General features: G+C 36.6%; 1 protein-coding gene across 1 annotated transcript; it reads right to left on the bottom strand.

Moving 5' to 3' along the window:
- Nucleotides 1–28,983: 28,983 nt before the first annotated feature.
- Nucleotides 28,984–140,567, bottom strand: LOC131054677 (dolichyl-diphosphooligosaccharide--protein glycosyltransferase subunit STT3A). Its single transcript, XM_057989237.2, has 23 exons — nt 140,173–140,567; nt 139,831–139,893; nt 113,852–113,907; nt 113,648–113,719; nt 113,246–113,351; nt 113,096–113,146; nt 105,051–105,146; nt 104,673–104,732; nt 104,468–104,581; nt 88,648–88,734; nt 83,605–83,708; nt 75,480–75,575; nt 61,986–62,106; nt 48,670–48,750; nt 48,421–48,519; nt 47,922–48,170; nt 47,479–47,622; nt 46,740–46,926; nt 46,475–46,572; nt 46,221–46,300; nt 29,847–29,934; nt 29,650–29,742; nt 28,984–29,550 (listed from the first exon to the last, which is right to left on the bottom strand). The coding sequence occupies exons 1-23, from the start codon at nt 140,302–140,304 to the stop codon at nt 29,488–29,490; spliced, it is 2,340 nt and encodes a 779-aa protein (XP_057845220.2). The 5' UTR covers nt 140,305–140,567; the 3' UTR covers nt 28,984–29,487.
- Between the last annotated feature and the right edge of the window lie 3,612 nt (nt 140,568–144,179).

Below are 144,179 nucleotides of genomic sequence, written 5' to 3'. Positions count from 1 at the left end.
CATCTTGCCTCATTGACATGATAAAAGTCTTTTAATCTTGTTTCCTTGTACTTTACCAGCAATATTGGCATACACTTATACTCCCGCTAAAGTGGGGGCTAAATGTAGTCTCATAAAATTGCAACCCTGGCAATTTTTGACTGTATTAGGGTCCTCATGCATGTGAGATCGAATCCTCTAGCCTAATTGGAGATCGGAAATTTCTCAGCCCTCAGAAATAGTTTCTTCATTGGCCTCTGCATCACCTCGTCTACACTCTGCCCTGGAGAAAGGGGTAGGACAAGGGCATGGCGCCATTTTCCCCCCATGGATAGGAGTGTGGTGCCCTTTTCCTCCTAGGACAGGGGTGTGGCGCCCCTGTCCCTGCCCTATTTTGGGGCAAGACCCTTCCTAGCGTTGCATTGTTGGTTGTGCATCGGGCGAAAAACTCCCCTGATGTCGGCCTGTGACGAAAATCAAATCCACTAACTGTAATACCCTAAAAATAGTCATCTAAACCATGGGCCCCTAATCTTGACAATATCACCAAGGTCCTAACCAAAGGCAATTAAATCAATCTTGAGCACACAATTAATTCTTTAATCATCAATGTCACATGGCAAATTAATCAACCAATATTAATTAAATATTTATATTTAATTAATTAAATCATTCCAAGTAAATCATTTTAAACAATTATATTATTTATTTTATTAAATATCCTAGCATATTTAATTAACTAAATCAATTTGCCATCAAATCAAGAAAAAGGAATTAATTTAAATTAAATAAATCAATTGAGCACAAATCTTCAAAAATGGAACAAAAAAGGAATTAATTGACCAAGAAAGAATTAAAAATTTGAGAAAAGAAATCAATTGGAAATAATCTTGAAAAACAAATTAAAAATTGATGGATAGTCTCAAAGAAAGCAATTAAAACAATTAAATCTCAAAATTGAATGAAAAAGAGAATAAATCAGTTTTTCCTGAATTAATCTTATTTTTAGTTCAATTTCCTTTAAAACTGATAAAAGCATCCAATCACATCAATTCACTTGGATTGTGCTTCCTCTTGGAAAATCTTGACCGCTCATCATCATTTGATCTTAGCCGTCGGTATCTTTCTGAATTTTCTATAAATTCGGGCTCATCTCTCATTCAAAAAAGGGCTGGAGAATACATCGTTATTATACTGTTTTTGCTCTAGGTTTATTGAATATTGCATATTAATTATTTCATATTTATTAAGTCATTTAGCTTAATATTCTTAAATCTTGTTAGATCAATATTGCATCCATCTAGCATTCATCATGCTCATATAGATTAAATCCTTCGTCTTGATGTTGTCTAGTCACTAGTATTGCTAAATAATCTGAGGGCAATCTTATACTCACATATTTTAAAAGGCAATGGGTCGATTTGTTATGGTTTTCATATTCATATTTATATCTGTCTAACCATGCATGTAATGACTTGATTAAAGTGTTGTGCTTACAGATACAGGGCCACTTTTCACACACAAACTAACATGTATTTAAGGGGCATTATTCCTCACATTTACATAAGCTGGATAGGTGGAAGTTGGATAAATTCAAGCGATCAAGCATTCAAGAGAATTTAAGCATTCTTCTCCAGCATTGAGCATTCTCAAGTCTCCCTTCAAGGCTAGTTGTTGCACTCAAGTCAATAATTCAACCATTGAGGAGGAGATTGATTCCAACATTCAATTCCACACAAGCATTTCTATAAACATTGCTACTACAACCTCCCTTGAGGTGTTTTACAATTTATTCTTTCATTTACATCTACTTGCAAGTACTTTCTTTCATTACATGGTCAATTCCAAAACTGGGGTTTGACCTAAAGGCAAACCCCCAATCCAAACCCATTTTCATCTCTTTTTTGTGTGTAGGTTGTAGGTGCGCAGCTGTACTTTTGGATTCGGACTCCATTTGCAGAGGCAGAAAACCCATTTTCATTTCATGGATTTTTCGGAGGACCGTGTACATTCCCGCCACGGTCTAGGCAACTTTTCCTCAAATCCGCAAGGCGACTTCATCTCGAAATATTATTGCCAGATACAGGTGCACAACTTCATCCCATATTTCGATCTCGATTTATAATCAGTTCTTTGTCACTTTTGCACTACATAATTCAATCAATTCCTTTCCATTTCAAACAAGGAAGAGGGGATCAACTTATCATTCCCATTTCATTCAGAATTCAATCTACCATCTTCGTGTGGAGAGATTGAATCTAGTGATTCTCCTCTCCTCTTCCAAATGTAACATGCTAAAAAGTGTTTGAAGGGTAATCAATATTGAGACTCACATCTCTCTTTGAGGGAAAGGGTAGTTTTCCTCTTGATCTATCATTAACCATTTTTCCATTATTACAATTATGAGTTTATTTTGAGTCGAATTTGAAGAAAGAGCATGCATAAAAGGAGGTGGAACTGTTGGAAACTAATTGTTAAACTGAGTTACAGATTCTTCACTAAAACCCTTGGATCCTGATTCTGATTCTGCATGGGTCCTGGTCCGAGCCTGATTCCCCTTGGATTCCTCCAAGGTCCTTCTTAGGTTGTTGGGTCCTCAGTGATTATTCATCATCCGGTGTGCCTAATTTTGGGGAAAATTAATAAAGTAGTGTTGGCTGCAAAGTGTACGATTTAAATTGCTATCCCATATACGCTGCAACCTTTTGTAAGGGGTGTGATCTGACTCAAACTACTATTCAAATTGCAATTTTCATAAATACACACCATGTCATCATTGGTGCAATCTGATCTTTATTTCTATTTTTGTTGATTTCTTCATACTGTCATAAGGATGTGAAACTGCTATTAGTGATTTCTTATTGGTCAACTGGTTATCATATTGATTAGTAATCAGCTCTAAGGTCTTCCAATAGTTACAGTGGCATTATGTATCACTAGATTTTGTCGTCCTAATATCTTGATGACTATATTTGGTATTGTCGATATTTTTCTGAGGGTTTCAAAACCTAATTGAGCATCATTAATCAAATTAGTTTCTGCATCTATGAAATTCATTATATGAGTGTTTACTTTGATTTCATTTCAGTCTGTCATAAACTAGATTAATTCAAGATTACATTTACTCTCGGTTTCTTTTATATCATTGGAGTACTTTATGTCATGTGTGTGTGTACAGACATACCCATACCCAAGGATTTTTTTTGTCGATTTCGTGAATACGTACCCGATTATGTATCTGTATGCGTACCTGAATCAGTAACTTAGTTGTTAAATTATGTAAAATCCATCTTGTCTTATGTATGACCTATGAGGGGCTTCTAACTGATGAAATTATCCTCAAAACTCCACCTTTTCATACCTCAAATTGATGATGAACTTAGAAATCCACATTTTCTCTAAAAACTAATGCCTGAACTGATGAATGATACTAAGAACTTGCATTCTAACTTGAAGTTCACTTAACTGAAACTCCCACCCTTTAGTCATTTCTATGTGCATGTTTATGGTAGTCCAATCTACTAAAAATTACTATCATGATTGCACTTTCATTGCAAATAGAAGGTGATCATATCTCCATGTTGCATTGTCTAATCTCAAACTTACTGTCATGTGCATTTGTATTTAGAACCTGATTTCTATCACAATCCTTATTTTTCACTCCTCATTACTGGTCTGCAACATTGTATCACCATTGTAATGGGCCTCTGTGCATGCCTTATAACTATTACATCTTTGAATGCCTTTGAGTTTATTTTTTTCTTTGATAGACTTGATCTTCTTATCTCACTATGACTATACTTTGTCTTTGATTTTCTTTGCGACAAGGATTTTATGGACTACAATTGGCATTGATGGAATCTCTTCGTATTGCCCTTAAGTTTGGAGCGTTGAAATGGAGTGTACACCTTATGATGACACTGTCTACTTTGTGTTCTACAATATTCTCATGTCTCCAACTCAGATGATTATCTTTTACAACTAGATATATCTTTGTAAGTGCTTTATTTGTTAATCATTATCTCCTTGAGCTGTGTATGTCTAACACTGAAATATTGTTCTTGATAGTCTTGATGCTCACTATTTTGTAGAGTTTTCCTTAGGCACGTGCACTATCACGTGTTTCCCTTTAAACAAGGTCTAGGGCTATACCTAACCCTACATTGCTATCCATGACCGCATACCGAGTTCTAGGTCTCTATCTTTATAATATCTTCCTTTGATAGTATTTTTAAACAACAATATGACTATCTGTATGACTATTTATGAATGTTTTATGTACTGGCTGCAAGACATTTTTGAAATTTACTATTAGGATTCCTTATGATAAGTCTTCTCATGCATTCTTGTAGCTATTTCATCTTTATCTTCTTGATAATGAAGTACCTACTACGCTTAATCCTTTGTAAGCTCACTGATATTAATGTTGCTGATATTAATCCTTTGTAATCGGTAAAAGTCAACCTGATGCTAACACCGACAAGTAGAAGAATGTGATCAGGATTGCATACACCATTTAAGTCCATCAGAAGAACACACACTAGCGGCAATGGAGAAATCTTGTCTTGCCGATAACCGATGAGGCTATCGGTAAGACTTATCCCGATGAACACTGGCAAAAAGTAAAATGTATTAGTAAAGGTTACGATGATAAAGGGTCATCACTGTAGACAAAATCAATCAGGAATTTTTTTTTATTAAATGTTGGGGAAGGTCGGGATTCCGACGAACACCACAAGACAGCTGACGATGTTTCCATACCTATGACAACAAAAATGTCCCAGGATGCATCCTCGTCCGTCATCATAATCATCAAAATTTTGACATCTCCTTGAAGATGGTATATCGATAGAACACACACTAGCAGCAATGGACAAATCATGTATTGTCGATAGTCGATGAGGCTATCAGTAATACTTATCCCGATAGACACTGGCAAAACTAAAATGCATCAACAAAGGTTACGGCGTTAAAGGGTCATCGACAAAGGTTACGATGATAAAGGATGCAACGAGGTCGGAATTTTGACATCTCCTTGTCAAACAAACATGTCGCCTAGCGGCTATGGAGAAATCTTGTCTTGTCGATAGTCGATGAGGCTATCAGTAAAACTTATCCCGATGGACACTAGCAAAAGTAAAATGCATCGGCAAAGGTTATGACGATAAATAAAGGGTCATCAGCAAAGGTTACGGTAGTAAAGGATGCAACGAAGTCAGAATTTTGATGTCTCCTCGTCAAACAAACATGTCGTGGGTGCATAGAAATTTCCGACTTGGTGTCGTCAGAATTTCGACGTGAATCCCGTCGTTGGAATGACCTACCAAAAAATAGCGACGAGGATATTCTCCCCAAATACGCCTAAATTTCGACGTTTAGTTGTCTGAGTTCCGATGAATGGTCGTCGGAAAACCGCTCCAAATCTACTAGTTGTACTAACATATATACATCAAAAAAACTAAAAATCTATAATATAGAGAACAAAAGTGTACCGGAGCCTAAGATGCATCTCCAATAGACTGAGGAGAGTTGGCCATTGATGGAGCACTTGTCACTATTACCTGTACGAAAAATGATCAAAGATTAAATAAAATTAATATAATGATAAGCATTGTAGGTTAAAAATAATTAATGAAATATATCAAACAAAAGCGTATTGGAGCCTAAAATGCTTCTCCAGTACACAAAGGAGGGCTTGCCATTGATGAAGCAGCTATGGATATTTCCTGTATGAAAAAATTATAAGTTTATAATTTATCACAAGTTCACAAGTACACATGCATATAATCATCAAATCAAGAAAATAAAGTACATATACATACCTTTGCCCTCTCTCAATCCTCAGGCATATCAAGTACATTCAACATATCTACATAGCTCAATGGCCATTGTACATATAAAACAGACAAAAAAAACTAATCAATCTACAAATCCCAACTAAGACAATTTCAACCTTTTCAAACAATTGTACAACTAAAAATGTGTTCAATTACCTTCTTCCCACGTTTTGGCATCCTCCGGGATTTCTTTTGCTGAGGACGAGGCCTAGACACGGAGGGGGTACCCTAAAAAAACAAAATTAACAGGAGATATTAATACAGATAATATTAAATACAATTTACCAAATTTAAAATGAAATGACTTGCATATTCCATCAAAAGAATACATAAAATAAGGTGTACAAAATATCATACCATATAGCCTTGTGTTGGCAATATTGCATTATAACAGACAATGAAAGATTGTTGGCATTTCTTAAGGATATTGAGAAGGTTGTTGATGATTATGGATATAACTGATTAAAGATGTTTTACTATCTTGATATTATTATTTTGTCATTGATTTCAAGAAATTGATTTTCTAATTCAGTATGATGTTGCCATATCTTGAGAAGTATGATATGAAGATTATAAAGATGTCGGTAAAAGACACAGGAAAGAATATGATGAATAAGGGGATGAATAAGGTATTCAATGGGTAACTACTACCGAGTCAGACAATGATGAGATCATGATGTTTTAGATTGTTTTAACATCATACATATGTTGTAAATTGTAAAGGTTAATACTATACTATGTTATCAAGCAAAGAACCTAGTCGGTAAACCCTAACGTTATCGCTATCGGTTAATGAAGATGAAATGTCTACAGAGTGAAGTTTAGTATTCACCAAGTTGTTACCGAGTTGTAACCGAGCTATAACAGAATGCATTAAATGTTTTCATGCGGTATTTAATGAAGGAAGTTGATGAGCTGGAGCGGATTAAATGATTGGTGAGTCGAGGAAGAAGTTTGTTAACGAATCTAAGGCAATGAAAAGTTGGCATGAAGATCTGCAGCTCAGATTGAACCGCAATACCCTGGCACAAGTTCCAAGACAATTATGCAAGTACCAAGGTGGGGTAAAATATTTTCAGATCGAAAGATGCATTGAACCTAGACATGATTGAAGATTTGATGGCTATGATTGATCATGGGAAATGTGATCAAGGAGATTAAGCAGTTACCTAATTGTTTATAAATAGGAAACTGTTGATAAACAATGTATGCGGGCAAGTGTATGCATAGGGATGCTACATAGTGATTACCGAGCATAGAAGCTTGAAGACCTGTTAGAATAACAGAGTATAGAAGCCCAGCAGATAGACAAGATTAGTTCTATGTCTAGATTGTATTGAACAAATAGGAATCTGCTTTAGCATTTTAGATGTGAAGTTGCAGATAGATTTTTATTACTGTTATTTTGTGAAAGTGACAGAAAATCTGTTAACCGAGTGGACTTAACAGTCTTATATGTAAATCCTCTAGCAAGGTGACATTCTGATTGAGTGTTTGAAATCCATTGACAAGGTCACTTCTAACAAAGTGAAGATCCTAACAGATCTGAGGGAAATCACTTAACTGGGTCACATCTAGCAATGTGTTTGTAATCTTTAACAAGATTTGCTTTTAACCGAGCATAGTCTAGAAGAGTATATTTCTTAGTGGGTCCGAAATCCCACGGTGGTTTTTCCCTATTTGGGTTTCCACGTTAAATCTGGTGTTATGAGGTTTATATTGTTCATATGCTTTTGAGTTTGCATGTTTAACAGTTTTGGTTATATGACTGATATATATGTTACCGAGGTTGAATCTGATGTTATTATGGATGATTAAGTTTGTATGATTCACCCCCCCCCCTCTCATCTTGTTGGCTATTGGATCTGTACTTATATTTAGTATCAGAACTATCAATTGGTATTAGAGCTTTGCACTCCGAAAGGAAAGTTTAAAGGCACTTGAGTTAAAGATCCAAAGATGTATAAGAGGGATGCACCAAAGCTGAACAAGTCAAGTTTCTCTACATGGCAGAAAAGGATGAAGCTACATCTATCAGGAGTTGGAGAATACGTTGTATACTATCTGGAGAATGATTTTGTCACACCAAGCACCTATCCATTGACCATGGAAGAGATAAAGGCAAAGCAAGAACATATTCAAACAATGATTGAAATAACATCTGCATTGACCGATTCAGAGTTTAATGATCTAGAAGGCTGCAATGATGCAAAGGCAATGTGGGATAAGCTCATATCAGTATATGGAGGAGATGAACATGTTCAAAGAGCAAAAGTAGACAGTCTGAGAGGACAACTTGAATCTATGAGGATGAATGAAGGTGAGAACATAACTCAGTACAGTACAAGACTAAAGGAGATTGTCAATCAAATCAAAGGAGCAGGTGGAACTATTGAAGAAAAGGATATAACAAGTAAGTTGTTAAGAACCCTTCTACCAGCTTATGCAATCCGAGTCTCAGCAATCAATGAATTGAGGTCTGTACCTAATATGCCAGTTTCCTTGGATGCTACTATTGGTAAGCTACATGCATTTGAGTTAAGTAATTTTGATAACAGTGGATCTTCGGTAAACAAAGTTGAATCTGCATTTAGTTCTTTTCATCTTGATGAATCTAATGACTACAATGAAAGAAAGTATAAGTACTCTGAAGGAGATCACAATGAAGCAAGTGAAAGATTTCGGAAGAACATGGAAGAAGTACACAAACTGTATGAAGAAATCAGAAAGCAAGAAGAGTTTGAAGCACTCTTAGCCAAAAGGTTACCGAGAGGCAAAGGTAAGTATAAAGGAAAACTAGCTTTGAAATGTTTCAATTGTGATAAGATAGGACATATGGCTTCTAACTGTCCTGACAAAGATTTTACAGAAAAGAGAGATTACCGAGATGATAGATAGAAAGATAACCATTACAGTGGACACCAAGACTTCAGAAGAAGAGATAGAAAGACATGCTTAATAACTGATGAGGAATCTAACGATGATAAATAAGATGAGACTGATACAGAGGAAGTAGTTTATGTGGCTATCAAGGATGGATCAGATGAAGAAAGGTATGAAGAAAAAGCCCTGATATCTCAGATAAACACTAATGATTCTTGGATTATAAATAGTGGATACTCACATCATATGATGGGAGATAAACAGAAGTTTGTTATGTTAGAAGATTATGATGGAGGCTATGTTAGATTTGGCAATGATGCACCATGTCCGATAAGAGGTAAAGGATCTATAACACTTCTTGATAATGCAAGATGCAATGATGTTTATTGGGTTGAAGGTTTGAAATACAATTTGTTGAGTGTAACACAACTAAACAACACAGGTTACCGAATAGAATTTCAGAAAGGAATTGTCAAAGTTCATGACAAGAATAGAAAGTTAGCTGCTACTGGGACACAAACAAAAGGTAATACATTTCACCTTGACTCAACTCGGAATAAGTGTTTGCATGCAAAAATTGATGATACCTGGCTATCGCATAAGAGGTTTTGTCATGTAAATTTTGATAATCTGATCAAAATAAGTAAGAAGCACAGAGTAAGAGGTCTACCGAGTCTTGAAAAACCTGAGAATACTATGTGGCGAGGATGCCAGATGGGTAAGATGACAAGGTCAAGCTTTACAAGTAAGTCTTACACTTCTAAGGGAATTTTAGATCTAGTGCACACTGATCTTTGTGGTCCTATGAAAGTTCAAAGTTATTATGGTGATAAGTATTTCATATTATTTGTGGATGACTATTCAAGGATGATGTCAGTAATATTTTTAAAGGAAAAATCAGAAGCTTTTCAAATGTTTAAATGGTACAATGCAAGAGTTGAAAATGAAACAGGAAGACAACTGAAATGTCTAAGATCAAATAGAGGATGAGAGTTCACATCTGATGAGTTCAACTTATTCTGCAATGATCATGGTATTAAAAGACAAGTCTCTGCACCGAGAACTCCACAGTAGAATGTAATAGCTGAAAGAAGAAACAGATCTATTGTGGATTGTGCTAGAACACTGATGATTGAGAAGAAGGTGCCACAAACATTTTGGAGAGAAGCAATAAGCACAGCTGTTTACACATTGACCCGAGTTCAATTGAAGAAAGGTACTTTGAAGACACCATATGAGATCTGGTATGATAAGAAACCTAATGTTAGTTATTTTAAAATCTTTGGAAGTAGATGCTATGTTCATAAAGATGATAGAAATGGCAAGTTTGATCAAAAAAGTGAAGAAGGAACGTTTCTAGGTTATTCTTCCAGAAGCAAAGCATTTAAATGTCTGATCAAATCATCTAACAAAATAGTAGAAAGTGCAAATGTGAAAATTGATGAATTTGCAGAAAGAAATAATGAAGGAAATTCCAAAAAACCAGAAGACTATGATGAATTTGTCTATGTTCAACCAAGAGGTCCTATCGAGAAAACTGTTGAAGAAAATGAAGAGAATATCCAGTTACCGAGTGATGAAGAAGATCATACAAAGCCTATCGAGCCTATATTAGCCAAGTATGTCAGAAGACATCATGCACCAAGTCAGATTATAGGAGATAAGGATGATCCAGTGATGACAAGGAACAAACTGAGACAGAACACATGTTTGATATCTGAGTTTGAACCGAGAATAGTAAAAGAGGCATTTAACAGCAAAGATTGGGTAAATGCTATGACAAAAGAGATTGATCAAATCAAGAAGAATGACACATGGACACTAATCCCAAGACCGAAGGACAAAAATGTAATCGGTACAAAGTGGATTTTCATAAACAAGCTAAATGAAAAAGGTGAAGTCATTCGAAACAAAGCAAGACTAGTTTGCAAAGGTTATGCACAAGAAGAAGGAATTGATTATGATGAAACTTTTGCACGTGTTGCTAGACTTGAAGGAGTAAGAAGATTGTTGGCCTATGCTACTTTCAAGAACTTCAAGGTATATAAAATGGATGTCAAATCTGCATTTCTGAATGGAATATTAGAAGAAGAAGTTTTCATTGAACAACCTGAAGGATTTGTTGAAGACAATAATAAAGATCAGGTATGTAAGCTGAACAAAGCTTTATATGGTTTGAAACAAGCACCAAGAGCATCGTATGAAAGATTGCACTCTTATTTGATTAAGATTGGTTTTATAAGGACAAGTGAGAACAGCAACATGTACATGAAGAAAGATGAAAATGGAATACTGATCTCAACCATATTTGTTGATGATATTATATTTTGTGGAAATGACTCTTTATGCAAGAACTTTGGAAATGAAATGAGCAAAGAATTTGAGATGTCATTAATCGGTGTTTATAGGTTTACAGATACTACAAATGAAAAATGAGATTTTCATTACTCAATCCAAGTACATAAAGGAAATCTTGAAGAAATTTGGAATGGATGATTCAAAACTAGTAAGTACTCCTATGACTACCAACTGTAAATTATCTAAGAATGATGAATCTGCATCTGTTGATGAGACACTCTACCGATCCATGATTGGAAAAATACAATATGTTGCTCACAGCAGACCAGACATAGCACATGCAGTAGGTATAGTTGCAAGATTCTCTGCAGATCCTAAGGAAACACACATGACAGCAATCAAAAGAATTTTTAGATACTTGAAAGGCACAGAGGATTATGGCTTAGTATATCAGAAAGGAAATGATTTTGATTTAAAAGTTTATACTGATGCTGATTGGGCAGGCAACATTGATGACAGAAAAAGCACAAGTGGAGGAGCTTTCTTTTTAGGAGAAAGACTAGTGAGTTGGCTTAGCAAGAAACAAGGATGTGTTTCACAGTCAACAGCAGAAGTTGAATACGTTGTTGCAGCATTGAATTGTACCAACATTGCATGGATCAAACAACTGTTGGAATGTATAAATGAGAAAGTTACCGAGCTAGTAACTATATTCTGTGACAATACTAGTGCCATTAATATTTCAAAGAATCTTGTTATGCACTCTAAGACAAAGCACATATCTATCAAATATCATTATCTTAGGGAAGAAGCTCAAGAGAAGAAAGTGGTGTTGGAATATGTTAGCACAAAGGAGAAAATAGCAGATATCTTCACCAAGCCACTACCAAAGGACACTTTTGAATATCTCAGAAGCAAGTTAAGGGTCCTACCCCTATCTTCTACTCACTGACCAAGTTCGGTGAAAGCATCAGTCCGATGACTCTAATGAATATCTTTTGGGAGTTGATGCTGAGTTATACACTTTAGGATATTGAGAAGGTTGTTGACGATTATGGATATAACTGATTAAAGATGTTTTACTATCTTGATATTATTATTTTGTCATTGATGTCAAGAAATTGATTTTCTAATTCAGTATGATGTTGCCATATCTTGAGAAGTATGATATGAAGATTATAAAGATGTCAGTAAAAGACACAGGAAAGAATATGATGAATAAGGTATTCAATGGGCAACTACTACCGAGTCAGACAATGATGAGATCATGATGTTTTAGATTGTTTTAACATCATACATATGTTGTAAATTGTAAAGGTTAATACTATACTATGTTATCAAGCAAAGAACCTAGTCGGTAAACCCTAAGGTTATCGCTATCGGTTAATGAAGATGGAATGTCTACTGAGTGAAGTTTAGTATTCACCGAGTTGTTACCGAGTTGTAACCAAGCTATAACAGAATGCATTAAATGTTTTCATGCGGTATTTAATGAAGGAAGCTGATGAGCTGGAGCAGATTAAATGATCGGTGAGTCGTGGAAGAAGTTTGTTAACGAATCTAAGGCAATGAAAAGTTGACATGAAGATCTACAGCTCAGATTGAACCGCAATACCCTGGCACAAGTTCCAAGACTATTATGCAAGTACCAAGGCGGGGTAAAACATTTTCAGATCGAAAGATGCATTGAACCTGGACAAGATTGAAGATCTGATGGCTATGATTGATCATGGGAAATGTGATCAAGGAGATTAAGTGGTTACCTAATTGTTTATAAATAGGAAACTGTTGATAAACAATGTATGCGGGCAAGTGTATGCACAGGGATGCTACATAGTGATTACCGAGCACAGAAGCTTGAAGACCTGTTAGAATAACAGAGTATAGAAGCCCAGCAGATAGACAAGATTAGTTCTATGTCTAGATTGTATTGAACAAATAGGAATCTGCTTTAGCATTTTAGATGTGAAGTTGCAGATAGATTTTTATTACTGTTATTTTGTGAAAGTGACAAAAATCTTTTAACCGAGTGGACTTAACAGTCTTATATGTAAATCCTCTAGCAAGGTGAAATTCTGATTGAGTGTTTGAAATCCTTTGACAAGGTCACTTCTAACAAAGTGAAGATCCTAATAGATCTGAAGGAAATCCCTTAACCGGGTCACATCTAGCAATGTGTTTGTAATCTTTAACAGGATTTGCTTTTAACCGAGCATACTCTAGAAGAGTATATTTCTTAGTGGGTCCGAAATCCCACAGTGGTTTTTCCCTATTTGGGTTTCCACGTTAAATTTGGTGTTATGAGGTTTATACTGTTCATATGCTTTTGAGTTTGCATGTTTAACAGTTTTGGTTATATGACTGATATATATGTTACCGAGGTTGAATCTGATGTTTTTATGGATGATTAAGTTTGTATGATTCACCCCCCCCCCCTCTCATCTTGTTGGCTATTGGATCTGTACTTATATTTAGTATCAGAACTATCACCTTGTAGGCCAAAATCGATCACTAAGAGCGTAACATCATCAATCTGGGGCATTTGGTCCCCTGACAACGCCTACAAACAAAAAATTGTGAAGCGTTAAAGAGAGTTATTATATCTTTTAATTTTTTTATTTCAAAGTGTACTATTCTATTTTAACATGTTACAAAATTTACACCTCAGGCGTCGAAGTTGTCGTTGCAGTAACTGCAGGTGGAATATCAGATACTGTTGCTGCATCCTGAAATGCATTATTTGTATCAATTTAAATTGATCTATAAATGAAAAATTATTTACAATTACAAATTTTAAGTGACTGATAAATAAAATGATATGAATTCAAATCAAGACACTTGTGTCTGCGGGTGATTGCCAAACAACATGTCCATCAACTCATCCATCAGTGCCACATCCTCAGTCGTGCAAGTCTGACATCTAGTCCTGCAAATCGTACACAAATGGGATGTGGATCCATCTGCAGTGGCCTCGTCATCCATCCCTGTGCATATCACTGAGCAAGTAGCACACACATGCTGAAAGGGCTCACTAGCGCCACCTGCAACAACTAATGGCTCATCATCTGGTATAAGAAGGTGTGCTAACTGTGTCCCATGCTGGATGATCACATCAGTCAATTTTGTGGCCACCTGAAGAGTTTGTAGGTCCATCGACTCTTTCAGGTCTACTGGGACAGTCAAATGCACCTTGGGTTTGGGTGCTAGGGGTGATGACTCTCCTGGGCTACTCGCCTACGGGCTCCAGTTCTATCTTGGGTAGAGCCGCCACCTCTACCATGGAACTCTCTCATGTCAAAATAATTAGGCAGCTCATTGAGGACAAACTCACAATATAGTTTCCTAAAAAATACAATGACACCTCAAAATTATTACAAGGTGGTTCATCAAAGACCATCCACCACCTCTGCCAAAAAAGATTCTTCATCTGCACATTGGTACACCAATGTATGGGAAACCTCTTTGCATTAAGATGTAACGACTCCCCAGTTCTAGGATTAAAAAAAGGGCACATATTTGTTGTTTACTAATGTTTTTTGTTTTTCACTCCCTCATATGATAACCCACTAGCATAATATTGACAACACCTATCCGTATAGTTTCCCCATTTTGTAATTTGAGTGGAAACTGTAGTGGCACCACTAGCTAATGTTTCTAGGCCAGTGGCGAGGGATTTATGATGCTCAATCTCAGATGTTTTCAATGTATTAATAGTCTATTTATTTTAGTTTTGTTTTGCCCTAACTGATTAAGCAATTGCTCTTGTGTATCAGGTGTATAGTCAAAAGGAGAAGTTGGAGGTGTATTATGTGAGTTTTGTTTGGGATTTTGAGGAGGTGCATCTTGTTGTTGTTGTAGATTTTCAAAATCTAGTTTGTGTAGCAAAAAATAAAAAAACCTAATCAAAAAATGAATTTAAATTCAAAACGTAAAAAAATTGAACAAATGCGAAAGAAAAAGAAAAATCAGGCAAAACCAATCTTGATCCATGGCGTTTGGGTGAGATAAGAGGGAGCCCGTGCACGGTTTAGTGAAAAAAAAAAACCCCAAATTCTCAACTCACAGCCGTGTGAAAAATAAGACATAGTTGGCCAAAAAAATTATTATTGACAGGTATCGCGCACGCGATGCTTTAGGACTTAAAGTCGCGTAGGGGGTTCTAAGTCCTAAAGAATTACGTAAGCAGTCATTTTTCTAAAGGAACCACGTACGCGCTTTTGTCCCTTTAGGCTCGAGGACAACAAACCTTAGTGCGTACGGGGTGATTTGAATTTTAAGTAGCTCGAACACGGTGCCTATTTTTTCAAGTTTTTTTTAGGTGTGTCCACTTTTCTGCACACCATCTTTGTGCACTTATCCATATGACATCCTTATAAAGAAATATAACTCTAAAGATAGAAACCCTAAATGGTGAAGTCTACAAGAAAGACTGAGAGATTAAAACACAATGCATGAATAAGTCATGTATGCACAAATAGCATAATAGACTAATTAATGCATGAAACTCTAGAAAATCTAAATATAGTTTGTTTTTCTTAGTTTGCGTTATGCATAGAGATAAATATTAATTAATTAATTAACTAACTAATAAATTATTTAGTGAATTAAAGCAATTAAGTGAATAATTAATATATAAATTATTTATTGTGACACACCCCTGAATGCACAACTAGGGAGAGGCAAAAAAAATGTAGGAAAAAAGCATGCAAAGATGAATGCAAGATGGATCTCAGCATAAAGCCTAATGAGGTACCCATGAACAAACATGGAAGTTTCTCAGAAATAGAGCAAAGGAGAAAACCCTAAATGGGAACAAAACTCCTCTCCAAAAGACAAACAAAAGACAAGCATGAAGAAATATTGAAGCATGAAGAAGCTACAAACATTGTGGTAGAATGACTGCTATGATACTGAAAAAATAACCTCCAGAAATAGGAATGCAAGAGTGTTGATATGATAAGTGTTTCATCTCGCCGAAATGTATGGTTAAATGGTTGTGATGCATCTCCTAGTACATAGGAACAAGTACTAAATACATAGTTAACTCCAACGTGAAACCAAGGAAGCATTAGGACCAACAGTAGAACCCCCCCCCCCCCCCCCATAATGCTGACAAGGGAGAGGCATGATAGGTACACTGAATCTGAATGCTATTCTCCATGATGCTTAAAAAAAATAGAGATCTAAGACAAGAAAGATGGAGCTCGGATCACAGAAGGGCAGAATAGGACCAGAAAAAATACTATTGACTTTGAAAGGAAGAGGCAATGGGCTGGTAATCTATCTACAAAAATAGACCTAAGATTTGGATATAGCTCTGAGTCATCTTTCTATCGATATCTCGTTTGTGAAAAACAAAGTCCAGATGCACAAGATATGCCCCCGAGAGTGCAAAGAACAACTTTTGACTTCAACTAACAAAAAAGCTAGCAAAATGAATTAAAAAAAAACCCTTCCATATCTGGATCGGGCTCGGAAAGAGCTTTCCAATGATATATGGTTTACACGATTTCGACTCTGTATGCTCAAGTTGTAAGCAAAATACCAACCCCCTCTTTTTGGGCGCAAAAAGGGTCCAAAGGGGCCATGCAAGCCATCCGTACCACTAACATTAGCACTAATGCAAGGTACTTTTGTTGTAGAAGGTTTGACATTTTTTTTCCTTTTTGTAACATGCATGCACCCACTTGATTTTTTATTTTATTTTTTAAATTAAAAAACCCAGCAATCAATTTTATTATTTAAGGAAAATATTTATGACGCAAGTGCAGGTATGGCCGTACGGACATTCATGTCTTGAAAAGCGTGTCAATTAAAAAAATTGCCCTCGATGCTCCTGTCACCAAAAATAGGCAAATTATATATCAAAATTCACGGAATCAACCTTCTAAATCCAACCGTGAGGTCTTTTGGGGCCCAAAATGCTCTAAATTTTCAAGTACTCTCTGGAACAGAGAAAACCTTCGAACTTTGAACCCTTACAAAATGGACTCTGTATATCAGATTTCAGTGAAACAAAAGGCGATCCTGACTTTCTCGAGCCTTGTGGAACTAATTGTGAAATCCAAATTAACCCAAGATGAACAATTTGTTGTGCATGAAAATAATCTCCAAAAAAAGCGAACATGAATCTTCAGATCTGGAGCTTTGATAGCATGTTAGAATTCGTGAAATGTGAAACTCACAAGGCCAGTTGTCTTTTGCAAGAATGTTTGTCACACAATAAGATAAAAATTGAAAAACAAAGAGAATTGAAGACAATTAACAATAATTGAATGTATTGCTTTGAAATTGCTCGAGTTACAGTGAAGGATATGACATCCTTATAAAGAAATCTAACTCTAAAGATAGAAACTCTAAATGGTGGAGTCTACAAGAAAGACTGAGAGATTGAAACACAATACATGAATAAGTCATGTATGCACAAATATCATAATAGACTAATTAATGCATGAAACTCTTGAAAATCTAAATATAGTTTGTTTTTCTTAGTTTGCATTATGCGTGGAGATAAATATTAATTAATTATTCAAAATTAATTAATTAACTAACTAATAAATTATTTAGTAAAATAATGCAATTAAGTGAATAATTAATATATAAATTATTTATTCCAACACCAGTTGTTAGGGTTTTGGCAGATCTGGAGCAAATAGAAATTAACAATTATATATGCAAATTTGAATACACAAAGATGAAGAATAAAACACAACACAAATAACATAGAGATTTAACATGGTTCACCCAAGATGGGCTACATCCACAAAACATAGTCATCTAATCATTTCTTATTATCCAATAATACAATACAATATCATTACAATGCATTTTCACATTGCAGACGTTTATACCATGACCTTTTTAAGGCAACCTTCAAAGTCGACCTTTTTAGGGTTTTTCAATGTTGGTTTTTTCCAAAGTCGGTGAGGTTACATTACAAGTGTACAATACTTGCATGATCAGTCGCCTCATACCAACACCCAAAAACGTCATTTGCTGGTTATATGAGTTGTAGGTCTCAGATTCCTAAGGTTAGATAGTCTCCCAAGTGCTAGGGGTGTCAAACTTGGAAGAATACCAAAAGGATAAGAGGGGTTTCTTAATGGTGTTGTAATGGTGGGGAAAAAATTAGGGTTTCGCTAATTAAGATAATAAAACCACTAATCTTACCTATGGGACCATTACAGTGAAAGAGGGGTGAATCTAATAAATCTAGCGACAATCCAAATAGGAAAATGACTGAAATTCTGATTAGATTCACTGGTTCTGTTTACCACCCTCTTTTAGTTCAAATTTGGATGTGAATTGTGGAATTAGGGCAAGACAAAGGATAATTGAAGAGGAATAGTAGAAAAATATTGATACGTGTATCCAACAGAGCTACAAATAGGGATCTGGGCAAAATAAGAGAATTAGAACATGTTTTTAATTAGAAAGTAGAGTTGACTAGGGCGTCGACCCTTTAATTTAGTCAAAGACTATCCACATCCCAAAAACATAGACCCGGTTAGGCAGGCAAACAAAAAGGCATGCAAAAGTACAAACAAAACTAGCCCGAATCAAGGAGGAGTAGAAACATCCACACCTTCATTGTGGAGGGTTTGGGGAAGGGGGGAAGACCTCCCCTTCCGCATGCGAAGAATGTCCATACAATTTTTTCCTCGGGATCAACAAGGGGGGAATCATTCAGAGGGGGGTCCCTCTGAAGAGGACCTATAAGATCAATGTCAGGCTGCACGAGAACCGAAGAAGAATGAATAGGGGCCTCCCCAAGTGCAAGACAAGTAGCTTCCAAAGGTTGTGGAGAAGTTGTAGCAAGTTGCCAAGGGGCCACAGAACAAGGCTGCATGGTCTTAGTGTCTGAAGGAATGTCAGAACGGACAGTAGGTTACTCTTCACCCAATCCATTTGGAAGCTCCTCTGAAGCATAAACAATTAAATGATCAAATGTAGCATCCTTCCACCAGGTTGCAATCCTCTTACGATGTGAAGTAGAGCAGTCTGAAGCCAAATGTCCTCTAGAGAAGCACTTCCAGCAACGGAAGGGGAGATGCTCAAAGTCTAACAGTTGCGTCTAGGGCCTATCGCCAACCATGAGCACCACATCTTCAGGGAGAGGAGAAGCAATATCATGTCGACCAAAATGCGGGCGAAGGTGGAGTAGCCCATAGAAGAAGTGTCATTGCCCACCATTAGGAAGCGACCTATGGAGTTGCCAATGGCCTCATAGCAGGATTGTTCCCAAAAGTGCAGGGGAAGGTTCGGGAGATCGATCCACATAGGACGCACGTTAACTTGTTCAATGAGAGGGTTGAAGGCAATGGTACAGGGTTTGACGGAGAGAGGGTGGGCGCCCCAAGCCCACAACTTTCCTAGAATCAAATCTCGATCACTTGAAGAAGTAAAGGAGGCAATAAAAAAGCCTTTAGCACATAGGAATAGCTCAATACTGTACGAAACCAATGGTTTCCATGAGTCACTTACCCAGTGATGTAGGTCCAAAAGGGAGAGCCAGAGCCCAAAGAATCTGCACACCAGGGCACAACATTGATAGAACCCTATGTTGTCCACAACATCCTTCCCACAAACAACCATAGGGGATGAATTGGCACAAGGGAGAGGACAAACACCCTTGGAGGAAGCCAGAGATTTCGCCACACGAGCAAAGATGAACTTACCAACGGGTGGGTGCATGGTTGGGGCAACGTTCGAAGTATCCTTCCTAGAGAAATTTGTTGTACCACGCAACAAAGTGAAACCCATGGGAGGATGGTGTTAAGCGAGAGTTATGGCCGCAATAAGGGAGGAAGCAAACTCACTAGCCAGGAGAGCAAAGTCCACTGCAGCCACAACGGTCGAGGGAGCCAAAGCAGGGTCCAATAGGTCAGGAGCCGAAGCACCCAAGCGAGCAGAGATGGGAGGAGGCAAGCTAGATGAAGATGGAGAATTCAAACCAGAGGGAGCGAGAGAGCCGTTACGCATCATTGTTATTTATGATAATCATAACATGTTCTTGAAAGTTTGAGCTAATTTTTCGGGACTGGGTAACAAACATTCCCCTGGTCCTTCGATTTTCTCCATCAAAATCTAAACCTATTCGTCATCGTCAACTCTGTCAAAATCTTTTAGTACAATTCTTGAGTCAATTCCCTACACACAAAAAGAGAGAAGAAAAGGTTGTGGATAAGGATTTTCCTTGGGTCAAACATCAATTTAAGAATTAACCTTGAATTGAATAATGTAAATACCAAAGTAAATGCTAGGAGATATACCTTAAATCTACAATGCTTGATAGAAAAATTAATGATGCAATGCTCTTTAGATATGATCACAAATCTTGGATGTAATGCCATGACAAATACATGGGCATGAAAGACCTAATCAAACAAGCATGCTTGCATGAAGATTGATGTAACTTTGCTCCATAATGCTTAAAGGATAAAATGTTGTCTTGAATGCCTGAAAATGCTTGATGATAAATGTTTGGCGGATGCATTAATACTATAGATAGGTAGTGGATGTCAAAATGAATTGATAAGATGTCTTTATATAGGGTTCCTAGGTAAATTACCAATTAGGCTGACCTCCAACGATCAACCATGAGGACCGAAATCCATTGGGGAGGGAGAGAGCCCATCCAAATTCAAATTGAGTCCTTCTTAAGGGGGACTAGGGCGATGGGGAGTGCCCTGGTCCAAGACCAAGGCATCCCACGCCCTGGTCCTCCAAAAATAGTACCAGCAACTCAGAAACAAGGGGAAGTGAACTCTAGGATGGGGCCCACTCAGCGGTGTCAATAGGGGACATCAAGGTTGGAGTGAAGAGGACAAAAATGGACCTAGGGGGAACAAAGATAGGACACGCTAAAGTAGAAGCAAAAACATGAGGTGTGAATTATACCAGTTACAATTTATGATGCTAAATTTATCCCTCACTTTAACAGAAGTATGAACCTATGCAAATACTCGCGATAAAGTAAAAAGATGAGGAAAAAAGAGAGGAGCAACTAGGAGTGAGATCATAAGGAGGGTAGTCCAAGGGCTATGTGTATTACTAATTATTGATTCTAATCATGAATTTTATAATTTGGTGTCACTTTACATGCATTTGGATGTGTAATAATCATACAAAGCCAGGTGAGAAATGGTATTATGATTGTCACATCTCATCTTTTTGGCAAGAATAAAATTAATGATTTTTTATTTTTTTTTATATTAATTAGTTATCCTCGATTTATTTAAAATGATAAAATATGTTAGCAATAATGTTCTATCTAAAATGCAAATGAAAAGATGATCAATTGTGGTTTTCCTACCATGTAAATATTTCAATTATGATTTTGAGAACAAATTTATTGACATGTGAATGAGTGTGATTGAGTGCAGGTTGAGTCGAACACAAGAATATGGTTGAGGAGAGGAGTTTGGTCATTTGGTGAAGGATGGACATGATAGATACCTATTCCACACACCACGTAGTTTCATGTAGTAATTTCATTTGAATGATATAATTGATGTTTCCTGAATGATTGATGATGCTTAAATATAATCGTTACAATATTACTTCAGTTAATATGAAAATGAAAATAAATTTGTGTACCTAATTTATAATCATGTATTTACACTACTATACCTTTGTTTTGATGTTAGGAACATATCGACTTTCATTGGATATGAAAATTGTTATCTTGATTACATTGATATGTTCATGTTCCATATATACTCATGCTTGAAACAATGATACATGATATCAAATAATAATATTCCTTTTATAATAAACCTAAAATGTATATATAAATGACTACATCATTATACACACATGTATTCAAAATCAAATATTTTAGCTTCTCTTTAAGAACACAAATAAAGTGCTATCAAACCAAGAATTATAAGTCTTTATGTGGGGCAAAACCTCGGGCCATCATGGCATGTTTTAACTAATTTTTGTTGCAACCATTATAATGTTTTTTATTGCAAAGCATCGTTGACTAGGGTGTCGACCCTTTAACATAATCAAAGACTATCAACATCCCAAAAACACAGACCCAGTTAGGTAGGCAAACAAGGGAGCCTGCAAAACTACAAACAAAACTGGTTTGAATCAAGGAGTAGAAACACCCACACCTTGATTGGGGAGGGTTTGGGGAAGGGGGGAGGACCACCCTTCTGCCTGCGACGAACAACTGTCCATCCAATGTTGTCCTCGAGATCAACAAGGGGGGAATCATTTAGAGGGGGGTCCCTATGAAAAGGACCAGTAAGATCAACACCAAGCAGCACGGGAGCCATGGAAGAATGAACAAGGGCCTCCCCAGGTGCAACACAAGTAGCTTCCAGAGGTTGCAGAGAAGTAGCAAGTTGTCAAGGGGCCACAGAATAAGGTTGTGTGGTCTCAATGTCTGAAGCAGCGCCAGAAGGGACAATGACTCTTCACCCAATCTGCCTGGAAGCTCCTCCAAAGCATTAATAGTTAAATGATCAAGTGTAGCATCCTTCCACCAGGTGGCAATCCCCTTGCGCCGTGAAGTAGAGCAGTATGAAGCCAAATGTCCTGTAGAGAAGCACTTCTGGTAATGGAAGAGGAGACCCTCAAAGTCTAGTGGTTGTGTATAGGGCCTATCGCCAACCATGAGCACCACATCTGTAGGAGAGGAGAAGCAATATCATTGTCGACCAAAATATGGGCGAAGGTGGAGTGGCCCATTGAGGAAGTGTCATTGTCCACCATCAAGAAGCGACCTATGGAATTGCCAATGGCCTCATAGAAGTATTGTTCCCAAAAGTGTAGCGGAAGGTTCGGGAGACAGAGCCACACAGGACGCACGTTAACTAGTTCAGTGAGAGGGTTGAAGGCAGTGGTCTAGGGTTCGACTGAGACAGGGTGGGCGCCCCAAGCCCACAACTTTTCTAGAATCAAATATCCATCAGCCAAAGAAGTAAAGGAGGCAATGAAAAATTCTTTAGCACACGAGAATAGCTTAAGGTCGTAAGCAACCAAGGGTTTCCATGAGTCACTTACTCAACAATGTAGGTCAAGAAGGGAGGGCCAAAGCTCAGAGAATCTGCACACCAGGGCACAACGTTGATAGAACCCTATGTTGTCCACAACATCCTGCCCACACACAACCATAGGGGATGACTTGGCACAAGGGAGACAACGAACGCCCTTGGAAGAAGCCCCAAATCTCGCCACACGAGCAAAGTTGCGCTTACCAACAGGGGGGCACATGGTTGGGGCAACATGCGAAGTATCTTTACCAGAGGAAGTCGTTGCACCACGAGCCAGAGCGGAACCCATGGGAGGACGGTGTTGAGCGAGAGTTACGGCCGCAGTAGGGGAGGAAGCGAACTTACTAGCCAAGAAAGAAGAGTCGATCGCTGCCACAACGAACGAGGGAGCCAAAGCAGGGTCTAGTAGGTCGGGAGCCGAAGCACCAAAGCGAGTAGAGACGAGAGGAGGCAAGCTAGATGAAGAGGGAGAATTCAAACTAGAGGGAGCGGGAAGGCCATTGTGCAACAATGTTTCTCAAGTGTTATAATGTTAACACTACCTTTTGTAACCAATATTACAAGCAATAAAGCAATAAGCCTGAGCTATTGCCTATTATTTGCCAAAACTCTATCAATGAAATGGTAGATATTAATGCCTTGCAAAAGACAACCCACTTTCACTATAAAAGTTAACTCGTACATATTACTATCTCCACTTTGCCATGTGCATACCTTTTTTGGCATCGAGCATTTAAAAACATACATTGCATATTATTATTGCCATTGTAGCATGTTTAGTAAAGGAAATTTATTCATTTTAAAACAACAATAGAGTTAAAAACATATTTGAACAAAGCATTATTCTTCTGAGACAAATTATTTACCAGAAATTTGTGAGCTTATCACGACTTGAAAAGCAAATTTGGTTTTAAAAAGGTGAGTCAATAGACATAGGGCAATAAAGTACTATCAACACAAAGATAAGGAGTCTTGTAGTTGGGCACAAAAAAGAACAAATCTAGTATATAGGCTTTGGTTGGAGAAGCTCAACTTTTTGATCGATCTTCTCACAGCTTCTACCACAAATTGTCCTATTAATCCAAGTAGGGTTTGTTAGAGTATTCGGGTCTTTACTTAATTAATTAAACAATATTTGTTTAATTAATTAAGTTCTCTTTATCTCTTTTACACTTAAGCCAACTTTAGGTGCATAATAATTAATTCTTTTATTAATTATTATGTGCAAGCCTACGTTTTCCTTTTTAGGGTTTCTTGACCTATTAGAGGTTATCTCTTTTCTTTCTATTATAAGATTAAGGAATTATCACATTACACATTTTGTGAATACTAAGCTCTCATCTTTTTTAGCATATTTTTTATATATTGGTTTTTTTGTTATTTGCTTCCTTGCTTCTCCTTGTAACAGGTTATTCAGCTTGCAGAGATAATTTGGGCTCTTGTGGTGTTGTATTTCTCAACTCTCACATGGTATCAAAGCTTCAAATTTGCAGCTATATGTTCTTGTTTTGAGAAGTTTTGCATTGGAAACGGATCTGGGGTTTCAGGAAGTTTTTTTATGCACCTAAGAATAGGCCTTTCTTTTAGCACTTTGGACCTAAATGTACCTCACCATTGTGCTCAGAAGGCCCAAAAACCCTTATGGTCATATAAAACTTGACCTTTTTTTGGCTCTTGAGCCTCTGGAAGTTTTTTTTCTCCAATACCATGTCCTACTGCTCTAGCACGCAGTTCGAAAAAAAATTCAAAAATAAATGTCTTTTTACAACATGCAAGCCGAATGATTTTTTATCTAAATAAGCAAAAGTGTTTTTTTTTTTTTTAAAAGTCAAAAAGATCATTTGGGCTCCTGTGGTGTTGTATTCTCAACTCTCACAGGGTTTATTCATCTGTTTTACAATTTGAAATATTTATGTATGCTTCTTTGAAATTTGATTTATATTTAAATAATTTGAATGTTGTCTCTATCTGCAATTCCATTGATAGGAACAATCCTTATGCTAAACTATATTGATTTATATATATAAATGCTCCATTATTTATGTATAGATATTTGCATATGCTTTTTAATATTTAGCTATTGAAACAAACTAAGAGATTAGAAGGTATATGAGTCAATATCTAGAAAGATTACTTTACTATATAGGTAGAAAATTTGTAACAAAATCCTTGTTCATTATAGAAAACTTAAACAAATGGAATAGATAGATCAAACAAATAAATTCATCTTCTTTGTCAATTGAAAATTATACTTATTTATTGGTTAGTCTCAATTGAAATTATATTTTCAACTTATATGTAACCTAAAAGGGATAACAAACAATTATTACAGTTATACACAAATGGAAAACCAAAAAAAGAAAACATATTAGACAACTTCATTTTGTATAACTTGAACCACAACTAAATCTGATTTGTTTTGTGAATGTTATCATTATTGAAATTGTTGGAGCAATGCTCCAAAGCCAAGATCATGATTGCAACAACTTCTATAGAAAAGGAAATAAATATTTCACTAGGAAATGAACTGATATATTGTTGAAATGATTTTAAAATGTACAATAACTTGCTTATATAGACGAGATGATGAGATAGTTACAACTACCCTTGATACAAAATAAAATGCATGAAACAAACTATTAGATAAATTAGTGATGACTCATATTCTAGAATGACACTTACGATAACTAACATGAACAATATTAAATTAAAGTTCCATGTGACAACTAAATTATCCTAAGTAAACTTAATGTGTGTAAATAGGTGCTAACTAAGGACTAACTAAGATATTTCCTTATTCACACAGACACCCCCGCTTAAGTGCAACTTGAGAAGATTATTATGCAAGATGGGTCTCGACAATTAGGCCATGTTAATGTACCCATGTACAATGTAAATGCAATGAAATGAAAAACAATCTCTCAACGATGGAGAAAAGAAAAAAAAAAAAAAAAAACACATGGAAGAAAACTTCTCTCAGAGAAAGAAAAAAAATGTATGGATAAAGGACTCAATCACCCCCTAAGGACTACATACATCATGTATAAACAATCAAATATCCATCCATAGGAAGGAAAGATGGAGACAATATATCCCACCATAATGAACAACATCTTGCATAAATGGTGAGTGCTTGAAGGCAAAACATAGTCCAATGCCTACAAACAACATTTCTCCCCTTAGTAAGAAGATAAACCAAGTACAAATGCAAGAATGCTTCCCATTGTGGAGAGGAATTAAAAAGTGGAATCTAAATGTAAGATGATGAATCTAAAACCACATGTCGCCAAATCTTTGGATGATAAAAATGCCACGAACCAATCAAGTACTTAATCACAATCAAAAGGTGACAAACAAGGAAGTAATGGAGAGATCTTAAACAAACTCCATAGACAAAGATAAAGTCACAACATTGGTGCCACAACTATCATCAAATAGCAGAGATAAACTTTAAAATGTATCTCCCAATTTAAAATGTGAGACTCCACAAACGATAAACCAATGTTTGCCAAATAGGAATCCAAATCAAGAAGACAAATAGATACCTCTTGAGATGACTCACTAAAATCACCAGCAAAAGATACTGGAGATGTATGAGCTGCAAATGGAAAGGCCCTGATACCATATTGGAGCAATGCTCCCAAGCCAAAAAAAAACGATATTGTTCAAATTGTAAATTTGATGAAGTGTTAAATGAGTAATTAATTTAATTTCCGACATATTAAGGTTAGGGAACCATACAATGATAGACTTCAAATTTATGCAATAAAACAAGCAAACTAAAGGGTCTTATATGACTACTAGTACATTCACATTAAATTTCCATAAAGAAAAGAGAATTGAGTAACAAAAAGGCATAAATGCTTCTTGAAATTTACATCTTAATTGCAAAAATTAACTATATACTTGTGTATGTCAATGTTTTTTCTAATGTAAGTATTTACTAATAACTAAAGAGTAAAGTCTCAAGATATTTCATATTTGTTACAATAGCACAGAAAACCGATGTATATATGTATACATGTGTGTGTGTGTGTGTGTGTGTCCTTCAACTATCCCCAATACAATCAAACGTCCCTTGAGGAAAAGCAATTTTTTATAATGTTTTGAAAAGGAATCGTTAAAATAGTAAAAAAATGTTTGTTAAATATATCAAGACAACATTAACATTATAGCAACAGTATATGCATACAAAGTTGAAACCTTAAAATCTTCCAAAGGAAGAATATATCACAATAATGCCCATTATGGTTGTTGTGTTTACCGTCTCTGTGCATTTTGAGGCAACTACTTTTGCTGCGAGGACTTTGGGCTTGCCCTCAACGGCTCCTCCCCTGGCGCCTACCTCTCCATCATTTGTCATCGTTATGCATTCTAATGCAACCACTTTCGCTGCCCCTGGCCTTAATTCGAATGGGGTTTCAAGGATTTTGGACCTGCCCTCAATGGTTCCTCCCATGCCCTTACACCTCCACCCTCTCCTCATGTTGTGGGTGGGTCGGTTGTTGTTGTGGATGGTGATCTGACTAGGGCTTCTACTAGTGTTGGGGTCCTCACTCTTAGACCTTTTTCTATTGTTGGCAGGCGAAAATCTACTCATGTGGCCAAATCTGCTGCTGCTCGTCCTCCAAAAAGGAAATCTCGTCTTCTTCCTTGTTCCAAGACTTCCCCTGTGGTGGTTTGTGGCCAAAATGTGGTAGAAAATATTAGTTTCTACCAACATTGTGGGTTGGTGTGCAGATTTGTTGGGTTTTGGCCTTCTACCCTGATATCCATCGTTGGGGGAGTGATTCTTAGAAACCTTTGGTTGTTGGTAGCGTTGAGATTTACCCTTGTGCTAAAAGTTCTTTCATTGCTTCCTTTGCTTCTTCTGATGATCATGACTTGGTGATGGGCAAGTTGTGGGCTTAGGGAGTTAACTCTCTCTCGGTCAAGCCCTAGACAACTTCCTTCAACACTCTTAGCAAACCACTCAATGTGTGTTTGATTTGGGTTTGCCTTCCCAACCTTCCCCTTCATTTCTAGGAGCATTCTTCTTATGAGGCCATTGGTAACGACATTGGTCATTTCTCGAAGGTCTATGATTCCACATCCTCCATGGGTCATTCTACCTTTGCTCGCATTTTAATAGACATTGACATCTCTATGCCTCTCCCTAGGGATGTGGTTCCCATGGTTGGGAATAGGCCATGGCCTCAATCATTCGATTATGAGGGCCTCTCCTTTCATTGTAAGAGATGTTTCTCAATGGGTCACTTAGCTTCGAATTGTTCTCTCACGCCATAAAGGTGTTGCTACTTGGTGGAAAGATGCTACTATTGATCATTTGGTTGTCCTGACTTTTGATTCTAATGACTCTAATGTCTCCTCACATATTAACACGTAGCTTCGAAATTTTCTCTCTCATGCCATAAAGGTGTTGCTACAAGGTGGAAAGATGCTACTACTAATTATTTGACTATCGTGGCTTTTGATTCTAATGTCTCATCACATATAGATGGTGACTCCTCCTAGAATGAGCTTGTGCCTCTTATTGCCAATGTGGCCTCTGTTGGCCCCCTAGTTGCTACTAGCATGGCCTCCTTTGGCCTTGAAGCTTCTTCTCCTATTGCTCTTGTTCCGCAGCTACGATCCGCTCTCGGTGAGTCCACTCCAAATGTTGTCCCACAACAGAAGTTTGCTCCAATTGTAGATAGAAACGTTGAGGAGATCGCACCAATTGATCCTCCTTATGATGTTCCTAATAACAGTATTGCCTAGACTATTGTTTGTCATAGGTAGAAAGGGATATAATAGCTCGAAGTTTTCCATTACAAAAGTTATTAAACATTAAAGAAAGACGAAAATAGCATTAATTTTAGCATCAAATGTGTTCCTCCACAATAATATTCACAGCTAAACAAACCTACAGATTTTAGAGCATACATCGTCTATTACAACATAAATTAAATTATGATAACGAATCCAACAGTTGCCAGTGAAGTAACTAGATAGAGAATCTTCTGTATTGAATTAGTACACTACAGTCCCTGTTAAACTTTTGCACCCAAGATTTTAACATTCCTCAAATGTCAGGTCAGATTTAAATTATCTTTCTCCATGTCTTGGCAACTTATAATCAAGGATCAGACAAAATTAGAATTTATTCAACCAGAGCAACAAATTAAAAAAAAAAAGACTTATGTTACGCTTGCAATAAGAGAGCAATACGACAGCAAAATTGGCGTTGACCTCTATATAGTTTGTTGAGCTTGATATTGCAAATAATCTCAGATTCTGGCATCTCTTTTGACAATTCGGGAGTCGGTTGACACCAACAGCAGGAAAGCTAAAACCCATGTACAAGCAGCTATAGCAATTCAATAAGCAGCCACAAAATTTATAGACTCTGCTCATCTCTAAATGCATATCATCCCAACAAGCATGAAATATAAATCCAAGGCATCTTCTTGCAAAAGAAGGATAGACACTCAGATTAGTCTTCATAGCCAAGGGTTTCTTTTGCCTTGCTTCTTTAAGCTTTGTGACTTGCCCCCTTTTGAACCCTGAAGCCCAAGAAAATAGGAATATTTGTCTTGAGACCATGAGAAAATATTTTTAAGAAACATTATTCTGACAGGAACTAGAGCACACATTAAACTTACCGATTTAGTTCTTTTCTTGTTTTTCCCTCGCAGTCTATTTTTTGAATCCTTGAGTTTGTAGATGCGAACCATCCAATGGTGAGTTGTAAAAACCTGTTTCAGACTATGCTCTTAGGAAATGCAGGTAAAAAGGTTCAAAACAAGAGGAAGTTTTTCACACAAGCAATTAGATTCATACAAAAAGGATAATTCCAAACCTCTTCAAAATGGGTCAGTTTAAAGTATTTCTTCCCTATCTCGGTTCTTCTCACTCTATCAAATCCTTTACCATCTGCCTCCGTGAATCTGTACCACAAATATTACTTAGCTTAGCATTTTTTTTAATGAGTTGTATCAGAAAGTTAAAATTTCGCATCTAGCCAGATAATTTGATATTAATAATGGTGTTAAAAACTGTAAATATTATGCTTCTATTGGAACAATGTTGTCAAAGGCTAAAGATCAAGGCAAGATATTTCATGACACATGAACTTTGAAACCTTTTATATATATAGATGTATGCATACTATTGCTAACAGTGATCAAATGGCATACACCCCCAATTTATATACGAGTATTTTCCTCCTCTGATGCAAATGTTCAAATATTACAAAGCCCAAAAATAGAAACAACCAAAGACGCACAATATTTCTTAAAGATTAACGAGAAACTTATGATCCTCCTTATAAGTGGAATAATGTCACTGGAAATCACATTACCAATAAATCCCCAGAAACTTTTCCAAACTTAAGAATGTCAAATTCTAAAATGCTTGAAAATTAAAAAATTATGATTTCAAAGTATTGTAATATATGTCATTGGATACAAAGATTGATTATATTTATATTGGTAGTCATCGTCATGATATAAACGATTAAATTTTCAACCATAATCACCTGGTGATGGCAGGCAGACTAGTTAGAACTTCAATGTATCTGTATATCAAAGCCTAATTATTGTTTCTCTTCATACAATTAACTCTTTGATACTTGAAAAGAAAATTTTCTGCTAAAAGATAACTTACAAATGTTTATGCAAAAAATAGAAAACTACAAGTATAGTTTATTTCCTTACTTCCAGCAAACCTAGTCTAATTTATATGATATATCTCAGAGACCTCTGCAAGAAGTTTCCCAATTTTTGAGGGATGCCTCTAGAAGATGCAAGAGATGCAAATAAACTTCACCTCAAGTCTCCTAATGTATTTTGACATCCCCATATGGGTTTTCAAAATGGGGGCACGCTTCTCATAAAGATGATGGGTACCAAGGGTTAGGATGTGAGTCTCCAGCTAACTATGTTTTTTGATGAAAACATTTCATATAGAGGCATTTTTTCTTATTTTTGCTCATTAGAATCCTAAAAATCTCTCTGTTGGATTTCCATTAACCTAGATCGATCATTCATGGACATACTTTTTAATTTCCTTCTTAATGTAAACATGTAAGCTAAGGGTTGGACTAACAAATGACCCTACATGGACAAAATTCTCTTAGACAAAGAATTTGGCCAGCAGATTCATGGACACCATATAGGATTTTTTTCTCAATAACTCAAAACAGATACCATGGCCAAAATACAACTGTTAGAAAAAATTACGTTCCACAAATACCCCAGTAGGGAACTTTAATAATTTATGAGCTTCTTTACAAGAATTAAATTCTTCTCGACCCATGTGAACTAGAATTTAGACAATTCCCTTTGATCTTGGAAATTTCCAACAAAAAAGTGTAATGATTTCAGTCCTGGCAAGATTTGGCAATGATAGTTTCCATGTGGCAAGATCCAAATACCACGTCCTTGGGTTGCAGAGGCATGACCCTTCAGTAGATATTTTTAAATTTTTTGTTCACCTGACCTCTTTAGTAGGTAACATTTTTCAGGAATTAGGTTTTGGACTCGGTAGTTTGTGTTTAATGATGTACTAAAGCAAGATAATAAACTTCAGTTGGAATTTCTTTTGTTCAATCCAAATCAAAAAGCTTCTCAGGTGTGTATCCTTCAAATTTGGAAGGACCACTAGAGCCTCAAAGTGTCTCGGTGTGGTAGTTTTCTCTTTGATAGCCATGGAATAGTATGACAGGTAAGGGCTTGAGCGTGGGTACCTTATAAATAGTGTTGGCATTGCCTTGAATTTTCTTGACAATGCCAAAGTGTGCAAGCTTAACACATTAGTTGGTAGAGAATGCAATGATATTCATGTGATGTCCATGGATGATGCAATAAGATGTTATAGGAGGATAAAATTGAAAAAAATTACTTTCAAGTTGACAGTCTTAGGATGAATTGAGTTAGGAATCCAAAAAAATTGCAAAGGACTAGCCCACACTCTTGATAGATTCTAGAACTATGCAAGTGCTTACTCTGATGTCTCCAATATGCAAATTGATAGATAGAGGAGGGTCAATGGCTCAGTTAGAATCTCATAAAGGATCTGTGTTTGAATTGAGAATTTTAATAACAAATATTGGTTGTTGGTGTGACTGATTTCAATGGAAAGGATATACATAATTCAAAATGTTTTAAACAAAACCATGGAATGTGGGCTTTTGGAAGGGTAAAAGTGGTCCTAGAATATTCATATCCTAGGTAAGATCATGAGCTTATTGTGATGTTTGGCAAATCGGTAAGTTTGGCTATGGCATCTCATTTGTCAAAACTATGATAATTTCAAGAGAGGATAATGGCTGATCGAGTTCTAAATATACTTTTTTGCTCTTCATCAAGTGTAATCAGATTATTACCAGCATTGCAAGTGGAATCAGATTAGATTGGTCTTGAGAATTTGCATTAACAATTTTGTAAGTGGCAAAACAGCTATTGGAAGTTTGAAAGTTGGGATAGCCCACTTTGACAAAACAATCATATACATAAACAGGTGATATCAAATAAAATAAGAGCAGCATATAAATACAAATCAGAAGTGGTTAATCAACCACGTTACCACATAACCGACCAACTACCAAACTACCTGTTCGATTGTAATAACAATTATGTAATATTATAAATGGTAATGATTGCATGCCTTCCAATTTCACAAATTGTTCTTGGTTGCTTACAAAATCACAGTCAAGAAGGCTTCAACAATATTTCTAGAATGTTTTCTTAATTGTTTTGTTGTGCTTGTTATGGAGGTTGACTATTCTTCACATGGACTGAGAATGGGTTTTATGCATTCCTAAGTGTGCGCTTGTAATGTCCCCTTTTGGAACATACCTGATTTTGCCCAGAAATAACAATTCCAGCATATGCAATTCATTTACAAATAGCATTCTACAATAAAACTACATAATTGTAATGTCAACTTACAGAAAATCATAATTTAAGTATTATAAAGAATATTAATTAACATAAAAGCATTAATATCAAGAATCCACGATCGTATACCAAAAATAAAAGTATCCTAAAATCATTCATATCTATTTCATAGATTATTCCCGTAGTCAACCATATTAGGAATCTGATGGAAAAGCTTGAAAGGACACCTAGATACTGTCTTCCTCAAGCAAGCCCAAGGGCACGGAATGAGCCTCCAAGTCATTTGGCCCCTTGGCCTACAAGTATGGCAGGACCTTCAATCCATCCATCTCGGGGTGGTGTGCTTGATGAGGAAAGACCAGTACTGCAGCATCTTCCTATTTGCAAAACATTTTACATTGACTCCAAACATGGTTGTGTTGATGTGTTTTTTATGCACATGTGAACACACAATAAAATACCAAGGTATCTTATCCTCTCTTGAACAAAATTTCCTCGAATGCTGAAGATTTCACCTAAGGATCATTCGAGAAGACTCCAAGGTTCTTATATGTAGGGTCTCTACGTGTGGATAAGCAATTTGGTCTGATGTGATTATGCTGGAATCACAAGGGGACTTACATTCGAATGCCTGAGTGTTTAATATGTTGGAACTTGAATCCTATCTACTAGCTGGAAGATAAAGAAATATCAAAAGGTGCAGGGTATGGATAATCTAATCTAAGACCTAGAATGCAAGAAGATGGATGAACGACTAGGTGGAGTCCTACTGGGCTAGGTCTCACCATCAAACTGAACAATTCAACACCAGCTCAGTGCGATCTTCTAGGGTAGTTCTGAACATGTTCAAATCATTATTGTCAAACACTAATCATCATTCAAGTTAATGCATGAACAATAGACGCGTAATGACTTGAGATTAAGCTCATTCTATGCCAGTTGACCACGCAGGGCGCACTTACAATCAGCAAGAGGCTAGTGGTTTGGACTAGGCGGATTCCACACGAGTGCATTCAACAATTTTTCTACATTCAATCTAATTATCTACCATCTAAAATTGAAGATTCAACAAGAAACCATGCCTATTGCAAGAAAGAACACATTTCACCTTAACTTCAATGAAAATGGAGTTCATTTACAATTTAGGCAACAATTTCTTGCCTTCTCCTCCTAATCTACTCTAATTGCTATTCTATCTGCTGACTATTCACTATTGACTATTCTGTAACTATTATTAGCTAACTCTTAACTATTAACCTTTACAAATGAAGAGCCAGGGCTTTATATAGGGGGCTCTTTACAATTCAACGGCTCTGATTGGTTTACAATCAATGGCTAGGATTACAAGATGGAAAACCCTAATTAGGGTTTGCTATAACAAACTTCCTTAGCCAATGAGAAAATTACATTCAATGAGTGTGGACCAATAGGAAGCAGGGGTAGGTACACCAAAGTTTGTGCCATCGCTGTTGAGTTAGGTACACTAAATCTGGACATGTTGAGGTGGACCTGCCTGACTGGAGGAACGGTGACTGGAACGCCAGCTTGTCTGGTACTTGCTTGTATCTCTTGATATTTGATGAGAAGCTTATCTTTGATTAACTCTTCTGAAACTATCTGCTTCTTCACTGTACCCTTGAACTGACCTCGATTGATCTTGCTTCGTCCTTAACGCGATGAATGATGCACTCCTTGATTCTCTATGTGCTTGATGAGGCTTCCTTACTGTCAAGTTTCTCTTTCTTCGGTAGCATACCTCGCCTTGAAGTGTTGGTAAGGTCATTCTTCTCTATCATCTTGTGGTCTTTATGTGGTAGAATGGAGTCCTTGAGGATAGCTTAGAACTCCCTGAACACTTGAAATCTCCCAATGCTTTTCTCGAACACTTGAAGTCTTCCTCCATACATTTGGAGTGTCCTTGATGATGATGGGACTGGAATAGGTCGCCCTTGTCTTGGCCTGATCCTCCTCCATCTACAAAACAAACCAAAAGATGATTAAGTAAACATGATATATTTATCCCGATCATAGCATTTCTTACTTAAATCATTAATAAGAAGGCATCAAAATGGAATTTGCTTAGGATCCTCTCTAGGGACAGGCCCTATAGGAAATTTTGCTCTGGACTCTTTGGAAGGGTCAGGAGCGATTTTTGCTATTTTGCTCAATTAGACCTCATTTTCCACATTTCACAATTTTGGACTTAACCTTCAAACCTTCTCCCATCATGATCTCACAACTAGCCCTTTAAGTGATGTCAATTTCAAAGTGTTTTTTGGCAAGAATTTCGGCTATCTTAGAATTTCACTCTGGACCCTTTGGAAGGGCAAGAGCGAAATTCATGATTTGCTTGTTTTCCTTCAGTTAGCTCCATCCTTCCTACTTCGCTTTCCTTTGACTCTCACCTTTGGATCCCTCTCTCCTGAAGACAACACTTACTTGACCCCCAAGAAGGCCTGAAAGGAGAAATTCGCTCTAGACCATGGCCAAGGACAAGACCTATTTAGAATTTCGCTTTGGACCCTTTGGAAGGGTCAAGAGCAAAATTCAAGTTTTAGCTCAAAATCCTTACTTTTTGGACTCACAACCCATTCAAATACATGCCTATGGACATCTTCAAGTTCAATTCATCCTGATCAATGCTTGGCTCAACACAAAATTGAGGATTTCGCTCTGGACCCTTTGGAAGGGTCAGGAGCGAAATTCATATTCTAGGCTTGATCCTTCATTTCTTGAACTCCGATCTACATTGCCAAGCAAATATACATCACTCCACTTCCATAAACGCCATAGGAACCAAGGTTTTGACCTCATCCAAGAAGAAAATAGGTGCTTTAAAGAATTTCACTCTTGATCCTTTGGAAGGGTCAGGAACGAAATTCATATTTTGGACAAAATCTTCCATCTCCTTCACTTGATCAAACCTATCTCTCCTCACCACAATCAAGTGAATTTGCCATCCACTTAGCTCAAAACAAGGTCTTTTCAATGTCTTAGGCAAAATAGAGGGTCAAGTTGAGGATTTCACTCTGGACCCTTTGCAAGGGTTAGAAGCGTAATTCTTCCTTTGGGTTGATTTTCACCACTTTATTGCCTCAAACTACCTTTCAAAGACCAGTATGCATCAAAACCTTCCCAACTATGCCTTAGAAGTCAAAGTCTTAGTCATAACAAGGAGCAAATAGGGGTTATGGGAAATTTTGCTCTGGACCCTTTGGAAGGGTCACGAGTGAAATTTGTCTTTCAGCACATTTCACACCTCCTTTCTCCTTTCCTTGCCTTGGATATAACTTTGCAAGCCTTCTCCTATCATCACCAAGTCGACTTGCTCTCAAAGTGGCGTTTACTTTTAGTGGGGAAATAAGGTCATTCAAGAATTTCGCTCTGGACCCTTTGGAAGGGTCAAAAGCAAAATTCACATTTAGGCTCAAATCTTGACTTCATCTCCAACATTTCCTTATCCAAACAAGTACTTTGCCTTCAATAATGCCTAGGACGAGGATTGGTTCATGGTTTTGGGCAAGGTAGAATGCCTTATGGAGGAATTCGCTCTGGACCCTTTGGAAGGGTCAGGAGCGAAATTTGACATGTTAGTCTCTCCGTCGGGATTCATATATGGAATATATGAATTTAAGTTATATTCCATATATATTGTTAGGATGTTTGAGAGTGGTTTCGGAACTCCAGGAGTTATAATGCAAAATCTAGTTTTTGGAGGATTCTTCAATTTTCCAGACTTAGTCAAATTTCTGGATCAGGATGACATTCCAGACTTCTCAAGGCAAATTCGCTCTGTCCTTGATGTAAGGGATGGGACCTAGGAGGACATTATGCATTCAACCAAGGTTTGATTTAGCAACTTGAAGTGCGACCGGATAGTACACAAAAAAAACACACTAGGAATGATCTAAATAACCCCTAATCACTCAATTGACCTGACCTCTTGAGGAGATCCACCTAACTCAATCCCTTCAATGCAAAGGCTAATAGACAAGAACCTAAAAAACCAAGAAAACAAACCCTAGAAAGCAAAAAAGTAGGAGTCCCCATTTGCAATGGGGCGATGTGTGAATACATCACAACAGGTTGCTGATAGAAATTAGATAAATAATTAGTTATCCTATATTTCTCAAAAATATTTACTTCTGCTCTCAATCTATATTCTAAATTAATTTATTTATGCTGTATTTACATATTCTTTTTATAATCTGATTTATTTCAACTCTCACTTTTTTTCTATTCCTTTTAGATATCCCGATTGATGAGTGATGAGTGAGAATGTAATAAATGTTAGTTTGATATATTGGTGCATAATGATTGAATGAATGTTGATTTGATAGAGTGATGCTTGATTGCTGAATTGCTTGTTTTCTTGATCCCAAGATGAAGTGCTGATTGATGTTTGATCTTTCTGATTGATTGTTTGTTTAATTTCTCAGGGATTCATGGATGAACGAAGAATATATTTTAATGGATTCATGAGTGATGATTGAATAGTAATCCTTGAATGCTTGGAATGATTTCTCTGTTATAGTTTATTGGTGAAAGGGTCACCATCTTTCATAAGAATTAACTCACCACCCTCCATTGTTGCCTTTTGATAATAATAACTTATTTTCCAAATTGATCCCCCTTGCATGTCCTCCTCAAATGAAACCTTCTTCCCTTCATATCTTCCATTGTGAGGGAGAAGTCACAACTCTTCATCATGTCTGCCCTTTGCAAGAGTCACCACCCTTTGAAAGAGTACAATCTTGCATAATTTCTGCCCTTTGAAATAGTCACTTATTTATTTTCTACTCATTCTTTTCTATTAATCCTCCTTGATTCACATGCTCCATTCTTTCTTCCTTGACTATTGTTGGATGAATGATCCTTGGATGTCCTTCTCAAATGAAATGATCTCCCTTTTTTATATTTTAAGTTATTATTATTATTTATTATTAAATCCCATTTCAAAAAGGGGGCATTAAAGCACTGGATTGGTGAATAGCTTCAGATTTGTTTCAAGCATCTCACATTTGCTTCGTCGTGAAAGATTCTTGATATCTTTCACGTATCATAGCTTCATGATCAAAGTCTTCACTTACTACAAATGATAAGGCAAGTATACTAAAGATCTTGAGTCTTGACAATATTCATGAAAATGACTCCAGATAGCATGTTGTCAACAAAATGTAAAACAGCTATACCATTGACAAAAGAACTATTTAGGATCCAAATCTCAAGGTGTAGATAAAAGGGAAAATGTTTAATTTTTCCAACTAAGAATTGAAGAGGAAAGGCTTGCCTAGTGAAACACCATCTGAGCCTAGAGTCAAGTTGATCATCTAGAGCATCTAAGGCACCATCTTTGATAATGTGCCAATTCTTGTTCTTGATGAGCATTCTTACTACTCATGTTGCAGGGTTCTCCCCACACCCACTTAAACCCGTATGGGTTCAATCCAAAGCCCAAACGGATCAAGGTTCACCCACGATCTACCTTAGGCACCCTAGGTTCCCTACAAGGCCTTCACAAAAAGAATTACATGGAACTTGAGGTGCCCAAGGGGGGTTTTGGGTGAGCCCTAGGGGATATGTGGCCCAACCACCCAAAAATTTCAAAGAAAAACACTTTTTTGAACATTTTTAAAACCAAAAAATGCCTTAAAAACCTAATCTTATCCTAAAGTGAGAGCACATGACTTTTTTTGCTTCATTTCACAAGCACAAGTGAGTAAAACAATATTTTTGCCTTCAAGTTGCCATTTTTGTTTTTTGAAGGAGAGAAAAACATACACCTATAGAAAAGAAAGAGCTGCACGAGAAAGATTTATCTATCAAAGGTGAATGGATCTTATAATTTTTTGAAGATTTTTCAAAAAAATACCAAGTTTTTTTTTCAAAGTTTGGATCTTTTTTAAACTGTTTATACATAATATAGGGATTATAATGTCATTTTATTTTTATTTTTTAAAGTTGTAGGGTTGTAAATTTGTAGTGTTTTTCTGTTTTGCTATGTTCAAATAGAATGGTTGGTAGTTCTAGTTCAGTCAGCTCTAGTTCAGGTGCCCCCAATGCAGAGAACTTATTTAAATTTGATGTAAAGTCACCTCTTTGGCGACATAAGACCATGACTAAGCAACTTCCTAGCAGGAGTTATTGTTAGTGTTGTAGCCAAAGTGGAAATGAGTATAAGAGATCATCTAGTTGATATAAAGCTCACCTGTACACTATTTCTGATGTGAGAATAAAATTTGTACAGAGCCAAACAAAAAAGGATTGCGAAAGCAACAAAATATGGGATATATTAAAGAACAAGAGGATGCTAACATGGTAAGTAATAGATCAAAGAAAGGAGCACATCCTCTTCCCGAGAAAGAATTACAAAAACCTCCGAGTGGTGTATCACATCCTACTGGCCCACATCCTTCATGTCATTACCTCTATCTTCTTGAGAAGAGAATACCCCTTTCTTTCACTTAAGAGAGGTCCATTGGAAAAGGCCTCCAAAAATGAAGCAAGGGACAATTGGCATCACACAATTGTATTGAGACAACTTGTGAAGGTGTGATATGCATTGAGTGCTATGGTCACCAACACTCTTTGGAGAGTACGGAGACAATCAGGTACAAAGAGCCCAAAAAATCAAAGCAATGATCCTAAATGATGACTGGTGGGTTAGGAACAAAGAGCCCAAATTTGATACTAAATGATGAGTGGTGGGCTCATGTGGAATATGTTAAGTTTCATTGAGCCCAACATCAACATTATTGGTATGCTCATACAAATTGCCTATGTTTGGGTGAAATTTATGATGGTATGGACTCCATTGTTGAAAAAATAAGAACCATAATATAGAATTCAAATAGCATGAACACAAAGAAGCATTTTCAAAAGTGTGCAAAAGATCATTGTTGACCATTGAAGAAGACGACCACACCCTTAAATCTCCAAGCATTTGCTTTCTCTCTGAAATATTATAACTCAAAGATACTTTCTTTGTTGAGGCAAGTGGCACCATATACTTTCTTTCCATTTAGACAAGTATTCCCAAATGTATGTATGTACTGTTACCTTTATTTTTGGCACCCCATTTCAAACACCTTCATTTTATTTCTTTAGGTGGCTAAGTTTATGTTGAGCTCTGCAAAGTTGGTTCATAGTGTCAAAGTTGCATTAAATCCTTTAAAGTTATTTAACACTTAGTCATTTTGCTCAAAGTTGGACCTTTGACCCGGTTCTAAAACCAGAATTGAGTTCTCACAACTCGTCTTAACCTTGACAAAGCCTCGTCTTTACAATGTTATTTGCGAGTCTAAAAGGTTTAAGTCTCAGTTGTCAATATTTAAAGTCAGTTTTGAAACCATCGTCGTGTCCTGACAGTGTTCTCACAGCCCGTCTTAGACCCAACGAAGTCTTTGTACTCCCAACCATCAAAAGATTTTGAAGAGTCATTTGATCCTTTAAGTGCAGGTCTTAGGAAAAGTTTTTATAACCTCTTTGGGAGCCATTGAGGTTTCCACAACTCAGTGACTTTCCAAAAAAGTTCTTTTCAAAGGCAAAAGTTTCAAAAAGACAAGTTTTTCTTCAAAAGCCAGCACAATCACATGGTTTTGAAACCAATGTCGAGAGTCCACAAGGTTTTCACAAACTTGTTGGGCTTCAACACAAAACCTATAACTCCAAGAGCTCTCAACAAAGAAGTAATTAAAAAGAAAGAAACAAAAAGTTCTCAAACTCGGAAGTTTTAAGAGCGGTGACTACTCCATCGGACGCCAACAAGGTTTCCACAACCTTGTTGGTGGCTGATACATACAGCAACAAGTTCAAACAGATGGAGCTAACGTGGGCCCACAACAGCACCTACCTCAGCCTTAGTCACCTTTCATCATTTTAAAGTTTTAATACTTTTATAAAAGTTTCAAATGCATTAAAATGTATTTTTAATATTTCTTTAAAAGAATCAGTTTCAAAGACTATTGGGCAGTGACATTTTGATATATTATTAATATGTAATCAAAGTACTATTTAAGGGTCCGAAATTTTGATCCCTGTTGTATTTTAGTGCAAGAGTGAGACACAATCAGAAAAGGATAAATAAAATTTTGCTCATTCCTTAAGAAACCTTCTTGTATGTGTGCATTTAGAATTGAATGTTTGCTTTAATATTTATTTTAAGTCTATGTGCTTGAATGGATATATGAATATTGTCATTTCTTCGTGAATGTAATATTTACTTAAGTGGCATTCATCTACTTCTGGAGTTCGGCAAAATTTGAAAAATCTAAAAGGTACTTTGTTTATCCTTAGTATTTGAATCTTTGTATTGGATGTTGGTGGCGTATATTTTCAAAAGCCTTGCAACCTATGCATTAAAAGTTGACATTTATTAAAATTATTCTATTTGTTTTAATTTCATTGATCGCATTTGTAACATGGCTATGTGCAAATGTTAGTCTGTCTTTCCTACTTTCTAGTTAAAAGTATATTCCCCATTTCTAAATTCTTAAAATCAAAAAAAAAAATTATCATGCGTGGATGTTGTACCATAAACAAAATTCAGAGGTAAGTTATTTAATAGCTTACCCAACTGTTTGTTAAATTTTTTGTCTTCAAATTTGGGTGAAATAGAGTCCAAACAATAAACTAAATCTATTAACCAACATGTACGTACGTGCATATGTATGTATGTTGATGTGTTTTTTATGACACTTCAAACACAAAATAAAATACTAAGTATTGTATCCTCTGTGAACAAGGAAACCTTGAAAGCTAAGCTTCATGATCAAAAAAGGCAACCCCAAGGTTTACAATGCAAACAATCGACTTTATATTGTGGATAGAGTCAGTGAATTGATGTGATTTTGTTCATTACACAAAGGGACTTACATTTAGCTGGAACGTGGAAACTAACTGACTTGGAAAATAAAAAAACAAAAGGATGAAAGGTTAAGGAAATCTAATTTAAAACTGAGGACAATGATGATAATGGATGATGCTTTGATAGATGTATTCCATAATCAAGCCTTGCTTCGCCATGAGGAAACAACTACACTTTGGTTGGGCGCTAATACAAGGTGATGATAGACAATCTAGGGTGCAAATTTGGGATGGTGAAGGACTACTTGCAAGGCGGTTTTCCATGGTGAGGAAGAACTAAAGGCTAAGGCACAGATTCATGTAATAAAAGGACTAATGAAGGGCGTCCTTGAGTTGATTTTAGGGACTTAATGAAAGCACTATTTCATGATGTGCAAGAACTAGATGAAGGGTGCTTTTCCTAGGTGATCAAGGACTAGGGACCTAAGGGCTAGCATCAGCGCATTTCCCAATTAGACAAGGACTAACATAAGCAAATATGAAAGTTACTCAAGGACTAGCACAGGCAGCATTGAAGAGTCCCCAAGGACAAATCCAAATCGAAATTAACTAAGGACAAAGTGGCGCACTCTAGTGTTGGACAAGGACTAAAAGTGCGAGTAAAGGCTAATGAGGGACAAAATGTACTCCACACTTCAACCTTGCATTTGAATTCCAGCTTTGAAATTCCACACTTAGACAAGGACTTACGAAAAATTCTCCTTATTTCCAATCCTATCAAGGTCGGACAAGGAATTTCCCTTGTCTAGGCATCACATCTTTGAATATTTCATCACTCATCAACACTTAGGAGTTTCAAAACTCCTAACGACCTCCTTGACAACTTTTGCAACATTTCTTGCACTTTTGACAACTATGACAACATTTTGCAACATTGAAAATTTTTCGACAACTTGTAGCAATTTGCACAAGATTTGACATTTCTCACAATTCTGCCATCAATCCTCAATCTTGACACCTATTCATCAGTTTTGGACTCGAAACTTGAATCCCTAACTTGATCACACCCTAACGACGAACTTTGCACTCTTAGTCACTTCAAGGACAGATCAACACACTCTTTCTTGATCTAACAAAACATAAACCCTTCTCACAAGCAAAGGACTAAAACTATTGGCAAGCTAAAGACGACTTAAACAAAACACTAAGCAACAAAGTGAAAAAAAGGGGTCCCCCATTTGCAATGGGGAGTGTGTTTACAACACAACAATATGTATGTATATATGTATGTATGTATGTATGTATGTACGTACGTACGTATATATTTGGTTTTTATTAAATAAAATCGGAAGCAAGGCTCCCAACACTATTACGAAACATGCTCATGGGCAAAAACAAATACAATGGCCTCCCAAAAGTAAGTAAAACACAACTGCAGCCTAACTACCAAGTGCAAACCACCACAACTACAACCACCAAACATGAAACAAAAAAGTACCTAGAGATCCAACCTAGACAATGTCAAACCCAACCCTGTTCAATCTCACACCCTTCACACTAGTATGAGATTTGGAGACATGATCAAGAAGACCTTTCTTCCACCTTTATAAAATTGCCTATGAAATATTATCTTCAAATCCTTAGATCAGGGAGAGGCGAGGGAAAGGTTCGCCCACAAAGGGCCCATCCATGGGCATAATAGAGGCAAAGGAATATCAAGACAGAGTAGTCAAATGTTGAACAACCACCTCAACAGCAAATTGAAGCTAACCTTAAGCCAATGGGAAAGTAGACTAAGCAACTAGAGCAGAAGGAGTAGGAGTCACTAGAGCTACACCAATCACCTCAGAAACCCCCTCAAGAACTGTTGGGGGAACAGGAAGAGAAGATTCATCATCCTATGAGGAACCTTAAACAAAAGAGTCAAAAGCATGAATAATCAAGTGATATCTGTGAGCATTCCTCCTCCATATCACTATGTCCTTGCACAAAGAGAGTGGGCAAGTAGAACCCAAGTGTATGATAGCAGAAATTTTTTTACATTTGAAGGAGAGACCCTCACAGTCAAGCAATTGAATCTAAGGCCTATCCCCCAACACCAAAATCATATCTCCATGAATAAGCTTTGAGATATTAATGATGCATGCCAATGCAAAGTGACCTATGTAGGAAGTAGTAGAGTCAACCTTCAAGAAACAACCAATAGCATTACAAATGACCTTCTAGTAGGAATCTTCCTAGAGCCAAAGAGGTAGATTTGACCCACACAATTCTAACGTTGAGAGGTTCAAAGAGGGAGTTCAAGGAGATAGTTCAAAGCTTGACCGAAAGAGAGTGCTCTCCCCACATCCATATTATCAAGCATTGAATCCCTATCCTTTAAAGAGACAAAAGACACAATGAAGAAACCCCTGACACAAGGGAAGAGCTTGATCTTGCACTAAATGAGAGGCTTCCATGAATCCAAGACCTAATTGTGTTAATCAAGAAGGGAAGGACAAAAATATTATATCTACAAACCAAGCCCCTTAACAAATAAAAATCATGATTCTCAAGCACATCTTGCCCCCAAACCACAATAGGGATAGACAATGTACAAGGGAGTGTTTGTTGTTTGTGTTGCAAAGGGCATGCGTGAGTCCCTATACCTACAATACTCAGATAGGATTGTTGACCTGACCCCAATGCAATGAACTTACCATCAATTTATCACAACGACCAGTGGGGAGTCTGTAGAGAACTTGCGACACTACCAACCCAACTCCCAGACCATTTCCAAAAGAAAATGAATGATTGCCATCATGAGCAGCCAAAGCAATCGCATAAATATTTTTTACAAAGCCAAAAGGGGAGGCAACATAAGTCTCAATAAGAAGGTTCACCAACAATATCACAGCCCATAACAATAGCAAGAGGAATATATGGCTTGCCACAACTGCCAATAGAAGTTAACAACAAAGAAGATTTTTTCTGATTGTACATAAGAGAAAATAGATCTAGTGAGCCCTTGCAAACACTATGAGAACCCAAACCCACAGTATCGAACTCCACAAAGGAACCCAAACACCTACAAAAATTCATATACCATCCAAGACTATCAGAGACATGGAAGGTGAGTCAACGAGCATAGGAATGTGCCTTACAACAGGTGGCATACAACTGGAAAGAGAAGCAGCATTGACAGCAACAGAAGCCATTCAAAGACAACTATTCCAAGTGGTAAGTATATCACGTTCAATTTAATATATGTAAATACCAATTATTAACATATATGAACAGTGACAATTAAAGTATTAAAATTTTGTTAATTTGTGTCATTCCTGAACTTGTAATCCCAATTCAATTCTAAAATTATGTACTAAGGTTCTTTAATGTATATGATGAATGCATTATCAATGTTATCATATGAATATTTAAAATTTCCTATATTTTTAAATTTTCCTAAAAAATGGTCTAAAAAGAATTCATCCCAAAAACACATCCCCCATCCCCTACCATCCCCATCTCAAAAACTTGATGTAAGATAGCTTATATCAATAACCTAGGATTTCTAAATTAATAAAACAAAAACTTTCAAGAAGAATAATCATAATGAGGTGATGAATAAGATCATGCTCAAAGTTATAGATTCTTCAAGCAAAAACCTACATGTTATAAGACAATTGGAAAAGAAATATCACTCACTAAAGAAGATAGGTATTAATCCGAACTAGGAAGATACTAAAGGTAAATGAGAAATTTTTCCACCTCAAATGCATGTCTGGAAGAGCTTCCTCATGCCTAACAGAAATATTTGCCTAAATTTTCTCTATAAAAATAAAACTGGTTCTGAAAGTTTCTAGATCATAACAAATGCTCTACAGAATATGTTTACTGTTAAATTTTCAACTAACATCAGTTCTTTATTGAAATTCGCAAGAGGAGAAACAAATTTCTTAAGCTTTTGATGGTCCAATCAACTCCAATGCTTATCCTATACAATAATACACTTTAAGCCCGGATCATATTTCTCTAACCACTTATAATTAAGGTGTTTAGTGGCCTCTCTAAAATAAAATTGTAATTAATATTAATCAACAACACCAATTTCAATTAATGTAAATTTGTAATTAATGTCATATATTAATCACTGTACTAATTTGCCTTTACAGCAATATTATATGATTAATGTTACTCAACACTTTAAAAGCAAAGTAATTTCTAAATCAGCACCATTTGATAAGCTAAAGTTCACTTCAATTTTCACAAACGGTATTACTATTCCATATTCAAGGTCTTCTTTTTTATCCTATTCTCGTTACTTAATTTTAATTTTTTGACTGATAATACTACAGATAAAATTAAAAAAGGTCTATCGAATATCAGCTATTTTTACCATTACATGAATAGTAAAAATCAATCTCAAAATGGTAGTAAGATGGTGTTATTAATTAGATGCTCACAAATATTTATAGTTTGTAAAACCCATATGGCTGAAATTACCATAACAAAGATTCTAGATATTTGTAAATACAACAGCAAATTCTTACCGGTAATATGAGAGTTTATACATAAGTGAGTTCAGCATTGTTGGTGTTGCCTGGGAATCTATCCGATACTGACCATCTCTCTACAGGTATATCATCAGAACATGCAATTAGATAGATGCAAAGATCAATTGTTCCATTGTTCATGGTACAATTACTTCATGAATATCATAATTCTGTTAATATTATAAATATTAAAAGAAACATCAAACAAAGTTATGAATTGGGCAATATACATAAAATATGAACCCACTTACAAGATAATCAGGTTCCTTGATATGCGGGAAAACACCACCTCCTATGCGAACCATCCAAAGGAATTTGTTGATATCATCGCTTGGATATCCAACCAGACCTAGAAATTCAAATTGTTTAATGATATTGTCACTCGAGTAAAAGCAAAGAGAATTCATTAGCAGGTCTTCAACTTCCTCTAACAGACCTTTACAACTTCATGAGAAAAAATGTCAGTTTTTGTGATGCTATTCTGATTAGAAAGAAATATCTCAAAATACCACATACCTCCAAATACTACAAAAACATATTTCACATCCAAAGATTGGAAAATCTCCCATGCTTGCCTTTCAGGAGATGACATCGCCGTACCAACTGTTGCAATATGTGTGTTATTCCATGTATTGTTGTCAACTATCACTGTTCGATTAGCCATTGCTGTTGTTTGGTAGCCATAGTCCCACCAAGACGCAACCTGTAATTTACAAATCAATAAATTTGTTAAAGTCTTACATGGTAGCAATTGAACAACTACTCTTCTGACCCATCCCTCGTATTTATATATATTTACAATGTTTACAACAAGATCCGATATCATATCTTTTGGTAAACAACTTACAGTGGCTACTATAATCTAACACCTAGTTCCACGGTTCCATCCATTGAAGATTAGATTTCAGACCTAAATACTATATCATTTTAGCCATTATTCTTATGCTAGGATCAACTCTTAGCTTCCTACTGTAATTCGTCATCTCAATGCTGATGACCACAAGCTTTAAAGGTTAAAACCAACTAACTCAAAGTATAATTTCTTTATCCTTCTATGTTTTTCCTTTTATTTCGTTTTGCCTTTTTTCTTCTTCTTTGCATGTAGACACAGTTTCAGCAATATAGATGCATTTAGCTATCACATTATTCAATTGTAAGAAGAAATACCTTTATGTTAATTCTCAGCAGAAGAGCTAGTCAATGTTAGACAACATGTCATAGCAATACAAAATATTTATCTAGAAAGCACATGCACCTTGTCATCCTCATCAGTATTATGGCTTAGCCATGCATAAGCTTCCCGAAAATCATCAAAAACGTGAACTCCATCAGACGTATGAGATGAAAGCACAATTGATGGAGCTGAATAAGCTTCTGCTGCAGCCCAAACACAATGAACCTGCAGACAAATTCTTCAAAAATCACTTTACTAGAAAATTCTTCAGAATACCCTAACAAAATGAAACTTTAGAGTAGTACGTTATTATCATAGAGGATATTGTATTAGCAATTAGCTACACTATAGGATATGAAGCTAAGCATATGTCCATTGGTCATCTCTATAAGGATAATATTGCCACCAGAAAACTGAGAAGAAATACAGATAAAAAAAGAAGCTGCATTGCATATAAGACTGAGTACGAATAGATAGAAGATAAATTCAGATATAGGAGAAAGAATACAGAAATATTAGCATACCACATAAAAGGATCCCAATACAATAAGTAACACAATACCAACAGCAGATGCTTCCAACGGAAGAAGCAATGACTGCTTTTTGTTATCTTTTTTATCCAAAACCTTTTCCACATTCTCCTTTTCCTTCTTTCTGCTTCTCTTTGAGGGCTTCTCTCTCAAAGGTTCTTTATCTTTTCCAACTTCAGAAATTTTGGACCCTTCCTTCAATTCATCTGTGATTGCTTCTGATCCAACTGTCAAAGCATCTTTCTGAAGAAAAGAATGCAAACTCAAAGAAAACATTTATGATGCTGAAGTAACTGATTAGTCCATAACAAGTTTGCAAAAGAATGAAATAATATAAATTTCCATCAATTTAACCAAACAGCACTGCATGTACATCAAACAAGCAACAAGTAGAACAGGAAGTGCCAAAACAGAAAATCTAGCCTAGCTAGCATGATATTCATAAAATCCGGTCAAAAGGTTATAAAACACTTGTTTCAAGTAGAAAACAAACCTGGAATTTGATTGATCGTGTTAGCACTGTAAAAGCTTCGGAAAGAGCGATTCCAGATAAAATACAAGCTGCAGGAGCCAGCACTAACATAAGCCGCACCTGTGAAGAGTGACCACAACATTCTTGACTATAAGATAATATAGTATATACCTGTTACACTAAGACGTTCCGCAATAGACAAGTATATAGTATATACCATATACTATATACTATAAAGAAAATGCTATTAAGAGGAACTAGAAGTATTACCATTACACCAGAAAAGTATACTGATGTCACAATGTAGAGAACCAAAAAAGAGCTTGCATCAGACAATGGTAGGAAACATGCCTGCAGAAACAGCAAGGTGAATTTGTCAAAAATATTTAACTAGAGAACAAGAATAATCTTCCAATTGTAAATTTATCTCCATTCAAACTGCACTTATATCTACCAAATTCTAGTTATATGAAGAGAGAACAATTACAAACCCAAAACATTTGCAAACCCATTATCAGAAACATGTTCCCTTTTTTCTTTGGTTAAAAAGGGTCAAGATCAGTAACTTTAGTATATTTTTAAAATAGTTTTAAAAAAATGCAATTCCAGCTATTAAATTAGTCGGAAGCAATGCAAATAGCAGAGATTGTTCAAGATGTGAACAGTGATGATAACAATATCCACTGATAAACCACGAGGGATATATTTCTCTTTTATGACACCTCTTTTAAATTAAAAAGCTTTCCAAAAAGCAAGCAGTTCTATGCAAAGAACTAAATATACAAAATTTGGCATGAATATACAAAAGAAATTATAAGTGTGAAAGAGTTTTCAATCATCCTTCCTTAAAACCAGTTTTGCTGTTCCTTCTACAAAACCTACTTAAGAAAAGGAACACCCATCCCTGACACAATAGAACTTAAAGCCTTCTTTGTAAGATCTAGCAAGAGTATCCACAAAATGCTTCGGGGATTGATGTCTCCTTCCTTTGTCACTTGAACCCAGTTTGAGTTCAGTTGCCTAAATTGAGGGCACTATATGAGAGTATCCCCCTCCGGTCCCTGCCCACCACCACATCAAAGGCTTCTGCAGATTTAGCCTACATTTTTGTATGTGGATTTTGAGTCTCGATTTCCAAAACATCTCTAAATTCCACTTCTTTGCCATATCTCATAAAGGCAGCTCCTCAATGGCATCTTTTCTCCTTTCAACGAAATTCATGTGCTGTAAGTGCTATTACTGATAGTTTAAGAGCTGAATGAACACTCCTCAAATCCAAAATAAAAAAATAAAAATAAAGAGGAAATCCCCAGGGGTAAGTTCGGGTAATTCAATTTATCAATTCAAAAATAATTTTCTTGAAAACCAACTCAATAAATCTCACAAAAGAATTACCAAGGGACCTACATCTACATAAAAACATGTACAAAATTGAAACATTCCATTACATACAATTTTGTAATGATAGGTGCCCACAATGTCAACTATAGTTCTTCTCATAGTTGATCCAATTTGGAAAATGGTTGTTGGGGAATGACTCCCATATTAAATATGTGCGAAAAACTTCCAACACAATAACTTCCAAATTGAACTCTAGAAATAACCTACAAGCCAATTAGCCTATTAAATGTGAGGCAAAGTTATTGATCCAGACTGCACTGTTAGATTTTAATCTCCAGTTCAAAGGCTAACAGGCTAGTCGGTTACTTCTAGAGATATAGCTGGTGTCAAAATAAAAGAATACTCTGTTGGAAGTTGTTCCTAAGCATCTTATATGGGAGTCATTCTCTGATAATCATATCATGGTCCATGCCCCAATTATAATGCTTTACATTCATATTTATCATTACCTTGCAATCATTACATCTACCTTTTTCCAAAATCACTGCAAATTCAACTAGTTTGTTTTGGTCATTCAGGCAAAATCAAAAGAAAAAGTGTCAATCTTATCCACATTAGTAGAATCTAAAGATGCACATAAGTTTATGTCTCATAAGTGCAATAATCTTTCTTTGTTTTGTTCATTGTTCCTCCTTTTACTTTGCTAAATTTTTAGACAATTTGATTCTTCTCTGAAATGGTAATTGCATAATTTACAAAGGAGATGAAAACTCCTTAAATAGGCAAATACAAACAATCTTTCCATAACGGAAACAATCGACAACAAGGAAAGAAAACTAACTAAAAGAAAGTTTCTAAAAACAAACTAAATATCTAAAATAACCATTATCCACTGAATATAGCTATTATTTTAATACTCTCCCTTGATGGTCATTCTACTAAATAGACCAAGTTGCCCCTTAAATTTTAAAAACTTGTCCAGGCTCATCGACTAGGTTAGAATGTCTGCAGTCTGATCCTCAATTGGAACATACTGCAACATCACAGATCCAATTTCAAGAAGCTGTTGTATGAAGTGACAATGGAGCTCTAAATGCTTTGTTTGCTCATGAAAAACTGGATTCTTGGCAAGCACCCCTTGGTTGTCACAGACCAAGGGTGAAGGCCCTGCTTGAAACATTTTCATGTCAGAAAGTATCCTCCCTAGCCATACTGCCTCACATGCTGTCTTAACATTTTGTTTCAGTCAAGGAAAGAGCTACTGCCTACTGCTTCTTACTGGTCCATGTGACTATACCCGTGCCAAGACTAAAAACATACCCAAAAGTAGACAACCTGTCATCAATAGAAGTTACCCAATCTAAATCTGTAAAACCAATCAATCAAGGATCTTTGCTTTTGCTATACAGAATACCAAAGTCAGGAGTCTCTTTCACATATCTCAGTACATGCTTCGTTGCAACCCAATGAAGCAAGAGATGTAACTCATAACATAGCTCAGATCTGGCCTAATGGTTGTAAGATAGATTAGGCTGCCAACTAGTTGCTTGAATGTTGATTCATTCACCACTGGTGAGTCTAACTTGACTGATAGTTTCAACCCTTTCTCCATAGGTGTCAATGGCACTTTAAAATCTGCCATCCTAAACTTGTCCAGCAAACTCTTGGCATACTTCAACAGAGAAAGTAAAATGCTGCCACCTGTCTACCAAACCTCTAAACCAAGAAAATAATGCAAAAGGCCCAAATCTATCATATCAAAAGCCTAACACAAATTCAATTTGATCTGCTAAAGCAAATGTGCCCCACTACTGGTAATGATGATATATCCACATAGATTGCAAGAAAAATGATGCCATTACCAATGCTATTGACATATAAGCTGGGATTTGAAGGACTTCACTGAAAGCCCTGCACATCCAAATACTTGTCAATCTTGATGTACCACACCCCGAGGGCCGGTTTTGGGCCATAAAAAGCCTTCACTAGTCTTCATACCTGGTGCTCTTTGCCTACAACCTTGAAACCTTGAGGTTGCATCATGTATACCTCTTCCTCCAAATCACCATTGACAAAGGCACACTTCATGTCCATTTGATGGACTTTCTAGCCACATTGTGTTGCAATGGCTAGAACCAATCGGACGATGCTCATCTTTGTTGTAGTAGCAAAGGTCTCCTAATAGTCAATGCCTTCTCTCTGCGAGAAACCTTTAGCCACCAATAAAGCTTTGAATTTATCAAGAGTTTCATCAGCTTTGTATTTCACTTTGTATACCCATTTGCAGCCAATGAGTTTCTTCCCTAGTGGAAGATCTAATAGAACCCAAGTATTATAATTCAAAAGACTGTGATGTTCAATTTCCATAACCTTTTCCCATTTAGGTTTACCTTTCACCTCTGAATGGTCCTGTTGTGACGTTTTCACACATCGCCCCATTGCAAATGGGGACCCCCTTCTTTTTAGGCCCTCCCGGTTTTTTGGCTTGCGTTTTTGTGGTCTTTTCGCAGCAGTCTTGTCAATCTCTTTGCTTTGCAAGTGTTCGAGGATCATATTGGTCAAGTCTGCCTTTTGTTTGAGCAAATTCGGCTAAGTCTGGGACTCGTTTTGTGAATTTTAGGGTTTTTGCCTTTTGTCCTAGATTTTAGGGGTTTTTGTTAGGGTTTTGGGAAAACTGAACATACAACTGGAATCAGGACCCTTCAAGGAACCTCCCAGTAAAATTTGAGCCAAAACAGAGCAACTTTCTATTTTTATAAAGTTCCTATTTTTTAGGGATTTTACTAAGTCTCGGATTGGTCTAATTTTGCCAAAAATTAAACTTACTATTTTTAGTAAATGTTTTTCTGACCTAATTTGCCCAAACCTTGACATTTTGAAACACTTACTATTTGGAAAAATCTATTTTTGGCAGGTTCTTCACAGGAAAACACTGAAAGCTGAATATCTCTGAAGACTGAACGTTCCTGAAGACCATTTCTAAATCCGGAAGAGTCAGAAGGCAGACAAGTTGGATAAAAAATGGTTAAGTTTGGAACTCCTATTCCAGAAGAGGAAAGCATGCAAAATCATCCAAGTCTAGAAATTCACATCAATCCACCAATGTCATCCTGATCCAAAAATGGCCTGAAATTTGACTGTCTGGAAATTTGGAGGATCTTCCAAAATCCAGAATTTGCATTATGATTCCTATGGACCTGAAACCACTCTCAAACATCCTGACAATATATATGAAATATAACTTAAAGTATAAGAAAGGAAAAAGACATATTGAAGATGCCACTTATACTTAAATGTTATATTTCATATCTATATCAGGGATGAAGAGCCTGGAACTTGTGAAAAAATTCCATGAATCCTTCACATAGTGAAAATTGTGCCCAAGGATGCAGTTGGGCGCCAAACTGAGGGAGGCAAGGACAAATGGAAAATTCCATGAATCCATGGCAGAGTGAAAATTCCGCCCAAGGATGCAGTTGGGCGCCAAAATGGAAGAGGCAAGGATAAGTGGAAAATTCCATGAACCCATGGCAAAGTGAAAATTCGGCCCAAGGATGCAGTTGGGCGCCAAAATGGAAGAGGAAAGGATAAGTGGAAAATTCCATGAATCCATGGCAGAGTGAAAATTCCACCCAAGTATGCAGTTGGGTGCCAAAATGAGTCAGGCAAGGACAGATGGATAAATTTCATGAATCCTCCACAGAGAGAAAATTCAACGCCCAACCTAAAAAGTTGAAATTTTGCCTAAGGCATGGAATCCAAGGGGTCAAGGAGGAATAGAAAATAAAATTCCCCTCGGACAAATTCTTGAATTTGCTATTTTTAGACACCGAATCTCGCCGGAATGAGGAAATTGTTATAGATTCGGAATCGTGGCAGAATTCTCCACCCAATGAACCTGGCTCCTAAATTTAGGAGGATTCCTAAAAAATAGGGATGTTGAAAAGAAGACATGGACAATTCACAAAACAATGAATTCCTTCCTCAGGAGGAATTTCCGCCCCAACCTTGTGGAGGGCGCCAGAATGAACAGTGCACAAAGAGATGAATTCCTTCATCAGGGAAGAATTGCGCCCAAGAAGAAGAAATTCCAAGAAATGTGAAAATTTGGCTAAGTGTCGGAAATTCCTTCCTTCATGACAGAATTCCAAGAAAGGTGAAAAATTGACTAAGTGTTTGAAATTTCTTCCTTCAGGACATAGCTCTTGGAAATCATGAAAATTGGCTAAGGCATGAAGAATTTCCTTCCTCAGGGTAAGGAACAAATTTATTTCCAAAGAAGAATTCCTCCACAACAAGAAATCACATCCAAGGATGAATTGACGATAAAATTTCTAAGGCAAGGAAGGAATCAGGGATGAACTAAACAAGAAATTTCCCCTAGGAAAAGTTTTTAAAAATCCATTCCCGAGCATCAAAGAAATTTGGATTCGTAGGAGATTTTTCTCTCTCCTGGACCGTGGAACGCTATTTTGTGCAAAATTCCTAAAAAATAGGAGATGTTGAAAAACCATTGAAAATCTTTTCTAGAGCAAGGCAAGTTCAAAAACTTCAAAAAAATATTTCCAAAGTCAGAGATTCTCCCTCTTGAAGTTTTCTCTCTCCAGGGTTTTTTCCACCAAGTGGCAATCGAGTCAACAAACTCTGAATTAATGAAGCATCTCTTTGCATGCAACCGTCACATTTATGGTTTTATGACAGATTCTCCATGCATGTCGTCGTCACTAGGAGAATGATGGGCATTTATGATGGTGTCGGTTATATTCTGGGCATAATCAACATCATGGGGCACATTTAATGTGCTAGAGGGCGCTATTTTAGGCTCTTAAAATTAATTGTAAATGGGCATAATGGGTTATTAATTGTCGATTCCCACCTTGTTGCACCTTGAGTGGGGAATCTTTAGGGCAAACCCTAATTAGGGTTTTGCATGTAGCCAGGGCTTGAAGCTTATATAAGGGGTGACCCCCCTCATTTGTAAAGGAGGGAGCTTTGTATGAAATTGTTGCGATAAGTTTTTGAGAAAATAATAGTGAAACATTGTTCTCTAATGGTGTCCACTTCAATTATTTTTTTCGAAGCTTGCATGGTTTCACCTTCCTTGCTTAGAGTAGAAATAGTGAAGTGCTTTGATTTCAATAGAGAATGTAATGGTGTCTGATGAATTTCCATGGTTCATACTTTTTGCATCTTGCTGATTGTAAGTTGCAGTGTAAAGTTAGTCTAAGCCCCCTAAATTTGTGTTGAGTTCGATTGTGGATAGTCGTTTGGATTGCGCTGTTTTTGGGTATTCAAATGTACTTTCTCGATTTGAAAATCCTCTACCATCCCTAGAAGATTGCACTGGTTCTTGCAGAGTTGTAGTTGATCTTGGCGAAGCAGAGCTTGGTTTATTTGGAATTTGTCCACCAAAGCACTGTTCATTGTTATCACCACCCTTAGGAGTAGATTTAGATCCTTCTGAACCCTTTCCCTTTTGCTTTCAGTTCATTTTAGTCCGTTAGAAGCAACAGCATCGCAAAATTGCCATATCCGATGATGGAGTTCTAGCCACAACAAAGAAGTGAAAAAATGATGCAAACGTAAGGCCCCTTGGATTACCAACAATCACATCAGCCAACTGAGTCACGTCCACGCATTGAAGGAACCTTGGAGTCGATTGTTTGAACTTCTTGCAATCTTAGCATGCAATTGTACTTTGATCAAGAGAGAGTGAAGTGACCGTTAGGCAACTTTATTCTGTGTTAGACGCGGTCATAAAAAACACGTCAACAGGTCCTAGTGCTCATAAACATTATAAATGTTGGCCATAAGAGCAAAGTCAACTATACTCCGCTTGTTCTTGCCTCTAGATGGTCTAGCCTCAACAAGCTCATAATCTCAAACATCATTGATGAGCTTTTCCCACCACTTAGGGCAGAGAGTAGAAGCAGCTTCTTCCAAATTAGAACGATCATCATTACTTGGGCTGCCTAGAATGAAATCTTCTGGATGCTGATCCAGGTTGTCCTGAGGGAAATTTGTTGGAATAGGATTGTACCTAGGAGATTCCACAAGTTTGGAATCATTAGAATCCCTCCCTTCAAGTGGAGCTAATGGAAGCCTAACACCCAAATCTTTAGTCTACAAAGGCCGATCTTCAAAACTTTTGATGGGAGAAGAGAGCTGAAAGGGCCCACCTTCTTCATCAAAAAACGATGTCTCTGCTGAAAGTGAGACGATCAGTGTCCACATCAATCAACCAATAGGCTTTATTATTGCCACAATAGCCTACAAGCATCAACTTCAAAATTTAGGAATCCAGTTTGGTCCTTCTGCATCTGAAATCCAAACATGTGTTGTTGACCCGAAAACTTTGAGATGGCCGATTTTTTACTTCCTCCCAAACCATGCTTCCTCTAGGATCATCTTCTTGATGGCTTGTGTGGGAGACCAGTTAAGAAGATACACTACAATATACACTGCCTCAGCCCAAAAAATTCTTAGGAACATTTTTATTCTCAAACAAACAAAGAGCCATTTCCCTAATAGTACGGTTCCTCCACTCAACAACACAATTTCGCTGAGGGGTATAGGGTGTGGTAAGCTAACTCTTAATATACCATGTTTGGCACAAAAGTTGGGGAATTCGTTGGAACAAAATTCACCTCCATTATATGACCTAAGAATTATGATCTGACATCCTAACTCTTTTTCAACTAGTTTAAGCTTCTGAAATTCATTAAACACATCTAATTTTTCCTTTAGGGAGAACACCCACAATTTCCTACTAAAATCATCAACAAACAAAAGAAAATACCTGACACCAATGATCAATGCAATATTCATTGGTCCACAAACATCCACATGAACCAACTGCAAGACCTTGGATGCTCTCCAAGCTTGTCCATCTTAAAAAGGAGTTCGACACTACTTCCCTGATTGGCGAGCTTCGCACACACCATGTGTCTATTGTTGAATCTCTAGTAATCCTTCTACCAAATTCTCTTGAGCCAACTGAGAGAGATATGATAGGTTGAGATACCCATAACGTTGATGCCATTGATGGATGAACTCTTCACAGCCATTGCATGCTCTTGAGACTCTCCAATATCAACCAGCCTATACAATTCACGATCTTCAAGCCCAACTACAACTATCTTCTTGGACTCCTTGTCAACAATATGACACTTAGGTGCACTGAAGACGACATCCAACTTCGAGCAATGTTAAATAATCTGACTCCATGCCCGAAACATGGTATACATTGAGAAACATGATATTTCTCCCACCAAATGTAATATGAATGTTGCCCTTGCCAACAACTATATACTCTTCACCACTGCCAAAGATTATTGAATTAGAGCAAGCCTTGTAATCCATGAACCAATCTCTCCTATGTGTAAAATGGCGAGAAGCTACAAAATCAATGTATCACACAAAAGATTTGACATGATCTATCGATCTTTAGTCCATAAATGCACAAAAGGCAGACTTTGTTTGCTCAATATGTTCTACAACATGGGCCTTCTATTGTGACCCTCCCTGGTTAGATTTTTGATCAGCCAACCGCTTTCTACATTGTTTCTTCATGTGACCAAGCTTGCCACAATAATGACATGTGATATTCTTCTTAGAACTCTTCTCAGATTTGCCTTGTCCTTTCTTCTAGAAGGACTTGCCTTTGCCTTTGCCTTTGTCTTTGGTAGTAAAAGCCTATTCCACACTGGTTGTCTCACTGCTACTCCCAAACTACTTCTTCCACTTGTCTTGCTGCAAGAGCTTGTTGCACAATTCATCAAACTTCAAGTCAACGTTGGTGGATGTAATGTTGAGAGTTTCAATAAAGTGCCCATAGGGTCGTTGTAAGCTTTTAAACGTGATAACCACCATATCCTCTTCTTGCATCTTGCGACCAATGGCCTCCAATTGATCACGAATGTCTTTGATCTTCATGAGATGATCCTACAAAGACATCTTGTCATCCATCATAATCAAGAACAACATATTCTTAAGGAAGAATGCTCTACCCTTATCTGACGTCTCGTGCAGATCCTTCAAGTGAGTCCAGATTTGTGCAAAAGTCTTTGCCAAAAGGTATCTTTGGAAGCATCTCATCAGTGACAGATAATTTTAGCAACATAACCGCTTCACCGTTACTCTTATCAAACTTGTCCTAGTCTTTGCCTGTAGCAATGGGACGTGTGTAAGTACCAAGAACAATCTGATCAAGGCAACAGTATTGGAAGATGGCGAGAATTCGTTGTTTCCAAGTTTTGTAATTTTTACCGTTGAATCTTTAATTCCTTTCCAACATGATGTTGGTCAAAGACACCATCCGTCTCGTTTTCCCAAGGCACGAGAAATGAGGTCAAAGACAACTCTAACAACAAACTTTTTCAATTTAATTTTTCTACCAAAACATGCTGGCACAAATCTCTAGGCATTGCTCAATAAAAAAAATACCCCCGATTTTATTTCAAAAAATCAGTCAAAATTAGAACCCACAATTTTCTTTAAATCCATACTTTTTCATTCAAAAATTGTTAAAAAAATTTCTACAGAAATAAAAGCCAGGTTTGTAACCCTAGCTGTCCACAATTTTGTGGAAAAAAAACATTCAAAAACCCTCACAATTCTTCACACGGTAAAAAGGGATCACGGTTTGCAAAGGTTGCGCAAAGAAATCCTTTCAACACGACTCAAAAAAGTTTGCAGGGTCATCGTAGAAAAACTAGTCGCAACCCACAATTTTTATGGAAAAATTGTGCAACAAATAGACCCAGAGCATGTGGGAGAAAAACAAAGATCCACGATATATTGTGCGGCCTGGAAACCCTACGCCAGTAGAAGAAAACTCAAAGATCATGAGCAAAAGAACCCATGACGTGATTTGCAGACATTCAACCACCAAAACCCACGTTTCTCAAAAGGAAAAACTTTTGATCCTCAACAAATTCCAGCTCGCAATTTTTCAAACAAAAAATCCACAATTTTTTTTTAAAAGTAATTCAAAATTTTTGAGGAAATCTTCAAGAAATAAATCACATTTTTTTTTAATAAACAACTTGCCAAACAAAAAACTCCTAAGCTCTGATACCATGAAATGGCAATTGCATAATTTACAAAGGAGATGAAAACTCCTTAAATAGGCAAATACAAAAAATCTTTCCATAACGAAAACGATTGACAACAAGGAAAGAAAACTAACTGGGAGAAAGTTTCTACAAACAAACTAAATATCTAAAATGGCCATTTTACACTAAATATAGCAATATTATTTTAAAATTCTCTATAAAAATATTTAATTATTTTTAAGCACTTCCAACACTAACCTTTGTTTTGCAACTCTAGTCATCAAAACTTTCTAGTATATATTTTCCATAAACTCACTTCTCCCTTTTATTGCTCCTACTGTTATTATTATGTTATTCTTAAATTTCCTAACAACCTCTTATTGCAATCTCAAAACATCGACATTTTTAACTAATAGAATTGTTTAGTACGAAACTTTTTAAAGTTATTTCTTGAATCCTTGCATCCAATTGTCCTCACCAGTCACTGACAAAGATTTAAAATTTCTTTTTTCTCCCTCTGATACCAAATGTATCTTAAGTCTCATTTTGCTTTCATAGTTGTTCAGATTTAAGATTAACTAACAGACCAAATTTGCCATTATAATGTAAGCCATAATGTCCTTTTTTTAAATTTAATTTTGTGTCTTTTTCTTTAATTTATATGGGTTTTTTCCACTGAGACATAGGGGACAGATAGCCATTCCTTGCTGTCACCTGTAAAAAAGGCATACTAAGGACACTTCATAAAATTACTACAAATTGGGTATGGGTAGGGGATGTTTCTGACCCGCCTCACCCCCAAAACATCTCCTCTGAGGGATGGTGTCTGAAAGGGAAAAATGGATCTTGACACAACTGGTCAGTTTCCTTCATTATCAACTGAGAAAGTGTTTAAAGAACCTAGAAGAATCAAATCGTGGTTTCATATAGATTGTCCTATTGGAAAGAAAAAAAGTAGCAAACACTCTCTTCCACTTCAAAGCAGATTGTATGATGAAGCCCATCTATCGTGCCTTTTTAAAGTTATAACTTAACAATGTATGAAGGTCATTTGAAAAGTCATTGGCTCAAGTTTTTACCTTCCAAAGGGTTCAAAGAGAGTTCTGGGCTGATATAAGGAGTTTTCATGGAGTTGTAGGCACTTTTGTGGGTATTTAACTCATTTTGCATGTTTTGTGAGTTCATGAAGGTCCAAGTAACATTGAATCTACTTGTATAAAGGTTGAGATATGGTGAAAGGAGTTTGAAGCTCACTCTTGCAGGATATTTTTCCCTTTTAAGGGTTTCTCTAGGTGTATGCTTGTCTTCAGTCTCATTTTCATGCTTGCTTCTTGTTATTTCTTAGCTGTTACAGTCTTTCTCCAACAGTTCAAAGCTACAGTGATGTTTCCTTTTGAATCAGACTTGATTTTTTTATGCTACTTGCAAGTTGATCGGTCAAAGGATGGGTTTGTGAAGCTAAAGGCTGAATAAACACTAAATAAACTAAATTAAATGAACTAAATGACCATTAATAGAACAACTAAAAATAGCTGACTAAATATATTCTAATAAAGGTGATAGAATTTGTAATTGATTAACAGAGAAGTGGAATCTCTACTCAAGTTTATGGATCATGGGAATTCTCAATGTTGCTTGGCATTGGATCCAACTTGTAAAAGTATTGACCCACAATGACATGCTTCAGAATCACCCGTGCTTGTCTTCAGTCTCGTTTTCATGCTTGCTTCTTGTTATTTCTTAGCTGTTACAGTCTTTCTCCAACAGTTCAAAGGTACAGTGATGTTTCCTTTTGAATCAGACTCGATTTTTTTATGCGACTTGCAAGTTGATTGGTCAAAGGATGGGTTTGTGAAGCTAAAGGCTGAATAAACACTAAATAAATTAAATTAAATGAACTAAATGACCATTAATAGAACAACTAAAAATAGCTGACTAAATATATTCTAATAAAGGTGATAGAATTTGTAATTGATTAACAGAGAAGTGGAATCTCTACTCAAGTTTATGGATCATGGGAATTCTTAATGTTGCTTGGCATTGGACCCAACTTGTAAAAGTATTGACCCACAATGACATGCTTCAGAATCACCCAAATGTTTTTGATGTTTTAGAAGCACGAGGTCCCACAGCAGCAACCAATCATCTCAAGCTCATTATTTCCTCTTTACTGCTTTGACTGCAGACATATTACATATCATTTGAAAGCTCCTAAATTTGAATGAGGCCCTCCAATCCTTTTTGAATACCAAGGATTGACACTAAGAGTTACCTTAAATCACTTTAAAGTTTTAAATGGTATTATTCATCACGTATGCCTTTATTAATTTAACATCTTTATTCATAGCCAATTTATAAGCTGTAACAACAAAAGTAAAGTAAAAGTAGAACTGTCGTATTTCTACATCAATTCACACTGCATGAAACTGCCAGTCCACAATACCTTTGTTATCTCAAAGAAATTTAACAAACAATTATCCAGTTATTTAGTTTTAAGAAAGTTTACTTGTGAGACAAAAATTTAACACATTGCAAAATATATTAAATTAATTAAATATTCTATTTATTTAATATATATTTAAAAGGTTTGCAGAATGTGAAACAAGTTTCTTCAGTTCCAATAGAGTTCTGTCAATTTTGTTCTTCATTAAGTTGTCTAAGTCTTGATTGTTTACTTTTTGAGGGTAAAAGTCAAGTCAACTAGCCAAATCTTGAAGCGATTCAGCAAGTCTTATTAGCTAAGTGGTATATGTTCTTTACATATCAACCCACAAACATGTCTATGATGAGATGAAGAATGATTTATGTAATATTCATTTTTAAGTGCATCTACATAGATAATCAAACAATGTTGACAATAACAAGTACAATACATATGAATTGCATCCTCGAAGTTGAGTATGACAGAAAAAGTTAAATATCTACAGAATATATATTGAGCAGTCCTCTCCAATGCTTGACATTTTATTTCTTTCTCAATGCTATGTTTCATCTCACTTTTCAATTAATTGCTATAAGAAAATTTTAATCATGGCATCGTGGTACTTTAACCAACAAAAAAAATCACATGCACAAAAATATCTCTTTATACACTACTACCATGCTAATAGAATTGAATCTGCCTACATTGGCTGAAAATACCAAGAAGAGAAAAACAGCTTCTGACAAGAGGAAATACAGGATACTTACAATGATGCCCGCAGGTACGAGAAATGCTAGAACATTTATATCCATAAAGTATGAAGGCCAAGTGGGTGGTTGATGTTCACTAACACTCGCAATAATAGGAATATACTTGCTGGCGTAGGTCCTGGCTCAAGAAAATAAAACAGAACTATGTGATTCACAATAGATTGAAAGCAAAGCAAACCTGTCCTCATTTCGTTTAACAACCAATCAAATGTATGACTTTTCAAAAATATTAAAAATATACATGCAATATAACTCCACCAGAGATACCAGCATCCAAATGCCAATTGTCATTAATATTATCAAAATATAATAATCTACCAGATGGAAAATTACAAACCAACATATCCAACACTAAAATGGCAATTAGATGATTAACAGAAATTAGGTAAGATAATACCCAACTTCCATTTACCAATAATTGAAATGTCTTGAGTTAGAAACAAGATTTCTAGAAGATATATGTAGCTAAAGAAATTGGTATCATGCAAACAACTATGAATAAACAGAAAGTATGAACTATGAAATAACAGGACTTAATCTTGAACAACTGAATTATATCAGGAGGCATAACCACATAGATCAAGGAGGGTAGGGCACCTCAAAAAGACAAAAAATCTTAATAAGGCTCCAAATGAAGGCCTAGGGTACACAAAGCACAGGCAAAACCATTTTCTATTGAAATAAATGAAAACCAATGAAGAATTTGCAAGTGTCTATTTATCAACATTATAAATTCCCCCTTATCTTAGGGCTGATATTTAAGTTTGGTAAAGCGGTCAACATGTGACACACATAATCCTAGGTTATGCTATAGTCAACTGCGATTGGATTCAGGAGAATAATACTGAATTTGGCAATTGAACTGACCTAAGGACCTCATGCAAGCATAGAAGTCACCCGAAGAAAGTCTTACCAATTAGATTATAAAGAATTGTAGCAGTTGAGTTACAAACAAAATGCTTCTATATTAAATGATGCAAGATTAAATTTTTAATTATACAGTTGCCTTTTATAGGTTAAGCTGAATGAAATCATCAAAAATGCAAACTAAATCTGATTGATGTAAAATTCAAAATCATCGAAAGTGATTGAGATTTGACACACAAGATGAATCTAGTGAACTCAATCATCTAATTTGACATTGACTTCGATTAGGGAGTGAACTAGGATATTAACTAAGACTAGCTTCTAGCTCAACTATATCAGGTGGATATCATGAATTATCCACATTTACAACTAATTATTTGTATAATTTAAAAAATTGAACCTAAGCTAACTAGATAAACTAAGGTAAAAGTGGCATAAAAGGTGTATGCATATTATACACTATCATTCACCCATAAGTTTGACTTAGGGTAGTGGGAGAAGGAAAGGGGAATCACAAGTGCCAAACTGAGATCTCAACCCAGACTATAACTTCAAATGCAAAATATGAACCTCAATAAAGGGCTTTGCAACAAGGCTAGTGGAAGTGCCACATAAATGCTCTCTTGCAACAAACTTAGGTTCCGGAACCCATCTTAATTATCAACTTTCTTTCAGCAGCAATAAACATCTATAAAACCATGTACTGATAAGGAAAGAACATTTGTCTATCGTAATGGATCAGACAGTCTTGTTGGATGGAATCATAGTGGCTTGGGGAAAGTGGACTCTATAAAGTGGCCTCTTGTACCACACTAGATGTACAAGAGTTGGTCACTCAACTAGTGGAAGGCGATCAAGGTATCCCCCCTCAATTCATCATCTAAAGCATACAAGGAAAAGTTGTTTGCGAGAATAAATTGGCAAACCAAGGGATCAAGATTTTTTTCATTTAATCAGGAAACAATCAGGATAGGGTAAGGGTTCTCATAAAAGAAAAAAGAAAAATTGCACAGCCAATGAAAATCACAAAAAAACTGGTGTTTTCCAAAAAAAACTTGCTTACCTCAAAAAAGGGTTAAAGTTTCAATCATAATGGCTTGCCGCAAGTTTTTGGCAAATTTGTTGTGATGAATTACAATTTTCAGGTCAAATTCACAATTTTTCTGCTAAAAAAATCATTCCCCTGAAGCATGTAGCAATTTATCACAATTTTTACCCATGTTTTTTGCTTCTTTAAACCAAAGTGTCATCTCAAAAGCAGATAGGGACTGAAAAAGTTTAGGAGAAAATGTAGAAGTGGTCATGTAAGCCCAGTGAAGAGTAACCAAAGGAGGTGCTGAAGGCCCAAGGCTGTCAAGCTTTTGCAACTGAGGGGAATCTCAAACATTGCCAACGGAAATGACTAACTGGTCTTTCACATCCTCAATTATAACTCCATTTGGAAAAAACTTTGATGGTTTTGTGATCTCCTAAATGGGTAGTTTAACATACAGAAAAAAATTATATGAAAGTGAAGGGTCAAAGTTCATATTTCAAGGATTGGATGTTCTACTTCATTGAGACTGTCACTCATGGCAAGAACGCAGTCAACTGGGCGAGGCTCATTAGCAACAGCATTGATCAACAGTTAAGGAGGCTAATGCGCACCAGAACGTTCTATATGAGCTCCTACGTCATTTACTCCATTGCAAGAAATTATGAGTATCCAGGACTCATGTACACGGGCGTAGTTGGAAGGAAACCTGGACAGATTAAGGTATATGATTGTTATCCACAGCTTAAGCATCCACCAAAACAACACCATAGGAGGGTGAATGATGCATTCACTATGCATATCACGAGAACACTTCGAGGTGGATTGCAATGAAGACTCTCTCCAAAAGCACAAGCATTGGTGGAGCAACATGGTGTGTGGTTCATCCAGTTCCCGAAGTTCACATATATCAGAGTTCAAGGATATCCTATTCCTACCTACATGTTGTCGTGCTATCCAACAAATAGAGTGGTGCTACTCGAGGTGGTGAGACAGTTATTGGCATACATCAAGGCATATAGGCATAAGCATGGAGCCAGTGTTTCTTTTCCTATGACGCTTGAAAATTCTATTGAATCATGCCCATCCACTCATGCAGCAGAGGATGCCGAGAAAGAGTTAGTATTGCATTCACTCAAGCCATTCACAACTAGAAATTGCTTCAATCCATATGGTAATGTGAAAGAAGTTCTGGGAAGAAAGCATGGTCACCGGTGGCATCTTGAGGACTATTGGATGAACGTTCAAAATGATGTGGAAGTGAAGAAGAAGATGTATTCCAGGCTACCTCTTGATTTCATCCAAAGATGCAAGATGTTTCATGTTGCCAATCAAGTTCAAGATAGTGGCAAATATCTACAAGCAACCTACGCCAAAGAAGATAAAGAGATCAAATTCAAATGGGTGGATACGGAAATTGATGACTTGAAAGAATTGATGAAACCAATTTTAGAGTACACCCCCATATGGATAGACATACAGCACCAGAAGTTGAATGAGCAAAATATAGCACCGGCATTCCACTCAAAGGAAAGAGCAGATGATCAAGATGAAGCAAGTGCAAGTGGGAGTGCACCTCAACTATCTCATTCAAGACGATCAAAGAGAAAAGAAGATCATGGGGAAAAGGATCACTCAAGGAAGAAGCATAAATCAAGTATGAGTCATCCTTCCTCTAGGCACGAAGAACAAAGGATAGAAAAGGAGTTGAGCCAAGGGGCCAATGAATCAGCAAAATCTACAGTCCACAATGATAAAGACAAAGAAAAAGCATCTCAAGAGCAAGAAGATCTCACCTATCTCATTCAAGAGATCGAAGGAGGCGAACAAGAAGATAATGATGAAACAACTTCACCACCTAGAGATGAGCAGATGCATGAAGAAGCACAAATTCAAGAAGGGAGATCTTCTATTCCAGAGTGGCTAAGAGAAAGACTAGCTCAAGAAGTGATAGTAGTTGAGGAAGAACAAACATATGATATAGCGAGTCTTCTAAACCAAACTCGAGAAGTTACCGAGAAGAGGAAAGCTACGAAGATGTCGAAGGTGATTAGAGATGATTCGGGATCAAGGAAGTTACAAATAGCTACTCCAAGGGTTGAGAAGTACGAAGGTGAAATCACAGCAGATGAGTATGACATGGAGACTATTGATTTGGGTCCACTCATCTCCGAACAAGCTATAGGTAATGCAACAGATTCATTGAAGGCAGTTAATGATATGTTGAGAGCTGAAATAGAGAAGAATAGAAGATTGGAGAAGGAAATAAGTATGTGGAGGAACTATGTTCAGCGATTTCAGCAGCCATTGAGACATCAAAGTCCAGCAGCTACACCACCTCCCTTGCTTCTCGCAAAATCAGTTGATCATATGGAGAAGATGAGGAACTATGCGCAGTTGATGGATGCGTGGATAGAGGATTCGTGTACTAGAGTTAGCAAATTCATGAAGGACATAATGCAGACACTCGATACAGACATAAAAGTCCTTGGGATAACTCATGTCTTCATAGAAACCTCCGAAGCATTTGCTCATGCTAGAGATGTCATCATTCCACTACTTCAAGTAATAAGGAAAACACTGAGGGAAGTCCTATCAAGAGAAAAGATAAGAAGAGAAGGAACTACATCGAGCCTTCTACGATGGAGTAGCTTACTTCACCCAAAAAAGATCATTTTTTAGGAGATTGGAAAGGGGTGTAGTCAAGTTCAAGATGATATGCACCAAATCCATGATAAGATAATGGAAGTAGCACAAATTGTTTTGGAAAGAAAGATTGATCCCGGAACGATTATAGAAGCTAAGGAGTTGGAGGAAAGAATAAGAGCTATCTTCCATGGGACTAATGGAATAATCACCAAGGAACAGTTGAATAATATGCTCGAGTTCGTAGTCTTAGCAAGCAAAACTGGAGAACTCGAACCTGAATGGGAAGATGCCATTGTCAAAGCTTTCGACGAGGTCATACACATGGAGGAGCAGCTGAAGTCACTACCTGAGATCCCAATGACGGAGATAGATGATATGGTGACCAGATTCATCGAATATGCCAGAAAGGAACATGAGAAAGGCAACCAGATTCTAGAAGACAATTTGTTATGATCCCACTTGGCATTTCGTTTTCCTATTGGAGGATGCTTCCTCGATTTTTGTGTCGGCACATGCTATTTTCTTATTGGTTGTTTATATAATGATGTTTATCTAGATAGGGTTTCATTTGTATCAAACCCTAATTAGGGTTTAGTTGGCAAAATCTTGGCCCTTGATTTCCATTTGATCTCAGCCCTTCATTGTATTTGGAAGTCCTATATAAACTCCACTCATTTCATTTGTAAAGGTTAATAGAATAATAGGAGAGAATAATAGAATAGAACAGTGAATAGAGCTAGAATAGTGAATAGAAAGATTTTGATTAGAAGTCAAGAGTGATAAGAGAAGGACTTGAATTGTTATTGTTTGGCCATTGGATTAATAAAACATTGAAGTTATGGTGTTTCTATTCAATCTTCGAAGCCTATTGCATGGTTCTTTATCTTCTCAAGTCAATCTTTGATGTTAGTTTAAGCATTTAGATTAAATGATGGAATGTTGCATTCAATGTATTATGAAACTCATTATCCATACCACTAGCCTCTTGCTGATTGTAAGTAAGCCTTGTGTGGGCAATTGGAACCTTTAAAATTGCTTAAGTTCGATTGTTGCTCAATCATTGATATGCATTCAAGTGATGGTATCTATGCTTGGCAATGATTTGAAAACCTCCAAATATCCTTAGAAGAATGCACTAGTTCTAGTGGAGTTGTTCATGTATGGCGATGCTACAACTAGTTGAGTTTCACTTGTGTCATTCTTCATCCATTCATTCTTAGGATAGTTTAGAACCTCTCTAAACACTTAGCTTTTGCCATTTTTTGACAATCATTCAATAGTATTAGGAAAGAACCTCATTGCATATCATCTACAAATTACTTCATGAAATCTTTCGTAACCACAAATTCCCATTGATGAAACAACAATCACAACGACCAACGAAGCTTATCCAAACGTAGTGACAATACATCCATGAGCCTTGGAGTCTTCTCAAGTGATCCTTAAGCTAATCTTCAGCATTTGAGAGATTTTGTTCAAGAGAGGATAAGATACTTTAGGTATTTTATTTTGTGTTCGTATGTACCTAAAAAACACATTAGCTCTACCCACGACGGGTTTTTTTGCATGATTCTAATCTCAAAGAAGGGTTTTTTTTCGAGATCGAAAGTCTTTTTGCAGCTTGCGAGGGCATGCGCAATTTTTTCCTCCCACCACTTTGTCTTGTTATTTTTCTACACGCGATCTCTATGTTTTCCGACATTCGCAACATGGGTTGTTTGTTCTCTGCACACGACATTCTGAGCCGCACAAAGGGCTTCCACCAAAGTTTAGTCTTTGTTCGGGATTTCCAAAATAAAATTTTGGAGATTTTGTGTTCTTTCGCTAGGCGATTGGCATGTCATGTTTGATGGTTTTTTTTATTATTTTTTTCCTTGAAAAATTATCTGTTGGTTTTTTTTATAATTTTTTAAAAAATCAAGGGTGGGTTTTTTTTTTAAATTTTGTCCTAAAAAAAATTATTCGTGAGATTTATGATTTTTCCCTTAAAATAATTGTGGGTTTTGTAATTTTTTCCTTAAAAAATTATCTGATGGGTTTTTCTAATTCTTTGTCCTCAAAAAAAAATTATCTGTAAAGGTTTATAATTTTTTCCTCCAAAATTATGGGTGTTTCTGTTTTAGAGTTTTTACCATTTTTCCGAAAAAACAATGATTTGTAAAATCAAGTTTTCAAGGTTTGACGATTTTTTCCACAAAAATCATGGTTTGTTGCAGTCTATTTTGGGTCGCACCTGGAGTTGATGGGGCGAACATTTGCAAACATGGTATCTTGCAGTCTATTTTGAAGTTGCTAGAGCGAACAGTGCTCAGTGCTCATCTGCAAAAAAATTTGCGGTTTTTGCTAAAATCATGTTTGTTGCTCTTTGGTGGGTTTGCCAATTTTTCCTCAAAATCGTGGTTTCAGTTTGAGAAGTTGTTCTCGATATCTCTAGCTACAAAGAGGGATAGTTTTGTTACCCAATATCAAATTGGATGTGTTGATGTGTTTTTATGCACATGCGAACACAAAATAAAATACCAAGGTATCTTATCCTCTCTTGAGCAAAGTCTCTCAAGTGTTGAAGATTCACATAAGGATCACTTGAGATAACTCCAAGGTTCCTCAATGTCAGGTCACGACGTGTAGATAAGCTCAATGGTTTGATGTGATTTTGCTGGAATCACAAGGGGTTTTACATTATACATGAGTGCTTGAATTACTGGAACTTAGATTCTATCTACTTGCTTGGAGAATAAAAAAGGGCAAAAGGCATAGGGTTTAAAGAATCTAGTCTAATCCTAAGAATGCAAGAGACAATGAATGATTGAGTGAAATTCAACTAAGCTCTGCTTCGCCATCAAAGAACAACTCCACAAAGCTAGTGCGATCTTCTAAGGAGAGCAAAATGATGTTCAAACCACTACCAACGACATAAACACCATCAAGATGATGCATATCCATGAAGCAAGTAGCAATTGAAGTTAAGCTCATATAATTCCAGTTGACAACACAAGGCACACTTACAATCAGCAAGAGGCTAGTGGTATGGACTAAACGGATTCCACACAAATACATTCAACAAATTCCTCTATTCAATCTAATCAACATGAAAGCAAATGAGAAGTAGAAACCATGGGATTTGTTGAAATAACACATTTCACCATAACTTTAATGAAAAGAGTATCTCATTTACAAGTCTTAACAACAATTCCTCCTTCTCCTAATGTAACTTCTATTATATCTTCTAATCTATCTATCCTTGGACTACACACTATTCTACTCACTATCACTATTAACCCCTTACAAATGAAGAGCTTGAGCTTTATATAGAGAGCTCATTACAATAAGTGGCCAAGATCAACGGCCAAGATTTTACAATGAAACCCTGACTAGGGTTTGTTACAACAAACTTTAGTTTGGCCAATGAAAAAATTACAATGCTTGGACACATGTCCTCTTTAGAATATTTGACCAATAAATAGTGGAGGTAGATGTATTGGAGTTTGCGCCTTCACAAGATGAATCAAGTGCATTGCATCTAGACATGTTGATGCAGGAACCTCTTTGATTGGTGGAGCAGTGACTGGGATGCCACCTCAATTTACACTTAGTAGATCAACATGAAGGAATGTTGAGAGATATCTCTTGATACTCAACATTAGTCACTTGCTCAAAGCTTGATGTGATGATGATGGTGGGAAGTTCGACCTTCTTCTCTTGCTCGCCTATCTTGCCTTGGGGTGATTGTATGACTTCTCCTTTGCACTCCTTTGATCTCTTCATATCTCCATGATATAATGAGAACTTAGAAGGTATTCTACTCCATTTGTTGTTACGCTTGCTTCATGTTGCAGCTGTTGAAATGTTTGAAGTCCTTCATCCTAATAGCATTTTGAGTCTTCTTTTGTGCCTTTGAAGTGTTCTTGATGCTGCTTCCAGTCCACTTCTCCATCCTTTTCATTAGTTATTCCTGCAAAATAAACAAAACATGGTATTAAGCACACATGATATATAACTTTTACAATCTCTTAATTTGATATAATCTCTGATTTTATGTGATTTACAGGTTTGATAAGTGCATCTATAGAGGAGATCGCTCCTTGGTTTGAGCAAATTTGTTGTCTCCTTGATGAATTCGTTTCTTCCTTTGTGAATTTTTCTGTCACTATTGATTGGAGTCGCTGCTTGTGGATCAGATTTGATGTTGATGCTGACTGAATTCGCTGTTGATGTAATCAAATTCACTGATGATATGCTTCCTGAATCAGATTTGCTGTTGATATTGATTGGATTCCTTGCCTTACTGATCAAATTCACTAGTGAAATTGATGGGGACTGCTGATCTGCTGATCAAGTTCGCTCTAGGAGAAAGGATTGCTTTGAATTGGTGACTAAATGATTGCTTCAAGTCTCCTTATATAGGTGTCTCAATGAGGAGATGTGTCCTTTTAGGGTGAGGCTGACTTTGATCTTGAGCAAATAAAATTGAATTTTCTCCCTAAAGAAGGCTGACTCACCACTTATTAAAAATATTGCTTTTGGCGCCAAATGTGTTTGGATTGTGTTTGCAAAGGCCAAAAGAGGGAATTCGCTCCCAAAAGGGTGCAAAGGAAGGGCTTTTCGCTCCCAAGGTGGAGCAATGGAACAAAATTTTGCTCTCACTCCAATGCAATGGAAATCTCTCTCAGCCACAAGCACTGGAAAGCAATTTCGCTTCAAAATCTACGCAATGGAAATTCATTAATTTCAATCCTCAAGTTAGATTTTCACCTATTGAGACATGGACAAGCTAGGACTCGAACCTAGGACCTTCCATACGCTCCTAGAGTGCTCTACCACTGAGCTACTGGCCCCTCTTGGACCAAACCATCGTCAGTCCGAGTGTGGCTTATTTCCAACACCAACACCCCCCCTTAAGCCACACCTCTCATGTGCTTGGGGCTCCTAGCCTGGACTTGGCTTTGATACCATGTTGAGACATGGACCAGCTAGGACTCAAACCTAGGACCTTCCATACGCTGCTGGAGTGCTCTACCACTGAGCTATTGGCCCCTCTTGGACCAGTCCATCGTCAGTCCGGGTGTGGCTTATTTCCAACACCAACATCACCTTTCATGCCTCAAAATCATCATCTCTCCCATGTAAAATGCTTGCAATTGTCATCAAATTGCCTTGGAAAGATTTTCGCTCTTAAAGAAGAGCAATGGAACAAGAATTTGCTCCACTCCAAGGGCAATGGAAGTTCATTAATTTCAATCATAATCTCCATTTCATTGACTCAAACTTAAGGTTTTAATCATCCATAAGTGAAAATAGCTCAAAATAACCTCAAGAATTGTCTTGAAATCAACTTCGCACCTGTTCATGAGCAAAGGAAGAGCATTTCGCTCTCAAAGGGAGGCAATAGAACAAGAATTCACTCCTAGAGAAGAGCAAAGGAAATTTTTGATACTTAGCCAAATTCTTGCTCTCCATTAAGTCTTCATATGCAAGAGTTGTTAAATTCTCTTCACCAAATGTCTTGAAGATGATTTTGGTCCATGATAGAGGCAATAGAAATGAAATTTGCTCCTAATGAGGAGCAATGGAAGCAAAAATTGCTCCAATCAAGGAGCAAAGGAAGTCATTGCAAGTTGGATACTTAGTTCACTCTCATTCACTTTCCTTCATTCCACTAATTCAAACCTTTAGTCTTTAGCCACCCATACATGAAAACATATCAAATTGACCTCAAAGAAGGCCTGTAGATGTGCCAAATTAGCCTTAAGGAAAGCCTTAGAGCGAATTTCACTCCTATCCATGAGCAAAGGAAGTAAACTTCGCTCTCACTGAGGAGCAATGGAAATGGCCTCCAATTTGAAGCTTAACACTTTCTCACTAACTTTCCTTCGTTCTATCAACTCAAGTGCCTTGCATTATGCTCATGCTTTCCTCTTCTTAAATTGTTTCTTCTTGCTTTTCTTATTGGAGTTCGTATTTAGGACTTGGAGATCTTCATCTATATTCTTTTGTTTGATCCCTTTCTTATTTAACCTTGACTCTTCTTGAAGACAATCTGCTCTTAGCCTCTCAAATTTTGGATATTTAGCCCTTGCACTGATACCTTGGACAAACGTTTCTCATATACTAGGCAACCCATCTAGGGCAATGAGTGTTAACTCCTTGCTTTGGATCTCATATCCAAGTGTTGCTAGTTCATCCCTTAGGGCTGATATCCGCATGAAGTAGGCATTTACTGACTCCCCTTTGATCATACTTATATGATTTATTTCTCTTTTTAAGCCCAAGGTTCTACTTGCATTGGATATCTCAAATGCATTTTCAACTGCTTTGAACATATGGTAGGTCGTCTCATGTTCCTTTATGATAGGCATAATATTATTCCTCACCCCATCAACTATGATTTTTATGGCCTTTTCATTGCCTTCGATACATGTTGTTTTGTCAAGTTCGTTCTCAGGTTCTTTAGATTCAATGATCAAGGTATATATATAATGTTGTTGTATTTCAATGTAAATGTTTATCACAATATAATTGTTCTGGTGATTAATTATATTCTGTGTATTGCAGGTGGAGATAGAGCATTAATAATTTCCATGTCTTCTCCATTTATCATTGATTGGTATATATAAAAAGTAGGGACGATCAAGTGACACCTTGATCGGACATGTCTATTAGACATGGCCGATCAAGATGCCACTTGATCGTGCCTTTTCATTTGCAATACGTAACCAATCTAATGCCGATATTAATCGGTGTCAATGCGTAACAATGAAGTCCGATAACTAATCGGTGGCATTAACAATGAAGCCCGATAACTAATTGGTGGCATTAACAATGAAGCACGATAACAATCGGTATATCAAGGTTACTGTTTATTGTTAGATTGCAATGTTTATATATTAACACAGATCGTGAAATACAATCCTAGCATGATCGTAAATTTAACATCAGTTTGCATGATTATAATCGGTAAAACCGATAATGCACCATATATATAAGGAGAGCAATTATAATAGTAATAACAGATGAAAGAACAAAGGAATAATAAGTGAAGTCTATTATAGTCTATCAATGAGATCGATGATTGAATGAGAGACTTCATTTATCTCTCATTCAATCATTTATCTTACCGAAGCTATCATGTATCAACAAAAACTCACTTATTTTCTTCAAATGTGCTCACAAAAACAATTTCGCTCCAAGATGAGGGCAAAAGAAGTGTTTTTCGCTCCTAATGAGGAGCAATGGAAATGACTTCCACACTTAACCTTATTCAAGATCTTTGATCAAAGATCGAATCCTTTACTCAAGCCATGACATCTCATGATAGCTAGGGGCAATTTTAGGTGATTTGAAGGGCTAGAGAGGGATTTCGCTCCTAAAGAGGAGCAATGGAAGTAAAATCCGCTCCTAGGAAGGAGCAATGGAAATTTTGGCATACTTAGTCAAATTTTACTCCCGGGTCTCACGCCTCATTGAAGTACGCTCAAATCATCTGGATGATGAAGGAAACACTGCAATGTTGACTAGGTTTGATATAAAGGGCTCCTCCATCCAACTTCCATGCTCAACTTGACCCATCTTAGTCATTCATTCCAATCATTGCCTGACAAGCAAAAGACGAGTCATCCGTTCCAGAAGCCTTGATAACTGACTGTCTTCATTAAACCCTAAGGAGACAAACTTGACTTGATGAACCCTCTGGCTACTTAAGAAACTATACCCCTTTAATGCAAAGGCTAATAGCAAAGGCTCTAACTATATCCTAGAAAGCGGAAAAAAAGTGGGGGTCCCATTTGCAATGGGGTGATGTGTGAATACATCACAACAGGACGGAATCTGGTACTCTTGGTCATTAGCATTCTGCAGATCCAAGGAGGGTCTCAGCAGCAGCAAAGTGTCCTGAAGAGAAGGGGCAGCCTTCTTTGCGTTTGTGATCAAAAGACATGTAGTGTCTTTTGTAGGGTAGTTAGTACGATGACCATTAAGGGAGGGTATTAAATATTAATATTATATTATTTCTATAATGGTCATCTTAGTTGTCATCTTAAGTTATTTTCAGTCTGAAGAGTAAGAATAGCTTGTCGCTATTTTCAGCTAATGTTTTAGCTTCAGTTAACTTATTGTTTATTTTTAGAAACATCGTCATGAAATCTCTATTTAAGGAGCCCTCGTCTACTCTGTTTAATATCAAATTATTTGAACACTCTTGAGAACAAGCAAGCAGAATTAGAAGATTCTAATTTCTAGAGCCACTCGGTAAACATTCACGTCAGTCATAGTTCTTAAAAAGAGGGAAATGGAAGAGTTGCATTATGATTTTTCTAATTGAAGTCTAAATTCTGTTAAAATAAGGTTTTTCATTTCATATTTACATAGATTTAAGACCTAATTTGGATAAATACAGAGTAAATGGAACCTAGAAAGTACAATCAGATACAATAAGTCAGTGGAACTCAGAGACCTTTGTTATCATGCTACTCACTTCAGTGAAGGTTTCTAGTTGTTGTAACTTGTGTTGCACCCCTTCCTGATAATGTCAATGTTGTTCTTTGTAGGATTATCCATCAATATTATTTCTAGGTAGCATTGTTCCACACCAGATTGAAATTTGAGAGTTCTTTGCTAATATACGTTTCTGTCTGGTCAGATGTAACAAGACTTTGGCTTGTAATTTTCTACAGAACTTGAACTAATCTCATTGAGCATATAATATTTAATTGGTTTTGAAATCTTATTATGTGTACTTAGATTTACATTTCACCCAATAAAAACAGATTGAGTTTGAATAGTTTACTACTGATGTTTCTATTTTTTTTATTGCAGTGTTGCTCTATTTGAATTGTATCTATTACATGAAAAGACACAAAGTTTTTAACATGAACAATCATACAAAATTATGAAGACATATGCAGCCCTTAGACACACATAAAGAAGCACAATATATTGAAACTTACGGATCAAGAAGACTTAGACTCCGTCCACTCCACCCCTTTGTAGGACTTCCTGCCACTGATGCCACCAATATTGCTATCAGTGCAACAAGCACTACCCTGTATGGACAACAAAAGAATATTTAGTACTCTCAAGTACTTCTAATTCATGCCTAGTTTATCTTCTTAGGTTGAAAAATATGTCAACAAATTGAAACCCTTTACAATAAAACAACTCATGCATCAGATATTTGATTGTCATTGAGCTTAATTTAAAATAATACTATCACATTCTATCACTCATATATTGTATCACTCGATAAAACAATTTGACAAGGGTCACTGAACTGCTAAATTAACTTGACATTTACAGCTCTCCATTTGATTCCTCTTGAACCTTATAATTTCTAGATACATTTTAAGATAATTTTTCACTTGTTCACATTCATTTCTATATTTAAGAAGTATTACGATTGTAAATTATAACAGAAATAAAATGCAATTCCCTTGGTTAAAGCCGACTATGTAGACCAATAATGTTGAGAACATCAACAGTTGACATAACCACTTAGATACAACATGACAATTCCGTTAGCCACTGCATGTTCTTTAACCATAATACATTTCAATGAAATGATCCAGATGTGATAAGGCCACTATGTAACCAAATAACATGAGATAATAAGATACTAATTTACATTTGCTGTTATTGTCACAAGTGTGTGTGCTTAATTACCATTATATATACCAATTGAGACTGCTTTCTAGTTTGAAATTTAAAACTTCTAGGCTTTGAATGTCTTTATACACAAGGCCTACACAGAAAGATTTTCAAGTGCAAAAATATGCTGTTTGATACAAACAAAGAACACATGGAGAGAAGAGGAAGCAATACTTTGTCAAATTATGGTGAAGTTATTCATCAACCAATTTTTGTAATTGTCAAGTGCTTTCTAGCTATCAACTAATACATAACAATCAAAACCAAGTACAAAATTGTGTTTATTCTAACACCAGCTCTTGATGGTCATACAACAAACCATCCAAAGCTCAAAAGCATCAATAGCGCAAACACTAAAATACCCTGCAAATACCTCAAATCTTCATTTTGCTATCATTTAGTGTTCAACATTACTTGAGCCCCTGAACCTAGAGATTTTTCTGACAGCAAAACAACCAGAAATTGTGGATGCAAGATATTTCAAGCTGCCTATCAGCTTCAGAAAGAATGATTCATCAGCTTGTTTTCAATTACAGATGGTTGATAATTTCAGGTCAGCCAATTAGGCTTACCAACATAATTCAATCATTAATACAGAAATTTTAAAGATTCCTGGCATACTTCTTTTGAGAAATGTAACTTCCATCAAAAGTTTACTAGAACTCTATTCTTGGCCAATAATGTAAAAGATCTAAATCAGTCATGTCAAAAGTACAGAAAACGTCTGACTTTGCCTTATAAACTAAGTTACCGGTTCGGATTCGGGAGCGGGTTCGACAACACAAACCCGGTTAGTGGGTTCAGGCAACAAAAAAATTTGCCTTTTGGGTTCGTGAGTTGGGTTCGTCTGTGTATATATATATATATATATATATATATATATATATTACATGCAAAAATTTAAAGAAATATACAATATTACAAATCTAAATACATTTAATAGTATGCTACTTCATTATTGATCAATGCCAAATGCCAATTCAATTGATAGTTTAGAATTTCAATAATTTCATATTATGTCATATACTCATATGCCATATAATATATATCAATTTATTATAGATTCATATATGTTCAGGTTCACAATTCGAATGAAAATCATTACAATTACAAAATTGACAATCAAAAATAATAATTGTCTTCTATCTTCAATGTTCATCAATCATCAAAAGAATCTAGATCAAGGGGCAGATTAGGGTTTTTTGCTTTAAAAAGGCAAAAAAAATTAATTTTTTAATGTTAAAAGTCACTTTGATGTGACTTAACTCAGCTGGTCACCTGGGTTCACCCAGGTCCGACCAGGGTTCACCCCAGGGGCCCTGAGTTCATTGGAACCCAGGGTCCCTAGAGTGAACCCTGGTCAGACCAAGCACAGACCCACGCGGACCCAATCCGTGTTAGGAGCCTAGAACCCATGAATATAAATATGCCTCTCATTAACCATGACGATATGTCATCAACTATCATCACTTTTAAGCTAAGTTGCCAATTCTGGTACAGGGCCGAGTAAGGGTACAAGGTTTGGGTATGCTGGTACAGCAAAAAAAAATCCCTTGGGTACAATACGGCTGTATCATACAGATATAGATGTATATATTAAAATTATTAAATGTGAAAACAGTGATACTCATAATTGTTAATAAGCAGAATATTTAAGTACTCATTAATTCATAATTCAGAGACTTGTCAAATGTCAATACACATTAGAAATTACAATCAATTCCCAATAATCTTCATATAGCTCTTCAACGAAAGCATCAAAGTCAACAGTTGGTTCTGTTTCATTTGAATCACAATGAGTTACAATTCCACTTCCACTAGCCATGTCATATGTAGAAGCTACCCCATCTAAGGAGATTTTTGGAAAGCTGTGCTACAATAACATCTAAGTTAGCACACTCAAGAGTTCAATACCAACTCCTCGTCACACTCCCTCATTGTAATCAAGTTTCTTATTTGACAAGAGATCCCAATAACTAGTTGCTTAAGTGACAGGTAATTAAGGCCTTTGAAACAAGGGAAACATTCATGGCACAAATCATTTTCATAAATTTTTCACTTAAGGGCAAAATTGGGTATATGGCACTTTTTTGTTTATAAAAATTTAAAAAAAACGTTTTTTCTTTTTTTCATTTCTTTGGACAGACCTTGGTTCACCCAAGGTCCCACCTAGGCACCTTGGGTTCCTTAGGCAAACCCAGGCCACTCTGGTCATGAGACGAGTACTAGACCAATTCAGTATAAGACCAGGACCTTGGGGTATGTGCCTAGTAACTTAGCTTTTAAGGCATGGATTTAATGAAGCTGACTTCTAAATCCAAATCTAGAAAGTTGATGTACAGCTTTTATCCATGGGGCTTGGGAGTTTGCTTCAACCCATAATACATTCACTAAATTTGATATGTCTTCTTTACTTGGAAGTCTGAAGTTTACACCATAGAAGCATAGAATGAGAAAAAATTGTGATTAATTGGAAATTGCTGCCTCTAGCAATTATTTCTGTTTAAAATCACATTTTTTTGCTGAAATTGTTGAGCACTTTTTTGGCATTTAATTGTGATAAAACCATCATATGCATAACTTTAATAATATTGACTGATTTTCAAGACATTTTTTTCAGCTACACAAGTTTCTTTGTTAGGGTTTTATGAGCACTATATTCACACATTTTAAGGAATTTTCTGATGTTTTATTGAATCTCCAAGGCTAATTTCAGACAAACCGGCTGAGGCATTTTACTTTGCAGGCAACTTCAAGTTTCAACTGGAACAAATGGACAACACATACTCATATAACTACATTCACATTTTCACCACTGCTTTCAAGATAAGGTAACCACAGACCTCTTTACGCAACATTTTACATTCACATTTACATTTTGATTGCCAGTTATCAGAAATCATGGAAAAGGTTGAAAAATGAATGAATAATATTAAGTTACTTCCAGCTCCATCGATCCTACTACAGAATAGGACCAAGAATTGGTGTTGAACACTAACCCAACTGAATTAGCCGAATAAACTTTGGAGGGGCTCATTAAATCACAACATATATGTTTCTAAAATTATAATTTATACAGATAACAAACAAAAACAATGAGAAAACATACTTAAAAATAAATAGAACCCTGTTTTTTTTAACATACCAAGACTTGCTTTTTGGTACCATTTTCTTTTTTGTACTACAAAAAATCCAAAATCCAGAAAATGGAAGCATGTGAAATTTAAACTTCAATAAATGCTTTGGGATGAATGGTTTGCTATTTTGCGAAATTTTGAAAACCAAGGGTAATCACAAAATAGCCTTTTTGTTACTGCAAAATGTAATCAGATGAGTATCTCTTGGCACAACAGTCATGGGAAAATCTTCTCCTTACACATCTTATTTTGGATATGTATTCACTTCTGGGAAATACATGATGAAGATGCAACAACTTCTTCTCATACATACTGTCATCTCTGGTTTTTAAAAGATCAAGTTGTTAAATAAAAGATTGCCATTTCTTTAGTGCAGTTTGCATGTTAAATTTGTCTAGCTCTTGATCTAAATGCCAATTTGTTGTTTTGCTAGCCTTTTTCCATTATGATAAGAGGATAGTTTTCTTTTAGTTCTCCTTGAAGCTGCCCTAACACTAAAAAGCTGCTAGCCATTTCTAGACCACCTTTTTACATCTATTAACATGGTGCTCTTTAATCAACAAAAGAAAAAATTATACAAAATAGACTATCCAAACTTCGAAAAACCAATTAGAGTCTCAAAATGAGTTTTCTTTACATCTAAAATAATTGAACTTCTGAACAAACTCAATATTAATATTAATTTGGTGCCTTATACTTTTTTCATGGTTAAGGTTGACACAATCAATGAATAATAAAATGACATTTTTGTATGTTGAGCATCCAGATAGGAAACTTAAGATGATGTCTAAGCTCAAGCAATTAATAAAACAAAGTTAATTTTAAGCTCTATATCCACTTTTCATTGTTTTCATGCTATTGAAAACCTATTTAACTTGTATATGCTTTACTTTATTTTATTGTAAAGTACTAATGCTTGAAGGAAGCCTGATGTACTATCTAAATCCATCATTGTTCCATAGCCCCTCATTCAAAGATGATGTTGAGGTCACACAAAGCCTACTCTTATAAAAAAAAAAAATGTATTCCCTACCCAAATAGTGTTGGATACAATTTTAGCAAAACTACCAATATTCAAGCAAGGCAAGGACCTTTTTTCTCAAGTATTCCTAACATGAAAGGCAAGAAGACCTTCAAACCAAGTAGACTCCATAAACTTTTGGCAATCTCTCTATATTGTAGACATGCACATTCAAGGTGTTAAGCTTTCAATAAATCTTACATGATATCATTTCAAAATGATTTTCTTTTTTCCAACACAATGATAGGATTTTTGTAGCCACTTTCAGCCAGCCATACAATTCATCTGCTTGTGAACATTCTTGGAAAGTCTTTAAACACGTATTCATCTGCTTGTGAACATTCTTGGAAAGTCTTTAAACACGTACATTCCATGCACACAACTATCTAATGCAACAATGGATGAATGACTTGGTGTTTCTTCATCACAACATCTACCTAACACTAAAGAAAACTCAAGGTTAGAATTTTGAAATACTTGCAATTTACTTATAAATAAATTGTGAACATTGCTTTTGTTTCAATTTCAATTTCCAAATCTAATTTCTATATGGAGAAAATCAAGTCATCCAAAAAGACCAGCCAATTGACCCAAGTGAAATCAACATGAAATCTAAGTGAATTGCCAATGATGATGTCCTTCTCAATCCTAATGATTTTGATATCCTAACAAAAGGCAACCTTGATAGTGATCTAGTTGAACAACTTAGGAGAGGCTCTAACTCAAGAGTTTCATCATTAGCCTTTAGGACTTACAACCCTATACTATAGCTATCTCCATAGCAGCAGGAGTCATTGGCTACATTTGTTTCTTTTTAACATTGTACTTGGTTTGTAGGTTGACTTTGTCCAAAGTAGATTGTCACTGAAAATTTGAAAACTATTAGCATTTAATTATTATTTATGCAGTATGCATTCTGCAATGCAATTTAATCAGCATTATAAACATGAATGACAAAAATATATATTCCTCAATTCATCGGCTAAACTTGCAATTTTATTCTCTCTATATCTCTATGTTATTGAAATGCCTTTAGATTAAAAAAACAGCAGATTTTTCTCTATTTTTTGCCTTCTTCAAGTTTTTAAAAAATCTAATTTCATCCCCAATCAAATCCTGATTTTTTGAAAAAAAAAACTTAATCTTTTGGTTTGCTAATTATTTTCCCCAAAACATTTTTGCTGCTATGGTTTGAACACTTGTGGCTGATACATATACACCTCTCCCTCCAAGTCAATATTGAGGAATGCAGTCTTTAAGTCCAATTAATAAAGATTCAATCCATATCATGAAGCAATAGCTACAACTAATTGGATTGAGACCATATTTACTGTTCAAATACACATTTCATCATAACTGATACTCTCTTATCAGGTAAAAACTTTAGCCACCAACCTATCTTGTGCTTGTCCAAGGATTCATATCCCTTGTATTTTGTTTTATACATCAATCTGCATCCACTTCCTCTTTTCCTAGTAGCCATTCTGCGAGAACCTACACTTTAATCCTTATCAAGGCATCAAGCTACCAATCCCTTTCCTGCCATCGTTCCCTTTATAGTGGAACTAATAGTTGGTCATATTCTTAACTGAAAACCTGCAGACAGATCTGTCAATGTTCTTAGGATAAGTCATTTGAGCATTACAATCAGCCCTACTAACGTTCTATGACACCTGAATATCACTCAGAGTGTCTTGCAGATAACCTTGAAAACTTGTTTCCATGTAGCTAATAAGCATATAATTTGTATCTAATAGCATATAGTCTGATGTAACCTGAGAAGGCCTATCATTTTTATGCCTTGAAGTGCCCTTGAAGGATTCCCATTGAGTAGATAAACAACCTTTAGTAATTCAGCCAAATATTTCTTTGGAACCCCTGTTCCTCTTGATCACAATATTTCTATTCATCTTCTCTATACCTTTCTTTCACTAACATGCATACTTCCAGTTCTTATCAAGGTGCATTACATATATATAGTATTTTTCATAAAATTGACTTCTCTTACTCTAACTACCTCCTAACTGTCAGTCATTCTATAATTAACATAAACAAGTAAGATCAGTACCTATATTTTAATAAAATAATCTCCATAAAGATCAACAAATTGATCAATGAATGAAATTGAATCTCTACTTCCCTACAAATCAGCCACTGATAAGATCTTTCCCAAAAGGCCATGAAATTGACTCATACACCTTTGTTATGATCCAAAATCTTGTTGATGACTTCTTATACCAGTGTAATAATTCTAAATCTCCAAAAACATCTAATAACTGATGGCGACTAGGAGGTGAAGTACAAAACAGTACCACATCACATACTTTGAAGATTCTGGTTTTATGTAATCCATTTGGTTTGTTATACATTTAAAGATTCTATCAAGGAAATAATATACATTTAGCTAAACAAAATCCCATTCTAACAGAGATGGATATTCATATCAAAATATCAAATTTCTTTCACATATCCCCATTCTAACGGGGATGGAAACAAACAATTCTTGAAACTGAACTAGATCAGCCGCTCCATCTCATCTGTAGGAGGTACCTTGTACAATGTGACCAAATCACGTACTCTGAAGCTTCTTTCAAATTTCTGCTTTCCTAGCCAATTGGGTTTGATCTCTGGTCTATTTATCTTCGGTCGGGTCAATGTGATTATGAATAGACAAAATCACAACAGCATGTAAAAATTCCCATTCCTTTAGTCTATATTCATTGGAGAATAAGAAAGCGATGCAAAATGAAACTATTGACAACAGAAATGTTTCCAGAAAAGGAACCGTAAACTGCCTAATGTCTTCTCTTGTTGATGTCATAGCACACCATTTCAGTTGGTTTTCATGTATCCCAAACATAAAATTATATGCAAGTTAAAGGTTATCCTAATATAACATTGTAACTAACCAGAAGCAGTCAAGTTTGAAATAAATATTATTTCAAAGTATGCTGCTGAACAAGATTAGCAAGTTAATATTGATGTAGGGATCATGTGGTATACCGGATTACTCACATTAATCCATAAAATCAACTTGTGCAAAATACCAGACTTCTCATATTGATTTGTTTAGTCAACGTTGTAAGAGAGAATATTTCTGAGAAACATTTCATCCTACTATTTCTATTTCCAAGTTCAATATGAATCAGTAACTTAAAGAAAAATTAAAGATTTTTGGTGACATAAGTATTAATAATTACACCAATAAATGTCCCATAAAAAATCCAAAGAAAACTGTACAGGAGAAAACTTAAAGGTACGAAAGCCTACATGCCAGTAGAAATCACAAGTGTTATGGCCACTTTAAACATCTTAGCTGACACAGTACGTTTGATATAGTGCCCCAGTGCTACAACATTAAGTATAATAAATACCTGCACATAAATACAAACCATTAAGACACTGCACAAAAGTGTGCACAAATTGAATTACACTTACAACGAGCTGCCCCCTAATGTTTCAACCTCTTGCTGAATAAATAAAAAACTGTTTAAATTGCCCCCTGAAAATACACAGACAAATTGCTTCTTCAACCAGTAAACCCACAATTCAGCCAATAGCTTTTGCTAAAGTTATCCAAAATATTTAACAAGGTTGATTTGATTCTTATCAAAGTCCTCGTCTTATGTTTTGCATTCTTACCAGAAACATAATTTGTTAGGTCAAACCCTCTAGCCAGAAACACTATTGAGATTTTAAAATTTGCTAAGCTGGTATGATTTCCCCGTCATTTGGTTAAATGTCTGGTTCACCACAATCATCTATGGCCAGGGACCAATGCATATCCCCCATTGAAATACTCAACAGGCAATCTTGGACTTGAGAAGATTATACGCACAGGTGTGTGTTTGAGCCCTGAACCTCACCAGCTCAAAATTGAAATGCTGCTCTGTATTGAATTCCCCCATACTTACTTTGTCCACCAAATATATTGCTAATGAAGATACATCCGGATTATAGAATAATTAAAGTTCGTGTTAGTGCATTAATATTGGTATTTGATTTTGCCCAAAGATACATAGATAATATAACTATGTAAGGTAATGTTCAACAGCAGGGTGGTAGGAAGATCAATGTATGTTCGGTATACACTTGTAAAGTTGTATGTAATAGCCCATTAATATATAACAGATGAAGTGAATTCTAGATATAGTGTGTAAGTGCTATTTTACGATACCAAAGTTTAGTAAAACTGTCCAATAGACTCACGTTGACCATAATATATTATTAACACGGAAGCAAACTCAAACAGTTATGGCACCATCAGGTTCAAATCACAAAGGACACCTAAACAAATAGAAAGAATTTTCAATGTAATGTCCCCATTTTTTGAGTAAGAATAATTAATTAATTTAATTAGTTAAGTTGTCCAGATTATTGATATTTCTTATGGATAACTTAATTAATAATATTAAGTTAATTATTTATAAAGTTATCAAATAAATTAAATATTAAAAGATGGATTTATATTTAATTAATTTAATAAAGTGACTTAATTTAATATTATGTCATAAAGTCGCTTAAGTGAAATAATATTAAATTAATATTATTTCTATAAGCTTCAGGATGATGGATTAAAAAAGTATAAAAGGAGGTTTAGCCCAGTTTCTAATCAGCTAGGATTTGATTTTGATATCGATTGGGTTTTGTGGAACCAAGGGGTTTCTGCAGAATACTGTCTTTGGGATAGGAAACTCCCATTGATAGCATAACTGAGGGAGTGAAAGATCTCTCAAGGGGTTGCGTTAAGGAGGTGATACTTCAGTCGTCTCAATTGAGCTTTCATTGGCGGCCAAGGGCCAATTTTTACTTGGACTCACATTGAAGATATTCTTGGCATCAAGTAATTTTGCCATATTTGGAGCTGATTGAAAATTCCATTTGCTGAGTTCTTGTCTCAGTATTTTCAGACTTCATAATTGTGAGGAGGTGCCACGATTTTGTCATAGAAACCCATATTGGCATCGATTGTTATTGAGGACTCAAGGCGATTCTTCCTAGCAGCAATTTGAAGGTGAATAAGTGCGGTTGCAGGTGTCAAATCAGATCTGAGACACAAATCAAAATATTCCCACCATCACCACGATTTTGTTCATGTCCTCTTGTTTAAGCATCAAACTTCCTATTTGGTGATAACGCCACTTTTGGAGAAGGACAGCGATCATGTTTGGGTTTGAGAGGAGGGTTTTGAGCTGATAACTATTTATTAACAGACTTTACATCTGCAGCAATCAAACAGTAGCAGTCCCACGATTTGATCAAGCACGGTTCATGCACCAAATTTGCTACAAGACTAGAGCGCTTTCTTCCTACAGACAGTCCGATAGTTTTGGCATGAAGTCGGACTGCAGCAGCTATCAACTAATAATCATTTTCTGAGGACTCCAAGAACAGGGGCGATTTGTATAAGGCACGATTTTGGCACAATTTTCAGATATTGCTTGCTTCTTCACATTGGCATTGGGCAACCTTACAAAACAGGTTCTTTACTTGCTGATAATTTTAGCGGTGTTACTATTATTGCTATCATTGACAGCCATATATCATTGTCTGATGTAAGGAGTCTGCGCATCCATTTACCAAGCTTTAAGCTTAGTTGATTGTATTGGTGTTTACCTCTAATAAAGGAGTCAGCTCTGAACTATATATATGCTGTTATAAATTTAGTCTTTCAATCTGAAGATGCCTGCCATATGTTTGACAAAATGTCATTAGCTGTAATGATGATTTGCACTTGCTCTAGATATGTATTTTCTTCATGTGGCCTAGCGAATTCACCTTTCAATTGAAGTATTTGCAACTATATGTTCAAATCCATGAGACAAACCACAAGCAACCACTAGAAAGCAATCAGATTTTTAATAACAGCAGGTCTAAGGGTTGTAGGACAACTGTTCGATGATATTCCTTGTGTCATGAGCATGTTTTCAGCATAACACGCAAGTTATACTAGCTGTCCAGACTGCATAACATGCAGGTTATACAGACAGAAAACTAGAAGAGCAGGTTGACCGCCAGTTGTTTGTCAATATTCCTTCGATCTTAGTCCTATATAAGCACGGGATATTTCATTCATGCTTTATATAGGTGACAACTATTGGGAACATGGCATGTTTCAATTAATTATCTATATTAATTTTTAAAGCATGAAGGATGCATAATTCACAAAGTTGCCATTTGATATTGCAAACAGCCATTTAGAGTTATTATCCTTCCCATTTCTATCAATTGCCTCTTTTGCAGTAAGATGGGCATTGAAGTGAATGGGATAAGTATTCTTGATGCTATTAATATCTCAAGTGGTTTGAGGATGAAAGAAGCAAATAGGGGCCTCCCTTGAGGTATTTCAAGGGTTTGAGCCATCAAGGTGGGAATTTTCATGTTAGAGAGAGATGCATGGTTCTGTGAAGCAATTTTCTTAGCAGAAGCATGTTCGAATAAATCAGAAATGCAGTGAGTTCTTGTAGTTTGTAACAGAGTGTGAGGATAACCAGTTCTAGGGTAAGCAAGGGCAAAGTGTGGAGCAATAGTACCTAGTTATTGCATCACAAGCCTTGCCTGAGAAGAGCTTTGAGCAGTTTGAAAGAGATATTTTGTACATCTGGACCAATAAAGGGTGTATTATACTATTTATCTTCAATTAGTAAAGTCTTGACTTGATTATTTGGCGCTGTTGTCTAGTATTTATCACTGTGATTGTTAAGAATTTTGAAATGTGACTTAAGCACATCAGAAGGTTGTTATTACCATTGACGTTCTCACTTCAGATTCTAGGAATATTGGGACTAAAGCTCTGATTGGGTTCAACTGGATGGGGTCTCTCACCTGTTTTGGGACAAATATTCCATCTTGAACAGTGTAAAAACTCATATCAACAGATTTCCATTCAGCCACAAAATTCATGAGATTTGCTTGAGAAGAAATTTTACTGGCCATCAAGTTCTTATGCGAATTAAATTCCAAACAAGGTGTAGTATCTGCTGAACTTAATAACATTGTATAGGCCAATTCCCATTTCTGGTAACGAAGGCTTGGATTTATGGTGGATACTATACATATGGAAGTCATTAGTATTTGTCTGTGCATGAACAAGAGGAAGAAAGAATGAATATGGATGGTGAAAATAAAGAGGCTTCTGTAAAGAGAGGTGCAATTGAGTGCATGGGAAAAATGCTTTTGTCGTGGAATTAATGAGAGACCAATATGTACAAATCACAAGCCCCATACAGAATGTGCAAATGTCCCTTCTGTTGAGATGAGTGTTGATAGAACTATTATAATCTAAAGGGTTGGCATTTCTGCACAAGTTGATTGTTGATGAAACTACTATAAAGAGTTGCCATAAGGGAGATAAAACAAAATAAAAAATTTAGAAAAGCCCCTTAGTCAAAAAACAATGGCCATGTGAAAAAAATTGTGTTATAGACCTATGAGGCATGGTGGACATAGAGAAGGCAGTGTCGAGAATAGAATATTGGTAGGAATATCTTCAGGTAACTTGGCAGAACAAGAAAGATTAGAAACTCTCCAAGTTTCAAAAGAAAATACAAGACTTCATTACTATGCAAGAATGGTTATACAGATAAAGAACAGGGGGCATGAGAAAAGAAGACGAAAACCGTCACTCAAAATGATAATATTATAATTAGACATAATACATTTCTCTTTAAAAATCACAAGGATAAGCTGTAAATATTTGACTCTATTGTTGTAAAGCACTCCTTATGGAATATCAGCACTGAAAGTACAATTATTTGTGCTACTGTAGGGATGAGAGAGAAATGTCTTAAATATTTACATGGTTGTCATGAAATTCGTCAACAACTTTATAATCTACATTGATATATTTACTCTTCTTTGTTTTTGTCTTTTTTTTTAACATCTTCCTCAGGAATAGGTCTCTAGATAGCACTTTGACGGTTTGACCTACTCCCAGCCAAGTGATTTCTTGACATCTATTTTTATCACTGAAAGACTTAATGACTATGCTAGACTATAAGTTTTTCCATGTTAAAACTAATTTGTCACATCATTTTTTTTCTTAAAAAATCAATCCACTCACCTAAATAATTTGTCTTAAGTTGATCGTTGTAAGCTGTTACTTTCTTAAACCATTTATAACAAATATAAAAAACTTGATTTAAGGACTCCCAAACCAAAAAGTTTCAGCTGAATCCATTCAATATTGCAATTATAAGAACAGTCCTTTGAAAGCAAATTACGGTAATTAAAATTAGACCAATTGCAGAAATCACACTGAAATTATCATATAACAAAAATAATGTTTACAACTGATCAGGAAAAAAAGCAAACCAGAAATGATCCAAAATGCTCAGATGTCATGACTGCATTGAACCCAACAACTGGAACAAGGGCAGCCAAAAGTGTACCCAAAACCACCTGAAATAATCACATAGTTAGAAAGCAGAACTCCATGGTTGGTGTACACAAAAAAGAGAACATACAAGTTAACATTCAAAATAAAACATCAGCTGATCTCAGAAAAAATAAACCAATTCCTACATAAAACAAAAAAAAATTAATGAGACAGCAAATGGGCGTTACAAAGTAAAACAGAGAACAAAAGACACTGTCAGAGACCAGAGATAATGAGTATACAACAGCTTAACAAAGCAAAATTTAAAACTTAAACAAAAACAGTACCTAACATTCCAACAACTACAAACCAGGCAGTTTAACCAAATACATCCAAAGACACTTCCAGAGACCAGAGATAGTGAGATAGTGAGTATGCAACAGGTTGACAAAGCAAAATTTAAACTATTAAAACATAACCAAATGCACTACCTAACATTCCAACTTCATAAGAAAGACACACCAGAGTTGAAACAACTTGCTATTTGTTTACTCTCACAGATTCTAATTCCTTTACTACAAAGAGGAATTGATGCACCTATGCCTTCCTTCATTCACTTGATCAAGAGGAATATGCTTACCTCTGAACAAACAAAAATGCTAATTGCAGTTCACAATGCCTTGAGATTTCAAGATTAGCAATCTGCTAAGACTCGAGAAACTCCAACAGCACATTGGGATGTTGATCTTAAAGATGTTAAGCAAATTCACAAGGAGGAGGTGCAACCGGGGTTGGTCAGGATTCCATTGGACAACTTACTTTAACAATTTTAAACTTCAAAATTTGATTGTATATTATACTGTTGTTCTATATGCTTACCTCTGAACAAACAAAAATGCTAATTGCAGTTCATAATGCCTTGAGATTTCAAGATTAGCAATCTGCTAAGTATAGTGAAACTCCAACAGTGCATTGGGATGTTGATCTTAAAGATGTTAAGCAAATTCACAAGGAGGAGGTACAACTGAGGTTGGTCAGGATTCCATTGGACAACTTACTTTAACAATTTTAAACTTCAAAATTTGATTGTATATATTACCATGACCATTCCCCCACTGTCCCCAAGAAGCACCCTCAAAATGCCATCCCCGTCTCCAAAATGCCATGGAACACAATAAATAACTAATATCCATTGGAGGATGAGGTTGCAAATTTGGAGCAGCAAGCATTGTCCTGAGCCTCTAAATTGTCACTCCCTAGTCATATCATTTAGAGCAGTAAGCATGGCCTGAGCCTGTATATGTATATCTAGCCATGAGAGAGGCAATATCTTCCAATTGTGTTTATAAATCATGGGTGTCAAAATGGCTCTTTGGAAGAGTTAGGTACAAACTCACAAACACTCGCAAGTTTTCCAGCAAGTAAATTTTGGCATCTACTCACTACAAACTCACATTGAGTCTCTAGCAAACAACTCAAGAAGCAACTTCTCCACATGAATTGAGTGAGTACTAATAGAATTTAAAAACCATGTTTTTGACAATGGAGCACAGGTTGCCAAATGATTTGCCATGTTTGACCATGTGTATGATAGCTTCCTGAACTTCACCATGTGCCCAGTGAGGAGGCATGTTGCATATGTGCACACATAACCCTACATACCCATGCACAAACTCAAACTCAAGTGTAGCTAACCCAGGTTAAGTTGGCAACAGTTAATCCTACCCAAGTTAATCTTACAACTAGGTTTACATCAACACTGTAGACTTTCAAAGATTTTTATATTCTTCTACATTTATATTCTAGAATGTTGTCTCCTCATGGATCTTATCTTTCTCACTCAGACAACTCAACAGACACAAATAGGCATCGTTCTAAATATTAGTTACCACTAGATCTTATTCCAAGCATAAGGTTCAAATATTGGATGATGTTGTTGGATTTAATTGTGTGGCTTTACTCATCTATGACTGCTTCAAATCAAAGGTCACTCACTACCTTGGCCTTTGGTGAGGACCTGTTGACGTGTATTTTATACACAATCATACACAGAATAAAATACCAACAGGTATCTTATCCTCTCTTGAGAAAATAGTCTCTAACTGCTGAAGATCTGCAAAAAGGATCAGTTAGATGGACTCCAAGGTTCTTTTAGTGGGGTCTCCACGTGTGGACAAGCTTTTTAGTGGTATGATGTGATTTGCTGTTTCCTCCAAGGGGTCTTACGTATTCAAAGCTCGAAGATTTTACTAAACTAAAAAGGAACTTTCAAAAAAAAGCAAAAGATAGGGTTTGAGAGGTCTAATCTAGCCTAACCCTATGAACGACTTAGCATGAATGAGATTTGGTAAGACTCAACCAACTTCAATTTTGCCATAAGATAACAACTCAATTGAAATTAGTGCGATCTTCTAAGGTAATAATGATGTTCAATGCATCAAAGACCAAGGACACTACTACGAAGGTACATATCCTAGATACGAAAATGCTTGAAGGTTAAGGACTCAAAATGTTTTCCAGTCGACCACGCAAGGCGTTCCTACAATCAGCAAGAAGCTAGTGGTTTGGATTGCGAATCCTACCAAATATCAAATCTCACACTTAGTCTTTCAAATTAACAAACTACTTTGATTGAGCGTGATTCAAGTACATCCAACAACCATGAAGATAACTCAAGAAATTTGCAACAAAACACCATAACTTCAATATTTTATTGATTTCCAAGTCATCATATACAACAATTGCTTGAATTTCTCTCTTCAAGACTCAATCTTGCTACAAAATTGCTTCTAACTCTAATCTCTCTTACATCAACTATTGACTATTACTCTATTCTTCTATTATACTATTCACTATTACCAAATGAAATGAAAAATTGGGGTATAAATAGCATCCCCAGTTACAATGAAAGGTCCAGATTGAAAGTAAATCAACGGACAAGATCATGACACCTAAACCCTAATTAGGGTTTGTTACAAATGACCTCCTTTTTACTGAACAATATTAAATACATAGCCAAATATTAAATTTGGCACAAAAATCTAGGAGGTATCAACCAATGAGAAATAAGATGTCATGTCATCTGTAACAACCTTTCATCTAGAATCTTATTCCCTTTCCAATTCTCTTTCTTAGCATATGCAATGAATTTTGTCACGATTCCTTCGATTTCTGTGATTGGAATCTCGGGAAGATTCTTGATACTCTCTTCTAAGTGGATGACCTGATCGAATGCATCTAGAAGAGCTGCGTCCCAAGTAGGTTCAAGTTCCTTCGTTCTAACAATCAGGAGCATGGTGGCATACATCTGATTATACTGCTCATCTGTAACATCTGCGTCCTTGCGAAAGATGATCTTGATTCTATCCTCAAATTCCTGGATATCCACATCTGTCTCGACCTCGATCCTTCTGCCAAGAATGGTACGAAGTACCTCAAATACTCTGTCCTGGATCGGATTGATCACCTCCTCAACTTGACCACATCTAACACTGATGTCCTCGAAGAGAACACTCTTTATATGGAGTAAGGTTGACCACTGAAACAAACTGTGAGAATCACCTTCTAAGATCCTCTCCTGCGCTAAAATTCTTCTGGATGTGTGTCTTATTACTTTCAAGACAGGGATGACAACGTCCTTGGTATGGGCAAATGCAGCTACTGTTGCCATCAATCTGTGGATAATTTCAAGAACTTGGATAGCCTGATGAATGATCTTCGACATCCTTGTAACAAACTCTATGGCCATTGTATGAGAGTTCGGTACTTTGCTCAGACGGGGACGACTCTTGAGTAGCCAGTTCTTGTTGATTATGCTTAGGCAAGCATCTGGATCATCATCGTACACTGATCTGGCTCCTTCAATGCTCTTGTATATCATGTCCCTGTGCTCTGGAAGATGGAAGGCCTCACTTATGGCTTCCTCTGAAAGGTACGCCAAAGTGCTTCCCTCATTGGACACAATTGTCCTGGACTGTGGATTGTAGTGACGGGCACACTCGATCATCAACTCGTGGCACTGAATGGTTGGAGGAAAACCGGCCGCCTTGATGATGCCACTCTCTATTATTCTCCGGGCGACAGGTGATGGCTTGCCGATGTAAGGGACCTCTCGAAACTTCTTCGTGCTAAAGTTCCCCAAGTTTGTATCTCCAATGTTGCTCCATTTAGACACGATCTTGGTCTCCACTTCTTCGGTCTTCTGATCTTCTTTCATGAGAGCCGAGCGACTGGTGGATGCTCCCGCCTTTGGGGTCGCCATACCTACACAACATTTCATTATAAGAAATAGATTTTGCAATAAATAACGTAAATAAGAGAGATAAATTTTAGGAAACCTCATGATAAGTCTCTAGAGTTATCATTTCCTAAAATACAACGATTGAGCCAAGAGATTCAAAATTCAAAATTTCAAAATTTGAAATACGACGATGAATGAATAAAGCAATAACAATTAAATCGCCATACCTCGATAGAGAGCTAACTCTAGAATGCAAAAACAAAATTCGCCTAGGCAAAATTTGAGGTATAAGATAATCTTCAATATGATTTCCTCAAAATCGACTTCGCCACCTCTGGAGAGAACGTGATCTTCAAGTATTGTCTTAGACGTGGTCTTAAATGATCTTCAAATTCGCCTTTGGCGTGGTCTTAGATGGATCTCCAAGTTCGCCCTTGGTGTGGTCTTCAAATTCGCACCACCTTTTGATAACTAAGCGCCACCCTTGGATGAATGAAATTCGCACCACCTTTGGTCTTCAACGCAATTCGCACTCCACACAAGATGATACTAGCGCCACCTTTGGTTTGAAATCGCACCACCTTTGAACACACTTCGCACTATATTCGCCTCTTCTTGATTCGCATGAAGAAAGGTAAAAATGATTATGTGAAAACGAACATTTCATTCCCCTTATAAATAGCGCTCATATCCTTTCACCCCTTAGGCCGACTTGACAAATAAAACCATTTTTTAAATGATTTGCAATAAAATAACAAGGCCGACTTGCTTAATTGGGCGCTTCAAATCGATTTTTATATTAATTAAATAATTAATTATCAATGCCTTGCGTTTTTTAAATGAGAATTTTGATTTTTAATAAAGGCAAAAAAATAATTAATAAAAGATAACGCCATATTAAATGCTAAATAAAAATGGATTTTCAATTTTTAAATCGATTTAGCATTTAAGGAAAATTTGAATTGTTTAATTTGGCGCCAAAACTGGAAAACAAAGGGACGTACCTCATCGCTCTGGTCCCTTGGAGAGGGACAGGAGCGATCCATGATTTTGGTCTTGATTTTGCATTTCTTACGTCTAACCCCTTCATCTCCACGTTGAAAATCAATCATCTTGATGGGTCCTTCGAATTTGATCATCTTGCATGCGTACTTAAAGGCCTCTTGAATGCTCATCGCCCTTGTCCCTTGGAGAGGGACAGGAGCGATCTCCAAATTTCTACGTCCATCTTGCATCTTTTAACTTCGATCTTTATTGTTGGCGAATAACATCCTTTGTTCGTGTCCTTTGCGCTTATTCCATTTGTCTTCATTATGTGTTTGGACGCATTTAAGGGACCATCGCCCTTGTCCCTTGGAGAGGGACAAGAGCGATCCACGTTTTCTCCTTAACCTTGGCAAGTTTGCACTTCGATCTTCATTGTAATATCTTCTAAACGTTGTCCCTTACCTCGCTTAACCTCGCTTCGCTTTGATCTTGAAGGAACGTGAGTGTTTTTAATAGCATCGCCTTGGTCCTTGTCCAAAGGACAGGAGCGATGTGAGGCTTTTACATTATTTGACGATGTTTGGACGTTCAAAACCCTTGCGAATTATCTTCAAACGATGCCTTGGACCATATGCTATCTTAGGACGTCTTGACTTAGCTTGATCTTGAAGCAAAACAAGGAATCCAAAGCAAATCGCCCTGGTCCCTTGGAGAGGGACAGGAGCGATCTAGTCTCCATGCTCAAAATGATGATCATTTCACATTCAAAACTCTTGTTTATCATCTTTTTACCATACCATGGACCCTCTAAAACATTGCAACGTCTTGTCCTTACGTAAATTTTGCATGAAATGGCCAATGCATCTAACATCGCCCTGGTCCCTTCCTGAGGGACAGGAGCGAACTAGGCTATAGGGTGTCAATTTCTTCATTTTAACGTCCTTTGAGTGTTTGCGCATGATGAAGACGCCTTGAAATGTCCCTCGCCACCTTTTCTTGACTTGTGTCGACCTTGAACTTCGGAGGAACGACCTTGAAATTGCGTAGGGAGTATTATCATCATTGTATCGCCCTGGTCCCTTGGAGAGGGACAGGAGCGATCCTTCCCTTGTGGCCACTATCTCACTTTGCCAGGTTCCAAGTTTATATTCAACGGACTCGTCCCTCTTCACTCCATTCGTCCATGCCTCGACATCATCTGTAACCTTGCAAGAAAAGCAATTATATCAAAAATCGCTCTGGTCCCTTCCTGAGGGACAGGAGCGAACTAGGCATTTAACACTGTTATGGACGTCCCAAAAATTTTCAATTTATATTCAATGCGTTCATCTCATGTTTTCCCTTTTTTTTGAACGTAAACTTTCCTTGACCTTTGTCTGGATTTTGCATAATGAAGGAAATCGCTCTGGTCCCTGGGAGAGGGACGAGAGCTACAAGGTACCTCGCCCTGGTCCCTTCCTGAGGGACAGGAGCGATTTAGTCAATATAGGTCATTCTCCTTCGTTTTTGCATCTCAAATTATATTCATTTGGCAAAGCATCTTCCTTTGGACGTCCTCAAATCATTAAGTTTTCGAAATCTTGCAAGGACAAGGCGAAATTTGAATTGTAGCTCCGGTCCTTCACTGAGGGACAGGAGCGATTTTCCTCCTGGAGGCATTTCTGTGCTCATGAAAATCTTCAATTTATATTCAATGGAAAGATATTGCCGTTCTCCATCACTTCCAACTTGAAATTTGTCTGGGCTCTGCAGGGACGATGAGATATTTGAAAATGAGCTCCCGTCCTTCACTGAGGGACAGGAGCGATTTTGCTCCTACAGGCCAAAATAACATGATTTTTCACATTTTAACACTTCACGAGGCGAAAACAAATCAATTCCAATGCCCAGGATCAAAATTCAAAAAAGTCAAAATTTGGTCAAAATATTCAATCGGATAAAAATTCACATTGACGGTCAACACTTAGACAAATTCAAGCTCTGCATTAACATTCCAATTGAAAATTAGACCATTTTGGCGAATTCATTGCATTCAAAATTTGCATCCTAGAAAAGGAAGCTCAAAAGCTCTCAAAAACGACTGGATTTTGGCCTGAAAAGACAAAAATTAAAACCCTAAGGCTTGACCCTAAATCCAGACAACTAACTGACTAACAAAACCCTAAAAACGAAAGCAAAAACGAGCGAAAGACAAGCAAAAAGAGGGGGTCCCCATTTGCGATGGGGCGATGTGTGAAATGGTCACAACAGGACCCTAGATATACATGGAACCAAGTCCACAAGGACACATCCAACATTCATCTTCTTTTATTGTTCACACAAATGGTAACCCGTACCTTTACCTATATCTAAAGATTTCTCATTGCTCATTTTCGGGTGACGTCATACTTCCAAGAGATTATAATCCCCACACCAGCACCCATAAAACACTTATTTAAGATCTAAATAAGGATGACATATGTCTTCAAGATAGATATTGTATCGTAGGAAAACCTTAAGCCTTGATTTCAGTTGTGACTTTGTAAGGAATATAACTCGCTTTTTAATATGAAGAGTTTGCATACAAACACATTGTTAGGATATCCCCTTGAAGACATGTCTCTTCAAAATAAAATTAAACCCCTTATGCTTTATGGATCATTTTTGGACCCCAGTTTGGAAAATGTTGATAGCCAAACGTTGTAAGGGTACAAACTATAATGCTTCATAGAATGAACCATTATAGAAAGACATTTCTTCTGCTGTCAAACTGAATTTGCTTCTCAACTTTCAATCTCAAAAATATCTTCAAGCTTGGTTTCTATCTTTGCCTACTTAAAAGCTATTGGTGTACGTTTTATCATTAACCGAACATTAGAATAACATATCCAAGGACACTCTACCCTCTCTTGAACAAAATCACTATGTGTGCTAAGATTGCGTGAAGATCACATGGCGACTCCAAGTTTTATATGTGCGAACTAGCGGCTTTATGTTGGATATAGCTTCCTTGGTTATGTTTGCTGAAATACAAGGGGGACTTACGCTCAACTGATATCATTCACAAGTTAGGACAAAAGGAGAAAGGTTTAGAAAAAAAAATGCTATCTTCTTTTTTGGATTTGACAATAAATGCTATCTTCTTTTTTGGATTTCGAAAAAAAAAAGGATAAAAGGAGAAAGGTTTAGAAGTTCTATACCACTTCTATGAACTCGAGAGACGGTAAAGATTAGGTGAAACTAACAACGACACTTTGCTTCGCAACACTAGGACAACTACACAAAGTAAGCGCAATCTTCAAGGGTTATGCTAAAGATTTTTATACTATGAATAATACCACCAGTTTAACAATATTTATCCAAAGTAGAAGTTAAAGCACCCACAATATAAGCTCAAGCTAACTTTACACAATGAACAAAAAACATTTGTTCAAAAAAAGTATGAGCAATAGTTTCACCAATCTATACAATAAAATATTTCATTCATCTAACAACTTTGTAAGCAAATCTATTCTATGTTGAAGAAAGTATGCAACCATGCAACCACGTGATAATAATAAGGTTTCAAAGCAAAATGCAAATGAACTTTTATTATCAAAATAGCTCTTAGCAACAATTTCATAAATCTCTGCACAAAATAAAATGAGAATAGGAGTTTATATTGAGTTTTGGAAAACAAATGAAAGGTCGAGATCAATCTAAGATCAATTGTTGAGATCAAAACACCAAAACCCTAATTAGGGTTTCCCATAATAGCAATAAGAGCAAATGCATGGAAGACAAGTGGCACGAGGAGCTATCTTCTAGGAAGGTGCATCCTTATCCTCTTGAGTGGCACTATGTTCAATGAACCTGGACACGATCGGGTTGACCTCTTCCATCATGACATGTGGCAGCACCTTGAATTCCATTCCGTCCAAATCATCTACACAAGTGGCAAAAGCATTCTCCCATTCCAACTCCTTCTTTTGGAAGGCATCCCGGATGGACAAGAAATTCGATGCCTTAGTCAAATTTTGTTTTAGGATTGGCCCGATGATGGCGAAGAAATTCTCCTAGATCCTAAGCTTTAGATTTTCCACCTGCATATAATTTTCTCGGATAGTCTCTTTCCCAAGCACATCAACAGCTACAAGGATCTGCTCCTCAACTTTGATACCATCAGCCTTCACCTTTTCTAGGACTTAACTTCGTGCAACCAATACCCAATACCATGTGTTGAAATCATATGCAGCCCGTGCTGCAATTACCTTTACATCAATTAATTCCTGCTTAGGAATTCCTTTCAACACCCTTAGGCACGAGATCATTCTATTCATAATATCATGAAGGTGATCCCAAGTTTCTGCCATGTTTGCAATTCTAAAGAGCAAAGAAGTTTGTTCATATGTCAACATTAACTTTTCCACAAATGTGGCAGCTTCTTAACTATTGCTTGCCATCCATTCTTTGGCCTCTTTGATTGTCACCTTCCCATCTTCGGAATCTCCAATTGCTTCCCAAGGAAGAATTAAAAGTGGAGGGGCCACTGCATCACCTTGATCAAGAGGCTTGGTCAAGTGTTGAATATACTTCTTTAGGCGCTCAATTTCTTTCTTGTATTCTCTTTTCTTCCCTGTTTCCTTATCCAACCTCGCCTTGATGGAAGTGACTGAATTGTCCAAGTCCTCAACTTCTTGAACCTTTGTGGTTGGTCCCAAGTTGATAGTGGCGATTTCATACTCCTGAGGAATAATGTCTTCCTTTGCCTTGTCCACTGTTGGCACAGCAATCTCAAGTGTACGGTAGCCGGTTTCATCCCTCTGAATTGTGGAAAATCTCTTGCCTATCTTCTTTACGAAATCAATTGTGTCGTCCTCTTCTTGAACTTCCACTGGCGCTTTTATTTTCATCCTTTCTTTTAACCAATCAAGAATCGTGGGTTGTTCAATACCATCTTCTTCCTGATTGCTTCCTTCACACGGAATATCCTGAAATCCTCGAAGAGTGGAAATCATCCCCTCTTGGAATCCTTCGTCCAGAACGTCCATCTCATTGTCTGACTCGAGTATCTCCATGTCTGTAGGAGATGGGGGCTCTTGATCCTCCTCCTGGAGATTGGGGAAGAAATCTTCATCTCAGTTATTGACTCATCCTTAATAGTTAATACATTGTTCACATTCCTAGATGTGGCAGAATGGGAAGGCTCTGACTCTCTTTCTTTTGAGTAGGTTCCTCGTTCATAATTTTCCTCCCTTTTGACCTTGTAGAGCCCTCAACTGCTTCTTCCTTTTCCTTGAATTAATTCTTTCCATTGGCTCAGCACTTTGAGACGCTTCCTCATTAGAAGAATATGACTCTATTACACCCATCAAGTTATAAGTGAGGGTCAAATTCTTTCACTTAGGCCCATGAACTTGTTGTTCAACCCACCATTGTGAATACTTGACAACTGGCCGCATCAAGGTGGCTAAATCTGCAAGCTCTAGTTCTGACCATCTCACACGAGAGGAGGAAGAGGCCTATTCTCATCATAGCGTGGCTGGGTGTACTCTCCATCATCCTCTAGCTAGTCAGGCACACAGAAAAGCTCAGTTGTTCTGATCAAGCTTATAGGTAATCTGGACCATAGTCTTTTCCTAACCTCAAATTCGTCCGTAGCATTTGCCCAAAAGTCCTTGAGATCCACTCTATGTCAGTACTTTTATCCATTCACTAATCCAATGTGATTGTGGGGATCAAAGTTAGCTCTAGAACAATAGAAAACGAAGGGATACCACTACATCTCCAACCCGGCACCTTCAGCTGCCTGTGCAGATGGATTGGACTCCAGCATATTTCCAATGAAGAATGGAAAGGAAATGGTAGTCTTGTGCTTGGCTCTTTGGAAACCCTCATATGTCTCCAATTGCCTAAGAACTTCAAGCAGGATCATTATGTTGGTGGGATAAATCGGAAGCCAGTAAGGACATCCAGTAAATCCCTCGACTCTTACATATGTGAATCTCGGATAATGGATAAACCAGGATCCATACTTGCTTATCAAGTTCTTGGCTTCCTGAAGTGAGCCTCTAATGAGTTCCCCCCTGCATTATCCTAGTGATGTACATCAAAACTGCATCATTCACTCATTTGAAATGGGACTTTTCATGAAGCTGGAGCTGTGGGTAACAGTCATAGGCTTTGAATTCATTCTCACCATTACTATTGAGACATGGACCAGCTAGGACTCGAACCTAGGACCTTCCATACGCTGTTGGAGTGCTCTACCATTGAGCTATTGGCCCCTCTTGGACCAGTCCATCGTCGATCCGGGTGTGGCTTATTTCCAACACCAACACCCCCCCCTTAAGCCACACCTCTCGTGTGCTTGGGGCTCCTAGCCTGGACCTGGCTCTGATACCATGTTGAGACATGGACCAGCTAGGACTCAAACCTAGGACCTTCCATACGCTACTGGAGTGCTCTACCACTGAGCTACTGGCCCCTCTTGGACCAATCCATCGTCCGTCTGGGTGTGGCTTATTTCCAACACCAACAATTACTTACTACGCCTTTGCAAATCAGCCTTGTATATCTATAGTTTCTTGCCAGTAGGTAAATAATGTAGGAGTTCATGTAAAAGGATTTTGTATTTTCCAAAATTCTCAACTGTTCATCTAGGTTGTCACTGATTTTCCGAGACCAATGGAACATTTTGACACCTGAGATGATCTCGTCAATAAAGTAGTACATCCAAGTTTCAAATGGTGCACCCTAAGGCCTGCCCATTACTCTATTCAGCAGTAAAATAATATCACCATAGTCCTCCTTTAAGTCAATGCGAAGCAACTTCTTTGGCAACTTTTTGAGGGTGGGCATTGGTTTTTCCAGCCACAACTTATTAACAGTTGCCGCGCAAGGCTCAAGCTGGTCCTCATAAATTCTTTTGGTTTCCTCCTTGGTTTTGAATGAAGTTCGATTGTAACTTGGGATCCCGAATGCTTCCTGGATGGCCAATTCTCCGAGATAACCCAACACTCTCATGTTTGGTGCAATGATATGCCTTTCTTGGGCATTCTAGTGCAAAGCACATTCAACCATCAGCTCAGCACATTCCACAGCTGGTGTGGGAATCCAGCTGCCTGGACAAGGCCATTTCTCATCATTCGTTGAGCAATCGGTGTGGGTAAGAGTCCATCGTGCCCGTACATTCTTCTTTTAAAATCCTTGAAGTCTACATGTCCAAAGTTGGTGTCTCCAACCTTTTTCCACATGGAATTGATTTTGGATTCAGGCTGCAACCCCTTGCTGGTGAACTTCATCTGGACTTTTCTCGAGAGTCCTCCTTGAGTGGTCATCAACCTGCAAGAAAACATGGAAATTAACATTATTTTCAAGAAAACTTAAAGTTTAACCTTGATTTTGGACCTTCTGCCTTGAATTTCACCTTCAGCCTGTCAAAAAGCTAAATTTCTGTAAAAAAAAATCGGACTGAAAAGTGAAAGAAATCTGTCCAACTTGGTAAAAATTCATGAAATACATGCCTAGGATAGAAAAAGAACAAAAGAAATCAGTCAAAAAAATTGGATTTTTGAACTTCTGAAATTTACTTTTGACTAAGTTTGGTGAAAATCTGTCCTTTACTTCTGAAGATTGTTGATAAATTCTGTCCTTTACTCAGAAAATTCACTTTTATCCTCAAAAATCTTCCTTCCTTGATCTTGAGAGAGAGCTCTTCAATCTTCGAACTTGACGAAGAATGAAGTGAAAATGACAAGTAAAGATTGATATAAGGTTGAGAATTTCGAACATTTTGGCAACTTCACATTTTACCTTGGATTCATCGAACCTGGTCTCCTTCATTTCCTCCAAAATGGCAACTTAATCTTCTTTGAAAGATTTTGAAAGAAAGTTCCTATTTTCACTTATGGTGCCACTTCACATAGTTTCCATTTTTGTTTTGGGGCACCACTTCATACTTAGCCAAAATACCTTCTCTTTATCCATGTAGGCGAATGTGTTGGCATAGAATCTTTTGATTCTTCTTTGTATTCGAAAATTTTCTAAGTATTGGGCAAATTTTGAAAAAAATTCTAAGTGTTGGATAAAATTTTCTGATTTCTAAACCTGGTTAATCCTTCATTCATGGCAGACTTTGCCATGTGTTGTGCCATTTCACATTTCTCTTTGGCAGATTTATTACTTTGTCATGCCATTTTCATCTAAGTGTTTGGCGGACTTCATGATTGTTTCGCCATTTTTCTATTATGCTTGAGCGGACTTCCTCATCGGCAAGCCAATTCTTGTTTGGGAGGTGGCGGAGTTGATGATTGTCCAGCCATGTCTTGGCGGAATTGACCTTTTACATGCCATCTCCCTTGGGCGGACTTTGCTTGGCTTAAGCCATTCTTCTTTCTTCCTTGGGCGCACTTGGCTGCTGGTTGGACAATTTGCTTTCATCATGGGCGGACTTTGAATGATCTTAGACATTTTTTATTTTACCAAGTGTCATTGTTTGGCCTTCTTTGCTTTTCTCATGGCGGACTTGCTCTTTCTCAAGACATTCTTAGCGGACTTTACCTTTGGCAAGCCATTTGGCATAGCGGACTTCATGATTGCTTTGCCATGTTTTGGCAGACTTTACCATGCCTTGGACAATCTTTTGGGAGGGGGTGGGCTTGATGATGTCTTGGACATTGCCATCTCCCCTTGGGCGAAATCCCGGATTGGTCCCAAAGTGCTAAAAATCAAAAAAGCAGAATCCCACAAAAATAGGAAGGTGTCAGAATTGACCCTAGGCAGTTGCATTTTTCATCCCTTGGGCATTCTAAGCACTTTGATGGCGTCTAAACACTGTTCCGAGCATGATTTCCCTAACTGACCTTGATGACCTCTTAAAAACTCTTAACTCCAGACTCTCAAAGATTGGCAGCTAAGAACCCTAAAAAAAGCAGAAACTAGGGGTCCCCATTTGCAATGGGGCGATGTGTGAAAAGGTCACAACAAGTCCCTATGTGATAAAATTTCTCATTGGGTCAAAAAAATTGTATTTAACTCTTTGTTCATGGGAGTGTGTATCCTCCAAAGATCTCATTAAAATTGGCCCAATAATACCAGCATACAAATGGATGTATTGATAGCTGAAAAGAGAAATTGGAGCACTCATAAGCATTCACTCTTGAATGAGATACATTGAAGGAAATTCCCACAACTACTAGATTTATTGTGTCCTTTCAGCAGATACTGCTCATTCAGGGAACCAGGCACCCATTGGATTTTGATGTTACACAAATAGATTGTTACAGATTAGTGTGACAGTGTCTTTCACAATTCCTTACTAGAGTGCCCAATGCTCTTATTCCCCTATCGCGGTGCAAAATTTCCTAGGCTCATACCAAGCATGAAGGGTTTACTAACCTCTGAAATAGAGGATTTGTTATTCTTCTAATCATAGTCCAGACTATTAATATAGATGAGCATCATCAGTGTTCTTTTATATGCCAAGGATAATTGCCATAGATGTTAATAGTCCTTCTAAAAGGACTTGGCTTCCTCCTACGATTACCAAGCCAAACCCATTAACTTCATGCCACTCTCCTACAAGCTTCATCACATCTAGTACTATCCTTTTCATGATTATTGATGAGGATGCTAGTCCTTCTTTTGCTCTGAAACTCTAGTACAGATTAGAGTATGACTTAGGCTTCATTAACACCCCCACCCCCTCTCTTAGACTCATCAGTTGCATCTATGGTAAGTACCTTTCCTTTGGCATGATTATTTATAAGATATGGCCATACCTTTTCTGACTTTTTTATGGCCTTCCCACTTTGGGTTCAAACCTTCTAGCTTTTTTCTTCAAAGACTTTCTTTTGTTCTTGGAATGTCTTTCTGCAGTTCTACTTGCTGTGGCATTTCTTTTAACATTTGAGTCCCATTGAGCTGCTTTCGTAATTTATGGACATTTATATAATTTCTTTCTCTCTTTCTACCTTTCTCCACATACATATTGTGCATTAATGTTGTTATACCTTGCTTTCTGCAAAAATTGTACTAGATCAGAATCAAGAGTTCAATGCAGTATTATTTTAAGGAATAAATACATAAACAGAAAAATGCATGTTCCGTATAGATATGGCTTAGAGTATTTACTCCTAGATCTGCTAAGGGCCAAGGCATATTAATTATTGAGTGAGAGACATGTCCAAACTACAGAGATCTATCCCATCTTTAACCACTAAATAGCATACATGTCGGCATTGTTTAAAATGGGCTGCTTTCTAAAATACCTCATTTTGACCTTCAAGTGAGATTTTTAGTATTAGCTTTACAGCTTCCAACCATGTTCCACAACTGCTCAAAGAACACTAACAGTTTTTATTTGAGGCGCATAATTATAACATTTGTACAATCTAATATTCTTATTATTCTCCTGTACAAATTAGTTCATTTCAAGTCTCTGTATATTATATAGATGAATCGACTAAGTTCGTCCATATAACATGTAAGATTCATCAGTCAAATGGAATTCTATAGTTTCATAAAAAAATCCTTGTTCCAAAGAAACAATTAAAAATAGATTAATAGCTAACCATGATATGAGATCTAAAACTTGGAACCCCATCAAGTCAGCATATGCATAAACTTACCAAAGGAGCATAAGCAATATATAGGCGTGATGAATAACGGCCAGTGATGATGCATAGAAGAATGTGCATTGGTATAAGATTTATTATAAAAGTGTAACCTCCCCAGGAACAGACCTACAAAAAAAATGTATTAGAAATATTTCATAAGGTTCTCTACAGTTGCCCTCACAAAAAGATAAAAATATCTATTCTAAAGACTGCTTACCATATAAAAGTAAGCCAAGGAATTCAATGTAGCATAAAAGAGAGAACCAGTGTTGAGTGTCTGCAAAACGTCAACTATTAGAATTTTCTTAAACTAACACAAAATTCATCACACAAAAGGACAAAAACTCTTTCCATGCCACACCAAGGCTTTTTTTATAGCAGAATCTAGTCAATTTCATTAGCATTAGAACTCCATATTAGAGGATCAGATATGCAAACATCACTTCTTTGTTGATTTTATTTTGAGCGTGTTTGAGTATTTGTTTGTATTTGGTGTCTAGTTTTAGCTCACTATTTCTGTTGTAATTCATTTTGTTGCAATGAAATTCACAAACGTGTACATAAAATACTAGATGAGGTTTGCACCAGAATTAACCTTGATATATAAATAAAATGTAAAGACCAAAGCAAATATCGCAACAGCTTCATTATCATAACTGCCAGCAACAGATCGAGAAATGTACGAAGGTACCTGAAAACAAATAATTCATTTGCATAGTTAGAAACTACATAGTTACAAACTCCGACCACTGAGCAATTGACCTAAAGATACACAGAATTTTTAATGGAAAGGGAGAAAAAATTCAGTAACCTATTTTTGCATTCTGTGATAAAAAGCTACATGTTTAAAATCCTTATTGGACTTTTTTTTTCCAACAGACACAATTCAGGAAAGCAATCTTTTTTTTGTGAACAATTGCTGGTTTGATACAAATATGATAGAACAGAAGAATGTGCATTCTATGTTTATAGTGCCTGCTATGATTGGCATTTTGGCAACACATATTGTTTTATAAGTGTAACAGCCATTGCTCTCATATCACCGTTACGGAAGAAAAGAAAGCAAATTCAATGTGTGTGCTACAGACTTTGATCAACCTCTTAAGTAATAACAGTAGCCCAAGCTCATGGACAAACTTTACAGATATGAACCCTGCAACACACTTCAACAATGTGAAGGTGCTTTAGAAGTTGGATTTTTTATTCACATAATCTGTCAATAATCCTCTATCCTCCAGAAACCCAAGCCTACCAATCCATTTTGAAGGCCTCAGATCACCACGCACCCACAAGAGGCTTTCAAGGAACAGGTTGCATAGTGTACTGGTCTTCCCACCTGTACCAGACCATTAATTGAGATGGAATGATCATTACCAAAAATTTATTAGAATTGTAGCCTCTACAGTCAGGAAAATGACTTACCATTTAGTCAACAATGATACATTTGAATGAAGCACCATGGAAACATGATGATTATTCTTAATGTCATATAGCCTCCAACATCAAGTTCATAACTAACTATCAGTGTTCCCTTGGTTGACTTTGGTCACACCCACAATGGGGGCATCGCGCGGATGACAGAACAGGGACAAAACACCCCCTCTGCTACCCTTTCAAATGCCACCTACAAAGGGGAGCATTCTGCAGTACAGGGGATTTCCTCTACAGGGCACGTCCAGGGATGTCAGGGCATCCATGTGCCATTTAAAAAAAAGCTGATGAAGAAGCATCTAAACTCTGGCAATCCTGCACACTCCAAAACATTATTCAATCAAAATTTGTTTTCTTTTCTGACTTTTTATTGCAGGTCCTGTTTGATGCTTATTTTCAAAGTTGCTGATTCTGGTACAGATCCTGGTTTGGGTTTGTGGATTCAGCTTAAAAAAAAATTGGAGTTGGGTTCATTTTGAGTTCGTCGATACAAAAAACATGAAAATATATAATATAATAATAATTTATATAATAACATATAAATATAAATAATATAATATAATATAATATATAAATATTAATAATATCAATATAAATAATATAAAATATACATATCATATTATGATATATAAATATTAATAACTTTATTTAAATATAACAATAATATTATTATTATTATTAATATTTATTGACAATATAAATATAAATATTCAAAGGTTATCTGCCATCTGATGCTTCCATTGAATACTGTGGAATAGAAGAGGGTGAACTCAACATAATACGTGTGTAGTATCACCAACCCATATGAATGAATGAGGGAAATATCTCGATTGGTGCAAATATGAATGAAAAGACTTGATCAACAATCGCAGGCAGAAGAGCAAGCACCACAGTTAAGAGCTCATTTGATGCTTCCATGCCTTCCAGTACGGGAGATGGCAGGAGAAAATGGCTACTTCAGTCAGATTGAAATCCTAAATGAGAAAAACTTAACCCTTTAGGATGGCTGAAGAAAATAAAAACTCTTCATAATAGATCCTTGCCATACCGAACCAGATCCTGAATCCAATACAAACTGGACCCAGATCTGTTGGCTTTAATGACAAATCCAGTAACATAGATTATTTTATTTTCTGGCTATGCTTGTCTCCTTGCTGGACGTGGTCTTACCCATTTCTGGGCAAGTTCACTTCATCCTAAATTCAATCCTTTGTTGAAAGTGTGGAGAGAGAAAATAACAGTTTAGTCTTGCTGGGCATTGCTAATTTCTATGATGGAACCTGTTGTGACCTTTTTCACACATTGCCCCATTGCAAATGGGGCCCCCCTGTTTTTTTTTTAGGGTTTTGCCTTGGCGTCGCAACTGCTAAGTCCAATCTTTTTGCAATGAGTTAGAGTTTTTCGGTGGTCATCCAGGTCAAATAGGGAATTCATGCTCAGAACAGTGTTTGGAAATCGTCAAAGTGCTCAGAAGGCCCAAAGGACGAAAAACACAATTGCTTAGGGTCAATTCTGACACCTTCCTATTTTTAAGGAATTCTGCTTTTTTGTTTTTTGCTTTTTCTGCTTTTTGGCACTTTGGGACCAATCCGAGAAGCAGCTTTTTTGGCTTGCTTTTTGCTTTTTTTCTAGGTTACCGGGTTTGGCCCCCTAGACCCCTGGTATTGGTCCGGTTTGGTCTTGGTCCGGGGTTCTAGTCTGGTCCGCCTGTGGTCCGGACAAGGTCCGTGATTCACAGGCCTGGTTCGGACCAGGTCGAACCCAAGAGGGCCCAAGTCAAACCCAGGGGTCTGACAGCCCAAAAATGGTTTTTTTCTTGCAAAATTTAATTTCTTTTGAATTCCACCACATAAAAAGTTAAAATATAACCCTTAAAGTGAGTTTTAAAACATTAACTTGGCTCATTTTGTTAGATTTTGAGTCTTAGACCAGCAATCAGACTTTCAATATGTAATTTCAGATTAGGATTAAGTGAATAAAACTAGTAAATAAAAGAAAGAAATGAGTGCACAAGAGACCAACTCAATTACCCTTGGGAAAACCTCCAAGGAGGAAAAACCCAGCACTAAAGACCCACAGGTCAGATTATGTATTCAATTCTGAATTGTAATAATACAATACTTAGCTCAAAAGTGAGATCTTCAAACTGCACACTTGCATGAATCAGATCTGCCCCTTTTTAGACACCAGGTCTACACTTTAACATCAACCAGATCTGCACCTTGACATGCACCAGGTCTGCTCCTTTTAACAGCTGAATCTGGACATTCACATGCACCAGGTCTGCACTTTCTTGGCAACTGAATCTACACGTTCTGTTTACAATTAGGGCATAGAGATCTTCACACAAGGTTGAAGATTGTGTTATCAGCAGAGTCTTCAACTTTGCACAATAATATTCGCACTTCTAAGTATCAAGGTCGCACTTAGATTAGACCGAATTTGCACCTTGACAGAAGTATTTCACATAGACTGAATTCGCACCTTGCTGGAGTTATTTCGCATAGCCTGAGAGCATAAGCAAAACTGAATGAATTTAACCATGCCAAACGTCCTTTATTTATATGGTGTGTAGGCTCATTTAGGTTGGCTATAAAAAATTGTTTTGGCGCCAATTTGTAGCGTGGCATTATAGTGCAAGTGTGGCGTGCTCATTATAGGGCTGGCCCTACACGCTATCTCCTTTATTATTTACACGTTATCATTGAGATAGGGCCCAACCCTATTTAATCCTAATGGATTCGAATGTTGCCTTTGGCAGTTCGAATCCACTATAAATATTTTCCAAACTAGTTACAAAACAACACATTTCACACAAACAACATGACTACAAGCAAGGGGAAACAAAGATGTGGGATATAGAGCCAGAGCATACTGATTTGGAAGCTTTCACTTCTCAGCTTGTTGCATTTGATGACTTAGATAGCGAGCAAACTTAAAGTGCAAGTGCAAGTGTAAGTGGCATTGGCATTGGCATTGATTCATCTAATGTCAATGTCAATGATGAGGAGGAGGAGAATGAGGATGATGAATTGGAGAATCCATTTGATGATCAAACTTTAAATTGTTGAAAGTTGAAACAATGATACTTGAATATTTTATCATTTTGATATTAAACTTGATGTATATGATGTTGTTATGGTATGATCATGATGCTATGATTACAAGTTTATGTTGGTTTTGTTGTTTATATGACGCTATGTGACATGCTAATCTTAATTCATGCTTATAGGCTGCATATATATATAATTTACATGTTTTTGTACTAACAAACCCAAACCCCTTTTCAAAATTTTGCCATACCAGCGTACCGGTTCTTCGAACCCAAACCGGCAACTTAGCTTTTTTTGGCTTTTTTAAGAGTCGACCTAGGGTTGGGTCCCTCAGGTCATGGCATCAGTGTCTCTGTCTTCAGAATCAAAAAATTATGTCTCCAAGAGTAAAAAGCAAGCTAAAACCTCCAGGCTAAGTGTCAAGAAAATTCCCTAAGCAAGAAGCAAATCCGCCCAAGGAAGATGAAGGAAAATTTGGCTAAAGTTTTGGTGGATTGAAAAAAAATTTGAAAATGTCCAATCTATGATGAATTTCGCTCAAGAAATGGCCAATCCAAAGTCCGCCCAGCTATATCTGCAAAGTCTGCCCCAAGCTTGGCAAAGCTATGATAAAGTCCACCACGGAAAGAGTCAAGAAAAATGTCGAAACACTTGTCAAGTCCGCCCCACCCAAGGAGAGAGAGTAAGGTTGGATGGCAAGACAAGCATGTTCTTTTCTTCCATTATGCCATCTATATGACATTCTTCATAATTCTTAATCATGCCTACAATAGCCCCTCTTCATTGATTAGCCTCCAACCTCTTCAATCTTAAATTTATGTCCATTATGTTCTCAAAGATTTCCCTCTCAATTTCACAAACTTGTATGTTCTCATTTTCTTTCATGCCACCAATGTGACATTCTTCACCATTTCTGATCACATCTACAACAATTTTTCTACATTGCTTAACTTCCGAGTTTTTCAATCTCAAATTGATGTCCACAATCTTTACAAGGTATTCTTCCTTTTGTTGTTGCTCCATAAATTTATGCTCAATTGGCCTCTTTCAGACTATAATTGTCTTCTTTTTCAAAGTCATCTTCACATAAAATTATCTGCAATTACAGGACTTACGCCTACAACAAATTCACTCACAACCACAACTATCCTCTACCCAAAAATGTTACTTGAAGATGCACATTCAAAACCCCCTCTACTGATTTTCACACAGTAGAGGACGTTAACACATCCCTTATCCAACATTACCATCATTGGAGGGCAGCCAGCACCTTTACACAACACTCATTCTCTTATTATCAGCATTTCGTCTCACATGCAGTTCTCCACAGCTAAAAGACTCCTGCAACAAAATATTCAAGCTGCCTCAAATACAGCCCAACAAACATACTGTCTCAAGCAACTCCTCTTCTCAACTTGTCCAGTAACCAAACTTGCTCTACTACCAAATGATTCAGGGACAATGAAGGGCAACCAATCTACACTTATCCACTTAACCAGATCAAACAGAGCAAGGACTCATACCCAAGCCAACATGCACTATGGAAGCTATAACAGATAACAGTTTCTTCATTAATCAATTTTCAGACTAAATACTAGCCTCGTAGGCATACAATCCAACTACATGGACTTCCAATCAACTCTCTTCTTGACTCACATGTAGTAGCATCAACAGGGCTTCATCATAGCCATAGATTATAGTTCTTTGCAATTTTCTTTCTCCAGCAAACACTATTTTATCCCTCCATCTCAGATCACCTGTTCAAGGAGGTAGATAATCTTTTCTTTTTCTCTATCCTCTCCTTATTTTCTCTGCCCCTTTACCTACATATTGATGCAGCTGTTAAATATAATCAGGCACTGGAACAGGTTAACACCCATAAACAAGGTAACTACATTCACAAATAAGGATACATTCAAGTGTAGGAGTGAAGTCTGACGGAAGGGATGACTATAGCAAAATGGAGGCAGGAATCATAAGCATTTTATGGTAACCGTCCAGCAGCTAAGACCATCATGAGTCACCACTCAAATGGATAAATGAGACTATCACGATAATAAAGGATTGACCCATGTTCTAGGCTGGGATGGCTGCAGTTGGATGCTGCCTTGACTGGGTCAGGGACTTGGAATTAACTCCACTCCAAGGCCCAAAATGGATAAGATATGTGGGCCCCACACCAGGAATAAGGCCCAAATGTAAGCACTGCTAATAACCATGACATCTTAGGAAATCAACAAGAAGATAATGTCCAGAAGGGATATTTGAGATGCCAATGTCCAAAAAAATTCAAGGTCGGTGGGTCCCAACAAGTCTGAAGAGGATCAAACAACACCCAAATGAAGTGGGTCTCAATTCCATGCCAAGTGAATTAATTAGTTTCAGATTTTCTGCCTACATGTGTCCCAGTACAGAGCTGCAATACCAATAAGCGATTTAAAATAGCAACCCAGGTTAGTGAGTCCCACTAATCCATCTCAACCATAACTCACCAACCATGCATTCAGGAACAAGGAATGAATGATCAAAAATAAGAGGAACCTGTTAAAACAAACCAAAAGGACCTGCAACACAAAAAAGTCAAGCCAAACTGGGGTAGATTAGAATTTTGGGGAATACAAGATTGTCAGGTCCCCAGATGCTCCCGCATCATTATTGCTATAGATGAGATCCACAAATTGAAATATTCATCCCATGATTTCTACAGGCTATCACATATGCTTAATTGTTGCTTGTTCTGTTTTGCCATCAATTTGAAAATGATAACTTCTATTAAAATTCACGCAGGCCTTCTAATTAATCTTTCCAACATTTCCATGAGTTATGCATCTTTGTTCCTCTACATGTTTGACATAAGCCATATATTTCAGAAATATTTCAACTGTGATAATATGTGTGCCTAGCAGAACTGTTACAATAGGGAAGATGCTCTTCTCCCCAAATGGCATGCAGATCAACAGTGGAACTACAGTCTACCTACTAGGTAGACATAATAAATATAGAATATGTTAAAATATTGAAATATAAAATAGAATATACAATCTGATAACTGACAAAGAATGAATAGGGTGATAGATTATTTGTATGCATATCAAGGGGCATGTTCCATAGAACAAGGCCCATGGAGGTGATAGGTCACATCTCTTGCTAACTAGCGACGATTAATACATACTCAGGCTTAACTAGGTCTAAGATAGAATGTCAAATTGTCAATGAACTCTTTGTAGGTCAAATTTTTTGTTTTATATCAGGGCCTATTGGATGACATATGCATCCAACAGGATTTTAACCTATGGTACTCATCCAGGATTTTTTTATCTCAGCCAATGCTTGTAGTTCCTCGTGTGTCCACCCAATGGGTTTTTCCACAAAAAACATTTAGGAGGTTTATATGTAATTAAGTAGCTGCAGCATAAACAAATATGGAAACTCTAAGAAAAATTATTTGTTTTTAGCTCTGAAGATACGCTGCCTCTTGGTTTTATTAGCGTCCAGTGCATTTTGGTTCAGATTTAAAAAATTTGACCAATTTCAAATCCCATCAATACTCATCTCTACGACAAATGATAGCATATAAGATAACATACTTGTGATACAAGAAACAAAACAGTCTTTAAATTTGGAAGAAATGGCCAGGAAACATAAACAGAACAGATAATGACTTTTTCAATGGTCATTCCCCTAGAACAGACCCAAAATGAATTTGCAGTTTCAGAGGTTGATTTAGACATAAAAACACTAAAGTCCATCACCACTTACATATGCAAAACCTAGTTCTTTATTGAATCACCTGCAACATATTTGTGTACTCTTCAGCATAACAAGTAAGGCCAACTGGACTAGATTCTGTCTCATGGAGCTCAATTTCAGTGTCTCGACTCTCCAGTAAGTCATGTCGATAATATATCACATTCTTGGCTCATATAAATGTAAATAAAATCAATTTGTATATGCCGATAGTTTGGAAATTGTATCTCATCCCAGTCCTATCTATATGAATATGTAGCCTTCTATGAGATTAATTATCTAATCTATTCAGAGCCCCAAACATAAATTCTTTACAAGTTCATATTCCGTTGCTTCAATTTTAGAAGTAGAAAAAATGGAGGACAACTTGTATATTACTATGATTTCTAGAATTTGAAGCAATATGTACCATTGCTATAAGGGTCGCAGCCATGAGTCCTGCTCCAGTACCCTTCACTTCCTGAAATGATCAAATTACAAATATGATCAAATTCGACGTTAAATAACATATAAGACACACAAAGTGGATAAGTTATTATAATGAGCAGATTCAACAAACCTTTGTTAAAAGGTATGTTGCCCAAGCTGCATTGGCTGAGAATATAGGAGCAGTGAAAACACAAACAGTTTCTACTGAAAGAGGTATGTTCAAAGAATTGAATATCCTGTCACAAGTAAACCATGCATTAATAAATGTGTTGCATCATAGAAGCAAAGAACATATATAAAAGAAAGGAAATGAAAGAGAGTATAGGGGACTGATATTCTATCTCAGTTATTTCCATGTAGATATGGTATTGTAGAACACTCTAGTAGCCCGTAGGAGACATACTAAGCCTAATGCTGACCATGTAATTGGATAAGTCTAAGCCCTCCTATGTACATAAAGTGTTCCTGAAATGAAATTCCCAAGGCCAAGGTTTCGACCAGTAGTAATGAATTCCGGAGCAGTTTTACCTACCACCACATGGTTCCTGCTGTCAATGTTAGACCAGGATACACTGTTCCACCGATGACACGACCCAGAGGGTACCTGGAGTGAAAAGTCTTCTATTCTGTTAATTATTCTAGCATTCCTGAAATCAGCCCTTATAAGCAAAAGAAGTCTTAGATCACAACATGCAATGGTATAATCTAATATAAACAAAAAGCTCAAGTCACTTACCAAGTTCGGTCATCAAACCAATTCCAAAAGTCATAAACTCCGTTTTTTGTAAGGTACTGAAAACATAGCAATAAGAAAAAGAACCCAATCAGAAACTTAGGTATAACAACATAAACTGGCTTTAAGCATATTCCTTCTTATTAAAATATAAAAGTTCATTCAATAAAATATTAAAAAGGGGAAATAAAAATAGCAGCCGCCATTAATTCATTGCAAAATCAAGCTTCAACTATGTTTCTATTTGTAATTCTGTTTAAGAATGCTTCAATCTCCCGAATTCATTGCAAAATCGAGCTTCACCTATGTTTCTATTTGCAATTCTGTTTAAGAATGCTTCAATCTCTAAAGTTCAACAAGCATCTTAGGTCAAAAAGAAGTAATCTGTTGACAAAACTCATAATAACAAATACATTGTGTTAAATACAATCCTCATCACTGCTTTCCACAAGTGTTTATTCCAAATAAAACAGGCTACTTTAAAACCCCCTAAATTATGCCAAAAGAAGCCAATCAATCGTGAAGAGGGTCAATGAGAAACTAAAAATAGCACTGCAAAGTATAAAAGACAACCAAGGGCACAAAAGTGAAGAAATAAATTACATAATAGACCCACATGAGCACAAATATCTGTATAATATTATAATAGCTTATTCCGAACAGTAAAAATGTCAATCTAGAAAAAATAAATGAAGAAAAAAGATCCTTGTACAAATACTGATTCCTGAGTGACTAGCAAATCTGATCACCTGTGCACAATCCACATTCAATATGTTTTAATAATTAGCACTTCTGGTGATTGTGACCAAGCGTAAAATTGTATATAGAATTGGCTTCAGTACAACAAGCATATTGGAAACAGGTCTATTTCTTCTATTTACTTGATATCAAATTTTCAAAAGGATTTTGTGGTTACGCTTAGAATAGCATTGGATGACCAAAAGCCCATAATTCTGGCCCTTGTCAAGTCACATATGAGAATTGCATATTACCAGGAGATATTTAGATAAAGCTCTTACTTCAAGCCTAAGGGCATAGGGTACTCTGAAAATAAAGTTACTAAAAGTAAAAACAAAGAAAAAACAAAGAAGACCAGAGTGGAAATGGGTAGGTTGAGACTGGGATTAGAATATTAATAAGAATTTTTTGAATTTTCTTGCATACAAGAGAACTCATTTATTATATCTTTAAGAATTGATGAACTTCGGTATACTAAAAGTCTTATCCTTCACAAAAAATGTTAAAATTTGAATAGCATTTCAAAATTCCCACTTGTTCATGCTGCCATTTTGATGTCAAACCCCCTCAATCCTTGTAAAAATTTAAAAGAATGCTTCACCAATGACCAACTTGACAAACAACGGTTGATGTCTATGATTGTTATTTAATTATCATCAATCACAAATGTTACATCCCACTTGTGCCCTAGTTGTTTATATGCTGCAATTACGCCATGTTATATGTGTGCCCTAGTTGATCTATGATATACTTGCAAGATGTTTAAGCGTGCCCTAGATGTTTCATGTTTTTAACTGATTAAGTGTACCCTAGATGTTTCATGTTTTTAACTGATTATGCAGGCCCTAGATGTATATACATAATTGAATGATGCTAATTGTGCTTAGAATAATGAATGGATGACTCATAATTGTTAAATTGATGACTTGACAGTTAACATTATGATATGATGTTTCACTTTTGTTAATAATATTTGAAATGTCAAAATAGGACAAAATTTTGATCTAACTGGTTGAACTGGCCAACTGTATGCAGGAGATCGTTGTACTCCGCGAAGGGAGGGGAAGTATCACCAGGTTGGGAGGTAAGGGGAGGAAAGAACTTATGCCATCTGAAACCCTAACCCTGAACCAGGTGGTCTCATGATGACCTTGGTAATTTACGTCAACCGATGCGTCAAGTAAGCCTAGCTGGTCTGTATTGAGGTTTTAGGGTTCACAACGCTAGGTTTCTCATTGCTTTTCGAGTCAAATTGTTATTATTATTATTAATTAATTTTTAATTAATTATTTTATTAATTATGAATTAAAATTCGCAGTGGCTCATGTTTAATTGCGTATGCAATTACATGTATATGAGAGTACGTATACACGACCGTATACAAGCTCCCATAGGCATGCTGCCTGCATAAGGTGTATAGACTCATATATATATATGAATATTTTATACCAAACTCTTGCTAAGGTAAAGTTCATTTTAAAAATACCTAAGCCAACTGTATTTGGCAATTTCAATAAAATTAAGTGTGAAAAGGGGGGCGTGCCTTGCTATTTATTTAATTTTAAAAAATCATCCTTCTAGCCACAAAGTGTTTTAAGGGGCACAAAATGAAGGAATCGGATTAATACACCAATCCTATCCTTAAAGCAATTCATTTTAATAAGAAGCTGAATACAACGTCTTAAAAAGGAATTGTCAGGCATATTAGGGAATTATATGTACAAATAAGCATTCACGCCATGTATTCTCGTCTTTTTTTTTCCTCTCATCAACCAATTCTTTTAAAAGTTTGAATGGGAAGAGACCATGGGCGTGAGTTGTTGCTTCTTCCGAAAGACAAAGATTCTGACGGCTGGGAAAAACGTTTTTGACATGATCTCTACCATTCTCGTGAAGGAATCATGCATGCTTTGGGCGTGATTTTTAGGGCAAAGGAAAGGAAAACCTAATGGGAATGCACATAGGCGGGTTTTTGGAGGAGAGGGACAATACTCTTCTTCTCTTGGATGCTAGAAGAAACATTTTGGCTCTGCAACTTAAGAACGTGGGTTCTCATCAACAGGCAGTCTAGAGAGAGTTCATTGAGAGAGGCGCTGTGTATCAGTTGCTAAACCCTCATTGTTCAGAATATGTAATATTCGCAAAACCTAGTAGCATGTTATTTCTTTCATTCCTTCCTTAAGTTCGAATTCTTGGTTGAATTTAATGGGAAAGAAGAAAGTGCAAAAGTATTTTCTGTCATATACGATTTGACTGTGTTGGGCATTCTTAAAAAGGAATAATGAAAATTTTGTAAATCTTCTGTTCTATTTTGATTTCCTAAGATTTGCACAACCTGGAGCAAGTATAATGTAGTTGCTCTTATACGTTGAATAAGGTTGAATTTTCTGCAGTTATAAGGAGATATACGTACTATTTCTGCTAAATATCTGCTATTTTAGACTCTTTCTTAACAGCGGAATCTCAGTTTCATTGTGTTGTAGATAACAGCTATATATATATATATATATATGGGTATGCAGACTGACTTACTTAAATGTCTTGTTAAGCCTTGCTGAAGGGTTTAAACCAGTTTGGGAACTATGTGCAACTATATAAACGTAATTGCAAGCAAATATATGAGTTCATACATAGGAACTTTATATATATATGAATATAAGGAGATAAACAATCTAAGGATGAACCGTATTCTGAAAATTATAAAGATTATAACCAGTAAGTTATGCTGAAATATACCAATCAGTTTGGGGGGGTTTACACAGTGAAACGGGACTCACCCAGACTCGCCAAGTCCGAGTACGAGTCATGCTCGGCGAGTCCTGAGCCCCAAACTCGACTACTGGCTGGGTTAGTAAAATGAAAAAAAAAAAAAATTTAAAAAGTTTGTTTTAAATGAATGGTATTGTCGTTGTTCACTACAACCTCTGCCTGAGAATGAGCAAAATTAGGGTTACAACATGCCAGCCAATAGAAAAATAACAACCAGCGGCTTTATTAAATGATAAGTTTTTTTAAAATGAATGGTATCGTCTTTGTTCACTACAACTTTTGCCCCTTGACCCCGCAAGGGGCGATGCCCCTTGACCCCACCTTGGAGGCGCTGCCCCCAAGCCCCCATCGAAAAATATGGGGGGGAACTGCATCGATAGAAGTAGGGAAAATTTAACCTCTGAGTCTGACACTAATTGGATCGACCAGGTAGATATAGAGGCTGAGACTGTAGCCATGGCAGAGGAGGAGCGGAGAGCACGAGCACAGACAGGAGATTCAAAGGCAGATAGTGACATGGATGTTCCTGATGTTGGTGAGCATGGCATGGTGTCACGGGGAGCGGCTATGGTTGTCGAATCATCCAGGACCTACCTTAGATGCCTTCGCAGGGGGCTGGGGCCGGAGGGTGCAGGCTCCTCTGAGCCATAGGCTTGTAGTTGTATTTACCTTTGGTATTTGTATGAAACATTTGGTGATGATCATATGATGACATGGATTTTTTATTCCATGAGTTTTGTAATATTGTATACATTTGACAATATTTATATATCTATGTTTGTTATTTCCTTCAGCTACAATTTGCGTTTATGCTTATGTGATTGATGCATACTTGTGTATGTAATCAAATGAGCCGAGTTTGATGATGTTATTGTGTCTTTAAGGTGTATTCAATAAAGGGTGCCTGAAACAAGTTTTGAATCTTTAAAAATCTCTAAATTTCTTGAGTTTTTCACTTTCCCGAGTCCAACCGAGTCTGGAGCCGAGTCTGACGCCGAGTCCCGAGTCCGAGTCCGTGTCCGAGTCGGCCTTGCCGAGTTCGAGTCCCGTTTCTTTGGGTTTACATACCCAAGACTGGTAGTATGAAGCAGTTACCTTCTTAATTTTGGGCTGACTCAGAATTAACCAAACCTAGAAAAATAACAGCAGAGCTAAATTCTAATGCATCATGCATTTGTACATCAACACAGGCTTGTATATGTATATATAGGAAATAAAGTGGGTGTAACTGTTAAGTTATGCAAAAATATACCATTCATTATGAAGGGTGTGCATAACCGATAGACTTGAAAAATGAAGAGTTTGCCTCTTAATCGGGCCGTCTCAGAATTGCCTAAGTCTGAAAAATCATGACAGCAGAAAGGATGACCTATCTATTTGAGATTTACCATTCCTAGATCATGTTAAAACTAAAACCCTAGCCTAGGAAGGTAGTGGGTAGAGCACGGCTGTGCCATGATGCAGATAGCATCTCCATTAAAGAGAATACCCTCAAAATTGCCATGACAGCAGCAGAGACATGTCAGGCGTGGGGTACATTCCAAATTTAAGGGTTGAACGGACAGCTGGCAGCACCTATGCCCCTTACTTTCTCAATCCAGGGAATAAGTTGTATTATTACAAACCTTTGCTATCATGCATGAGAAAAATAAAACAGTAACTTCTTAAGAGAATTAGTGCTGATAACAAAAAAAAAATGTTAAACAATTGTATGGTCAATAGTTCCCAAGTGAGTGCAGTTATGGCTCTTTGTTGGTGAAACCTACTTGAACCTAGACCTATGCCGAGAAAGGTGGTGATCATTGATAGCACGTTTAATCGTGCTTGCAGTATTTAAACCTTGGCCAAGGTGGTGCTGCATAATGCAAGCTACCATCAGATCACTAGAACCAGATACACCTCTAGTTAGAACCGTCATACTAGTTGGGGGTTACCCATAGTGTATGACCGACTAGTTAGTGTAGGTCCTAAACACCAAGTCTCAGATGGCATGAGTTCCATTTCCCGTTACCTCCCTGCGAAGGGTCGAACCAGTCCAATCGGATATGGCACAAGGGACTAGTAAGTCCGTGGTTGGGCAGAAAAGCCATTTCCCCGACATTTGAAGTATGGAGCATGTTAGAATCTAATCACAGTGCTAAGCTGCAATAAAATCCACACCTGTCTAATATGGTTACTTGTCTCTTCAGGGTGTCTTCATTTCAAACTCTCGGAAGCTTTCTCTGTTGAGGCTAATCCATGCAGTTTCCAAAAACTGTCTAAGATGGAGCTCTTGCATGCAAATATAGGCATACAAAGCAAAATTGAGCCAGTTAATTTGCTTTGTTGGATATATGTTTCCCTATTGAGTTGTTCCCCTTGCTAAATGGTGTTAATGCATGGACATAAAACACATTAAAAACTTCATAGAAATGGTTGCATAAAACAATCTTGCAAAATAAATACATACTGGACATTGTGTAATCTGTCATAATTTTTGTTAGTATACCATGTGCTGTCCCTTTTGTCATATAGTCATCCTCTCTGAGGAAATATTGTCTATGTTTTCCTTCACAACTGGATTCCCCAGAATTGAAAATACCAAAGACCTAGCAAAATCCTTTGTCTTAAGGGTATTAATTGGCAATCAATTCCACACATTACACAGCATGTCATTAAGTGTTTCACCATTCACTATTAACAAAAGCATTATCACCACATGATCTCTTCCTGCCTTCACTAACGACTGTCTCACAATTGCTTTCTTTTATCACCCATCCCACGTCTTAAATACAAAATCTTGCAACAATTTGGACATCTCCTAATCTGTTGGTTCAACACGCTTCTTTCCATTCATTGCAGCCCTAAACATTTAAAGCTCCAAAATCTTACATTTGTCCTTGTGTGACTCTGAAAACTGCAGAATGCCTTAATAACAGTAGTTAAAAGGCCTTGCTTTTTAGTGAAATAGTTGCACTTTGTCTGATTGTTATGACATGGGCTTTTCCAGATGATAATTTTCAGTCATCTAGAGTTGTTATTGTCCCAAATTAAATAAATGCATTCAATGCTTTCTTAAAGTGTATCACTGATACAAGGAATTGAGTAGCCCTTCTAAAGTCTTTTGTTGTTTTATAGCTAAGTTACCAGTTTGGGTTCGGGCTCAGATTCGGGCATGCAAACCCAGTTCGTGGGTTCAGGCAAAAAAAATTTTGCCCTTTGGGTTCATGAGTTAGGTTTGTCCATACATATATATATATACAAAATTATAAAACTAAATACATTTGATAGTATGATACTTCATTATTGATCAATGCAAAATGGCAGAAGAAAAACATTTAATAGTATGCTACTTCATCATTGATCAATGCATGAGGAAAACCCAACGATAGAAGGGGTGCTTTTAGGGACATTTTAGAGTTTTTGGATGCAAAAAAAAGGTCAAAAATGTCTGTTTTGTTATATTTTGGTGCTCAGTGCCTTTGGATACACTTGGGTTCGTACCTGGTGAACCCAAATCCCTGGGTACATACCCAGATGAACCCCCAGGCGACCTCGAACCCAAGCGAACCCAATTCAGGTGCATGGACCAAAACAGGCGAACCTGGTAATAGAGTTTTATAGGTTTCAAGAAGGTCTTTGACTTGGTTCCAAGACACCTCCTTTTCCAAATTACATGCAATGTCCCTATTCATGCTTCTCTCATTACTGCAACTTGGAGGCTTTATGAGACAGTTATGGACAATTGCATACTTCTCATGGTCTTTCTGACTTTGTGAAGAGTACCATTGAGGTCAAAGAAAAGTGTCCTCTCCCACTGACCCTCTTCAGCATTTACATTGATGAGTTGGAGCAGTTTTTCAGTGGCACACTCGTATAGATTATGGTTGTATTTTACATGAGGTGGTTATAGCCATATACTGCCTTTTGCCAGTGATGTTGTTTTTCTCTCTCATTCTTGGGCAACTTGATGCCCTTGCCTGTGGACTTTACCAGCTTGTAGTCAACCTTATTAAAACTAAGGCCATGATTTTTGACATCTCCAAACACTCTCTTTTCAAATTCCAATTCTTCCACAAGAGGGAAGCTTTGGAGATCACATCAGCTTACACATCCTTGGGAATCCAATTTCCTAGTCCATCCCTCAAAATGAAGCCTGCCTCTGAATTACATTTTTGCAAGGGTTATGCCTCCATATGTCTTCGAGCATCAATGTTTCCAAATCCACTTCAAAGATGCCCGCCAAAGATACATCTTTTTGAAACAATCATCAAGCCTAAAATTTTACGTGTTTGAAGTTTGGGGACCTAGCTTCAGGTCTATTGATTAGGCCTATATATTGAGAGGATCCAAACTCTCCTACTACATTGCATAATTCATTGCGAGGGGATTGTTCCTTGGAGCATTGTCCAAGTTGAGTTTGCCACCCAGCCACTATGTCTCATGACTATCTTCCAACTTACTTTTTACATCCACAAACTCAGATCCATGGTGGATTTAGCTTCTAGTCATTAGGGATATCCATAATTATCTTTGTTCCTCTAAGTGGATTGCTTCATTGGGCTCCAATGGACGCCAACATTGAAGATACCCTACGACTAGCCTGCTCATTTCTATCAACATCTCTATTGATAAACTACCTCCTATCATGTATTCCTTGGATGCTTCTACTCGACACTTTCCTTCAAAAGAGATCATCACTAGAGCTACTAATGAGGACATTTACAAACAGTATATATGGGTCACTTGGACCTACCATCTTTGGGCTGAAGCTATGAATACAGTTATATGTATTTTAAATAGAGTTCCTACAAAATCTTTACATCTTTCAACTCCCTTAGAAAAATGTTCAAATCAAAAACCTAATATCTCTCATCTCGGAATATTTGGGAGTCTTGCATATGTTCATATCCCTAAACAAAAGAGACAAAAGCTTAACTCCACATCTACTCAATGTATATTTGTTGGGCATGGGATAAATACAAAAGGAGTTAGACTTTATGATCCCTCAAAGAGAGATATTATTCTAAGTCGAAATGTTCATATCTTAGAATCCCCCTTACCTAACTCAATTAACAATATTGTTGAAACATCAAATTATGAAGAAAATAATCAATCAACCTCTAATGATCATCTTGATACACCTTCTAAAAGACCTAAGTGGGTTCAATCCATAATTCAAGATTCAAATGTAGCATATTTTGCCTTAATGACACTATACGAAGTTGAACCCCAAAATTTTGAAGAAACAAATGAAAATCAAAACTGGAAAAATGCCATGCAAATAGAATATGATGCTCTCATTAAAAATAAAACATGGAAACTTGTTCCACTACCCCATAATCATAATATTGCTAATTATTGTTGGATTTATAAAATAAAATATGATCCTCAAGGAAATATTGATAAATATAAAGCCAAATTAGTGGCCAAAGGTTTTTCTCAACAACAAGGCATAGACTATGATGAAACATTTGCACAAGTAGCCAAAATGGCCACTATTTGTTTACTTCTTGCACTAGCTGCCCAAAATGGATGGGAAATTCACCAAATGGATGTTAAAAATGCATTCTTGAATGGAGGTTTACAAGAAGAAATATATATGCATCAACCTCAAGGATTTGTACAAAAAGAAAAAGAAAACTATGTATGTAAATTGTAAACTCAAAAAATCCCTTTATGGACTCAAACAAGCTCCTCGAGCATGGTATTCCAAATTAAAAAAAAATCTTTCAAAACTTAGGTATCTCCAGTTGTAAATCTAACAATGATTTATTTTTTAAATTTGAATCATATAGTTATCATTGTAGTATATGTCAATGACTTAATACATGTAGTCTCTCATCATTAATACTAAAATATAAAAAAAGAAAACTATATCTTACCTTTGAAATGACTGATTTAGGGCTTCTTCATCATTTTTTAGCTAAGTTACCGGGTTCGGCCCCCTAGACCCCTGGTATTGGTCCGGTCTGGTCCTGGTTCAAGGTTCAAGTCCGGTATGCCTGTGGTTCAAACAGGGTTCGTGATTCACAGGCCTGGTTCGAACCAGGTCGAACCCAGGGGTCTGACAGCCCAAAAATGGATTTTTTTTTTTTGAATTCCACCACATAAAAAATTAAAATATGACCCTAAAAGTGAGTTTTAAAACATTAACTTGGTTCATTTCACACAAGCAACATGATTACAAGCAAGGGGAAACGAAGATGTGGGATATGGAGCCAAAACATACTGATTTGGATGATTTCACTTCTCAGCTTGTTGCATTTGATGACTCAAATAGTGAGCAAACTTAAAGTGCAAGTGTAAGTGGCATTGGCATTGGCATTGATTCATCTAATGTCAATGTCAATGATGATGAGGAGGAGAATGAGGATGATGAATTAGAGAATCCATTTGATGATCAACTTTAAATTGTTGAAAGTTGGAAACAATGATACTTGAATATTTTATCATTTTGATACTAAACTTGATGTACATGATGTTGTTATGGTATGATCATGATGCTATGATTACAAGTTTATGTTGGTTTTGTTGTTTATATGATGCTATGTGACATGCTAATCTTAATTCATGCTTATAGGCTGCACACTATATATATATATATATATATAATTTACATGTTTTTGTACTAATGAACCCAAACCCCTTTTCAAAATTTTGCCATACCAACGTACCAGTTCTTCGAACCCTAACCGGTGCCCGAACCCGAACTGGCAACCTAGTTTTTTAGGAATGTCAAATTTTTCAAGAGCATCATTCAATCATTATATCTCAAGCAAAATATGCCCAAAACTCTATTTCAAAAGTTCAATATGTCTATTGCAACCATAAATTACCCCTATTGAAACTGGTATCAAACTTGAGTCTCATCCTCCTTGTGAAAAGTTTGACTCCACTCTTTATTGACAATTAATTGGGAGCCTAATTTATCTATTTACCTCTCGCCCTGATATTTCATATGTAGTTGGTGTTGTATCTCAATTTATGCAATAACCTTATGTTCAACATTGGAAAATGGCAAAACGTATTTTAAGATATATCAAAGGAACCATTAACTTTGGTCTTTATTATTCTCATACTAAAAATGCACATATATATGGATATTGAGATTCTGATTTTGCAGGGGATTCCATAGATTGAAAATCCAATTCTGGACATGTGTTTAAACTTGGAACGGGTGCACTCACATGGAGTTCTAAAAAACACTCATCTGTAGCACTATCATCTACAGAAGCTGAATATCGAAGTGCCTCTAAAGAAGCTCAAGAAGCTATCTAGTTAAACCAACTTCTAGGAGAGTTAAAATGGAATCAAGTCCTAGCCCCACACTCCTATGTGATAATCAAAGTTGTATTGCACTTGCTAAGAATCTTGTTTATCATGAAAGATCTCAACATATTGAAATTCAAGCTCACTTCATAAGTGAAAGTCTTAAATGGAGATATTTCTCTTTGAAATTGCCAAACTGAAGATCAAGTTGCAGACATTTTTACAAATCCATTATGCACTGCAAAATTCTCCAAATTCAGATCAATGCTTGCCCTCAAGGAGCTGCCATTGAGGGGGAGTATACATGACAATGTCACCTCCTAATGGATAGATCCTATATGTCATATGCATAAGTCCTATGGGCAGCTAGTAAAATACTCTCTTTAAATCTTCCACTTGTATTAAGTCCTACGAGCACATGGTATTAAGACCTACGGGCAAATTGTATTAAGTCCTACGGGTACTATGAACCTGGGGAGAGGCTGATTTGACAAAACCAGGAACTCAAACAAAATCTTATTAAGACCTTTTAAATAGCATCTATTAAGAACACTGAGACAATAAATTATGACAAAATGATATTCATGTAGTCCAGAATACATGATTTTCATTTTGTCATATATTTGTGTCTACATTTATCCTTGTCGAGAAGACCTGCATCATTGGGGTACTTCATGTTTTTCTTTTTAAAGAAATTGACAGGATTTGTCCCCTATTAATGCTTAAGGGGAAGTGTTAAAACATAATATTAATAGGAGTCAAACCCTTACAATACATAATGTTCTTATCATAATGCTTTAAAAGCATTCCACATTTCTTATGAATAATTAATAAATTAAAGAACTGTTAAAAGTTCTTAATTTATTAATTGTAAACAAGATTGTTATTGAAAAGGTACAGTAACTACCCTTTCAGGTATTTTACCAACCTTTATCCCTGTATTTAAGGTAGGATTTCTCACCATTTTTTGTGTGGTGAAATATTATTGAATTTGGAGTAAATTGTTCAAGAGGCTTGTGGAAGTTTGATAAGAAGTCTCCCCAGGTTGTGTTCTTATAATATAGATGCTATATTTGTGGAGTTTTTTACCAGTAATGGTTCTCCCCACGTAAATTCATGTGTTCTATGTAAATTCATTTTGTTTCTAAAGTTTCTATTATTTATATTCTTAAAATCATTTAACTTAATTATTTCATTACCATAGTTTAAATATTTTACATGTTGAAACAAGGGCATCACCCTTCAACACAAATCTTTGCCAAGGGTCTTAGCCTCCAAGTTAATTACCTCCTTCCATTCCATCCAAAAGACAAGCCACTCTACATGGCCTTTGGATACCACTAGTTCACATATAGATGCCAATTGACCTATGAGTCAATTTTTAGACAAATTATCTCTTCTACTCAAGTGCCCCACCACATCCCACCTTAGCAACATAGTTCGACATGGCTCATCTCCTTATTGATCACATAGACCTACTCCACTTCAACCACCCAACTAGCTGCAAGGGCAGATGCATACTACAAGCCTCTTCATTAGCATAGGAGTTAGAATGGCCTTGGATGTTACGAGTGATTCTAAAGGGAAGGGCTTGCTTCCTCTTAGAATCCCAAACGCAACCCTTCCAGCCTTAGAGACCCCTCAATGAGTACTACAAATTTTGTACCAGCCCTCTTGCGGTGATCAATGATGATGTATATAACTCCTCCATTCAATCTTAAACAAAGATAACCTTGATGCTTTTCTCCTATCTCTCTGATACTCCTCAGCTTATGCTCTTTGCGATCTTGTCCCTATTCAATTATTTGTATTGATTTCTTGACCACGTGTGTTTGAGGTTTGCAGCTGTATTGAATTTTTGTTTTGTTCCTTCCTCTTTTTGGGCCTCTCTAGGATTTTATCTCCCAAAATTTTCTACTGTATACTAATGTAGTTTTAATTCCCATTGACCCACGTTTGGTCACCCACAAACATTAATATAATTCATTTCTTTCTATTTAATGTTAAACGTCAATCACTACCAAACAAATCTCTTTATGATAGTTGCAGAAGTGATCTATTTTTAGTACCTAAGTCATCACTATATATTTTCTTGAACTAGTGATCAACATTAATGATTATATTTCTCATTCCTTATAGCTACAAACAATTTTTTTTCTAATTGTTCCTACTAATCAGTTTAATATAGAGAATACACAGCCAAACTAAATAATACACACAAGAATAACAAATAATAGGAATATACCTTTGCCTTATTATAAGATCCATACATATAATTATGGAAATAATATAATGAATAAGATAGATCTCACACAACACAAGACATGTTCATGAGCCAAGATGCCTTAATATCCAATATATGCAGAAATAGAGTAAACCTTTGAGGTAGGCTAACACATTACAATACTCCTCATGGAAGAAGCCACTCCATGTAATGTCCCCCCTTTGAAATAGAATTTAATAATAAATAATAATAATAAAATTAAAATATTAAAAATTAAATTATAATATAAAGAATATAATTAATTAAAATTTAATTAAGTTAATGAATGGTTAAAAGACATGGAAGGAAAAGTTGTGACTCCCTCAACAATAAGATATAAAAGGGAGAAGAGAACCTCATTTGGGAGGGGGATAACTTGGAAATCAGAAGTGCCGATCTGATTTAAATAAGAAGTGCAGGTCTGATTGTGAAAGGTTGTGTCCCTTTGAAAGGGCAGAAATAATGAAGAGTTGCACACTTTCAAAGGGTGTTAATGGTGAAAGGGTGTGTCCCTTGCCAAAGGGCATGCATGATGAAGAGGTATGACCTCTCCCTCACATTGAGAGATGTAAAGAAAAAGGAATCAAAGCATCCAGTTACATCACCATGGATCAGATCAGATCAAAACTGTTATTAAGTTACAGGCAGTAACATCCTTGTTCTTGGTGGTATGCATGGAATGTTTTTAATAAGTATGCTTAATATATGAAGCCCAATAATCTTCTTATGCGGAATTGATAGTAACATTAATATGGACTGCAATATGTATGACAGTCATACGCAATTTCACAAATATATTCATAATACATAAGAAATATTTATACTTAGTCTAAATCATGTTATTACTGTCCGTATTTAAGAAGATGGGAATGAGATGTTCCAAAGAGGGGCAGTCTAAATCCAAGCAATAGGTTAAATCCCAAGATAGGGTCGGGATCAGCAACCCATAAACCTTGAGGGTATAGACCCAAGATAGGTAAGGGCTTGGATCTGTAAACTTTGAGGGAACCTATTGTAGTTGGTCTCTAAGTGCTTTGGTAACATACGTAAACCCTTTTCTCTTAAAACTGAAGTAGTAGCAAGATCTGATATCTATATTAAGAACTATGAATGATGAAATTAATCATCTAATGAGGAAAATAGATAAGCACTTGATAATAACTAATTGAAGAATATCAATCAATTTTAATATATTGAAATAGATCAGGTAGGGGACATTACACTCCACACTATATCAACAAGAAATCCCAATTACAATATCATATTCCACACACATCCTTACAATGATAATTACTTCCTTTATATAGACCTCCTAATAATACAATGGATGGATAATCCTAATGAAGACATACTCATCCTTGACATAAATTAATTACACAAGTTTTTGATACCACGTGATATTATCTACGCATATAGTAATGGAAATAATATAATGAATACAATATATCTCACACAAAACAATAGATGTTCATGGGCCAAGGTGCCCTAATATCTAATATATGTAGAAATGGAGTAAACCCTTGACGTAGGGTAACACTATACAATACTCTTTATGGAAGAAGTCATTCAAATATATATCTCCAAGAGATCCCAAATACAATATCATACTCCACACATATTCTTACAATAATAATTACCTCCTTTATATGGACCTCCTAATATACAACGAAGGGACAATCCTAATAAAGGCCCACTCATCACCTAATATAATTAATTACACAAGTTGTCCAAATGACCCATTATAGCTAACCTAAGAGATGTGTGCCACATGTCAGCATCTCCACCTACCTAAGTACATTATAATATCATATCCCTAGGTACATAACTCCTTTGTCTTCCACTATGCACTTAATCTTTGCTAATCTAACTTTTACAATTTGCACCACCCAACCTTTCTTGAAATACAATTCTCGACTTGCATACCAGAAATCCATGAACACTGCTACTTCTTGTAGATTTTAAACCTTAGGTATGTTAATCAGATTTAGATAATTAATTATGCCCTAGTTTGTAATCAGATTTGCAGTATTTTATTAGACCAACATAAATTAAATATGCCCTAGATTGTAATCAGATTTGCAGTATTTAATAAGTCAACATAAATCAGAAATAAAACAGTAGACAACAAGCATACCCTAGGAAAACCTCTAATGAGGAAAAACCCAGCATGAAAGACCCACAGGTCGGATTATATATTCTCCTCTTAAAATGCACAATTACAATACTTAGCTCTTCTATCAGATCTGATCTATTTGTGTAGCAGATCTGCTCTTTCTATGTCCTTCAAGTTGCACAACACCACCTAGGTCATCTTGCACAAATTCGCATAAGTCTGGATGAATTCACCTTCTTCCTTATTAATTTGCACTTGATGAGCAGAGCTGTTTTCTCATTCGCATATATGAAAAATGAAATGAATTGAATGTTTTCTGACTTGCAAATTGTCACTTATTTATATACATCTTTTACTCTTGAAATACAAGTCGGCCTCCTTGGGTTTTTGGCGCCAATAATTAAATGGTGTGTATTTTGCATAGCGTGGTATTGGATTGTGCATAAGATAGGGTCACGTTACCCTAGGATAGGACCCGGTCCTAAAGGGGGTTCGGATGTTGCCTTAAGGCAATCCGAACCCATATAACCCTAGTTACAATCAACACTTCTTGCTCGTACCTTAACTCAAATGCTAAGTTACTAATTTCAACTATTTGAACTCACATCTCCATTGGGTCTAGCTTCACCCATGGTCTGGCCTCGGCACCCTAAATTCCTTGTGAATCTAGTGTTCACTGACATTGATGACCTATTGAATCCCCTTTACCCCTTATGCAAAAACTCCACCAAGTTCTTTTCCATAAGGCTTTCAACAACTAAGACCTTTGTCTTTGACAATATCCCTGTTTGCAAGAAAGATCTCAAGGAGACACTACACTTTAAAGTGCCTCGAATCCACCATGACTTTTACGAATAGGAAGCCCCCACCCTAACAAATAGAATCAACAAATATCAATCTTATCCCCTTTACTATCTCCTTCGAAATGATCATTACACCCATTTTTTTAGCAGCATACAAGCCTTGCTTCACTATAAACCAGTGTTCCACGAGGACGCGTCTCCCCCAAAAAAAACGCGTCCCCTAAAGGGGGACATTTTCAAGACTTGGGAACTTGGGGGAAACATCCCGCCATAGCATCACCACTTCCACCACCAAGCATTACATATTGATTGCAACCTTTAACTTCATGAGAACTAGTTGGCCTTTCATGGGGCACTCACGAAGATGTTATATTGCGGATTTTCCCTTGAAGGTTTCATTTCACCTCTATTTTTATATCAGCACTGCTCCACCGCTTTCCCTGTCGTCCCCAAATTTAGGCCCTTGGTCCCCCGATCAGTTGTGACCTTTTCACACATCACCCCATTGCGAATGGGGAACCCCACTTTTTTGCTTATTATGTAGATGTTTTGCTTAGATTGCCTTAGCTTAGCAATAATTTCCTAGTTTTAACCTTTGCTTATGAGAGGGTATTGTATCAAGATTAAAGTTGTCATGAAGCAAGAAATGTTGTCAAAGAATGCAAAAAGTTGTCAAAATGCAAGGAAGTCATCTAGAATGCTCAGTTGTCCAAGTGTTTGCAAGCTAATGTGAATTTTGTGATGAAAAGGTGAAAAGTCCCTATGGAGATTGAATCTCCACTCCTAAGATTTGAAGCAAAGAATGATCAATAAAAATCCACTTAGTCCCTATGGAGATCGATTTTCCACTTAGGGAATTGAGTGAATGAAGTAATTTGAACAAGCAATGCAAATTTGAACGAAGGAAATTCATGAGCAATTGAATCAAAGATCAATCATATCCATATGGAATTCGAATTTCCACTCTAGGTGGAATATGAAAGGAGATGAAACAAGCCTAAGGTAGGTCATGGATCAAAAAGTCCTTATGAAAAATAGAAATTCACTATGAACAAATTCATAAAGACTAACTTGTCCCTATAGAGGTCGAATCAAAATTTCATAGGGACAAAATGAAGATCAATAATCCCTATACATATCGAATCTCCACTTGAAGTGAAAAGTTGTTGATGATTGATCAAATTCCATGTGGACTAACCGTGTCCCTATCCCTATTGAATTTCCACTTGGGGATAAAACATGCAAAGAAAAATGAATTTTCATAAATAGTCCCTATACATATCGATTCTCCACTCAATGACTCAGGCTTGCTAAAATGATTGAACAAAATTCATAGGGACAAATCAAGTAAAGTCATAGATCAAAAGGTCTCCATGCACATCGATTCTCCACTCTCTTCATCAAGTGGACAAAATTCAAAGAGAAATTCATAAGGACAAGGTAACAAAAATAGGGATCCCTATCAAATCTCCACTAGACAAAATACCTTGCAATATTTGACTAAATTCATAGGGACTAAATTTGTCCCTATCCCTATCGATTTTCCCCAAGGTAATAAACTGGCTAAAGGTTGAATGAATTTTATAGGGACTAAATTTGTCCCTATCCCTATGGATTTCCACCAATGAGCAATCAGAGTTTAAAATGAAATTTATCCATTCGCATTGCAACTTTTTGTCATGGTATACAAGGATCAATGAAAAGTAGGGACAAATTAATCCCTATGAGGTGCGATTTTCCACCTTATGGATGAGACTTAAGCACAAAACAAGCTGAAACGTGTGGGTTCAATGTGAAACATGTGGAATCCTGACCTAAATCAAGTGTGTGGACCTAAATCTGAAAGTCCTGACCTAAATCAAATGTGTGGATCCTCATTGAAATGTGCAGACCTTAATGTGAACATAAGGAAGATCAAACATAGGGCAGATCTAAAAGGTAACATGCTGAGAGTGGTCCTATCTTCATCATATTAAGCAAAGTGAAACGCATAAGGACCAAAAGCTAAGTGAAACATATGAAGGAGGACCCAAATCCAAGCATGAGGACTCAAACCAAACATGAAACGTGTAAAGATTGCTCCTGCCCTAAAGCAAACGTGTGAGCCTAAAAGCAATATAAAGTGTCTAGACATAAATAAAAAAATGTGAAAGGAGACTTAAACATGAAGCATATCAGGGTGGTCCTAAAAGGCAACCTGTGGAGAGGAGATCCTAAAATAAAACGTGGAGATAGGGAAACTAAAACATACGAAGCCTAGGAATCAAATTCGAATTAAGCTAAGACCTAAAGCCTAAGGCATATGGATTATTAAACATAGGACCGGACCTATAATAAGGAGTGTCAATGCAAGGATGTAGCGTATGAATTCAAACATGAAGCATGAAGACTTAATTATCAACGTATAGAAGTGATCAAGGCAGCATTAAGGCTGACCTATACTATGGCAACAAGATGAAACATATGGATTTAACCTTAACGCCAAGACCTAAAGTTTGCAGCGTGTGGATTTTAATTGTAAAGTGCAGACTTAAATGAGGCGTGTGGGGTTTCTATTAGGCCTAGACCTAAATTAAATACATGAAAGATCATTTATACTTGAAGATGTAATTAATTTTGATGATGTTTTCATTCAAATTATACTTCTCTTGCAGGTATGATTGCAAGCGAATACAAGGGAAGCATAAGGATGTGAGGCCAGAGTTCAAGAGCAAATGGACTTCATAGAGAGATATCAATGCAGCTACTAGCATCAAAATCTCAGGGGTGTTGTGTCAAAAGATCAACATCAAGAGTTATACAAGCAAGACGATAGACTTCACAACTTCAACAAAGCAATGGTAACAAGATGATCAGCATGCAACTTCGGGGATAACATTCGTAAGGAAGGCAAAGATGATCAGCAGTTCAAGATATAACATGGAAGATAATCAAAGATAGTAATAAAGGACTCCAACAAGTAAAGGAGAGATCACACAATCACATCAAGGAAAGACACTATAAAGCAAGTGTAGGGATCAACACCAAGGGATTCAAAACGTTCAAGGCGCAGAAATGAAGAAAATCTTCCAAATATCTTGAATTTAATAAATTTCAGAGTATTACACACCAACAAAACATTGTATTATTTTCTACACACCAAATCACTCATTACAAATCATTATATATAGGAAGATGTCTTCCCCAAATTTCTCCATGTAGTTTTGCCCAGCTCTATAGTTAGTGAGATGTTTAAAACAACTCAAACAAACACATAATACGTGGAGCACTAATTTCCAACATTCCCCCCCTTTGTGCAAACATGGTAAAAACTCACACTCTCCACTTGCAATAAGCCCAACTCTCCAGGCTCATGATCTTGATTCAAACGAAAGACACCTCCCATCAACCTTTCATGGTTTTCACACAGGCTTACCACGAACCTGGATATGAACATGAACCCACCAACTATCTACCTCGTGTGGTTTTCTGGATCCTCCCACAAACCCTTTCAAGATCCATGAACTGCATTACACTAGTGCTTTTGTTCATTACAATATTCTACACTAGGGAAGTTATATAGGAATCAACAGACATATCACAAAAGGGAATGAAACATTGGTTATATTCCTCCCCACAATATGAAATTCCACTTATTCGCACAACCAGGAACACTGAAAAACAAAACATATCATGTTGCATACTAGAAAATAGAATGCCACCAAAGCTGATAAGTGGCCCCATCGTTGGTGACTGACGAGAGGTAGCTGATTGACCTCTGACCTCCGATGCCTTCGTCCTCCATTCTTGAATTTATCTAAAGCGTGTATTCTTCATCACTGGGACATGATAGCTCTTCATCATTGGCATGGTTTTCCCAATCAGTTTCTTCAGCTAAGGAAGCATGATGATCCAGTTTAACATCTAGTAGATCTTGTGCCCTCTTCTTGCAATTCAAAATTACATGTCCCATTTCATTGCAATAGAAACATTTGATTTTTCCTTTTGAAGGAATATTCTTAGATTTGTACTTTCCTTTTCTTGCTTTGTTATGTACAAATAAGACCTCTTCAGATTCTGAATCTTCATTATGATCAAATAAAGTAGATATTACCCCTTCAGGACTAATGGTTATCTTGCTTAAAGTAAACACCATCCCAGACATACTTTTAGGCAAACCATTCAGAAGCCATTTGGCATCATCATCTTTTACTTTCTCATTAATCCCAGCTAGCTGATTTAGGAGAGAGTGAAATTTATTGATAAGATCTGCCATTTTTGTACCTTTTTCCATCTTCGGTCCATACAATCTTTGCTTCAATGTTGTCTTGGCACTTTCTGCTTCAGAGCTGAAGACCTTGTTTAATGACTCCCAAATCTCTTTTGCCGACTTTGCAAAATCCACATGGTGTACAAATACTTTTGATAAGTCGAGAACAAAAGTTCCCAAAGCTTTCTGACTTTTAATATTCCACTTCGCAAGTTCATTTGCATCAGTTGGTATGACTAAGTTTGGTTTGACAACATCCCACTGATCCTTTTCCATCAAGTGTAGCCGCATTTGTATCTGCCATGTATGAAAGTCTCTACCATCGAATTTCTCAATGAAACTTAATTTATCCATGACTGCTCCTCTAATCAAAGGTGTCGGGCTCAACCAATAATGCACCTTAACTATAACACTTTAACACAAGGACAATTGATTTTATAAAACTTTTAGACTATGACAGAAAAATATCTCCTAGCTAACAATAAATTATAGTAACAAACAATAACCACATAGATACTAGTGACGATACCCTAGCACCATGATGGTTTTAATATTACATTTAGTTGTAAATTTGCCTAAAGATAATTTACTCTTATAATAGCAATGCTCAATACCTGAATTCAATAGGCTACACGGGCACCGGCATCTATAACTCGAAGATGGGGGTCTTCACTCATGCACACCACTTCAAGACCAAACTTAAAAATCAAAGCCACAAACAAAATGAAAATAATAATTTTCCATGCAATGAAGTAGACTCATCGAGCCACAGAGAAAACCCTAGCAAATGAAAACATGAGCCAGGGATAATGAACAGTCACGCAGGCCTGTCCAAACTTAATCTCCACTTTGCTTCTCCTCTCGCAAATACAAGACCGCTTGATTAGAAATTGCAAGCAGTCACGCTTACCATCTCTTGGTTACAATTTTAGCATCCAATTCTCTTTAGGTGATCGAAGTGACCCATTTGCATTGTCTAAAGATTTGAGGTTCCCACACGAGCCAATCCCAAGCTGATCGAAACAATGGCTTGCCAATGAAAAAGAATTATCCATGTAGTTTCATCTCCAATCGTAGATGAAAACTTTTCAAAAAGAATATGGCCTCACATTATAACAGATCAATCAGAAAAGAATGGAGATCCTGATCCAGAAACAAAATGACTCTAATACCATAATGGATTTCAGAGTATTATACACCAACAAAAGATCGTATTATTTTCTGCACACCAAATCACTCGTTACAAATAATTATATATAGGAAGATGTCTTCCCCAAATTTCTCCATGTAGTTTTGCCCGACTCTATAATTAGTGAGATGTTTAAAACAACTCAAACAAACACATAATACATGGAGCACTAACTTCCAACGGAAGTTCCTTTGAAAATCCAAGATTCAAAGCCAGTACAGGGTGGTGATCAAGGTCAAGTACACCATGAACATTCTACATCAAGCATAGACGCCACTAAGTCTACATCAAACATCATCAAGGATAAAGCAAGGAATTCCCAAGTTAGGAGGTGAAATTGTGTAAGGGGGGTCAAGGAGATAGTTCTAGAAGAGTTAGCCAAAGTTAGAAGGCCCGATCCCCAAGGATGCTGCAATTTGGGAATATGATCATCACATCATACCAGTCAATTGGAAATGTTGAGTATCAAGAGATATTGCCCAAGGCATCAACACTTCTTCATGATGGTGTATCAGATCTACAATACAAGTTGAGGTGGCATCCCAGTCATCATTCCACCAATCAAAGGATTCCAAGTCAAGATATCCAAATGCAATGTACCTCACTCACCTTATGGGGGCACAAACTTCAAGATACCTAACCTCAATTCTTATTGGTGCTCATTCAAAGTTAAACATGTGTCCAATTTAGTGTAATAATCTCATTGGTCAAGAAAAGAGTTTGTTATAGCAAACCCTAATTAGGGTTTTTCAATATGTAATCTTGGTCGTTGATTGTGAATCAATCTAGGCCATTGAATTGTATTGGGAGCTCTATATAAGGCTCAATTCTCTTATTGCAAAGGTTAATAGTTAATAGCCAAACAATAATAGTTCATAAATAGTAATTAGGTAGCAAGTAGAGTAGAATAGGAGGAAAGGAGATTGTTGCCAAGACTTCTTGTAATAAAATACTTTCTACATTGAAATTATGGTGAATATGGTGTGCTATTTCAACTTATTGCATGGTCTCTACTTCTCATTGTTTAAGTAAAGTTCATTGATCATGGTGAATGCTTATGAGGATATTGTGATGAATTCCTTGGTTCATACTTTTTGTGGTTTGTTGATTGTACTTATAGTGTAAAGTTAGCCTGAACCTCATCATTGTGCTAAGTTCGATTATGGGTACTTATTCAAGTTGCACCAGCATTGGGTATTTGAATGATGTATTTGCAATATGAAAATCTTCCATTTTCCTTAGAACAGTGCATCAGTCTTGTGTAGTTGTCGTCATGGCAAAGCAAGACTTGATTCAAAGGAGTTTGTCTATCTAAGTAACATTCATTGTCATCATTGATCTTAGGAGTAGCGTAGTCTTTCTAAATCCTTGTCCTTTTATCCTTTTTTCAAGTTAAGTTAGTCTTCACATTTCAATAAGATTCATGTGCAATGTAAGTCCCCCTTGTGATTCCAGCAATATCACATCAAACCATTGAGTTATCCACACGTCAAGACCTAACAGTATAAACCTTGGAGTCACCTTGTATGATCACATAGCTTAGCGTTTGAGAGGATTTTGTTCAAGAGAGGATAAAATACTTGGTATTTTATTCTATGCATGAAGTGCATAAAAAACACATCAACACAATCCCTGAAGTCCGTCCTCTCGTCAGGAAACTTTGTGGAACTATTCTAAAAACACATTGAAAAGGTTTATGTCACCATATGTGAAGGTAAAGTCATTGCTCCTTTAATTAGGTGCTTGGATGAATTGACTGGAGCTCCTGGTGCTTTCCCTATGACTTGATATATATAAAAGAATAACACTATACTAAATAAAATGGTATAATATGTGGGCATGCTTGAATATATTTAATAATGATCAATGAATTATGACTTTATTTTTTAAGTAAATTACTTTATATATAGGTACTACACTCTAAGTGCCTTGAATCTGCATGACTTTTACAAATAGGAAGACCCTATCCTAACTGAAAAGTTGATGACTATCGCTTTTATCATCTTTACCACTTCCTTTGAAATGAGCTCAAGACTCGTTAGCAAACAAGCCTTGCCCCTAGACAAGGTTTATGCCACCATATGTGGAGGCAAAGTCATTGCTCCTTTAATTAAGTGCTTGGATGGATGGATTGGAGTTCCTAATCCTTTCCCCACAACTTGATATATAAAAACAAATGATAATGTACTAGATAATATGGTATAATGTGTGGGCATGCTTAAATATATTTAATAATGATCAATGAATTATGAGTATTTTATATTTTGTATATAACTTTATATATATATATATATATATATATATGGGCATGCTTCAATATGTTTAATAATGATCAATGAATTACAAGGTTTATTTATTTGCAAATTATATATATATATACGAGCATGCTTGAAAGCGTTTAATAATGATTAATGAATTATGATTATTTTGTTTTTTTGCAAAGTAGTACCCAGCCATATTAAACCGAGGAAAAAGGATACACCATATGGCAAACCCAAATGCCAAACCTGTATCCAAATCAGCAACTTCGCTCAAATATTGTAAAACCTATTCTGGTTTATACGTTGTATGCTGAACCCAAAAGATTGCTGATAATTTGAAACATACACATTTTTAACTCTTGAAAACTAGAGGCCAGTTCCGACTCAAATGCAGGACCTTCAAACAATTTAGATATCTGAGAATCTGTTGGCTTAATAAACTTCTTTCATTCCATTGCATCTCTCACTATTGGAAGATCCAAAGTATTCTGTCCTGTTAGTTTGAAAATTGCAGAATGTCTTAGTGAAGTAGTTGCCCTTTGTCAAATTATTATGACATTGGCTTTTCCAGATGAGAACTTAAGGCCATGCATATTTGTTAGTGCCACAAATAAAATGTTGCATTCAATTCCTTCTTCATGAATCTCATTGATACAAGGAGTTGAGTAACCCTTCTAATGCTTTCTGAATCTCTGACAGTAAATGTCAATCACTGCCCGAAAAATCTCTTTATGGTAGCTTTGGCAGTGATATATCTTTAGTACCTAAGTCATCATTATAAATTATGATGAACTGGTGATCAACCTTAAGGATTAAATTCCTCATTCTTCTTGGGTACAGCTAAGGTTTTCAGATGTTCCTACCAGTCAGTGTAGAATAGAGAATACACAACAAGACTAATTTCTACATGGACAAAATCAGGTACTGCTGAGGATAATAAGCCAATTTACCTTAATGAAATTAATCCAGAATTTGAATGGACTGCAAATAATGATGACTTTCTTGAACCTGAGGATTTTGAAATCCTACCAGAGGTCAACTTGGATAGTGATGTGGTTGAACAACTTGGGAGAGGCTTTGACCCAGAAGCTTCATCAACAAGACCTGCAGCCCTCTAGCATAGCTCTCTTTGTAGTAGCAAAAGTCATGATTGTGTTTGAGCTTTTGGAACTTTGTATTTATTTTATAGATTGACTTTGTACGAACTATATTGTAATTGAAATTTTGTAAACTATCAGAATCTAGTTATTATTTAATATTTATGCACTATGAACTATGCTTTGTGCAATGCAGTATAATCAGCAATGAGTATAAACAACAAAAATCTATTTTCTATAATTCATGGGCTAAACTCTATCTTATTTTATCCATATCTCTATGCTATGGATATGCCTTTAAAAAAAAATTTAAAAGTAGTTTTTATATTTTATCTAATTTTTTTATATTTTCTTTTTAATCCAATTTTTTCCCATTTAAATCCTAATCTTTTAGTTTGCCGATCTTTTCCCAAAAGAAATTTTGCTGCTACAGGCCAAATAATACACACAAGAATAATAGAAAATAGGAACAGAACTTTGACTTGTCTTCAACTGTGTCATTTATCTTTTCTCACCTAACTATGACAATTGATACAACCTCCAACCCAAAATCTCTGCATCCGCCAACTTTTCTTGAACTACAATTCTAAACCTGGGTACTGAAAAATCCACGGAGAGTACTGCTTCTTGCTCATACATTAACTCAACTGTTGTAAGAACTGTTCTTGTTTAAGTGTTGTATGCCGAACCCAAAATATTGCTACTAATTTGAAACGTACACATGTTTATCTCTTTGAAACCAAAGGCTAGCTAGGAATCAAATGTAGGACCTCCCATCGGTATGCTGGAGCACTCCTATACTTAGTTAGTAGCCGTTTGCACAGCTTGTTTTTGGTGCAGCGTCGATTAACTTTCCAACTTCCCCTCAAGCCACAAACACCAGAAGAAATAGAACATCTTGGGTCCAACTTGTCAATCGTAGAGTTCAGCATATGAATGTAGGTTTGAGCAAAAAAAGAACTTGTAGGGGCTGATAGCTTAGTGGTAAATTGCAAGGAGGAGGCCCAAGGTTTTAGTTCCTAGCTAGTAAACGCTTCAATACCATGTACAGACCAATGATGACTAAGTCCCTGTAATTTCAATATGATACTGCAATTTGAAATCTTAAGCTTAAAAGAGGTTAATTTCCAACATCATAATTATTTTATATTAACACACAGCAGACTATGTTTCTCCAAAGTCAGTCAAACTTGTTTTTGCGTAGTTCCATTAAATACAATGTGTGGCAAAGACAAGAAAAAGCACGTACCTGTGTAACTCTGTAATTGAAGTAAGGATCGAATTCATGAATGACGCTTTCATACTTGATAACCTGGCGCAAATAACAAAATATTCTTTATATAACTAACCAGAATATTTTTACTATCATTACAACTCCATCTTAAAAATTCCAAAATCCGGTTTTCAAATAAAACTCATTCTAGAACAGGGGATCTGCTATCCAATTGGAAAAATATTCAAATTAATAGTAAACTACTTTAATAGGGAAACGGATCGAAAGTATTGGAGTTAGAATCAGGTTAAAAGGCGGATCGGCAGTACAAAAAGGATATAATTTGATTCCAATAACAACAAACTATAAAACACTTACAGAGAAAAGACGGATGGAAAAAGCGAGAATGGCAACCAAAATGAGGATAGTGAAAGATAAGACGGAGCCGAATGCATCTCTGGCTTTTGATGTCGATGTCGATATGGACGTTGCAGTTACAGAGGCCGCCATGATCTCTCAAAAAATTATTCACGAACTCTACTCTGGTTTGATCTGTGCCATTTATATCAACAATCTACGCTTTCTCGCTTTCTAAATTTTGAAGGATAAGAGGGTTTACGAGCCGGAAGAAGCGAATAGAAAGGGGTTTGATTTTTCAACGCTTCTCCCCCTGAATTTTCTCTCACTCACAGATGTTTTAGAATATCATGCAAGTTTTGAGAGCGAAGTGCCGCAGCCCACCCCAAATAAAACGTCATTCCAAAAGTAGTTGTGGTTCAAAAGTCTAGGGAAAGTCCACACGCCTTACATAGTACCTAGGGATAATTATTATTATTCATAAATTAATGGCAACGTCTATGTAGTCGACAAAAAAATATCGCTTATTGCGGTAGTAATTTTTTGTCGGTTGTTTAGCCATTTCGATAAGAAGAAGAAGAAATTATTTTAACGTCCACGAGACTAAATATAGCTTATGGGACAAAACTGCCAACTGTACTGGATTAAGCACTAATTGCCTTTTGCATTTCAGCTCTCTTCTTATGTAGCGTGATGATAAGTGCTCCCAGCTTGTCAACAATTCCCTCAATGAAAAGATTGTCCCAAGAGTTAGTTGTCAAGATTTTAATATAGCTGTCCATGTTGTCCTCGAAAGCTTCACATTCTAAAATGAAGTGTTTTTCCATTTCCACTTTTTCCGTTTCCACAAAGAGTGCACACTCTCTCCTCCCAATCTTCTTTAGGTCTTTTCCAACTACCAGTTTCACTACGAAGCTGGTGAGAATTAGTTCTTAATTGAGCAATAAGGATCTTGGCTCTCCAAGGAATATTGGCCCCTATGTACGTCTTTTGTTGATAATTACAAGTGGGGTTAAACTCTTCAATATAGTATTTTTTCTTTCTCCCAAGGTTTTTATCCTAAATGCACTTGCCAAACTTGTCTATTACAAATGCTTTTATCTCCTTGCTATTGGTGGGGCACGCATTCAAGTAGATATTCCATTTACTTAACCATTTGTTATTTTGTTGCATCCAAGTCTTTTTTCTTTTGCATAGAGATCATTAAAGACAATCCTAGGCCATCAGTCCTCATCCATTCTCTCGATTCTTTTTAAATAACTTATGAGTCTCATCATAGCAATAGCCTCAATGGGTGATGCCCCCACTTCACTCAACATAATGGCATAAGATATGGAATTTTTAAGCTTGAAATTGTTTGTAATCAAATGTTTTTGAATTTTCTCAATTTGTTTCCATTGCAAGACAGAAGTATTGTTGCCCCACACTTCACAGTCATAAAGGACAACCAGAAGCACTAAAAGACCAAAAAGAGTTTGCAAGGTCTTCCAGTCCCATAACTTAGCCTCTCTACACCTATTCTGAAAGGCATAAAACGTTTTCCACCCTCCCAAAACTCTCTTGTTTATGCACCCTTCCTAACTTAAGTTTTTGGTGAAGTCAATACCGAGGTACTTGTAATCCATTACATCTTCAAGAGTATTACCTTCAAAATGGAACACATGTTGGTCATGTTTTCTTTTGGTAGAGAAAATCATCACTTTTATTTTGCTGATGTTAACTTGCATCCCCACAGTTCTACAAAATTGCTCAAGGGAGAGTGGGTGTTCTTGTGAACCAATAACAGACTTGGGAATGATGATAAGGTCATCTGCATATAAAGGAGTCTTATGACAAACTTGCCCAAGTGAACATCGTCTCCATTTTATAAGTTTAACCAATCTTCAAGTTTGTCTATGTATAAACCAAAAAGTGTAGGGGATAGAGGGCAGCCCTGCTTGACCCCAATGTCACTCCTAAAACTTTTTGAGATGCCAGTCAAAGTTCTGATTTTAACTTTGACCTCTTCATACAACCTATGAATAGCTACCCTCGTATGACTAGGAACTCCAAGATCCTTCGTTTTGTGCCAAAGTTTGTCCCTAGGGATCGTGTCAAATGCTTTTTTTAAATCTACAAAGCAGTAAAAGACTTCATCCTTATGATCCCAAACTTTTTCAATGATGTGCCTTAGAGTGACACCGTGATCAATTGTGGAATGTTTAGCTCTAAAACTAGCTTGACCTTTAGCACGTTTATTGCCTTGTTCCGCCCAATTGTTGATCCTGCTTTCTATCATACTCCCAAACAATTTTGCAAATAAAGGATTGATCATAATGGTTCTATAATTGGAGGGATTGTTGATATCACCATTATTGAAAAGAGGTGTTGCTAAGCTAGTATTCCAATCTGTGGGTAAGCCCTGTTGAATAATACTATTAAAAATATTTGTAATATGAGGAGCAAGGATTTTCATACCCCATTTTAGATATTTTGCTTGAAGCTCAACTAAGTCCTTTGCTTTGCCGATACCCATCTTTTTAATACCCGTTTCAATCTCTTGAACAGTCAAAAGCTTAGTGTTGGTGTTGACCAAGGGTGGTGAGTTGACCTGAGAATCTTGCTCATAGAGTTGTCTAGCATAATCGAACCACTGAGATGCAGTAATAGTATTTTCAGTTTGTTTATTTCTCGACTTGAGCTCCTACCAAAATAGTTTGGGGTTGTTTTTCCCAAGGGAGATTAACTCTTCTCTTCTTGTGACCATTAAATCAGCTTTTTTCTTTCTTAAAATCTGCTTGTAGGCTTTGTGATTTATTTTATTATTGTTGGTTTCTTTCATGACCCTTCTAGCTTTTTTGCATTCTTCATCAAACCAAGCATTAACTGGAAAGTAATTTGTATCGGACTTCTTATTCTTAGCTCTCTTGCATCCATTAAGTGCTCCTTGAATAATGTTTGTTAGTTCAGAGCTATGAAGACCATGGAAAGGGATTTTCTTGTTCTTGAGAGACCTCTCTAGAGCCATTTGGAAAGTATTACAATTTTTTTGAGTTAATAAAATTATGCCTTTTGATAGAGGTTGCTTAATATGAGTAGTTTTCTTCCCAAGTTGTTGTTGCCCAGTCCAAGAAAAACTTTAAATAAATTGGTTTATGATCAGAAAAACTTGAGTAATGGTGAGAGTTTTATTTATTTTGATGGAGAATATTTCATTCACAACATCGTCTTTAGTTATTTGATACGGGAGTATGAGTTTTAAGCTGAAATTTCTTTGATACGAGAGTGTGAGCTTTAAGTTGAAACTTCAAGTAAGAGAAGGACTTCTGCCAAATTCATTAAAGGGACAATCTCAACCTCATCCTTTGTGATGTTATAGTCTTGCACTCAACAAGACTTGATCCCCGGTGAGCTCACTAAGAACCATTCAAGTTCAACAATAGAGCAAGGGCCCATTGACGAAAGGCAAAATTTAATATTCATGTCTTTCTTCTTTCTATTTTGATTCTTTTTTATTTTTTTGGTAGGTAAATTATTGCTAAGGGGTAGTACCCATATATTACTGAAAATAAAATTTACAAGTATAGTCCATCAACACAGATCATTCTATTTCTAATGCATATCAACTCAAATCCTCCTATACGTGTTAATATCTAAGTCCCCCCCACATTAGCCTCTAGACCACAAAATTAGAAGCGTATAAACATTTGTTTTTATTCCCGATCACCGAAGACAAAATGGTGACAATATCCTCCTACCTTATAACAGTATTAAACTATACATAAACAAACTACACAATAAAATTTGGGGGAAGGAGATGCCAAAACTTGTTTCCACACAACTGTCATGTTATTCGTCTTCCCTTGCCTTTTTTATTGCCAAATCTCTGGTCACCATAGGGCATTTTGGACCACAGGCATCATGGGTTGCAGTGTTTTCTATCTCTAAAAGGTCATGCATGTCATTCTCCACTTGTTCCTCTTCCTAGATGAGAGTCTCGAAGTCCAAGATCACGTCCAGTTTTGCTTCATCCTCTTTCAACAAACCCT

Source organism: Cryptomeria japonica, chromosome 2, assembly GCF_030272615.1.
Source record: "Cryptomeria japonica chromosome 2, Sugi_1.0, whole genome shotgun sequence".
NCBI classification, from domain to species: Eukaryota; Viridiplantae; Streptophyta; class Pinopsida; order Cupressales; family Cupressaceae; genus Cryptomeria; species Cryptomeria japonica.
This window is presented reverse-complemented; position numbering and strand designations above follow the sequence as displayed.

What these genes read in the sequence shown, in the direction of transcription:
- LOC131054677 (XM_057989237.2), bottom strand. Translation starts at nt 140,304, where the DNA reads ATGGCGGCCTCTGTAACTGCAACGTCCATATCGACATCGACATCAAAA. An exon ending in AGTCTAAGTCTTCTTGATCC is followed by an intron (nt 62,107 to 75,479) that starts GTAAGTTTCAAT and finishes TTCTTGAGCCAG; the next exon opens with GACCTACGCCAGCAAGTATA. An exon ending in TCAAGGAACCTGATTATCTT is followed by an intron (nt 46,301 to 46,474) that starts GTAAGTGGGTTC and finishes ATATACCTGTAG; the next exon opens with AGAGATGGTCAGTATCGGAT.